The sequence below is a fragment of the Mustela nigripes genome, chromosome 18, assembly GCF_022355385.1.
Source record: "Mustela nigripes isolate SB6536 chromosome 18, MUSNIG.SB6536, whole genome shotgun sequence".
NCBI lineage: Eukaryota > Metazoa > Chordata > Mammalia > Carnivora > Mustelidae > Mustela > Mustela nigripes.
The window spans coordinates 6,258,012-6,393,155 of record NC_081574.1 but is presented as its reverse complement, the minus strand read 5'-3'; the positions used below and the strand labels follow the sequence as shown (position 1 = coordinate 6,393,155).

Sequence of the window (135,144 nt, the reverse complement as noted above, 5' to 3'; positions counted from 1 at the left end):
GCAAATATCATTCTCAATGGAGAAAAACTGAAAGCTTTTCCGCTAAGGTCAGGAACACGGCAGGGATGTCCATTATCACCACTGCTATTCAACATCGTACTAGAGGTCCTAGCCTCAGCAATCAGACAACAAAAGGAAATTAAAGGCATCCAAATCGGCAAAGAAGAAGTCAAATTATCACTCTTCGCAGATGATATGATACTATATGTGGAAAACCCAAAAGACTCCACTCCAAAACTGCTAGAACTTATACAGGAATTCAGTAAAGTGTCAGGATATAAAATCAATGCACAGAAATCAGTTGCATTTCTCTACACCAACAGCAAGACAGAAGAAAGAGATATTAAGGAGTCAATCCCATTTACAATTGCATCCAAAACCATAAGATACCTAGGAATAAACCTAACCAAAGAGACACAGAATCTATACTCAGAAAACTATAAAGTACTCATGAAAGAAATTGAGGAAGACACAAAGAAATGGAAAAATGTTCCATGCTCCTGGATTGGAAGAATAAATATTGTGAAAATGTCTATGCTACCTAAAGCAATCTACACATTTAATGCAATTCCTATCAAAGTACCATCCATCTTTTTCAAAGAAATGGAACAAATAATTCTAAAATTTATATGGAACCAGAAAAGACCTCGAATAGCCAAAGGGATATTGAAAAAGAAAGCCAACGTTGGTGGCATCACAATTCCGGACTTCAAGCTCTATTACAAAGCTGTCATCATCAAGACAGCATGGTACTGGCACAAAAACAGACACATAGATCAATGGAACAGAATAGAGAGCCCAGAAATAGACCCTCAACTCTATGGTCAACTAATCTTCGACAAAGCAGGAAAGAATGTCCAATGGAAAAAAGACAGCCTTTTTAATAAATGGTGCTGGGAAAATTGGACAGCCACATGCAGAAAAATGAAATTGGACCATTTCCTTACACCACACACGAAAATAGACTCCAAATGGATGAAGGACCTCAATGTACGAAAGGAATCCATCAAAATCCTTGAGGAGAACACGGGCAGCAACCTCTTCGACCTCTGCCGCAGCAACATCTTCCTAGGAACAACGCAAAAGGCAAGGGAAGCAAGGGAAAAAATGAACTACTGGGATTTCATCAAGATCAAAAGCTTTTGCACAGCAAAGGAAACAGTTAACAAAATCAAAAGACAACTGACAGAATGGGAGAAGATATTTGCAAACGACATATCAGATAAAGGACTAGTGTCCAGAATCTATAAAGAACTTAGCAAACTCAACACCCAAAGAACAAATAATCCAATCAAGAAATGGGCAGAAGACATGAACAGACATTTCTGCAAAGAAGACATCCAGATGGCGAACAGACACATGAAAAAGTGCTCCATATCACTCGGCATCAGGGAAATACAAATCAAAACCACAATGAGATATCACCTCACACCAGTCAGAATGGCTAAAATCAACAAGTCAGGAAATGACAGATGCTGGCGAGGATGCGGAGAAAGGGGAACCCTCCTACACTGTTGGTGGGAATGCAAGCTGGTGCAGCCACTCTGGAAAACAGCATGGAGGTTCCTCAAAATGTTGAAAATAGAACTGCCCTATGACCCAGCAATTGCACTATTGGGTATTTACCCTAAAGATACAAATGTAGTGATCCAAAGGGACACATGCACCCGAATGTTTATAGCAGCAATGTCCACAATAGCCAAACTATGGAAAGAACCTAGATGTCCATCAACAGATGAATGGATCAAGAAGATGTGGTATATATACACAATGGAATACTATGCAGCCATCAAAAGAAATGAAATCTTGCCATTTGCGACAACATGGATGGAACTAGAGCGTATCATGCTTAGCGAAATAAGTCAAGCAGAGAAAGACAACTATCATATGATCTCCCTGATATGAGGAAGTGGTGATGCAACATGGAGGCTTAAGTGGGTAGAAGAAGAATAAATAAAACAAGATGGGATTGGGAGGGAGACAAACCATAAGTAACTCTTAATCTCACAAAACAAACTGAGGGTTGCCGGGGGGAGGGGGTTTGGGAGAAGGGGGTGGGATTATGGACATTGGGGAGGGTATGTGATTTGGTGAGTGCTGTGAAGTGTGTAAACCTGGTGATTCACAGACCTGTACCCCTGGGGATAAAAATATATGTTTATAAAAAATTAAAAATTAAAAAAAAATAAAATAAAATAAAAAAAAAACAAAAAACAAAACAAACAAAAAAAAAAACTTCTTGGGTCATGGGGCAGCAACACCACTCGGCTTTGTTGTTGTTGTTGTTATTATTATTATTATTATTTCTAATGGACTTCCTTGTGCCTGGGAAATGGTGTCTCTGTGATTCGAATTGCATTTTCCTGATGATTACTGATGTTGAACACTTTCTGTGTGTCTTTTGGCTATTTGCATTTCTTCCGTGGAGAAATGTTTATTCAAGTCCTCTGCCCATTTTTAAATTAGGCTGTTTATCTAATTATTGGTGAATTATATCAAAGTTTTTAAAAAATATATAAAAATCTTTTGCCACTCTAAAATATTTTCAAACCCAGGGACATCTCTCATCTCTCCTTATGCCATCTTTCTCTGTATGACTATAATGCACACCAGAATAATTATCTTCCATGTTGGGACAAACAGAGCTTAAGTTCCTTTCAACCCTGTAATTATAAGAACCAATGACTGCATGACTAGATTAATGAGATTGTTCAATGAGCTCAGTTTCCTAGTTTGTCTTCTGTTGGGATGGCATGTCTAATTCTCCAACACTATTCACAAAATTCTTCCCTAGCAGTTATATCGGAGTCTGTGACTTGGAAACAGTAGATCTGTGGGTAAAGAAAGAAGTGGGTGATAAATTCTAATATGGCTCATGTATTTTTCTCCTAGGTGACCTACCTTCCCAACATAGCTCATAAAATTTCCAAACTATACAGAAAACAATTTCCAAACTCTAATCTCACAACTACTTGTATGCTGGTGGACTGCTAGAAAAAAAAAATACCATCCACATTTACCTTAAATCTTTTCCAAATCAGGTTAGTCTAGCTGGCAAGAAAGAATACCAGATATGAAACATGCTTCTTCAAGGCGACTTTTAACAAATGACCCATACATCTGGGTATATACATGCTAGAATTTGTACTGGACAGTAATTCTTGCATCTCCTAGCTATACATTCTCCATCCATGTGGGTGGATTCAGAATTATAATCATTCTTTGGAAGTCATGAGCCTAGGATGTATTCTTGACATGGAAGGCAGTTTTCTCAAGGATCGAATCGGGATTCTTATGCTTTTTTCACAACGGGAACATCTGGAGATCTGTTCAGAACAAATGCTCCAGAGAAAAAGAATTTCAAATTTTAACAGAGTTCTTATATATTGTTTGACCCCCACACATACACATCTTGATATCTTTTTTATGATTGCTTCGTTCATAGTTACTGATAGGGTGACCTTTTTTTGGCAAAGAGAGAAAAGCAGCATTTAGTTTCCAAACAGTTTTTCCTTAACCCCTATTTTCACATTTTTTAAAAGATTCTTTTAAATTAATTAATTTGTGTATTTATTTTGAAAGGGAGAGAGTGAGTGAGTGCCAGGGTTGGGGCAGAAGGGGAGGGAGAAGAAGAAGGGGAGAATCCTAAGCAGACTCCGCACTGAATGAGGAGCCTGATCCGGGGCTCAATCCCATGACCCTGAGATCATGACCTGAGCCAAAAACAAGATCAAACGCTTAACTGACTGAGCCACCCAGGGGCTCTCTGAACTCCTATTTTCATAGATATTTTTACAAGATACAGAAAGTCCAGTGAATCAGGCTATCCTTCATTAGGACCCACTGTCTTTGCTTCATCTTTTAGCCCTGGAATGTCCAAAGTTGAATTTCAGGCCCTCATCTCTTCTGGCCACCTGCATTGATCACCTAGGTCTTTGCTCACCTCCAGAACTCTGAGGCCACCACTTGACTTCTCATTGAAATCCCTTGTCTGAGGAAGATGCATGGTCAGATATGGTTGTGGATGGAGTAAATCAGGTAGGAGACCACCTAAAAGAACTCATATGCAGCTGTTATAAAAAATGAAGATACTCTCCATGCACCTAAGTAGACAACTTCCTGATTTTTAATACATAAATTAGATTTGCCACATTTAAAAATATAATGCAGTGTGTTGTGTCTGGCTTTTTCCCATGCAGGATGTCTGTGCGCCACATCCGTGCTGTAACCATCTGTGGTGATGGCTTATTGGTTTTATTACTGGGTGGAATGTGCTACATGGTTTGTAGTCTGCTGATGGCCATCATGAAGGAGGCTATAACAACGTTCTTGGGCATGTCTCTTAGTGCACAGGGGCTTATGTCCATTGGGTATACACCTGGAAGTGTATTTCTGTGACCAATTCATGTGTTCCTGCAGCCCAAACAAAAGCTTCCTGAGGGCCCATGGCTCTCTCCCAGTACAGCACCTATTGTAAAGAGCCCCTCACAGCTGTTGGTTCTCTTTCTGGGGCAACCTTGGTGTACCCAGCTGTCGGCGAAGCCCTGCTTCTCCCAATACCAAGAAGTCTGTCTATTTTTAGGCAGAAAGGAAGAGTATCTAGTACTTTCTGCCCACAGTCTTACTCAGTAGACCAGATAAATGTGCTCATTCCTGATCAGTGTTCCCAAAAACCTATAAATGTCCCATTTTTGTGTCTTGGCTACTCCACTCCACTGTTTTGTTGGCTTGGTTTTTCTGCACAGCAGGGCTGGGAGAGCCGGAGGGAACCTTGAACCATGAAGGGCCTCTTACTTTTCAGTGTCCTCTTCTGTTTGGTCCAAGTGAACTCAGGTAAATATCTCCTGGCTGGTGCAGAAACCTACTGGAGGTGACCAGAGCAGGTAGGGCAGGAACCCCAGGGACGATGCCCGTGTGGAGGGCTGGGGTGTCTGTGTACTGGTAATGGTGCTGGTGGACCCCTCCGCAGCTCAGCTCAGGACTATTTGGATCTTCTTGGGAAGAGTTTTTTAGAAAGTGAAATATGAGTTATCGGGGTCATCTAACACAGACAAAGGCTCTGATACACATAGGAAACACTCACTACAGTCTGAGAAAAGTTCCCAGGAGGAAATGACAGTCCCATGAATGTCAGCGCTGGAAGGGATGATGGGTCATCCATGGCGGCCCTGTGCTGTACCGGGAGAGGACACTGAGCTCCTGGAGAACAACAGCAGTGAGTGACTTATATCTAGGACAGCATTCCTCCAGCACCCCCCACCCCAGGGGGTTAGTTCTACAGGAGAACGCTGAGGCATCACAGGTTAAACAAACTCTCCAAGGAGAGAGAATTAGCTCCTGGAGGAGGTAAGACTAGAGTGCAGATCCCCAGGTCCCTAGGCTTGTGGTACTTCTACCTTCATTGCTGTGGGGCCCGTGTCTTCATGTGGCTGTCTCCCCCACAAGCCACAGCAGAGGCAATACAGGATCCCAGGGTAGGCCCCGGCTGTTGTGAGATCTTGCACAGGGTTGTTTTTTAAATTGTGCAAGTCCAGGGCTCCTGAGTGGCTCAGTCGGTAAAGCGTCTGCTTTCGGCTCAGGTCATGATCTCAGGGTCCTGAAATCAGGCTCCGTGTTGGGCTCCCTGTCTTCAGTCAACCTGCTTCTACCTCTCCCTCTACCTCTCCCCCTGCTGTGGTCTCTCTTTCTCTCTACCAAACAAATAAATAGAGCCTTTAAAAATAAAATAAAATAAATCGTGCAAGACCAACACTGTGGAAATTTTGTGGTTTTGTTGGTTTTCGTGGTCATTGTAGGTGACATTTGCGGACCTGACATCAGAACTGTCATTCAACCATCTCATTCCCAAATAGGGAGTGCTTTTTTTTTTTTTTTTTTAAGATAGAATTGACAAAGGACTTTATACTAGATTCAGATAAACAGCATAGTGATCCTGTATTCATATGTATTGTGAAATGACCACCACCAGAAACCTAGTCAACGTTTGTCACCATACATAATTACACTTTTTTTTCCTTGTGACAAATGGAAAACACTTTCCATATTGGGGGGTTGTCCTTGACCTCCAAGTTCACAAGTCATGGTGAAGAAAAAGGTTTTCTTTTCCTCTTTTCATTGTAAGACATGAAACTAAAAATGGGACCGCAAGCTGAGAATCAGAACTATTTCGTTTTTTTAGAGACGGAGACCACCTCTCCCTCATTCCTCTCTGTTCTCTGAAACGTCTTGGCTTTCCCCTAATTCACTAACTCCTGTCTGTCACCAGGAAGCTTGAGAATCCTGATGTAATAATTTAGGATGAAATCTATACCCTTCTGGAAACAATTTTTATTTTTTTGGAGAAATCTCACTTACACTCTTTTTAAAAAAATTTATTCTGTTATTTTAGTCACCATACAGTACATCATTATTTTTTGATGGAGTGTTCCATGACTTATTGTTGGTGTAGAACATTTGAGGTGTAGGTTATTGTTCCTGTTTTAAAGCTAAGAAACCAAACCTCAGTTAAACTGGACTTAGTCCAAAGACATGGAACTTTGGAAGAACATAGTAAATATTCAGAGCTGTGGGCCAGGGTCATCTTTTTCTCTCTCTACCATTTGAACTCAATAGCAACTCTATTATATTGTATCAACAGGGGATATTCCACCTGGAATCAGAGATGTTATCTGCCTTACGGAACATGGAACCTGCAGACTTTTCTTCTGCCATTTTGGTGAGAAAAAGGCGGAAATATGCTCCAACCCCTGGAATAGGTGCTGCCTGCCAGCTACTGAGGCAGAAAGAAAAAACAAACCAGAGACGTACAGCAAAAACTAAGGCAAAACAGATAAAGCTGAGACCTAACATGTAAGCTTCTGGAAGGCAGGAGGGCTCTGAAGCATCCCAAGGACGTGGAAGGACGTGTGGCTCATCGCAGGTGTTCAATAAATGTTTGTTGAATGAATCCAGCAGCAAGGGTGAAGGTCTGATGAAAAAATTTTCCTAAAAGCTTGCTTACTTGACCTCTTCTGTTTTTTTTTTTTTTTTTTCTTAAAGAGTCTCAGAAATGTGTAATAACCTACCTCCTTTGCCTGTTCCTGAGAGTGTGTCTCACTGACCCACAGACAGGGGGGGACTAGACACCAAGCACCCAGAATGATCTCATCTACAGAGGGACAGAAATGCAGTCAGTCTTCTGGCCCCTTTCCCACCAACGTATGAAACCATCACTAGCTTCTGATGTAAGGTTCAGTGATTCATTAGTTACGTATAACACCCAGTGCTCACCACATCACGCGCCCTCCTTCATGCCCAGCTGAACCCCCCCTGCCCCCCACTCTGTAACCCTCAGTTTGTTTCCCTGCATCCAGAGTCTCTCCAGCTTGTCGCCCTCTGATTTCTAGTGGAAGCCAGGTCTGGTCTGGGGTGCCCGCTCAGTGAGGTAAGCAGCTGACTCTTGATTTCAGCTCAGGTCATGCATGATCTTGGGGTCCTGAGATCAAACCCCACATCGGCTCCTCGCTCAGCATGGAGTCTACTTGTCTACTTGTCCCTCTCCCTCCCCCTCTGCACATGCATTTTCTCTCTCTCTCTCTCTCTCTCAAATAAATAAATAAATATTTTTTGAAAAGAGGAGCACCTGGGTGGCTCAGTCGGTGAAGCATCTGCCTTGGGCTTAGATCATGATCCCGGGGTCCTGGGATCGAGCCCCACATATGGCTCCCTGTCAGCGGGGAGCCTGCTTCTCTCCGTCTCTGTGCTCGCACCGTCTCTCTCTCTCTCTCTCTCTCAGGTAAATAAATAAAATCTTAAAGAAAGAAATAGAGAAAAAGAAATCAGGCCTGGTGTAGCTTTCAATGGGGGAAATGTTATCTTTCTTGAATGGGCAATGTGGATGTGAGGAGGAAAACCTACAGCATTGCCCGGCACAAAGCTGGCCCCTGGGGTGTTCGCTGGGGCTCAGAGGGACAGACTTGAGGTGAAGGTAAGAAGGACCAGGAAGAGGGTCGGGTGTCCAGGATGTGCGCAGTGACCTCCTTTTGCTTTCCTCTCTCCTGGGAAGGACCCAGATGGGACCCTGCCCAGATGTCTAGATGCGCCCAGGGGCCTGGATTCAGGTTCTTGCTTGCCTCTCTGAAATACTGAACAAATTACTTCATATCCGTGATACTTTTTGAAATTATCCCGTTGTACGTGGTCTTACAAAGCCCTAGTATGTTTCTAAGTTGAGGTAAAAACTCCTCCAATTGTTACTTCCCAAAGCCAGAGCCTACCTTGGCGGGCCCACAGCGGGTCGGTACCAGAACCTACCTCGAGAGGGCGCGTTGCTGCCTTCGGAGCGCGCAAACCTGATCTTCTAACGCGGCGTGGAGAGAGAGGCTCGGGGTCGCTGAACGAAGCCGCTGGCGGAGTCAGTTCTGGGCTGAGAACAAAGGGAGCCTGAATTAGCAACCCTTCCAGCCTGCATTTCTTGGCGTTAGATAAATTATAGTGTCTCATTCATTTCTGCCCCACGATGGGTTTGTGGGAATTAACTGAATGGATCAGGATAGGTACGAAGGTGTCACCGCGCAGCTCTTCTTTGGTGGGGGGAGGCAGGTGGCTGCGGAACGATGAATAATGACAGCAGAGCCTGCTGGCTTCCTGCTGTAGCTGGTCTGCTGGCGTTTTGACCCCCAGCAGTGACCAGCGCTGAGCAGCCTCTGCTGTCAGGAAACAGCAGAAAGGTGTGTGTGTGGGGGGGGGGGGGGGGCTCAGAAGAGCCTCCCCAGGTTCTAACCTCAGTCTGCCACTGAGCTGTGCTCCCTGACTGCCTCCCCCAGGGATTTACAGGAGAGACTCGGGTAGGATTATAAATCACATAAAAATGGTTGAGGGCACTGCCTCCTGCCTTTGGGTCCCAGATCTGTCTCAACCTGGGGACTTACGAGGACAACCTCGGCCTTGCTCTCAGACACGTGCATCACACAGTTAGGGGCAGCTGGGAGGAGGTGTGGGCAGACGTGCAGCAGTGGCAAGCCTTTTCTCTTGGTGGAACCGGAGTTGGGAGCAAGAACCCTCCACTGATCCAAGGAGGGGCTGAGTTTCCTGATGGCTGGGGGCCCCAGGCAGCCAGCTGGAGGCAGAGGGGCCAGGCTGTGGCCGACAGGATCCAGTGTTTTATACCTGGCAAGTCTGTACATCTTCCCCATAGCTCCTTTTTCTAAGACAAGTATCATCTTCCCCACTGAACCTCTCCAAGACTCAGCCGCCTCTTTGAGATGACTTAGTACGTAACTAGGGATGACAGAATGTTCCTTCCCTGCAATCATATGGGTTCGAATGTCCCCTCCAGTGGAACCTTCCCTGACCCCCTGCCCTGAATTTCTGCAGGCAGAATCAATGGCTGCACCCCTCATGCCTTCCTCTTAGGGGCTCTGCCTCTGTGATGCAGTTATCCAGCCATTATCCATTGCCATGCCTACCTCTCCTGCTAAACTAGGTGATCCTTCACTCAGGTCTGGGCCTCACTCCTATTTAAATGATTAGTGACCAGCCAAGCTCAATGTGAAAAGGGTGAAGAAATGAATCAGTTAATCCACGTCTCAAGCACAGGTCTTCAGTCCACTGGCACTGTCGTTACTGATCTTCACATAGAACACGGGGATGCCAGGGAGCCCGGACACCCCCTGAAGCCTGCAGCCCTGTCTCTTTCGTCACTGCTGGTCAGGGCGTGGGACAGAGCCCTTGCTAGCCCTGCCCTGTTATACAGCCTCACAACTGAGCTCAGAGCCGGCTCCTTTTCAGGGGGGTTAGTGGCTCCCCTGTGGGCAGTACGGGGCACAGAACATGGGCTGGAGATGCCTTAGGGAGTCCTCCTGGATCCTGAGTCCCCAGAAGGAGCATTTGCCTGCTGTCCCCTGCCTCTCGGCCATAGAATCTTAGACAAAAAAGGGAGCTGAGAGACCATTTGATAAAAACCATGTCCTCCGAAAGACAGCAGGCTGTCACGGGAAGACTCTGGAAGAAGCAATCAAAACGGCCGAGCTGGGTTTAGCTTGCAGTTCAAGACGGCCATGTAAGAAGCCTCTGAATGCACCTCCTCCAGGGAACACCCCAAATTAGTGTCGGGACCAGAACAGATCTCTCTGCCTGGGGCACAGGGGAAAAGCCACGGTTTAAAAGAGCCACCAGCATGTAAAAGAGCACAAGAGCTCAGCCAAGCAGTGCGGATACGCTGCAGAGAAAGGTGAGAAGCCTGTCCTCTCGCTGCCTCTGAAGGTGAGATGTCACCACCAGATCCTGCGCCCGGACAACCTCGGGCAGGGGCAGACAAGCACGCTAATGTCACTGCCATGTCTCTTGGGCCAAACCCTGCATCCTCACGCCGGGCAGAGTCGGGCTCCCACAGACTGACTGTCTACCATCTAAATAGCACCTGTCTGCTGAGGCAGCACACCAGTACAGGGACGGAATGGGTTTATTACAAACCAAACAAGAACACCCTTCAAAAGAGTCCTTTTGGAAAGCCACAGGCCATCCACATAAACAATAATGCTGCAATCGCTCGACATATTAAAATTCCTCCTTCGGAACTGTCTTAGCAATCCTCTTCCATAAAAACTCAGAAAGAATCTAGTTCAGCACCACCGTAAACTTCACCAGCCAAAGAAACCAAAAGCTCCGGGAGGTCAGAAATCCGCCCATGGTCGGGGGGCGACCTCCCTCACTCGGGGGAGAAGGAAGCCTCAGCCAGACGCAGGAACCGTGAAGAGCAGCCACGTCTGCAATGCAGGGTGTCCTCATCGTGGCTGGATGCCAGATGGACCTGCGCTTTGCAACCGTCCCCCTCGCTGGAAGGCAGGCCGGTGGTGCCCCACTGACGGGTTATTCCCCAGGTGACTCCACGGGAGACAGGCATGTCTCCTCTGCAGGGAAGCACCTGTCTGCCGAAGTCTGAGAACTCAGGCGGGGAGGGGCCTGGCTGGGAGCAGCTGATGCCCACGGTCACCCAGAGGGAGGCCCCAGGGAGGGTTCAGAGAGCATCAGCTTGGGGCCCAGGGATGTATGACTCTGGCTGGGTCGGCTTGCGTCCACGTCCAGAAGAATTCACATGCTAAATGCCAAGGGACACAGGTGGTTTTCGGGGTATCCCTGCCGGCGTCACCTGTCAGCTCCTTGGCGAGAGCTCCAGGGTGAGGGGCTTCATGAGTTCCTGTCTCGGTTCATCTCAGGAGCAGGTCTGAGTGTGCTCATAACACAGGTGCAACGTGTAAGGCTCAGAGCAGGGAAGCAGCTTACCCGGAGCCACACAGCGCTCAGGGGGGGCAGGCCTGTCTGGATCTGCCAGGAAGCCAGCACAATGGAGTATATTATTTTGAGGTTTCAGAGGCTGGGCTGAGGTCATGTAGGCAGGTGATATTTAGACATTGACAACAAGTCCACAGTGGGCCCTCTCCCCTCCACCTCATTCCCGCCTCCTACCAAATCTAGAGGAAGCAGCGTCCACACAGCGTCCCGTCCAGCTCTCTCTAACTTCACGAGTACTGACGTGAGGATCGGCGTGATCTTGGCAGTGATCGTAAAAGAGCATGAGCTGCGAGTGGCCTTTTCTACCACACCCACGATCCGCACTGAGGTGTGTGTCATTGTCCGGATTTGGGGAGGGGTGAATTAACACTCGCAGAGCAAAGAGACCTGCCCGAGACCACACAGCTAGTGAAGCAGCAGGAAGGGGTGTGTATTCCACACAGCTAACGAGCTGCAGAAGAGAGCCTGGGCTCTCCTCTCTTGCCATTTGGGTGTCTGTGCGGAAGGTGTCTGGGGTTCTGCCGAGGCTCCTGGAACCCCAGATGTGGGCAGGGTAGGAAGCGAGTTCTGGGCTTTCTACTCCCTGTCCCGGTTCCCGCGAACATGCTTCTTCCTTCCACCTGAGCACCCAAGGACACTTGGAATCTGTTTGCATTTCTCCACTTGGAAACCTGAAAAAAAAACAAGAGACGTGGAGACTCTGGCTTGAGGCTGTTGTAGAAGCCCACTGCGGCCTTCCCTTACCCCCGGAGCTGTCCGCGGTGTAGACGTCGCCTCTGCAGCTCGGGCAGTGGAGGGGGAGGGGTGGGTGCGAACACAAGAACCACCCGCCAGGGTGTCCGAGGCAGGGCTGAGCTCTCCGGCCATGGCCACGGCCATGGGGTGGGTCGGCGCGGCAGGTGCATAGAGAGCGAAGAAGAAAGATGCGCACATGGTGGAGCCGGGTGAGCTGGCTCCGGGCCCCGGGGAGAATGGGGCCTCCTACAGGGTGGAGGTCGGCTCCCAAACCACAGGGAACACGGTGACAGGAAATGACGAGGACAGGAGTGAGTGTCCAGGGAGCACGGGGAGGAAGGGAAGCGGAAGAAACGAAGGAAGGAAGTCAGTGAATCCTCCTCATGGCATCTGCAAGGGTGATCAGACCCGCTCTTACTAGAATGTAGGGAGGCTCAGAAACTCTGTCCCCACTCCCGCATCCCGCTGGCCCCACCCCTGCAGCCCAGGTGGGTCAGCAGCTACCAATGAGACCATCAGACTCTCCCCGGCGTGGCCCAGGGTGGGCGCTCGCACCTAGAGGCAGGAATGCGGCCGGAGCTGAAGTCCCCTGCGAGGAAGGCTTCTCAGCCTGGCCGTGCCTCTGCATCCTTCTCGCTGTGTGAGGAGCTCTCTCTACACAAGCCCCTCTGCGGGAGCAAAGCCAGCCGAGGCCAGAACGACTGGGAGGAAAGGCAGGAGGGCAACTGAGGCACGGCGGAGGCGCTCACACCCACGGGGTGAGGGAGCGGAGGCCCAGCCCTTTCCCAGCAGACCCGGCCGTGCGGGAGGCAGCCCAGTGCTCCCTGGGATTCTTGCCTGCCTGCCCCACGGAGAGCAGAGTCACAGTGACTCACAGAACTGGGTGTTCAGGGTGATGCCCGATGCTGGGTGTGGCACCTGCCACAGGTGTGCATGACCGAAGGAACTGGAAAAGCTGCACTTTTCACTTGATCGTTGTCACTGTCTTGCCACAGGGAGGAACCCGGAGGAGCACAGACGGTGAGGTCTGTCCCTAAGCCAGGGGAGTGTCCTCGCTCTTTAGAAATCATCTTCCTCTAGAGCTGTGGTTCATGATGCCTCATGCCTCTCATGCCTCATTGGCAGCTTTTCACACTTCCTCATTATGCCCCAGGCACCACCTGTAGGGATCTGATGGGCTCCTTGGTTGTTTCTGGGAAGGTACCAAGGGAAGCTATTGTGCGTTCAGAGCTGAGAACCATGGCCGAGTCCTCCCAGCTGTGGCCCCCGCTGCCCGACCTCCACGCAGCAGATGATGTCCCCTTCCCCAACGGTCCTGCAAACTCCCTATCACTCTTGAAAGGGACCTTGCAGGGACAGAATATTTTACTGATGTTTCTGGACACCTTATCAAAAGAAGGGTAAAAACCTAAAGTCTGGCAAATTAATGTATTCCCCACGTTCTAGAAGATCCTTTAGAAAGCTGTGTCCTGGAGTGTTCTTCCCGTTCCAGCCGTAGTCTCCTGCGCCCGGATTGTCTTTCTTCAGTCCAGCGCCATGCTCTCCCCCAGCCCCGCTATGGTGAGGGGTGTTCCTCTTCCCTCCCCCACCTCTTTCCATTCACTCGAACAAGCTGGAGTGGCCCTTTGGGCGGCAGCAGGACAACCAGGGGTGTCTGGGGACAGTCACGGCCCGGGGGAACGTTAAGCTGGGAGCGGCTGGGCTTTCTAAGGATGCTGTGGGGGGTCCCACGCCTCCGGCTGGCCTCGTGAGTGACTGTAAGGGGCGCGCGCCCAGCTCTCTCTCCAGCTCCTGACCGTGTTCGAGCGGCGCCTCCCCAGGACAGGCACTGGGTTTTGAAGAGGACAGGCTTCACTCAGAGGGAGGAAGGGAACAGTTCCCTGATTGCTAAGATGTTTCTCACTTCCGGGAGAGTCAGGACACCATTGTTCAACAAAGTAGCATTTGGTTTCTGTCCTGCTGCTCCTTGAGGCTCCCTGCTCGTTAAGGAGCGCCTCCCCCGCTTCATATCCCAGCGGAGGGGCTGGATTCTCCCAGTTAGGATCCAATCAAATGACCACGTCCTCCTGGAGAAGGTGAGGACGGTGGGCTGGGGAAGTTGGGACCTTCAAAGAACAAATAAGAGTAAGGGTAGGAAAACGAATAGCTACCTCGTTTATTTGCCCATGTAGAAGTAAAAATAGAAATCGATGTCGCACACTAGAGAAAGGGGCTTTTCTCTTTGTAGGAGACTGTCTCCAAAGGATGAAAAATGCCTGTAACCTTCTCTGAGCTCAGGCTTGTGTGGAAGGAAGGATCGAGCTTGAGGGATTAAAAAAAAAAAAAATGAAGGTTGGTTTATATCTCTGTTACCTTATTCCCCATGACCTTCAACGGATGTCACTACAGAGCTCTGTGGCTGGGCTTGCTGATGGAAAAGGCTGTGTCTGTCCTGGCCCTGCTTTCCCACGTGAGCCTTGGAGGCACCTGGTGGCCAGAAGAGGCTGCCTGAAAATCCCCCCGGCTGGCTACAGAGGGTGGTCCTAGGGGCTGGAACACTGCAGCCAGTCAGGAAGAGACCTCTGGTGTGGAAAGACTCCGAGACTGGACACCGCTGCACCATCCTCAAAGGCGGAGATAGAGAGACCCCCAGGCAGTGTGCGTGTGCATGGGCACGCGTGCACACATGCTCACGCACATGCACACACTCACACACACACACACACACACACACACACACACGGTGATGAAAAACAGAGAACACCGTAAGAGACAGATAAGGACAGACGCAGGAACACAGACAGTGATGACATGAGGCAGAGAGAAAGCAAGAGCAGGGCAGAGAAGGATGGAACTCAGCCCACAGCAGCGACGCCGAGAGACCAGGAAAAGATACAGATATTTGGGGATGGTTCCAGGGAAAGACAGGCCATTCCAGTTAGACTGAAAAGACAACGAAATATTTGGGTACACATAATAGTTCTTGCTTGTTGAGAAAGTGGGCGTAGCTTTGTAGTGGGTCTGCAGGTGGATACTTGGAGCTTCCGCATCTCTCCAAGGAAGAGGTAAATACTCAAAGTCAGTAAAGTGGGACATCTAATAGACACTTCAGGGACCTGAACAAAGCAGCCTGTGACACTGAGCACCCAGTCTCTTGAAGAAAATCTAGTTCCCAAGAGGCTACAGGGAACCAACTGTACAGAAGCAAATCTCGCCCCTTTGGAATGTAGCACCCCACCCCTTTCATCCTGTCCTGTGAACAAGAGTCTCTTTTGTTCACAGCACTATGAACACAATGGGCGGGTCGTCCCCAATGGTCAGTCTCCAGGAGAATTAAAATCCAGGCCATGATCAAAATTATTTTTCTAAAATATGTACCACTTGTGACAACATGTAGATATTGATGATATTTTTGTTAATCCCACCTAACCCCCAGGTTTTATAGGTTATCCTCAGCTGGACATGTTCCATGCTGGGTGTGCAGGTCTGAGCAGGTGTTGTGAACTATGCACGTGTGTACCTAAGTAGCGTGCTAAAGCCAGGATTTGGCCCGAGGCTGGAGAGCTTCCTAAAACAGACATCTTGTGAAATGCTTATAACGAAACCCAAGTATGCCCTCAACACAAGATACATTTTGAGTCATGGTAGTTTAAATCGGCATGTGCATATATCCCTATCTTAGATAGATTGTGTTTTTCATGAGCTGATAATGCCTGGCACCCGAAAGAATGAGACTCTAAATGCAGGCAACACAGAAAAAGAGAAACGATGAGTGCAGGGACTATAGAGGCTGGAGAGGAAGGAGGCAGATGGAGCAATGGAAGGCGGAGCCACAGGGGCTGTGTCTGGGACAGGGTCCATCAGGTGAGGGGCAGCGAGGACCTGCACCTGGTGGGAGAAGGGAAGGGTCCGAGCCCTGTCAGGTCAGGAGCAGAGAGAATACACGGAAGTGTAGCTTCTCTCTGATCTACGTGAATTCTGTAATTGGGTGTGGGCGTGTGTGCGGGTGTATGTGTGCACAGGTGAGTGCTGAAGTGTGTTTTTCTGTAAAGGTTGTGGGAGGAAGGAGAGGTCTTTCAGATGTGTGGCAGAGAGAAGGAAGAACGCAGGTGTTGTTACAAACCACGTACACCTCCTGTCCAGGCTCGGAGCTGGGGCTTTCCCGACGTTCATGCAGCAGAATGTGTGGGTACAGTTCATACGACACAGACAGCATTTCACAAAGGGCCTGGGGAGCCAAAATGGGCCAATTTCCTAGACTGGAACACCTTTGCTCTGTTATAGGAAAGATCCCAAAGCAAGATCAGACATAACTTAAATGACCCCTGAAAGCCCATCAGAGCCAGGCATTTTGAAGAAGTGAGACAAGCCAGTGAAAGACAGTGAGTGGGATTCTGAGTGGGGGTTTGTATTCGATGTAAAGGGGCAGAGATCTTTGGCTATATCTTGCAATTCCCATGTATGAGTGTGGGCCCTAGTGGTTAAATCGTTACACTTTTCTGAAGAAACCAAAGATATGGACTTTTATACAGAATCTTTTCTCCTTTAAATGTTGGCAACTGACAGCAAAATAAGTTGGGAGGCTCAGTTTCACCCATGGATTTCCAATTCTTTAGGTGTCGCTGTGACTGCATTCAATGAACTATGAGGATTTAGATTTGTAAGAACCTCAGAAGTGCATGACCCCCCTCCCTTTGGCAGGCAGAGGGGAAATGGAAGGTCCAGATGGGTAAGCAGCTAACCTACATCCACGTGAACCCTGGCTCCAGAAGGCGGGCCTCCAGATGTCTTGTGTTTTACGCTATACCTCACTGTGGTGGTTACCCATGGCACAACAACAAATGGGGAGTGTCTGTGGGTTTCTGTGGGTTATGGGAACCATGCACAGCTTGGCTGGGTGCTTCTGGATCAAGGCACTCATGATGTTCTGGTCAAGCTGTTAGCCAGGGCTGTAGTTCAACCGAAAGCTCAGCAGAGAATGATGTGCTTTGTGAAGCTCACTCATGCGGTCCTTGGCAGAAGTAGATTCCTTGAAAGCTGTTAGATTAAGGTTCACTTATGTTCCTCACTGGGTTGACCAGAAGTTTCCCTTAGTTCCTTGCCAAATGGGCCTCTCCATAGGGCAGCCGTAAATATGGCATCTGGCTTCCCTTAAAGTCAGCAAGTCAGAGTAGAGGGACACCCCAAATGGAATCCATGGTCTTTTATAACCTAATCCCAGAAGTGGGATTCTACGTGTTGGAAATGTGTCAATGAGGTGAGCCCACAAGGAAAAGGAAGGGATGACACAAGGGCCTGAGCACTAGAATGTGAGGCTCATCAGAAGCCTTTTAGAGGCTGCCTCCTCTCTCCTAGTCTCACAAATGCAAGCCAGGGGTCTGCAAGACGGGAGGCACTGGCTACAGCCAGCTGTTACCTATTTTTACAAATAAAGTTTTATTGAAACAAAGCCACGCCCGTTTGTTGCATATTGCTTAGGGCCACTTTGGCACACACACACAGAGCTGAGTAGTTGCAACAGTAACTGTATGATCAGCAAAACCTCATTTTCTTTTTACTGTACAGTCCTTTACAGAAAAAAGTTTCCTGCTTCCTGATGTACGCAACCCAAAAAACTTCTTTTTTTGAAATGTGGAAGAGGAAGTTGACATAGAGATACAAAATTCATCGTTTGCTTGCATATTTCTTTATGCTCTGGTGTCCTATGTGCCATGGTGGCCCCTTCCATGAGCCACTTATCTGAGAGTTCTCAAAACAGAAACAGCTCTGAGGTCCAGGTTGAGTGGGTGAGATATGGCTTCATGTACCGCAGTCCTGTTGCTTTCTTTCCCACCACATGACATCATATACCTTCCCACTGGAAACCCCACTTAGGAAACTGTTGGCCAAAAAATGGGTATGAAGCATAGTTATGTGTAAATGTTGGATCACTAAATTGTACACCTGAAATTAATATTATCCTGTATGTTAACTAACTGGAATTTAAATAAAAACTAAAACAAACAAATAAAACAATTATCGTGACTTGAGGTGGTAAAGTGGCCTAATCCTAATTCAGTGTAACCTGTGAACCTGTCTGGGCTCCAAACTTGAATTTTACCAAGTCACTTCATTCCTCTTAGCCTCAATTTCCTTGTCCTTAAAGCCTAGATTATAATAGTGACCTCACTCTTTTTTGTCACAAAAGTGCACTAAAGTGCCACACATGTACGTGTGCTCAGTAGATACTAGCAGTTCCGTAGATGCCAGTCATTGTGTGGGAAGCATCTGAGGAAGCATCTGAGGCTTTCCCACTGCCCTAGTGCAATAGTAGCTGATAGATTTATTTCAAGTTTCAGTTCTGATTGCGTAAGAGTGGCACATGTCCTGTGTTTTGGGGTACCATGTCTTGCCTTTGGGTACATTCTTCCTCTACCCTAGCCCCCAGCCCACTGATGAGTTCTAAGAGCCACCTACACTCTAAACATCCATCCCAAGGAAGCAGCCAGCAGGCTGTGTAGGCTGTTGGCAGGTGTTGCTATAGGATGAGTTTTCACTGAGGCTGAGCATGAAATGCAGTTAAAGAATCTGATTAGAGCAAAAATATAAACAGAAAGTAATGCATCATACACATACCATTCCATTTGGAAAGAAAATATTGCTGTGAGATGGGTAGGAGGCTGGTAAGGTAGCCTTACATATGAACTTTTATGAACTACATCCCTTCTTGATTTTGCCCTCAGGAGTCGGGAGATTCATCTTCTCCTGTGTTTGGTGTGATTTTAGTTTCTGGGAAAGGCACGCAGCATCACATCATTGCTAAGGTTTCAAATTCCTGAACGAGTTTTAGCCTGCTAGAAGGGGACCCATCGTCAGCCTGACTCTGTCTCCAGAGCAGGTCTCCATTCCGTGCCCGGTGGTGTCAGCGCCTTCATCCTCTCTGCTCAGTACTCGGGTAAATGCTGGCACCAGTCACACTTCATTCCATCTGAAAGGGATTTCTTGAGACAGATGCCAGGAAGCAATCAACTGGGGAGCAAGGGGTTGAGAGCATCAGAGGTCACGTGAGCCCAGACCAATCTTTTGAGAAATTTGGTAAAGAATGAAAGAAAAGGGTGATGTCATGGTTTCAGGAGGAAAAAAAAGGGTTAAGTGCAGGTTCATTTTAAATAAAAAATTGAGCATGAATGTGGACTACAGTGAAGGACCCAGTGGGAAAAGGGAGTAGGAGAGGGGTTATGTAATGGTATGTGGCTAAAAAGGCAGAGTTCAAAGAGCATAGAGAAGAGAGGCACAGAAGGAGAAAAACCTCCTCCTGAACAAGAAGAAGAAGCCAGAATAGGTGCAAATAACAAAAATTCGAGGGAGAGTCTGGAACACGGTGACCCACTGGGGAGAGGGTTGGAAACTGTTCCCTTCCAGCCCCATAAGCTGGAGCACTTGGTGAGAAAAGAAATTCATTTTTAGAGCCCTTGTCTAGGTCTTGTACATCTGTCACTCAGATCGTACCCTCTGAACCATCTGGGTGTTTTCTTACGCAGAAAGGCCATCATCACGCTATCTCAGCTGCAAAGAGACATAGGAGGAAGAGCCGCCCCTCGCCCACCCTCCTCCCCTGGAAAAGCTGCATTCATCCAGGAGGAGCTCCCCGCAGAGAGCTGGCGCAGAACCTGGAGGTGGAATCGCTTTCTTTTATTCTCCGTTGCCTAGTGCTGCTAGACCCATGAGTCAAATCCTGAAGGACTGCCCCCGGCCACAGGCCGCGGTGGGGAGTCCCGGAGTCCAGCTGGATTAGAGCGTCCTGTTGGGAAGAGTGGAGAACAGCTGTGTGAAGGTAAAACCGGTGGAGAACTTAGAAAACGGACACCATCCCTTCAAAGTGATTTATTCTGCATACAAGGAAACGTGCACATACGGCGGTGAAGGGTGATCTCAGTATGTGGACAATGCACAGGGCCTCAGAGAGTCCCTACGTGAGACCACAGAAACGGTGACAAGCTCAGTTGCCCTCCCCGCTGTCTCTAAGTCAGAGTTTTGGCACAGCTGACAGGGAGATGTTGGGGTTCGGAGCTGACGACCAAGACAGAATTCTTGGTGCAAAAGCATGGGGCTTTATCAAAGCATGGGGACAGAACCCGTGGGCAGAGAGAGCTCCTGCATGTTGCACGGGGGTTGTGAGGGGTGATGGGTGACAGACTTGGGGATCAGGAGAGGTAAAGTCAAGGAAGTTCCCAGCAGAATTTTCATATGTTGAAAGATTCACAGATCCCGGAGGCCTAGCTATTATTAAGCTATGGTTGTTTTTCCCTCTTGCAAGGTTGTTGAGACAGTTGGGAGCTCCTGACTTCAGCTCAGGACATGATCTCAGCATCCTGGGATCGAGTCCCGCATCGGGCTCCTTGCTCAGCGGGGAGTCTGCTTCTCTCTCTCCCCCTCCTCCTGCTCGTGCTCTCTCTGTCTCTCTCTCAAATAAATAAATAAATCTTTTAAAAAAAGAAAAAGACGGTTGGGGGTTCCTGAGGAATGTCATACTCCGCCAACTTCAAGGATATGTCAGTGGGCTTCAGGTTATAAGGAAGTTTAATTTTATCTCCATTCCCTTCTGCCTTGTTCCTCACATCACAGCCCCAGGCAGAGAAAACGGGCCACGCCTCTCCTGAGAACTTCTTCCTCTGGACTGTGTCTGGCTACTCGAGAATCACACTGCTCTCTTGATGGGTAGAGGAGCAGGGGGCCCGGGGCAGGGCCCTGCCATGAGTACTCGCCTCACAGTGGCTCGGCTCCCAGGGCCGTCGCTGGCACCACCTGCAGAAGGATGACATAAATGTCTTTAAAACACAAGGATCTGGGAAAGAGTTACCCAAGTGTATGCACAGCATTCTCAAACCTTCCCTTCAGTGTTTCTTCTTCTTTTTTTTTTTTTAATTTTATATATTTATTTGTCAGAGACAGAGAGAAGAGAGAAAGAGAGCAGCAGGCAGAGGGAGAAGCAGGCTCCTTGCTGAGCAGGGAGCCCGATACAGGACTCGATCCCAGGACTCTGGGATCATGACCTGAGCTGAAACAGACTCTTAACTGATTGAGCCACCCAGGCGTCCCCCTCCTCAGCGTTTCTGGAAGGAGCTGTCAGCGGGTGGTTATCCTGTTAGAGAATTTAAATCTTAGATCTAGTTTCTCATGAATCCATGGCCTGCCTACCAAATTAAATGCAAACCTGCCCAACATGCTCGTCCACTTGACTTTGGCCAACTAGACGACTCACTGCTCCCTAACCTGGCTCTATGCCTCACCACCTCTGTGGTGGCTCCTGGGAAAAAGAGTGGTGTCTGACTCTCTGTGGCATCCCGTTAACCCAACGGCGTCCTGTGACTCCTGGTAGGTCCCCCAGACCCAAGCCTTATCCCTTCCTTGCATACCTCCCTTGCCTTTCCATAGATATATCCCTCCTTTTTTGTACAGTGCATAGAGCATGACAGCAAATCAAGTGTTGACAATACAGGGGTATTTGCAGGAAGCTGAAGGGACAACAGCCTTTGTTCATGCTTGCAAGATACAAAACTGCCAAGAAAGCTTGCTAGCTGAGGGTGATACAAAGTATTTGTCCACAGGGCATGGTTCCATGAAGACAAAACAACTCAGTTGACCTGTGTGCAATGAAACCTCTGCTTCTCGTAGCCCACCTCCTGACCTTGAGAAGTAGCTGGCTGACTTGGGTTTGGAGGGAAGACAGTATCTTTTAGGGCAGGGGAAGGCCTAGCTCAGATGCTCTCAGGGGAAGGCCTAGCTCAGATGCTCTCAGGAGCTCAGCAAACATATCAAGGCACAAAGCAGGGCAGATGGGCCGACCTGCTCAGCTATGGGCCGACCTGCTCAGCTGGGCATTAAAACCTCCCTGGGGGCCTAATTCCCTGGAAAAACAAAGTACCCCCATGAATGGTTCCAGCTAGAAGCCTACAGTTTGTTACCTTTCTGGAACAAAAGGTAATCTATGGTTACAAAGTTGGAGGAAGGTTTTCTTTTTCCTGTTTCCTTGCTTACATTATTTTGTGGAAAAGTAATTTAAAATTATTTAAATTATTATTGAATTGTTAAAATTAATTAAATTAATTATTTAAATTATTTAAATTTATCACTGCTAAAATAGCAGTGATTAAATCAGAAGGCTAGAAACCACCTCACATACACCTGCAGTGGAAGCAGGTAACAAGAGGCCATGTGAAGCTGGCATTGACTTTCAACCTCCAACCACTGCCTCAAAGATCCCACTTCCTGGTAAATCTCGAGATGCCGATGGGACATTCAGGAGGGCCGCGTAGAGCAAAGCATTATTCTAGCTGGTGACAATGCAGTGACATCTCAAGGAGAGGAAGGGACAGAACTACGATGCTGTGATGGTTTAGAGCATGGACTTTGAAGACCGTCAAAGTCCAACCAGAGACACTGAAAGAAATTTAAGAACGTCAATGGGGAGAACTTAATCTCGACAGTTATCGAAGAGAGCTGACAAGACAAATGTAGGGTGAGTCACCTCAGAATTGGCAGCAGCCGAAAGACAATCCTGTCCCTAAGGCCAGAGGGACCGAAGGAGGAAGGAGGTAATATTTCTGAAGCCTAAGATATGGAGCTCCTAACAGGTCATGGTGGACCTGCCTGGTGGAAGCCAGGACCATGAATGAAGTGGGTTCCTGGTAGGAATTGGAGGCCCAGAGGAGATGCCTTCTGAGGAACAGCAGAGGAATACCTTGGCTTCTCGCCACCTCCTGCCTCCCACCTTCTGTGAAGGCACCCCTGTGGCCAGTCTATATGACGCATGGAGAGCAGGGGCTCCTGAAAAATGTACACAATCCCCTGTAGTTCACAGTGCGGCCATTGACAGTCTGGGTGACCTAGGAGGGCAAGTCACTCAGCCTACGCCTCAGTGTCCTCCACCGTAAGACTGGGATCAGGCCTGTGTAACTCATCTAGCAGTGGGCAGGACAAGGTCAAAACAGCCATAAAGGAGAGTGGCTGGGCCACTTTCGGATGGTGATAAGATAAAGAAAGGAACACATATCCCGGATTCCTGTGCTGGGAGCCAAGGCCATCATCTTTAAGCTTCCTGAGGATCACCATCTCCCCCTTGGTTGGGCTTCCTGAGGGCCCTATGGGTGATACTCAGATCATGTGGTAATTTACAGTTGTCAGTGTGTTTCACGGCATTCGCTCTGAAGGCCTCTCCTGTAAGCGTACTGCTGAGGGCTCAGATGCTCAGGGATCTAAGGAACTTCCTGCAGGAAACTCAAATAATAGGTGTCAGGGCTGAGAGTTCAATGGCTAACTTGGGTTCCTAACCCAGTGTCCTAGTGGTCTGCCCTCCACATAGGGCTGTTCCGGACCCAAAACTTGTATCAATCAAATCTCTGTTCCATATTTGCAAAATGAATTTAAACAAACAAACAAAAAAAACAAACAAAAAAAAAAAAACCATGAGCAGAAAGTCTAACAAAAAAGTTAAATAATTGACATCTCTCCCCAACTGTCTTAGCATAGGGAAAGCGCTTTCGAGCTGAAAGAGAAACTGGACGCCAGGGCATAGGGGTGTGGGGTCTGTGGTTCCAAGCTCGGTCTGCAGGTCCAGGCTCCAGGACTCAAGAGCCAGGGCCAGGGAGTGGGGCCAGGTCTTCCCAGTACATCCAATACCGTGGTGGCATCTTCATTCTCAGCTGGAGGTTGTGTGACTACTAGGACTGAAGAGGCTTGAAGTATTCCTGACATTAAAAAAAAAAAAAAAGGTATCATAAGCCAAGAAGGCAAGCCCCAGTTACCAGGGCTTCCCCCAGGTAGAGGAAAAGTGAAGAATATGGTCTACCTCTTCTATTATTTGAATTTTTACCACAACATCCCTAACATATATAAACCTTCTCAAAGTGTTCCTCAAAATTCATTTTGGAAGGAGGAGGGTGCCACTGACAGAGCCCAGTCCCCGAGCACCAGCTTCCAAATTAGCTGTTGAGGAAAATAGCTTTCATTCCTTCTTACAAAATAGTGGCATTGCCTTGGAAATGCCTTCCAGGCTTTGAAAGAACAAGTCACACCAAGAGGTCACCGGGGGTCTGTCTTCCATGTGGAAGATAAATCATCCCCCTAAGACCAGCCCCATACCTGGGCTGAGAGCGAGCTGTACGTTCCTGCAACGCCCACCCGGTCCTCTCTCCTAGCCTGCGTAAGACTGAGCAAGGCTGTCTGTGCGGCTAACAGCCGTCCCGGCCCACACGCACTTCCTTCCCCACTTAAAAATACCTGCTTGGGGGCATCTGGGTGGCTCACTGGTTGAGCATCAGGATTCTTGATTTCGGCTCAGGTCATGATCTCAGGGTCGTGAGATAGAGCCCCGTGTGGGATTCCACGCTGGACATGGAGCCTGCTTAGGATTCTTTCTCTCCCTCTCCCTCTGCTCCTCCTCACGCCTCTAAATAAATAAATAAATAAATAAATAAATAAATAAATAAATAAAATAATACCTGCTTTGTCTTAAATCCTGAACTTCTGAGAAAATTTTGATTTAAAAAAGGGAAGTGCCTTTTTTTGAAACCCTTCTTAAATCATCTAAACCTGCCTTCCACTGTGAGTTACATTTCTTCTCCATTTCTATAGCCTTGTGCTAGAACCTGTACTGTGGCACTTGTCGAAATGCCCCCCTCTGTGGCTTTGACTGCACGCACGTCTGCCTTTACCTACACAGATGCTCTCTGAGAGAAAGAACTTGAACTGGTCACTCTGTGCCCCCCGCCCCCTTCCATCTCTCTGACCCCGAGCATATGGCACTTGTCTCTCTATGGGAGGTGTTCAGAGATGGCTTACAGAATCTGATGGGTGCGCCAGGATCCCGAACACGCACTCCTAGAACTAATATACCTGGACCTTGGTGGATCCGTTGTAACTGCGTTCACGTAACACAACAGCCAGACAGTCATGGTGACTTCAGCTCCCAATTAAATAGCCTATCGACAAATATAAACCACCAATGGATTCCTTAACATTTAAGTCCAATATATTTTTTTAAAGCTGGTTCTTAAAACATTGAATCTATATCCAGTGGAGATCACCTGATCTCTGGACTTCCTTGAATGCTCCCAAAACATGAGTAACCAAAAGTCTTAAATGCACCTTCCTAAGCCCCTTATTTGTATAGGGAGTGTCATTAAGAAGGAAGAGGTGCCGGCCCACCAAATACATCATCTCAGCATTCTCTTTCTCTGATGAAGGAGGGTGAGACACCTTGACTCATGAATCTGACAGTTTTCAGACAATGATGAACTGTAAACCCTGTTTCACCCAAGTTACAGCCCATATTGCACACCAAAGAGCATAGAGTAAGGGACTCGGGAAAGTAGCCCATTTATCCTCCCTTTCTTATTATCAAGAAGCTGATCCCATTGTATCTCGATTTCAGGCATACCCGTGCAGGCTCGAGGTGTGACCCAGCCTGAACTTGCACCTAGATTCTGAATATGTCCAAAGTTGGACTGCTACGGTCCCAGGTGAGCTCCAGAATCTTCTAGGACTTTAGGAAGATAGCTTAGAAGTACACCAGTGGGGGCACAGGCAGCTCCCAACTATATGCCCTGGGAATGCCCCCAAGAGGAGAGGGTTTTTGCCACCTATACCTGTGGCTAGCTCCTAGCCAGACCCTGAGGCGCTCCTGGAGCCTAGAGGGCATCAGAATAGCTGTGTGCTCACATCAGGCTTGCTTCACCCTTTAGGTTTGCAATTAACTCGGGGTGAGTGGGCGTGGTCTGTGGGGTAAGAGACACTGGCATGAAGCATCAGGAAACACGTCATATTGTCATCATTGTACTATTACAGGAATTGCAGCTGCTGCTTACCTGTCCCTATGGCTGCGTGGCGTGTCCTGTAATCCTTATAAAGCAGGCGAGCACACCTTCCCACCCAGTCTCAGCGCCCTGAGAAGCTGGTCGGCCATGAGGATCTATTACCTTCTTCTCCTGTTGCCCTTTCTGTTCTTGATGCCTGCTCCAGGTGAGATGGGTTGGGAGGTGAGAGGGTTGAGGGAACTGCAAGTGTGTCATTCAGAGTCGGTCCGTTTCCGTTCCTCGGGAACTTCAGACCAGGTAGATTTGTGGTATGGGAACAGACATCACCAGTTTCTTTTTTCTGCTGAGACTCATCAAGGATCTTGAAGCCATTTCCCTGACCTTTTCAGAGACTAAATAGCTCACAAAGACCAGCCCGTCATGGACAGGGACGAGCCTTACCTGCTCCAGAGACATAAAGTGATACAAAAACTTTAACCCCAGCAGGAAAGATGGATTTAAACAGACTCCTACTTACTAGCTTTAGGGGTTGTAAGTGGAGTTTTTGGGGGGCTGCGAACCTCCGGGGGCCCCTGCAGCCCCAGCCCCCACGAGCCCAGCCGCATCCCTCCCCCACGGCCACCTTGGTCCCCGGCTGAGCTGTGACCCACAGAAGCACAGGTCAGTTGGTTGCTTAATCCTTCCTCTACTTTACTTCTCATTTTCTAAAAAGAGGAAAAGGTGATTTAAAAAGAAAGAAAACACTCTAAAATAAAAGAAAAACAAACAATTCCCTGGGATAGTGATCAGAATAATATTTTATTTATAAAGGAAATTACAAATTGGTATCTACCAAATTCAAACCAGTATCTTTCCAATGTGTATTTTCTCGTTTCTTGATTTAAAGCAATGTCTGTATGTGTTCAACCCTATGAGGCATTCAACGGGGTCTATAACTGAATTCACTTTCCAATTCAGGAAAGGAGACCAGGAAAAATAAAAGAAAGGCAACAGATGGGTTATTTAGGGAATTCCAAAAGCCTTGTACTTGGACTAAAGCCTTCCCCTGTGTTCTATTTTGTCCTTGCAGGGAACGGAGGAATTGTAAATACCCTGCAGAGGTATTATTGCCGAATAAGGAGCGGGCGGTGTGCCGTGCTTAGCTGTCTGCCAAAGGAGGAGCAGATAGGCCGCTGTTCTTCCTCGGGCCGAAAATGCTGCCGAAGAAAGAAATAAAATCCGGAAACACTGATTGGGAACATTGTAAAGTGTGAAAATGTCTCCTGGAAGTTTACAGAAGAAAAATCAAATTTATTTATTTATTTTTTTTTTCAAAAGAAAGAGAAGCTTGATTGTCCTTTTTAAATTCTGGTTATTGTGGTAGTTGTTACCAAACTGGTAAGTTAGAAAGCCTTCACAGACTCACCTTTGGAGGAATCCTCAAAAAGGAATCCTCAAAAAAGTCTAAACTTATTTTCCAAGCCTTATCAGATTTGACTCCTCTTTTGCAAATTATGCTCCCCAAAGAGATTGGCCTCCCTGTTCCTCCTAAAAAATTCCCTTAGCTTTCCTATCACCCATTTCTCTGTTCCAGCGGACCTCCCACCAGGTATACAATCACCTTCCCAGCTTCATCTCTAAACTTTAGCACATCCTTCAGGGGCCATCACAAATGCAACGACCTCCTTACAGAGAGAGCTGCTTTCCCAAAAGAATATGAGCTTTCCTCTAGCACACTGCAGGGTTCGGACTGAAAACCTCTTCTCTGAATTCTGTTTGATTTCTGCATTGTACCATTTGCTTATTTCCAATCTCCATGTCTGGTTGCATCATTTTTAAGGGCAAAGACTTTGTCTTAATCATTTCTGGATGGCCTAGAAGAGTGCCTTGAGCACAAAAGCTGCTGAGAAACTGTTTCATCCCGGTGGTCTGAGGCCCTGCAGGTTAACTAGTCAGTGTCCTCTCAATGTTGATATGGAAGGATTCCAGGAGCTGCGGTGGGAGACCCATTTTCCTCACACCAGCCCTACGGAAAAGCAAGAGAACCAGCTGTCAGAAGATGGAAACAGATTCCCAAAGAGAAGAGCCTTGATCCCACTTTCCATCAAAAAAGCATGAACTGATTCCATACAAATTTTAGGATTATTTGCTCCAGCTCTTTGAAAAATACCAGTGGAATTTTGATCGGAATGGCATTAAAAGTATAGATTGCTCTAGGCAGTATAGACATTTTAACAATGTTTATTCTTCTGATCCAAGAGCATGGAATGGTCTTCCATCTTTTTGTGTCTTCTTCAATTTCTTTCATGAGTGTTCTGTAGTTCCTAGACTATAGATCCTTTACCTCTTTGGTTAGGTTTATTCCCAGGTATTTTATGGTTCTTGGTGCTATAGTAAATGGAATTCTCTAATTTCCCTTTCTGTATTTTCATTGTTAGTGTATATGAAAGCCACTGATTTCTGTACATTGACTTTATATCCTGCCACGTTACTTAATTGCTGTATGAGTTCTAGTAGTTTGGGGGTGGAGTCTTTTGGGTTTTCCATATAAAGAATCATGTCATCTGTGAAGAGAGAGAGTTTGACTTCTTCATTGCCAATTTGGACCCCTTTTATTTCCCTTTGTTGTCTGATTGCTGTTGCTAGGACTTCTAATACTATGTTGAACAAGAGTGGTGAGAGTGGGCATCCTTGTCGTGTTCCTGATCTCAACGGGAAGGCTGCAAGCTTTTTCCAATTGAGGATGATATTTGCTGTGGGTCTTTCATAGATAGATTTAATGAAGGTCAGGAATGTTCCCTCTATCCCTATACTTTGAAGCGTTTTAATCAGGAACGGATGCTGGATTTTGTCAAATGCTTTTTCTGCATTGATTGAGAGGACCATGTGGTTCTTCTCTCTTCTCATATTAATTTGTTCTATCACATTGACTGATTTGTGAATGTTGAACCATCCTTGTAGCCCAGGGATGAATCCCACCTGGTCATGGTGGATAATCTTTTTAATGTGCTGTTGGATCCTGTTTGCTAGGATCTTGTTGAGAATCTTAGCATCCATATTCATCAGTGATATTGGTCTGAAATTCTCCTTTCTGGTGGGGTCTTTGCCTGGTTTGGGGATCAGAGTAATGCTGGCTTCATAGAAAGAGTCTGGAAGTTTTCCTTCTGCTTCAATTTTTTGAAACAGCTTCAGGAGAATAGGTGTTATTTATTCTTTGAAAGTTTGATAGAATTCCCCAGGGAATCCATCAGGTCCTGGGCTCTTGTTTTTTGGGAGGTTTTTGATCATTGCTTCAATCTCGTTACTAGATATTGGTCTATTCAGGTTGTCAATTTCTTCCTGGTTCAATTTTGGGAGTTTATAGTTTTCCAGGAATGCATCCATTTCATCTAGGTTGCTTAGCTATTGGCATATAACTGTTGATAATAACTCCTGATGATTGTTTCTACTTCCTTGGTGTTAGTTGTGATCTCTCCCTTTTCATTCATAATTTTGTTAATTTGGGCTTTCTTTTGTTTTGGATTAGTATGGCCAATGGTTTATCGATCTTATTGATTCTTTCAAAAAACCAGCTTCTAGTTTCATTGATACGTTCTACGGTATCTCTGGTTTCTACCTCATTGATCTCTGCTCTAATCTTGATGATTTCTCTTCTTATGTGTGGAGTTTGTTTGATTTGTTGTTGATTCTCCAGTTCTTTAAGGTGTAGAGACTTGCACTACTGGGTATTTACCCCAAAGATACAGATGTAGTGAAAAGAAGGGCCATCTGCACCCCAATGTTTATAGCAGCAATGGCCATGGTCGCCAAACTGTGGAAAGAACCAAGATGCCCTTCAACGGACGAATGGATAAGGAAGATGTGGTCCATATACACTATGGAGTATTATGCCTCCATCAGAAAGGATGAATACCCAACTTCTGTAGAAACATGGACAGGACTGGAAGAGATTATGCTGAGTGAAATAAGTCAAGCAGAGAAAGTCAATTATCATATGGTTTCACTTATTTGTGGAGCATAACAAATAGCATGGAGGACAAGGGGAGATGGAGAGGAGAAGGGAGTTGGGGGAAATTGGAAGGGGAGGTGAACCATGAGAGACTATGGACTCTGAAAAACAATCTGAGGGTTCTGAAGGGGCGGGGGGTGGGAGGTTGGGGGTACCAGGTGGTGGGTATTGGAGAGGGCACGGATTGCATGGAGCACTGGGTGTGGTGCAAAAACAATGAATACTGTTACACTGAAAAAATTAAAAAAAAATTTAAAAAATGTTAGAAAAATAAAACAAAAGAAATTAAATAAAATTTAAATTTAAAAAAAAAAAAAAAAAAAGCATGAACTGCTGTGGGACCTGCCCTCAGACGGGATGCAACTAGGGAAGCAGACAGAGATGGGAGACACTTCCAGACACTGCACAGCCAGCATGGGGGGCTGTGGCTGCAGGACGGGTGGGCGTTGGGGCATGAGGGAGACCCCCTGTCTTAGGAAGCAGACCCCAGACCAAAGCGCAGGGGAGAACCCAGGCCGACCAGCAATCCTTCTGAGTTCAGGCCCCACACGACCCCCGTGCTCAGCGCGGAATACCAGAAGAGGACATCTGGATGGGGGTGTAGCTCCACAGGCAGCAGAGGGCTCCCTGGAATCTTGGTCTGGTGCTGGTCTGAGCACGCCTGGGGTGAAACTTGGCAAGCCCAGAGCAAAACAAAAACACGCCGAAGGGACTAGATGGACAATTCCAGGAACACATACCAGGCCGGAGCATGTACCTTCCCACAGCAGCGCGGAGAGAGTCCTCAGGAAGGGATTGCATGTGTAGCTGGGCTGTGGAGCTCCAGTGAACTGTTCTGGAACTACTCTGGGTGGTCATGGTGCATCGTGCAGGTGCATTAGCTGTAACTAACATAGCCGCTGGGAGGCTGTGGACCCTCTTGGAGGCTGTAGAACCTGAGGGAGGCCGTGCCTGTGTAAAGACATGTGGGAAATCTCTGCACCTTCTGCTCAGTGTGGTTGTGTACCCAAAATGGCTCTAAAAAGTCTATTTTTAAAAAGGGGGGAGGATTTTTTTAAGATTTTTTATTATTATTTATTTATTTGAGAGAGAGGCAGTGAGAGAGAGCATGAATGAGGAGAAGGTCAGAGAGAAGCAGACTCCCCGTGGAGCTGGGAGCCTGATGCGGGACTCGATCCTGGTACTCCGGGATCATGACCTGAGCCAAAGGCAGTCGTCCAACCAACTGAGCCACCCAGGCGTCCCAAGGGGGAAAATTTTTTTTAAAACCACAACAACAAAAAGCTAAGAAAATTCCTTCCCAGAAAACCTACACTATTTAAAAAAAAAAAAAAAAAAGGGTCCTGTCAGAAGAAAAATAATGCCAGATGGAAATCTGGCTATGCAGGCTGGAGTAAAATGTAAGTGGAGGCCGAGAAAAACAAGGCTGTACCCACCTCGAGTCTAGCCCTGACATATAAGTACAGCCACCTTGACAAAGCAAAAGCTGGCACCTTGAACCCTCTCTCCACGGGCTCCCCTCCCCTCTCCCCTGGGTAGTATGTGTGACATTCCTCAGCCACCCCTGGCTGCCCTAAAAGAAAAACAAACAGTTAACCTGCAGAGATCACAGTCCTGCTAGACAGGAGTCTCCCTCCATCTACAAATGTCCTAGAGATTTACAACAAAGAAGCTATCTTGTCAATAACCCAATTTCCAGAGGTGAATAACTCAGTTCCTCAAGCCCTAATGTCGCCCTCCCCTCCATAAAACTGAAGGAGGCTGAAGCGGAAGAAAATGGAAATAAAGTTAAATTTCTTCTAAATCTAAATCTCACTAACAAGGACACTTGATAGGAGAAATGTGAAACTTTATCTCTAAATCTCCAAGATAGTGTCAGCAATCATTCCCAAGCATATGACCCACTGATATACATCTAAAGGGTCTCACGAGAAGATTTTTTTATTGCTAGTAATAAATAACCTTTCTCCCAACAACAGCTAGCCCCTCAAGGTCCTGGAGACCTTGCTTCCATCAGTGGACGGACAGATAAAGAAGTATGCTATACGCATGATGAACTATTAGTCAGCTATTAGAAGGAAGGAAATCCTATCATTTGCAGCAACATGGACAGCACTGAGGGCATTATGCTAAGTAGAATAAGACAGACACAGAGGGAAGAATAAAGGACTACATGCTGTCACTGATATGTGGAATCTACAAGGCTTGAACATGAAAAGCAGAGAGTCGGATGCTGGTTACCAGGGGCAGGTTGCTGAGGGAAATGGGGAGATGCTGGTCAAAGGGTACAAAGTGGTAGTTAGGTGAGATGAGGAAGCCTAGCGATCTCGTGTCCAGCGTATGACTATAGTTAGGAATATGGTATCGAACCTTAGAATTTGCTAGTAGAGTAGATTTCAGATGCTCTCACCACACACACAAGGGATGGTAGTTATGTGGGGAGATATGTTAATTATCTTCACTACAGTAATCATGTCACTATGTGTACACATCAAATAATTTTGTATATCTTAAATATATACACTTTTTTTAAAAAATTATACTTATTTAAGAGAGCACATTAGAGAAAGAGTGAGAGTGTGCAAGCACCAGCAGGGGGGATGAGCAGAGGGAGAAGCAGACACCCCACTGAGCAGGGAGCCCAAAGATGCGCTAAATCCAGGAGCTCTGGGATTATGGCAGATGCTTAACCGACTGAACCACTCAGGCACAAAACCATTTCTAAGCCAAGGGGAAGGGAAGAAGCCAAGTAGCTTGCTTTTCCCCTCTGCTCAGGCTGTTGCTTAACAGCAAGCTGCTGCTAGATGACTTTTCTTTTTTAATGGAAGCAAGAAATTTGACTTCATCCAAGGACAGAGGTGCAGAATTCTACTTTCTAAATCTTGATGTGTAAAGGATGAGCCTCTGGGTCATATTTGAAATGGCTGTGTCTTTGCAGGTCCAGGGGCCTGGAGGACACCAACCCCCGACCCCTGCCAACGGTGCTGCTCTGGGTCCCTGCCGGGAGGCAGCCCATCAAAAGCAGTGTTTCTAACTGGATGCCTAACTTCTGTTATATCCTTGATGTTATGAACACAGAATTAAAGGGATGAAGGAAGGAAGGAGAGAAAATAGGAAGTTGAGCCCAGAGCAGACTGGTTACCTACAAGAAATTATTTTTTTTTAAAGATTTTACTTATTTATTTGACAGACAGAGATCACAAGTAGGCAGAGAGGCAGGCAGAGAGAGAGGAAGGGAAGCAGGCTCCCTGCCGAGCAGAGAGCTAGATGCGGGGCTCGATCCCAGGACGCTGGGATCATGACCTGAGCCAAAGGCAGAGGCTTTAACCCACTGAGCCACCCAAGAACCCCCCTACAGGCAGCGGGGGAGGAAGGCGAGGCAAGAGAGAGCAAAGGAAGGAAAGACTCCATGAGAGACAGGGTAGAGAAAGCGTGAGACCCACACCCCACCTGAGATCACTCGGACACTAGAAACATTATCACAACAGGTTGCTTTTCTTTTTTAATTAATTAATTAATTAATTAATTGTTGATATGTTCAGCTAGCTGACCTATAGTACACCAGCTAGCTGACATATAGTACACTACATGTACACATACAGTACATATAGTACATATGTACACCGTTTAGTACATATAGTACACCATAGTTTTCGGTGTGGTGTTCAGCAATTCCTTAGAACACCCAGGGCTCATCCCACAACAGGTTTGTTAACCAAAGTCGTTTTCCATGATCAGTTACTTACCTATTAGGTTCTTGCTAAACCATTCCTATACTTTTAGCTCCATCTTTTTCTCCCATCTCAGCCTCAAACCTCATCAACTGAATTTGCTGGAAAACAAAATCATACAAATAACCACCTGCTGGTGGTTTCTGATTCTGAAACCACTGGTCCCTGGTGGAGACTGACTTAGCAGAGCTTCGGGGGAATTTTCTCTCTCTCAGAAGAGCTGACCTGCTACAAAGTCCTCACCAAACCCTGTCCCAGCTGTGGATCAGACCCTTGACTGGGTGCTTCTACAACAGGAACAACTCCTCAGCAGCACCAGTCTTTGTCTGAAAATTCTCTCCTAATAATTATAGAGTTAGGACTTACTGACATGAACGCAGCCTTGGAAAAAGAAGCTCTTGCAGGTTTACTCAAGGGGGCACTGACACACGTTTTCTTTCTGACACAGTGTTTGGATTTCTGATGTCTTTTGCCTTTTTTAATCTTATTTTTAGGCTTCACTAAAAATACAAGGGATGCTATCATTTGATTTAAGAATAGGAGTTTATGTGTGGCTGTGCTCACATGCTATTAAAAAAAAAAAAAATGAATCAATAGGGATGCCTGGGTGGCTCAGCTGGTTAAGTGACTGCCTTCCACTCAGGTCATGATCCTGGAGTTCCGGGATTGAGGCCGGCATCGGGCTCCCATCTCCATGGGGGGGGAGTCTGCTTCTCCCTCTGACCTTCTCCCCTATCATGCTCTCTCCCTCTCTCTTTCTCTCAAATAAATAAATAAAAGCTTAAAAAATGAAATAATAGTTTAAAATCTGGACTTGAGCATAAAATTAACCACACAAAAGATCCAAAACTGCACTGTTTAGTGGAGAAAAAAAAATGACAAAAACTCAACATTTTTCTTTATGTATCTTTTTTCCTAAAAATATGTATGGTTCATATGTCAAATATCCTTCCCTTGGTAGAGGCCCTGGGCTCACTGTTACAAAAAGGACCTGTTTCAGACTTACAGTGTGGATTTAGTTGGAAAAGGTGCTGCCTTGGGCAGAGGGGGAGGGCATGCTGTCTGTGTCCTGTGATTTCACATTTCCAAGAAGATCCCCCCACCGCCAAAAAAAAAAAAAAAACAACATTCCTCAGTAGAAGTGACAAGGAATAAATCTACACTACTGAAGCTTTATTCTTACAATTGGAGGTTTAATTATTAATTCATCACATACCCCCAAAGGGCTACTCTAAGAAAAACAAACTGCTGTTTCACAAACCACTGTGTTGCCTCCACACCTTCTAATCTGGGATTAGGACATGGGATCTGGGATCAGGACATGACTGATCAGACTCCAGGAATAACCTGAGGTCACAAAGGCACATTCCCAGAATCCTCATTTGCATAGAAAGTGTCATAGACTAGAAGAAGTTCACAATCCAGTTACTTTGGTCCAACAGTCTCTTTTTCTGAAGAAGAGAAATAAGATGTTACCTTAACTCAACATCTCTATGATAGTTAGTGGTGAATTAAGAGGCTATTCACATGAAATTAACAGCATAAGAAAATTCAGGAGTCGCGGGGTCCTTTACCTGTTGAAGGTAACCTACTTTTCCTCCCTTCTCTCAGCTCTAAATGTTAACCGATTTTGTCCTGCTCAAACTCCCAAGAGTATGCGTAGAGATCCTTGGTCTGACCAAGTCCTGATTCATGGGCAGGGTTGAATATGCCCCATGTATACTGAATTGAAAACCATTCTGTCTCCTGTCCCTTGGGGAAGAGAATGGAAAATTGGGAGCCTAAAAGAACCACAGTGAGAACAGATTAAACCCAGGCTATGTGTCCTAGGATTGCTACTAAATAGAGATAGACCCAGCCTAGCTCCACACCACCCAGATTCACTGCCAGAAAGAATCCGTTTATGGATATACTTTCTACATCCCACATGGAAGTGGGACAGCAATTTCTGAGGCATATGGCCCTATGCCTTTTGCATCTGGCTCAGCGGACGTGTTCTATGTTCTAAGAGCGAGACACGAGAGCCAGAAGGAAAGATGCTGCCCTTTCATCATTGTGTAATTTTGCTAGAATTGCAAACACCATTTCTGCCAATAACCATGTTCCCTTAATCTTTATAAAGATTGAAAGAAAATCACCTTGCTCTTCATCATTGGCTGGCCCTTGAGTTTGTCACCCATGAAGATCCATTGTCTTGTCTTCATATTGCCAATTTTATTCTCATCGCCCACACCAGGTAACATAGACCCAAGAATTAAGAGGCTTGGAGAGGTTGTGGAGAAAGGGGAACCCTCTTACACTGTTGGTGGAAATGCAAGTTGGTGCAGCCACTTTGGAAAACAGTGTGGAGATTCCTCAAGAAATTAAAAATAGAGCTTCCCTATGACCCTGCCATTGCACTACTGGGTATTTACCCCAAAGATACAGATGTAGTGAAAAGAAGGGCCATCTGTACCCCAATGTTTATAGCAGCAATGGCCATGGTCACCAAACTGTGGAAAGAACCAAGATGCCCTTCAACAGATGAATGGATAAGGAAGATGTGGTCCATATACTCTATGGAGTATGATGCCTCCATCAGAAAGGATGAATACCCAACTTTTGTAGCAACATGGATGGGACTGGAAGAGATTCTGCTGAGTGAAATAAGTCAAGCAGAGAGAGTCAGTTATCATATGGTTTCACTTATTTGTGGAACATAACAAATAGCATGGAGGACAAGGGAGGTGGAGAGGAGAAGGGAGTTGAGGGAAATTGGAAGGGGAGGTGAACCATGAGAGACTATGGACTCTGAAAAACAATCTGAGGGTTTTGAAGGGGTGGGGGGTGGGAGGTTGGGGGTACCAGGTGGTGGGTATTAGAGAGGGCATGGATTGCACGGAGCACTGGGTGCAGTGCAAAAACAATGAATACTGTTACGCTGAAAAGAAATAAAAAATTTAAAAAAACAGAGGCTTGAAATAATTTGAGGGTAGACTGAAATTTCTCACCAATTTTTCTCTAGGCTAAATAGATTATTTGAACCAACCGTTCAAAATAAACACTCTCCTTTTACCATGAAACGTGCAGAAGACCTTCTGGGAGTTCTCAGAGATTTATTTGGTCTCAACCCAGCCTAACAGACAAAATCACTGGGTAACGTCCCACTGCTCTTTCATAGCAAGATTGACAAGCCTGTGCTTAAAGCCCAAGGACTGTGCCTTCCTAAATAGAAAGAGAACTCATTTTATTCTAAGGATAGAAATCCAGGCTATCCTTTATATCCTTAGATATAAGGGTGTATATCTTAGGTTGGCTGTTTGGAGAAACTCATAATAGGACTAGGACTCCCATCATACACTTAGAAAACTTTCACCGTGTGTGTCTCCAGATATTTTCTCCCATAGGAAATCCTCTGGAATTTATTGTTCTCCATCATATCCTTTTGAGCAAAGGGGAACGTCAGCATCATTCACTTGGTTGCTCCCCTTTCCTTGACTCTGTCCTGACATTTCTAGTCATCAAAGTTTAAAAAAAAAAAAAATGGGAGGGAACTGAAAAAGATAAAGAACAGGACGGAGGGAAGGGAGGGAAGAAAAGAAGGAAGAGGAAGGAGGAAGGAAGAGAGGGAGGAAGAAGAGAGAAAGAAGGAATTTGAGAAAAAGCAATAATTACACTTTCATTGCATCTCGCTTCTCAGCTAAGCCCAAAGACTCAATGAACCAGATTATTTAGGAAAAAGAAAGGCAAACAAGTGGCCCCTGGCTTGCTTTCTCTGTGTTTGGTAACTACTGAATTTCAGTGTGTGTAATTCAGTGGTGTGTCTCCACCCCAAGAAAAAAATCCTCGACAAACCTCCACCTGAAAACATCCAGTGGCCCAAGTCACTGTCACAAATCAATGTCCAGCAATCCGGTTCTTCAAGAACAAGCATCCATGACCAAGCAGAGCCAGTCCCTTCATCAGGAAATTATCTACAAGAAGTCACACCCATGTCAAAAATCATTGTGGCCATAGAGCCTTGTTCTTGAGAAAGAAGCTCTTCCCCCAAGGATTTTTTTTTAAAGATTTATTTATCTTAGAGAGAGTGCACAAGCTGGGGAAGGGGTAGAGGGAGAGGGGAAGCAGACACCTGAGTGGGGAGTCCAACAAGGGGCTTGATCTCAGCACCCCAAAGTCATGACCTGAGACAAAACCAAGAGTCAGACGCTGAATTGACTGAGCCACCCAGGTGCCCCTTCAAGGATTTATGAAGGGTTGATGACTCGTGCTTGAAGTCTTCCTGAAATGGTGTGTGAACAAGTTTTAATCCTCCCCTTTCCTTTCAGGTTTCTCTGGAAGAGTGCTGCTTCCTTTTTCTTGTCTCATGAGTAGGGGCTTCTGTTTTCCACTCAGATGCCTTCATAACTGGGAAGAGATTGGCAGGTGTTTATTCCCTACACAAAAGTGCTGCAGGAGACAGAAGCAGAACTAAAGAAAACCAACTGCTAAGACCATGGTGGAGAGAGATGCTGTTGCCCTAAGATATGTTTATGAAATGTAAACCCCATTAAATCACTGGTCAGAATCAGGAAACCAGTTTCCTCTATTTCTGGTTGTATGGTGTTCCTGAGAGTTTTATGAACTTAGATTAAGATTAGACTCTAATATTTATTTCCTCACATGTATTATGGAAAAATAATTGCTCTATAATGGGTTAAAAGGGGGAAAATGTTGATTTTTAGCAATTTCACTCACTCCTGGGTAACAGGTAAATGATTGGGTTTTACTGGAGAAAATCTGTCTGTTGTTTAAGCAAACACCATAGACATTTTGGTTTTGAAAGCAAAACTTTTGGAGATATACATAATACGGAGGTGAAGGAAAACAAGTGTGAAGTGGATCAATGTTTTGAACGTAAAAGTTTAGTTTTTCATGAGGAGACTCAGGGACTTCACCACCAGGGACTCAGACACATGAGGGGTTTAGAGGAAGAAAGACCTTTTTCTCTTACCTTCCTAGGTTCCTGGAAATTAAACTGATAAGAGACTGACGTGAGAAAAATGTAACTTACTAACATGTTCCGTGCACATACATGCGGGAGAAATCCAGTGATGAGTAACTCTGAGGGGAGGTTAGAACTTGGGGCTTATAGAGCATCATAGCATAGAGGAGTAAATTCAGAGAAGTCACAAGACAAAGGAAAAGGAGTTTGGGCCTTTAGGGGCAGCAACCTGTGGGAAGATAACTAGAAGGGGAGACTGATGGAGGGCAAGCATTATGTTACCAGGGTTTGTTATGGAGATTCCTCTCCTGATGTCTCCGGGCTGGTAAAAGTCTAGAGTCCTCAGTGATGAAGAGTCTAGGTTTGCTTTTGGGAAGATGGTAAGGGAGAGCAGAGAGGTGTTCTGTATTTTGTTTTGTTTGTTTTTTGTTTTGGCTCCTATTTCTCAACTGTCTTAAGCTCAAAATAATCTGTATGGCTAAGGGGCATATTTGGGGTGGCATATGTGATGCCCTACAGGGCACAACAGGAGAAAGGATGCCAGAGGGAGAGTCTGGAGGAGTTGGTGGCAGTGGACGGCTGTCCTGTCTATTGCTAATTCATTTTCTTTTCTGTGCAGTGACACACACACCCTGCCCATCCTTCCATTGTTTCCAATACCCACAAAACCTTGTCTCATATAATAGCTTTTTGGGTGTGGGATCTCAGCCTAGGAACAAGGGACTGCATCACACAGTGTGAGAAGCAGGAGGAAGCTGTGGCAGGAACACAGAATTGGAACCCAGGGGTGGCCAGAGCTGTGGGCAGCTGTGGTGTGGGTATGATGTCAGCTGAGCACAAGTGCACCTGGAGATGCTAAGAAATATCAGAAAGGGACTTACCTACCTGCACATAGGAGGGACGGAGCTACAGGTGTGTGATTTGGATATAGATAGAAAGGCTGATTCCCAGGAGGTTGGCGGGTCTGCTTTCAAGCCAGTTCACAGACTTGCCGGAATGTTGTTTGGGAAAGGCTGAGCACTGTTCTGGGCACTGAGAAAGGGATCAGTGAATTGTAGCTATTGTATCATTATCATCACGATGACAACTTTGGTCAGATAAAGGAGTAAAACAACGAATGACTGATTTAAAACCTTTAAAGCTCTCTTTCCTCATCTTTTAAGTGGATAAAACTATAAATAGCCCGTAACATTGTCATAAGTATAGAGATGAAAGGAAAAACATACATTGGTTTTAAAGGGAAAACACACATTCGTTATAAATGAAAAACTTCAGTTTTAAAGACGGCAGCCAATTCTTTCTTACTGAGACTGCTTAGCTTCCTCCTAGAGAATTGGCCAGGGATGAAGAAAATCTTCACTGGGCTCCATGGGAAGGAATGACTTAGGCATCACCGCCTCCCATCTGTAGAACAGAGTGTTGTTTAAGGGAGGGAACAGAAGATGGAGCGTTTTCTATCCTGTTCCTGCAGGCCACAGCCCACAGCCCCGGGAGGCTATGGGGAGTGGAAGGAGGGAGGGGTGAGGCTTCAGGTGTTCCAGAAGCCAGGCAGGCCTCATTCTTCAGTAGTCCTGTCATCTTTATTCCAAGTGAAACCCAGCTCCATCCAGATTCTTTCTGAATGGTCTTGAATGATTTGGGAAAGTCAGTTAACCCCTTTGGGTTTCATTTAAAAAACAAAGTCGTTGTCTGGCACACGTGCCTCCAATCAGCTTCTGTGTGTGGAAGATTGTCTTTTCCAAACAAGTTCTTCCAGAGCCATGCGGGTCTCCCACCAAGAGGAGCAGTCTGTGCCCCCCTCCCCTGGACTCCCAGCAGGCCTTTGTGATCACGACACCTGAAAGAGACATCCGAGTGATGCTGAGGGGCTCCTGAGGTTACGGAGCCATACCTGCTGTCCCTTTCGCAGGACACATACCATGGCAGCCCAGAGGCCATGTGTGAGAATGCAGAGGGCTCTGAAATTGCAGCCTGGGAGATCCCGTGGACAAACAGATGTTGCTCCAGCCTCTGCAAGGAGCCTCCCAGCCCAGGTCCAAGGGTGTGTGTGAGCCCTGGGATGGATCCAGCCCCATATGACGGCCAACCCATGAGCATCTCTGAACCTCAGACACCCAGTGGATCCCAATTTCTCTTTAGAGCCCCATGAGTGATAATAATAAAATAATGGTTTTTGAAAGAGCTAGGTTTGGGGATTTGTCAGCAAGATGGCAGAGGAATAGGAGACTAAAATATCATCAGGTTCCAGGAGTTCAGCTAGAGTAGTTCAGCTATATAGTTATCAAACCTTTTTGAACACCTACAAACTCAACAGGAGATAGAAGAGAAGAAGAGCGGCAATTCTAGGAACAGAAAAGTGATCACTTTCTGGAAGTAGGATGTGCAGAGAAGTGAATCTGAAGATAGACCGTTGGGCGAGTGGCTGACTCCTGGCAAGTGGTGGAGCAGAGGAGCACAAAATCACAACTTTTAGAAGTCTGCTCCACTGAGGGACAAAGCTCCGGAGGCTAAGCAGGGACAGTGTGGACTGAGGACCTGTGGGGTCACAGAAAGACCTGGGGTGTCTGAGGGTGGCAGAGCTCCCAGTTATTGGAGTGGGGAAGCTGGCTGCAGAGATGGAACCAGGAATTAAAACGGTGGCCTCCCAATCTCTGGCCCTGTAGGAGCTTAGAGCTTGGAGCTCCACTCCTCAGTGCACTCTCAGAGAAAAGTAGTTAATCCCTCCCATCTCCCTGGTCTCTGGCTGCACTCTGAGCTCACCTGGCCTGGGACCAAGCATTTCTATCTCTGGCGCACAGCCCCATTTGGAGTCTCCAAACTCAGCAGATTCCTGCCACGTGCTCCAGTACCACTCCTCCCAGAGGAGGAAGGAAGTGGTGTCCCTGGGTCTGCCACTTGTGGGGTCCCTGCTCAAAGAATAGTGGTCTGACTGTGCCTTGAATCACAGTTTAAGATCAGGCTGAGAGCCCCTCCAATTCTTAATGACAAAGAGAAAATCCTGAAAGCAGCTCAAGACAAGAGGTCTGTAACATATAATGGTAGAAGTATTAGTTTGGCAGCAGACCTATCCACAGAGACCTGGCAGGCCAGAAAGGACTGGTATGATATATTCAGACCACTAAATGAGAAAAGTATGCAGCCAAGAATACAATATCCAGCTAGGCTGTCATTGAAAATAAAAGGAGAGATAAAAAGCTTCCAGGAAAAACAAAAATTAAAAGAATTTTCAAACACCAAACCAGCCCTACAAAAAATATTGAAAGGGGTCCTCTAAGCAAAGAGAGAGCCTAAAAGTAACAAACCAGAAAGGAACAGAGACAATATATAGTAACAGTCAGCTTACAGGCAATACAATGGAACTAAATTCATATCTTTCAATAGTTACCCTGAATGTAAATGGGCTAAATGTGCCAATCAAAAGACACAGGGTATCAGAATGGATAAAAAACAAGACCCATCAATATGCTGTCTACAAGAAACTCAAGGATGCAGAGAAAGGGGAAGCCTTCTATACTGTTGGTGGGAATGCAAGCTGGTGTAGCCACTGTGGAAAACAGTACGGAGGTTCTTCAAAAAGTTGAGGAAGGGGCATGTGCACCCATATGTTTATAGCAGCAATTTCCACAATAGCCAAACTATGGAAAGAGCCTAGATGTCCATCAACAGATGAATGGCTAAAGAAGATGTGGTATATATACACAATGGAATATTAGGCAGCCATCAAAAGAAATGAAATCTTGCCATTTGCAACAACATGGCTGGAACTAGAGGGTACTATGCTGAGCAAAATAAGTTAATCAGAGAAAGACAATTATCATATGATCTCTCTGATATGAGGAGTTTGAGATACAGGGCAGGGGGTTCTGTGGAGCAGGGAAGGAAAAAAATGAAACAAAATGGAATCAGGAGGGAGACAAACCATAAGAGACTCTTAATCTCATGAAACAAACTGAGGGCTGCTTGAGGGTGTGGCGGTAGGGATAGGGTGGCTGGGTTTTGGACATTGGGGATGTGCTATATGTGCTATGGCCAGTGCCATGAAATGTTTAAACCTGATGATTCACAGAACTGTACCCCTGGGACAAAATATATAGTATATTAAAAGGGGGGGCTAGGTTTGGGGCTGATTTGTTCTGCAGAAATAGATAACGGGAACGCCTCTTCCTTTCCCTCTGCACACCCACCTCCCAACCAGGTATTGTATCCATGGTGACATTCTTCCTTCCTTGATGAGATGCCTTGATGTGGCCTCAGAATCTTTTTCAACACAGCGCTCCTGAAAGATCCAGTCATTGTAGCCAAACGACCAATTTCTTTGATTTTTCCTGAACTGGAAGTCCTTTAATGGAACTTCCAGCTGTGACATGCTGAGTCTGTCACCTCTCAAGCAAAGGGAGGAATTCACAAATTAAAGGGAACTTGAACTCAACGGAGTTAATAAACACAAATAGAAAACAGCCATCATAAACTCATTCCTTCACAAATACAAAGAGGCAACATTGGTCCAGGCATCCCAACGGGCAGCAAGAATGGAGAAGAGATGGCTGCTGCTAGGGGAGGTCTGATCTTGATATTAGCACTATATTGTTTTGCATCTAAGCCTGCACTGTTACCATAGATATTAGCAGGAGGCAGCTATTTATTGGATATAAATTTTAGTTATTTCAAAGTTAATAAAATTTAAAATTCACATCCTCAGTCATACCTGCTCAAGTTCTCAATGGCCCCATGTGGCCAATGGCTGCCATGTTGGGCATCAGAGATGGAGATCATTTCCATCATTACCAAGTCCTGTGGGACAGCTCTGGTCCCACTGGTCCCACTGCGATTCTCTCTCAGTGAGACAAAGCAGTGAAGCAGAGGTACATAATGTAGAGAAAATGGAAACTCAGTGCTGTTTTGGAAAAAAGCTGGCATTGTTGCCTTCAATACTTACGCTTCCTCAGCATTTATAAATGATCATCTTTCTTTCCTTATTTGGAAAGAAGCTTCCTTGAATAAAGGGTTTGGATTATCAGTGGTAAATCTCCACTCTGTTTCTATGGCATTTTGTTATTGTTGTTAAGATATTTGGGTCTTGGGACACCTGGGTGGCTCAGTTGGTTAAGCAGCTGCCTTCAGCTCAGGTCATGATCCCAGCGTCCTGGGATCGAGTCCCACATCTGGCTCCTTGCCCTCCGCAGGGAGCCTGCTTCTCCCTCTGACTCTGCCTTCCACTCTGTCTGCCTATGCTCGCTCTCGCTCACTCTTTCTCTGAAAAATAAATAAATAAAATCTTAAAAAAAAAAAAAAGATATTTGGGTCTTAAACTACGAAGTCTTGTTTTTCTACTTAAAAGTTTTATGTTGTGAGCATACAAGGTCTACCACCAGAGATCCAAAACCTGGATTTATTTAATGAGCCACAGACAAAATAATGGAAGATTGAAAAGATTGTACACATTTTTATATTTATTCACACAAAAGCCTGAGGTGCCTCCACCAATGTCCCCTCCCTCTGAGTGTCTGTCTGTCACCTGCCCCCCCAAGACTCATGTGAAAGGGAGTAAAATCACACCCTCAGAATCCTACTCCTTGTCCCCCAAGGCCTCTTCGTCTGAGGGGCCACGTTAAGCTTTATCAACCTCTTCCTTTTCCGCATGAAAATTCCTTTGTGATAGCGTGAAAGGGATCTTACAAATCATACTTCCAAACATTAATCTTTCTAAAACCCTTCAGCAGCTTTCCTTAGCCCAGGGTCTTAAAGCAAAACTTGAGTGTTTTCTATGTTTCCTGACATTCAAGCTTTTCCTTGGCTTCCAAAATCTTTATTCTACTTCTTTTAGTTCAAATTTTTCATTTTTGGTCCTGGTTCTGAATTCCTATTCATTAACTAAGAGCCCCAAGTTTTTCCTCCTTTTCGTCTCCTTGGTCCTGTCTGTTATCTTGATGTAATACCTCAGACAACTCATGTCTCTTTATTCTTTATTTTTAGCCTGTTTTACAATCAATTAGCCTTCATCGGATTTTAAATGTGATTTGGTTCTACTGTTTACTGGACTTTTATCATCTTCTCTACTGGGATTTTAATTTTAGGTTCTTTCTAAACATTCAAGTTTTACCCTGTAAAATCTATTTATGTTTTATGGTCATAACATTCTCCTGTGTCTTATTATGACTCTCATATGGGAGAAATACCTTTCTGATTTCAGTAGCAAGAAGAGGGTGGAGAATCTAAAACGAAACAAAACAAAACAAAACAAAAAAAACTTAAAAAACTAAAAAAACCTTAAAAACCACTAAAAACACACACCCATATTCTCTTTGACACTATGTCACCACCAGCTCTTGCTTTGCCTTTGCTTAGTTTCTCAGCAAAATCCTTTGGAAGGAGTGTCTGGACAGTCCCCACATGCTCTTCTCCTTCTCTGGGGGTTTGATACCACTCAGATCTGGCTCATCCCCCTCTTTTCACCAAAATGACTCCTGTCAGTAAAGGATCATAATGCATCCTGTGTGACGTCCCTCAGCCCTCCCTCTGCCCATTGTTGATGTGACCCCTCACTATGTGGCAATGAGCAGTTTTTCCCAGGTGCTGGAAGGAAAGGCAGCAGACAGCCTCTGAACTGTGGAGGAACCAACTGCAAGGTAGGTTTTCAGGAGAGAGCTTTCGTTGGTTAAAGAAGGAATGGGAATATATGATGATATTTAGGGAATTGATACAAAGGATGGCTTTCAGTATACAAGTATAGGAGATTGGGCAAAAACTTTCGGTCTATGCTTTCTTTTTTTCTTCTATTATTATTGCAATTATTAGTATTATTATGAAAGCAATGTTCCTGGGGCCAAGGAAGTAAAACCCTCAGAGTGTCTGTGTAGAATTAAATATGACTTATTTAAACAGATTACTACAGATATTTATTCTATTTTTAGGTCAATATCGCTAAATTCAAATAGATCTCTACTTAGTGAAAAGTTCAAATGCAGATCTCGGGATTCAAAGGCAGAAGCATTTTATCACTAAGTTGTTTCTGGACAAACACAAAATGTCAGAAACAGATTTAGTTCTCTCAGATGGAAGAGAGGTGGGGCAGTGAAAGCTACTTCGATGAGGACAGGAGTTGAGGGACAAGCTCAGCTGAGATGCTCTAGGTTAAGTCAAGCTAGTGGGTCCTCACCAGAGCCCCAGGTGATGCCTGGGCCAAAATATTAAAGAAATCATTCGTTCAGACCCTGACCTTTCTCCAAAAAGAATTGGATGTGATCTTAGTGTGATGAGGGTTAGAGATGGTGAGTCAATTTGTACCACCAAGAATGGGAAGCAAGGGAGCCCTCTAAGATCTCCTCCAAGATTAATAACTGTCTGTGATAATGCTATCTATACTAGCATAGGATTATGAATGGTACCTGGTTAGAAGTGTGTTTCACCTTGGTATAAAATCAGAAGAGCTTACTAATTAAGTTGATGTTGTTAATTCCAAATGTATGGAGCGGGTGCTGTCTTTTCCAAGGCTCATCCTCCCATTGCCTTTGAGCTGAGAGAGGAAAATTGGCAAAGGCTGAGTAGCACAGATAAGCCAAGGTGGTGAACAGTTGCCATGACCTTAGAGTCCCTTGTGGCCAGGTGATCAGCTCTTGGTCATTCCAGGCAGTAAGGAAAGAGCCTTGTAGGAAGACCATCAACTTCGAGGCCTTTCCCAACCTTCAGCAAAGAAACGTGTGCTTATTAAAAAAGATGTTTTCTTAGAGAGAGAGCAATACCTCAGGTGGCCAGAGAAATCCCCAGTTTATATGCCTGTTGTTCCAGCATAATTTAGTAATATGTCCCTTGCATTCTCAAAAGTGTCCCAGTTTGGATGATAAACTATTTGGTCAACTTGCTCAGGGAGCACCAGCCTGATCTGTGTCACATTTTCCTTGTTGATAGAAGAGAGTAGTTTAGAAAACTTTTAATCAGAACCCCTCGCTCATAGTCCCCCACCTCCCCGCCCCCTCCTTCTCTCTTGCACACACACAAGCACACAGGCTCATGCACACTCACACTTGCGTATCTCACTGTAGCTACATTCCTTCATCTGGCAAATTCCATCATGCTTTCTTCACCAGGAAGGACCATAAAATAATTTCAAAAGGTACAAATCTAGGTTCTATCGTTAGCTGCCCAACCTGCATTTGTTTTGTTCGTGTAAAGAAAATATCTATCTCACATGGCAATTTTAAGATATCATTTCTAAGATTCCTAGCACATAATATGTATTCCAGAAAAAGTTGTCCCATTCTCTGTTACTGGAATGAAGGTCCAAAGAAGCTTAATGTTATTTTATTAAATTATGCAAACTTATTAAGCAATAGCTGTATTTAATAAGTGAAATCCAAGGGGGAATTGTGTGCATGTACTTAAAATTCCAGGTTCTTTTTTAAGATTGTCTTTCTTCCATGCCAAAAGTAGCCCAAGTTTCACCACAGACTTCTAGTTCCATGGGCTCAACAAAAGCACAATAGCTATATTGGAGTTTTTAAATTACAGCATTTCTCTGAAACATTGCAGATGTTGATGGAAGAAACTAACATCTTGTATAATTTCTGGAACCCTAAAAAAATTCTCCTCACGCTGTACGTTGGAACCCTGGCAGTGATCCCCATTAAAACATGACTCTCAGCACAGAGAGGTATTGGTTATCCACTGGCTTAAGATCCTTTTTCTACTGTGGGGCTAGGAGAATGGTACTCTATCCAACACCAAGTGTACAGAAGGAGAAACTGAAGCTTGAGAGGTTATTTCAAGATCACTCAGCTAATGAGTGGCAGAACAAAGACTTTGAACTGACATTGTCCAACCCCAAAGCTCTTTAAATATTAGGTGAAATTCCTTTTGTCTCTATTCCCCCAAAATATCACTGCTTACTTCTGAGTTTGGATGATTTCTTTGATATCTGCTCTCAGTAGCCATCTATCTTTTGACTCGCCGATGTCTGTGACCAGTGTCAGACGAGCAGAGAAGTCTAGTCCTCTGTGTGCTCTTCTCGTCTATCTGTCCATCCATTTTGCCTGCCTCCCTCCTCCCTGTTATTCATGCATCTATGTATTCATTTGTCCACACAAGCATACATTCATTTAAACAAATGCTTGGCTCCCCTCTCTATGCCAGGGCGCTGATCCAGTTGCTGAGAATTGGAGGTAATACAACAAGACTTTGTTATTTTAGAAGTTCACATAATGGTGAAAAACAGACAAAACAAAGAGAAGCTGGGGAGGAGAGAGGGAAGAGATGGAGAGGAATTTCAATGTTTTACCTTATATACTTCACTGTTACCTAACTCCCTTCCCACAAAGACGCTCTGAGTCAATCTCTGTATTAAGAAATATTTTTGGCCCCTAAAGTCTTACCAGGTTTGGTCTATGGCATTGTAAAAGCTTGCCTAGAATGAATCAACTCTGTCTTTTAAATGGGTAATGGAGAAAACAAATTGTTGGGAGTGAAAAAGCAGAGATGATCATTTCCATTTAAAAAGTTCATCCCTCGGGGCGCCTGGGTGGCTCAGTGGGTTAAGCCGCTGCCTTTGGCTCCGGTCATGATCTCAGGGTCCTGGGATGGAGTCCCACATCGGGTTCTCCACTCAGCGGGGAGCCTGTTTCCCTCTCTCTCTGCCTACTTGTGATCTTTCTCTGTCAAATAAATAAATAAAATCGTTTAAAAAAAGAAAATCTTAGAGCCCACGTATTAAAAAAAGAAAAAAAAATTTCATCCCCCTCCCCCTTTTTTTCCTTCTCTCTTTCAAACTTCTAAAAAGGGGACTTCTCTTGGTATTCCTAAAGGGGAAGCTGTCAGGTGTAGAGACACATCATAAAAATGAATGGATAGATATATGATTTTCTCAAATAATTCTGTGTAAAAGGCACAAAGCCTCAGAGTCATAAGTAGTAGCGAAAATCAACTAGAAAGTGCTGACTTACTGTAAAGGTCTTCCTTTGTGATGAGAGGAATTGGATCTGTAACCACACGTCCATAGATGAGACATTCTCCAGTCACACCCAGGCCCTCATGGAATGAGTGTCTTGACTGGGAACAGAAGCTTTTCCTCTCTAGCTGAGTTTTTCCCTCTTTCCCCAGATCACCTGCCCCCATTGATGTGCACCGAGGAAAGAGCCACCATCAGGCTTCAGACGTTCCTCCTCTAATCCCAAGAACTGACTTCCCACCATGAGGCTGCTATTCCTTCTGTTTCTTCTACTTGTGTGTCTTGTCCAGGTGTCATCAGGTAAGCGGCAGCTCCTCCTAGTAGGATGCTATGACAGATGGCCGTGGGGAGGAATAGAGCCACAGTGACTTATGACCCAGTGATGCCCAGGAGAATACAACTGAGTGATATCACAGCTGAAAGAAAGGACCAGCCTAATGGGCATAGACAGTTGGATATAGATACAGAGAGAGACATTGATATGAATATACATGAATATATTCATATTATATGAATGATATCAATTAGAAACATAGATGAATACAACATACATACATTCATTCACATTTATAAGTATATGTATTACATAAGTATATGTATTACATAATATGTATTACATATTATAATTACATATATATAATTATTTTTATCTTGTCTTCTTGTGAAAAATTGGGAGATTTTGTGACTTCCACAGGAAAACTATGGACCTGGCAGAAAGCAGAAAATAAGTTTAATTCCCAGCCGAGTATGCTTTCCATCACAGCGTGGTGCTTTTAAAAGCCAAATCCTCTGTTGGAAACTTTTCCTTTTTTTAATTGTATTATGTTATGTTAGTCACCATACAGTACATCATTACTTTTTGATTTAGTGTTCAGTGATTCATTATTTGCGTATAACACCCAGTGCTCATTACAACACGTGTGCCCCTTAATACCCATCACCGGACTGCTGCATCCCCCACCCCACCCTCCGAAACCCTCAGATTGTTTCCTGGAGTCCTTAGTCTCTCATGGCTCGTGTCCTCCACTGATTCCACCCCCTTCATTTTCCTCTTCCTTCTCCTAATGTCCTCTGTGCTATTCCTTATGTTCCACATATGAATGTTGGTGAGGATGTAGAGAAAGGGGAACCCTCTTACACTGCTGGTGGGAATACAAGGTACAGCCACTTTGGAAAACAGTGTGGAGGTTCCTCAAAAGGTTAAAAATAGAGCTACTCTATGACCTAGCAAGTGCACTCCTGGGTATTTACCCCAAAGATACAGATTCAGTGAAAAGAAGGGCCATATGCACCCCAATGTTCATAGCAGCAATGGCCACAATAGCCAAACTGTGGAAGGAGCTAGAAACTCTTCTTATTCATAATTTCCTCTGGCTGCTTGTCATTCTTCTTCTAAGATGTTCTCTTAATTTCAGGCATCGTTCATGTTTTCACCACTCTCAAGTCACTTCCTGAAATTTCTCTAGTCAAGTGACTTAATCACATGCCATGTTCTTTCCAGCTTAACTCACAGGAGCCTGAGAAGACCAGAGCTTGCTATGGACCATGGTGGCACTGAAAATGTCACAGTGTATGAAAAAGCTGTGATGGCATGGGAGATAAGAGGGGTGGTATTCAGGAGCGAGATTGCCCACTTAGTGTCCAAAGTTTGTTTTCTAGCTTGGGCTGCATGCTTGTAAGATTTTGCCCTTTTGAAAAAGAGGAAGGTGCTTTGGGAAACTTTTATGAAGAACATGCAGAGTATGTCCCTAATCTTGTAGCAGAATCAAGTCACTTGCTTTCTCCAGTCTAAAGTTCCTTCTTCTGAAAAAGAAAGACACTACAGTGCAGAGGTCAATAAACTTTTTTTTGGTAAAGGATCAGATAATATATTAGGCTTTCTGAGCCACAAGGTCTGTCATGATCCTCATAAGAAGCAACAATAGACAATATATAAATGAATGAGGGTGACTATCTTCTTAGAAAACTATTTATAGACACTAGACTTTGAAAAAACCTTTCTAAACTGATGGGTCACACCACAATGGGTAGAAGGCCCGTTTTGTCCATACAAGATGAATTCTGGTAGCTTCAGTTGAACACGCGTTATGGTTTTAATATTGTTTTGTCACCTCTCCTTCCTTTACAGGGCATGAGAAAAGGGGGAAATACCTTGAATGTGAAAAAATGGGCGGTGTCTGCAAGCACCAAAAGACCCACGGATGCTCCATCCTGCCTGCGGAATGCAGAAGTCGGAACAAACATTGCTGTCGCCTCTAGCATCCGCCCCTCCGTGACTCCTCAGGACAGCATGGCGGCCGCACGCCTGCCGACCTCTGTGGAATAAACCCATCACCAATCACGTGCATCCTGCCTCGGGTCTTTCTGGGGGCACGGTTGAACTCGGAGAGGGGAGGGGTGTATGGGACTGGAGTTCTGAACTAGGTGCACACGGCTAATTCCCTGATTGGACAAGGCCTGTCCTTTTCTGTCACTGCTTCTGCACCTGTAACTATTCAAATGGTTCTGCAAGCCCCGAGAACCTGTTCATATATGTCTGTCAATGGACATATCGAGGATTAGAGCTTGAGGGGTGTGTGTGTATGTGTATGTGTGTACATGCATGCTCGTGCATGTGTGTCTGTGTTGACAATATGTGGGAAAAGTCACAGATTTTGCTCACATTATCATACTCCCTTAATGACTGTTGGCTACTAAGCAATGGCTCCTTGTTAATTACTAAAGAGCCAGGGAAATAAATTGACCAGAAGGGCCTAAAGGTGCAGAAAGCTCCAAGATGGTACCCTTGATGCCTGACATCAAGCCATAGAATTGGATCTCAGAGATTACAGAAACAACCCACTGTTTCACAGAGAATCAAGACTTATCGAGTTAGTGATTATTTTCCTCTCTCCAAAGATGCCTTTCCAAATAGCAGATTCCTTTAGAAGCATTGCCTCATAACCCAAGGGATGGTTTTCTGCAGAGGTAAGATTTGGATTGTGTGGCAGAAGCCTGCTGATTGGGAGTGGAAATGCCATCTTCAGCAGGAACTTACTCTTTTTGAAACAGTCATCTCTTCTCTTTTGGGACTTTCTTTTGGTAACAAATGAAACTCTTGGACACTGCTGCTGGAGATGAGAAGTTGTAAGGCTACTTTGGAAGCAAATTTGGTGGTTTCTTTAAGAAAAAAACTTTATTTATTTTTTAGAGAGAGAGGGCACAAGCAGGGGGAGCGGCAGGGAGAATGGCTAGAGGGAGAAGCAGGTCCCCACTGAGTGGTGATCCAATGTGGAGCTTGATCCCAGGACCCCAAGATCATGACCTGAGCCGAAGGCAGATGCCTGACCAACCGAGTCACCCAGGCCCTCCATTTTGTTGTTTCTTATAAAGTTGAACGTATGCTTGTCATATCAGTCATTAATTCTACTCCTGGTATTTTCTCAGGGAAATAGAAACTTACATTCCCATTTTTAAAAATTATGCAAATGTTCATAGCAGCTTAATTTATGTTTGCAAAAACAGTTAACACAGATGTCCTGGTGTTTTAACTAGTGAATTTACTAATTCCACATAATGGAATGTGATGCCACAATAAGAAGGAATGAAGGAGTCTAGTAACATGAATGGATCTCAAAGGTCTTCTGCTGAGTTAAAGACACCAGCTCTAAGGACTACAGGTTACTTGAGCCCATCTATGCAGCATTCACGAAAAGCAAAACTATAAGGTTAGAAGCCAGCTCAGTGGTGGCCACGGGTTAGGGGTCATAAGAGGGAATGACAATAAGGAGTGGTACCATTTATTGGTCATATCTTCCCTACTTTCATTTCATCACATTTTGGTTCTGGAACTACCCAGTACTGAGAGACGGGCCTGTGTGTGTGATAGTGACCTTGCTCTCTTCACACTGAAACACACACTAAAGACATAACTAACTTTGAGAAACTGTTTTTGACCTGATAACCGAAGAAGACTAAAGAGGAAAAGTCCTCATACAAGGACCGGACTCTGGTTGTTAGATCTGTTGCTCACAGGGATTTGGATTAGTAATTCTAAAACTACTTGCATATATCAGAGTTGAACAAAGGAGAAAATGCACTCTAAGAGCCATTTTTTCACTGAAGGAGAAGAAAAGATTATAAATAAGGAAAGAGGGAGATGAGAAGGACCACCGTGGTGCTGGATTGAAGTTGAACATGGGTTTTTAAAATACATACAGATATAGAGAGATACAGAAATATGTACAGGTGTGTATATAAATGAATTAATATCCAAACACGTTTCCTAAGTGCAGCCACTGAGAGAAACGAGAATCAGTGGAGCACATTGAGTACTCAGATCTCTGTTTGTTTGGGTTTTTTTTTTAACCATCCTTTTTAAGTAGCCTCCACGCTCAACGTGGCACTTGAACTCATGACCCTGAGATCTAAGGTTGCATGCTCTACCAACTAAGCCTGCCAGGTGCCCCTCATATCTCTGTTTCCAAATACCACTTTCTGTAGATGGAAGCAAGGATCCTTGAGGAACTAACTCACTTTAAGACTGGGGCTGAGAAAATGCAAAATGAGGCTGGAGTATCTTATAGTGTCAGAAAAATAAGAAAGCGCTCAGAAAAATTGAATGTTGAGAGGACCCAAGAGCTCTTGGGTTGAAAGAGCTCTCAATGGCCAACCGGAAACAACTTCATTAAAAAAATAAAGTGCTGAATTACAACCCAAACATAAAGTAAATAACCATGGGGCCATATGGGTATAAATCAATCCCCCGTCTCCACCTCCATTTAAAATTTTTTTTATGTTTCCCTAAATTTCAAAAATAAAGTAAAATTTCTTAAGCATCCTCCATTTATTGGCCATACCTTCCCTACTTTCCTTCCATCACATTCTGCTTCCAGAACTACCCCCTACCGAGAGACGAGTTGTGTGTGTGATAGTGACCTTGCTCTCTTCACACTGAAACCCACACCACCTTTAAATACCCCTCAGTAATTCCTACACATTTTTTTTTTATGATTCTGCTCATACATGGCATTCACTGGGAAGACATCTTTGAACACCCAAGGTGGATATGATTTCCACTTCTGTGAGTTTCATTAGCAGAACATACCTTGAACCCATATCCCCAGTTCCCCGTAGAGCATTTCAGTTCCTAGCACACAGCTGGTGCTTGAGAGATTACCAGCAAAATCAATGAATTTCTGAATGAGGAAAATGGTATCATGAGGCCTCAGCCTTCCAATTTAATTCAGGGTATGTACATGAAGTATGACTTCTTCAGTTTACTTAATTCAGGGTAGATTCATTAAACATGAATTCTTCCATTCACTTCATCCTTATGCAGCAGAAGCTCCTTCCGGGGCATGTCCCTGGCATGCGAATCACACAGTTCCTTTTCCTCCTCAGGCACACACTTATCTGTGAGTCACAAAAATGATACATGTCACCATTCCTATAACCGGTAGAAAGAGCAAAAACTATTTATTTTTGGAAGAAAGCCTCAAGCTCCCCATAGAGGGGAAGCAACAATTCAGTCTGGCCAGGACCCCCAACCATCATTACTCAAGAGCGTACACAGTCCTACCTTCCTCCTCCTCCCTGCCTTGTTGTTCCTGACTGCTTGTTAAGCAGGAAGACAATGCCAGTCTTTAAAGCTTGTTAAGAACAGAAATTTATGATGTTATTTGGAGGCTGAAATCAAAGACTTCAAATAATTCTCTTGGGTTGATACACCTCAGAGTGGCAAGTGTGCCTCCCAGAGACTGATTATGGGATTGTCAATGTCCTTTGGAAGTAACACATTAAAACTGGTTTTTATCTTTCTGGGACAGGATTCTGCTGAGAATAAGATGATACTGCAGCCCACAGTCTGGGCAAGGAAGATCTACATACATACTTGGTCAAATATAAAGTGTACTCACACAGTGTGCCCCAAAACAGTTAAGGAATGTCTCCAGTTCCCTGAAGTTCACCCCTAATTCCCAGGCTTAGAATCCCAGGATTCAGAGCTTATCAGCTATGTCTTTAAAACAGAAAGATTAAAGATCTAAATGTAAGTCCCTAAAGAAAAGAGTCAGAATAATCACGGGTACTGGCTGAGATAAGAAAGGTTTCCAAAAGAAGGGGCGGGGGGCAATCCTACCTGAGTCAAAGCCAGGCCTTGAAGAAGGCTTCTTTTCCTGCCTCTTAGAAGGTGGGAGAAAGAAAGCCTACACTCAGCCCGGAGAAAGGAGGGCCTCTGTGCTCCCTATCACCCAGCCTGCCCACCGTGGGTCATCAGCAGAAGTCACCAACTCTGGACCAAGATGCAGACATCATGACGCCTCAGACTAGTGAGAGGGCCATACATACCCTTTGTGGAACAACTCGAGGCTGGAAGGTAAGCTCACTCCCTTACTTTACCCCATTCGTGGGTCTCAGCTCTGTTTACATTTTCTTCAATCTGCCTCCTTCTACTGGGGCAAGCAGTTAGAATGGGGCTTTTAGTGGGGAGTCTTCATAAACTTCAGCTTATGGTGGGCTCTTATACCCTATCTCATACCACATGGTCAAGGCTATCATGAAAGGCCCCTGCCCATCCTGTTTTCATCATAGCAGCTGTGACCACAGCAGGCAGCTCTGACATTGGGACTGCCCATCCCTGAGAACATCAGTATCTCTGCCCTAGCTCTGTCACAAAGAGTCATGGTGTGAGCAGCCCTGTGAGTCTCCCCAAACACGTTCTTTCACAGCCCAACATAATCTACTCTTCACAGCTCTTCGATGAGAAATCAACCCAGTGAGGAAACTGAAGTTGGGCCATTACTCCGAGTGATGCAACAAAACAAGTCCTCATGCCCTGTGGATCCACAGTGAACAGACTCTTCTTGACCCAAAGCAGAAAGGAGGAGGATGGTGGCTCCCCGGGGACATGCTGCTCAAATCAGCTCCTGTCCCCTTGGTTTATCATCAGTCAACTCTGTGCAGTGGTATTCTAGAAGACACAGGAGCCAGAAGCAATGAGACCCAGAAATGGACTATTTGATTGGGTGAATTTATTTATATAAAGATAGAATATTAGAGGAGGAGAAAAGTAGAGGTGGAGGTATCGTGGGTGAGCACCAAGCACAATATGGGGACAAGGGAGAATGGCTGACTTTCCGGAGGAAGCAAGGGTCAAACTCTCAGTCACCTGCCAGACCCTCACAGTACTCACCCATGCAAGCCAATTTTCTCCTCCCAAATCCAAGTAACTATAGTTCTCTGCAAATCCTCCAAGCTATTCATTTATACTCAGTGTTTTTGTGACATTGGGAATGACCACCAGGCAGGCAATGAGAGCCCTGTGTCCCTCTCTCCCTTTCTTCTTGCCACCCCTTGCTCAAGATGTGGAGTGGAGACACCTTCAAGTTTCTTCTAAAATGCCCTGGTTCTAAATACATGAATTGCCTCCTTCTGGAAGCCCTCTAAGGTTCCCCCTTTCCTGCTCTTACAGCCAGTCACTACACAGGGTATCTGAAGAATGAGGATGGTGAACCTTAGTTCAAACACACCTCAGCAGGTGGAAGCGTCAAGAAAGGAGGCATATTTGTAGGAATGTCACCAGACTGGACAAGGAAATAGGTGCTGGTTTAAGGAGACGCCAAGGAGGGTTTACCTGGCATTACTTGAGAGATGCAGAAGACGAAGATGAGAAGGAGAAAGAGCTTCATGGCGCTGAGTCTGTGGAGAACTCCTCGAAGTCCCTTGACAAGAGAAGACAAACAGCAGTGTAACAGGGTTGAATAAAAAGTCATTTAAAGCCTCCTCTTTTATAAGTTTGAACGAGGTGACTAAACACGGCCGAGAATGTCCATTGTGATCAGAGCACTGACTGACATGTAGAGTGGACAATGAAGGCCGGAAAATAAACAAGGACAGCGATTAGCAATGTTTGGTACAGGGCTGGGGTCATTTCTTTTGTTAGCGTTGAACAAATCAAGGCCTAGGAAGAACAGTAATGGTAGTGACATGATAATGACTAGGATTCATGGAACATTTACTCTATGAAAAACCTGGCATGGTTGGTAGGACCTTTTTTCTCAGTTATTCTCAGGGAATGAGAATAATCTGCTCCTGCAACTTGGGGACAATTACAGTCACACCAGGACTTGTGTTTTTCCAGTCATCTCGCTAGTGCTTCGTAGAACAGAAACCACCACCTACCTCTTATGACTCACCTCCCAAGTCGCTATTCCCTGTGAAGAGGTGGTCGTTCTGATCTCCAGACGTCTGAAGTCTCTTCTGAGCTCAGCCATTTCATGTGTTCTTAATAAGGTCTGTCCCTGCCTCGTCTGACCAGGGAAATTCTCCTGTTCCAGCAATGACCCTACTGATTCAGGTCCCTGTCCCGGCCACAGTGATGTCTCATGACTGAGACAACCTCGTGTCCTCGGCTCTTGTCCTGCCGAGCAAACACAGTTTCTGGTGTAGGTGAAAGCGGAGGGGATTTCCTTCTTAGCCAAAGCCTGAGGAAGAACCAGTTGTTCTCTTTGCAAATTAGGCCCTTGTCTTGAGGCAGGGGATTTAGTGCAACCTACCTCTCACATTTTACTTCACCTGCCATTTCACTCTTCACCTGCCAGTAATCAGGGCTTGGCTACCTGACCCTGACCTTGACCCAGAATCTCACGGAGCTCAGGAAATCCTCATCCAGAAAATTTTGCATTCCTCAAAAAACAATGATTCCCCCTGGATGAACCATTGTCTACAACAATTGTCCTCAGGAGTGGCTAACTCAAGGATTTTCATACCTTTCCCTCTTCTCCCTAGGCAATGGTCGATAGCTTGCCTTACACTCAGACACGTAAGTAGAACTGAAAGGGAAGAGTGTATTGAAGGAGATTATTTCTGCCTTCCTGCTGCCAGAAGCAAAGTAGCCTCACTTGATGCAGGTCCTAATATGAGCCTTAAATGTACACACGAGGAAAATAAGACTAGAGATATTTAGTGTAGTGATAGCGTTTGTATGTGGCGAAGTGAAAATCAGAATCAGAAGTCTGGGTCCAGATTCCGAATCCTTTCCTACTGCTCTTAGAATAATCCATTAAAATTTTTACATTTTAAAAGAATAAAAAATTAACTAATCGTCACTTCCCATAGACTAGTGATAATTTAGACATTAGGGCATAAAAATAAAAATTTTTATGATATTACCCCAGCCAGTGTAAAAATCCACCATACATAGCAGCAATGTCCACAGTAGCCAAACTGTGGAAGGAGATGAGACGCCCTTCAACAGAGGGATGGATAAAGAAGATGTGTCCGTATATATAGTGGAATGTCACTCAGCCCTCAGGAAAGATGAATACCCACCGTTTGCATCAACATGGATGGAACTGGTGGATATTATGGTAAGTGAAGTAGTCAAGCAGAGAAAGATAATTGTCATATGGTTTCACTCATATGTGGAACAGGAGGAATCGTGCGGAGGACCACAGGGGAAGGGAAGGAAAACTGAAAGTGAAGAAATCGGAGAGGGAGATGAACCATGAGAGACTCTGGACTCAAGGAAAAAAACTGAAGGTCACAGAAGGGGTGGAGGGAAGAGGGATGGGGAACCGGGTGATGGATATTGGGGAGGGCACGTGTGGTGAGGAGCACTGGGTGGTACACATAACTAATGAATCACTGAATACTTCATCAAAAACTAATGATGTAGTACTGTATGGTGGCTAACTGAACAGAATAATAAAAAATAAAAAGAAGTCCATAGCCTATGAGCAAGAAATGGTCTCTCGCCCATGAAATCTGCCAGCCCCTGGTCTTGGGCTTCCAGCCTCCAGAAAGGTGAGAAATAGGTACGTAAACTGTTATTTATAGCCCCTCCCTGGTCTAAGGTACTGTGTTACAGCAGCCCAAACAAACTAAGACCCACACCATATACAAAATATTTAATATCTCTATGATGGATGGCACCGCTGAAAATCTTACCTATATTAATGAATCTGGAACAATTTACCTCTAGCTCTGCTAGTTTTTGCTTACATATTTTGAAAGCACTTTTGAAAGTGCTTACAATTTAAAAAATTTTTTTGAGCGAGTGAGCGAGAGGGAGAGAGCGCGCAAGCAGGGGAGAGGGGCAGAGGGGCAGAGGGAGAGGGAGAAGCAGGCTCTCCACTGAGCAGAGAGCCTGATGCAAGACTTGATCCCAGAACCCCAGGGTCATGACCTGAGTTGAAGCCAGACACTCAACTGACTGAGACACCCAGGTTCCCAAGTGCTTAAAAATTTAAAATGATTACATCTTTTTAGTTAATTGAAATATTTATCATTATGCAGTAACCCTCTCTTCACCCAACAGGGTGGGGTGTTTATTTTCCTGGATAAACAGCTATGCTACCCTTTCGTTACAATACCTCTAGTTCTCTTCCCTTTTTCTTAACCTTTCCAAGTCCTTAAACTTTGTGTCTCTTCTACATAGCATGCAGCCGGAGTGAGTTCTTTTACCCAGACTGATTTATTTCCATCTATTCATGTATTATGTTTACTGTAATTACTAATACATGGAGATTATTGCTACCATTTTGTTCTGACTACGTGTTTCCTTTTTCTATGCTGTTTGCTTCCTTCTGTGCCTTTGTTAATTGAGTTCTTGCTTTTTTTGTTTTATTTTCCCATTTTTTTTTTCCCTCTACTGGCTTGGAAGTTACACACTAGGTTTCTTTTGTGTTGGAGATTGTGCTTGGAATTCTACCATGCACACTTTGAAAGGTCTCAAGTTAACACATTATCCTCATTCCCAACCAATAGAAGAACCTTAAGACGTCAGTTGTGATCACCTCCTTGTAACTCACAGAAACACAGAAAAGAAAGGTGGTCACCAGGTGCTAGGGAATGGAGGAAACAGGAAGACATCGTTTATAAGACACAGTCGCAGTAATGTAGGATGGATAAATCCTGCAGAGTTGGTACAGGGCATCATGACTAGAGCTAACAATATTGTATGTTTATTGTAAATTTGCTGAGACAGCGGTACTTGGGGGACTCAGTTGGTTGGGTGATCACACTCAGATCTTCCACTCAGATCACAATCCCAGGGTTCTAGGATCAAGTCCCGCATTGGGCTCCCTGCTCAGCAGGGAGCCCGTTTCTCCCTCTCCCTCTGTCCCTTCCCCTGCTCATTCTCTCTCTCTTTCTCTCCCTCAAATAAATAGTGTTTAAAACTAACGTCACAGACCGGGAATATTCAAGTCCTGTAACCCCCGTAGGCAGACTATTTGAGAAGTCAGTGCCAATGAAGAGCAGCAGAGAGAGTAACATTGGTAACCATATCTGGATAACTTTACAAACACTGATTTACAGCTGGTAATAATGAGTCCACTGTTCATGTACAAACCTGCACTAAATTTTCTTTGGTTGTTCGTTGATGGGGACCTGGTCATAGAGATGGTCCTCTTTATTACTCGTCGTCACAATTCCTCTCACACTCCTTTCTTTTTCCTGTGACTGTTTAGGTTTTGGAAGGATGTTGGTAAAACTTATCTGTCCCCTTCGTCCTTCAGCTTCCGGGTCACCTTGGGTGACCTCCTGCATCCTCTCCCCACCAGGTCCAGATTGGCTTTGTAAATAGCAGAAAGCCACACCCGTGCCTCAGTTCGCTCCCTCTCCCGAGGGAGGATAGGGACATTCTAGTGGAGAGGTGACTTCCTCGGGACTCGACAGCAGATGTCATGCCCTGAACCAGAGAAGTGAACAAGGAAGACACACACAAAGTAATCACACCTATCAGCGGATGCCTTCTGACCTTCTGCCGTTGAGGTTCCTCTCTGGATGATCTTTTGGTGCACCTGCCTGTGCCCAGCACCACACCCCTAACGCTGGGCTCCCTCAACAGCGCCTCCCACTGGGCACTTTATCTGCTGCACGAGCACATCCCAGGGCCAAGCCCTGTCCTCACGTGGCCTCACCCCACTCTAGGGGACCCTTTCCTATCCAGCCTTCCTGCAGTTGTTAAAGAAAACCATAACCTCCCTTCCACGTGGATAGAGTATTATAGACCAGCCAAAAGAAACGTCTTCGATCACGCTCCTTCACTGACGGTGTCATCTTGTGATTTAACTAAACGGAGTCTGGTTTCTACACCCGCCAAAGGAGGCCGATAAACCAGTCTAAGAATGACAGGTTATATGAATGAAAATGCTTTGCAAAATATAAAGCATAATATAAATTTTATTCTTACATCGTCTCCCTCTCACTGACTACCCCTCCGTGGAAGACAACTGTTCCTTTAATCGATCCTAATGACACAATAATTGAATAGTGAGACCAGCATGTCGTTTGGGTTATTAGGACAAGGGAACCATGCTCAGATCCCGGCATCAGGGCCTCTCGGCTGCTCCATGTGCCCCGTCAGCTCCTCTTTACTTTGCAGCAAACGGTGAACGCCCGGCAGGGGCCTCGGAAGGGCTCACAGTCTGGGGTCCCTTGCTTCAGGCAGATCCCACCACGGAGGTAGCAGGGTCTTTCAAAATTGAACCCCCTGGTGCTGTCTGCAAAATGAAAAGGTGTTTGAATGAAGCTGAAGGTGTGGGGAGGAATGCTGAGGACCTCATGGAGGGAAGCCCTGTACCTCCCAGTCCAACACTGACAGCCAGCAGCTTGGCTCCAAGAGTGGGACGCTCATTCTGCAGCAAGGTATCGCTGTCAGTGACAAATTGTCCTTCCTGACAAGTTTTTCCCACCTGGACATTAACTGGAGGGTAAGAGGAGCCACTTCTAGGTGCTCCTCACCAAGCCCCCAGCCCCGATACCCATCACAGAACCGTCTGAAGAAAGCCTTACCCAGCGAGACTCAAGATCACCCCTGGGACATGAGCAGAAGCGCTCCCCAGGCGGGGCCCGTGTTCAGGATCGTTGTCTCCAACAGGTGATTCAACTAATTGTCTCTAATCATCCAGTTCATCCACAGGGTAGTGGGGGAGCAGAAGACAGCTACCTAACAAGCCTTTTCCACAGGACTTTGTAAATCCCCTTCAAGGAATGTTTAACCTTGTCAAGAAGTTACTTTGGGGTGTCGAATGGCCTCTAAGCAGCCCCCGCTGCTTGACTCTTGGGCTATGGTGGGCTTGGGAAAAGGAGGGCATCGTGGCTGGTATTTACCGTGCAGTACCTGGAAGATGATAACGGCAGTGATAAGGACCACGTGGAGGAGTCTCATTGCTTCGGAGCTGAGCTTTCCCAAGGGCTGATGGTGAGAAGCAAGAGGATACAGTCAGAAGCCCAAGGGTCAAGGTCAGAGAAGGTCACAGCAGCCCAGGGACTGGGGTCGTGATGAACTCGCCCTGCCCAAGGCCCCCCTCCTCTGTCGTCAGCAGGTGCAACCACAGCAGCTCCCCGAGCCCCAGCTGCTGGCCCTGTTTTTCTCTCAGCCTGTGGGTTGAAGCACTGCAATGGTTTTCTTAACTAAGTTTTTAAAATTGTAATTCCAGTTTAGGTAACATACAATGGGGTATTAGTGTCAGATGTACAATATAGAGATTCAACACCTGGGACACCTCACAGCAGGTGCACGCCTTCATCCCTGGCACCTGTGTCGCCCATTTCTCCACCCACCTCCCCTCTGGGGACCATCAGTGCATTCTCTAGAGTGAAGAGTCTGTTTCTTGGTTTGCCTCTCTTCTCTCTTTTACCATTTGCTTAATTGTTTTGTTTCTTAGATCCCACATATGAGTGAAATCAGATGGTATTTGTCTTTTCTCTGACTGACTTATTTCACTTAGCATAGTACTCTTTAGCTCCATCCATGTCTTTGCAAATGACAGGATTTCATTCTTTTTACGACTGAGTAATAGTCCATTATATATATGATATGTATATCATATATATATTTTTTACCATATGTATGCCATATCTTCTTAAAAATCCACTCAATGGATTGGGCTGCCTCCATATCTTGGCTATTGCAAATAATGCTGCTATAAACATAGGGGTGGATGTATCCCTTTGAATTAGTATTGGGCATTTTGGGGTAAATATTCAGCAATGTAATGACTGGATGGTAGGGAAGTTCTGTTTTTAGAGGCACTGCTATCTGACCTCCCCAAGTGAGGTTGGAGTCTATCCAGGCAAAGCTGAAGCTACAGCCCCTGAGGGTGAGAGGGAAGGCTGACAGCCAAGATGCTACAAAAAGGAGAATCAAGGAAGTTCCTCACAGGGAAGGAAGTTCATCAGAAAAGAATTTGAGGCAAGCCGACGGGATGGCCCAGGGCTCCTTACAGAAGATCCAGAATGGCGGTGGCTTGGCTCTAACCCTCCTGGAGGATCCATGTTGAGGGAAGAAAGAGTTCATACTTGTTAAAAATTAGGGGGAAAACAAGCCCCATTATTCCTACGATTTGAGTATTATCATTTAATTTTGTTTCAATTAATTACTTTCCTGGTTATAAAAAATAACACACATGGGAAAACTGCAAATAATAGAGAAATGTAAAAACTGGAAGGTAAAACAACCCATAGCCGTACCTTCCAACTACTTTCAATTTTAACCACTATTTACACCTCAGAGTACTTCTATTCTTTTCCCTTGTGAACTAAATCATGTAAATATTAATTTTTAACTTTAAAATATAGGATCATAATTCATAACAAGATCCACTGCAGTTTTTTTCCCCACTTCAATATTATCTTAGACACTCTTTAATGTCTATTGAAATACATTGGTTTCACATTATTTGTGTGACTAAACATATATCTTTAGAAATTCATAGAACCCTTAACATTTGTATAAATTCCTAGACACAGAACATCAACCTACCCAAGTGTTTCAAGTTTTATGGGCATTGCCCACTGGTCCACTCAAGAAACTACTCTACCACTTTATCTGCTTACTGACAATGTGTAGAAATACCTTTTAACTGTTGATAATCTTATCAGTACTGGTCATTATCAACTGCTTCAATCTTTGCAGATCACATGAGTGAAAAATAACATTGCCTGTTTGCTTTAACATATCTTTTTAACATTATTTCGGAGGTTTAGCGTTTGCTAAAAATGTTCATGGGTTATTTTTTCTCTCAGTACCTGTTCATATAGTTCACCTGCTTCTCTATTTTCCCATTCATCTGTTCTTACTGACTTCTGAGAACTCTCTGCTTATTTAAAGTCATTAATCCTTTATCACATGCCTTGCAAAAACTGTTCCTGGCTTCCTGTTTGCTTTGCCCCCCCTCATCTAGTAGCCAGAATTTGTGTCTACTCTCAATGATTATTTTTTAACTTGTTCACCTTTGGTTTTTCTTAAAGATATATTTTATCCGTGTGTTTACCTAATTATGTCTGTATTCCCAGTCAGTTTCATCCTCAGTTCTTTGGCTCAGAAATGGAAATTGTTCTGAAAAGCTGTGACAGATGTGGGTTCCCAGGAATGACATGAAGACTGGTTCATGCCCCACTTAGAAATATGAATTTTCTAAGCCCACCACGACACCCTCACACTCTAACCCTGTGCTACCTCGGAAGAAAGGCACATGTCTGAGTTTATGTCTTTGTTCTCTTAAAACACAGTCTTGCACAGAAGAGAAACAAAATCACACATGATGGGCAGGGATGGACGATAACCAGGCCTACCCTGATGTGACAATACTGCAGGACACCCTGGAGAGAGCAGATGAGCCATGTTGCATATGAGTGAAAGCACCTAATCCTAACTTTGCCAGATATCAAATGCCCAGAAAGGCTCAGGCCGCGGGGTAGATTCTGCTCTTGCCCCACTTCCATTGTCTCTTCTTGTGCCATGCTTGCATGATGTTAACTTGCATTTAGTACCATGGAATATTACTCAGACATGAAGAGAGTGAAATCTTGCCATTGCAATGATGTGGATGGAGCTAAAGGGTACAATGCTAAGTGAAATAAGTCAGTCAGAAAATGACAAATACCATCTGAGTTCACTCATATGTGGAATTTAAGAAACAAAACAAATGAGCAAAGGGGAAAGGGAAAGAGAAGCAAGAAATAGACTCAACTCCAGAGAACATACTGATAATTCCCAGAGGGGAGGTGGGTGGGGGACAGGGGAAACAGGTGCTAGGGATGAAGGCTGCACCTGTCATGACCAGCACCAGGTGACGTATGGAAGTGTTAAATCGCTATATTGTACACCTGAAACTAATACTACACTGTATGTTAACTGTTATTTAGATAGAATTTAACAAAAAGAAAAGGAAAATGAGTTATATGCTGATTTTCAGCTGTGCAGGGATCAAGGATCAACTGTATCATCTTCTTAATAAAATGTTTTAATGTGGCATTAAAAAAAAAGTCAAGCCTCCTCTCTAGTTCTTGCAGGGATGCACGGCCAGTCTGAATGAGTCAGCCTTACAAACTTTTCAAATACTTAATCAAGTTAAAAACAAGTTTATTGCCTTGTTCATTGACACTGCATTGAAATGACAGGTTTTGTTTAAGAAAAGCTGATGGTGGGGCACCTGGGTGGCTCAGTGGGTTAAAGCCTCTGCCTTCAGCTCAGGTCATGATCCCAGGGTCCTAGAATCGAGCCCCGCATCGGGCTCTCTGCTCCGTGGATAAGCCTGCTTCCTCCTCTCTCTCTCTCTGCCTGCCTCTGTGCCTATTTGTGATATCTCTCTCTGTCAAAAAAATAAATAAAATCTTAAAAAAAAAAAAAGAAAAGAAAAGCTGATGGTGGATGATTGAGTCTCTTCAAGAACAAGGTTCTAGCTTCCATGTTTATGCCTTTTTTTGAAGATACCCTTTTTTGTGGTCTTCCAAACATTTCTTCATCTAGATCTAGAACAGTTCTTGGGACTTCATTTCTGATAGTTTACACTTTCTCTTTGTATTTGAGTTAAAAACAAAGACTCTTCTGGGTATTTTATAATTACCACTCCTTCTCCCTTGGTGTTTTATAATTGGCTCCCGTTTGCACAGAATGCGCTACTGATGGCACGCAATGATTTTGTCCCTTGCCTCACTGGTTGGATTTTGATTGGTCTTCTTGTGGTGCCTTCTCAATGGTTTTTTAAGTATAAAATCATAAACCTGCAAAAATTATGATTTAGCCCCCTTGATTCTGAGGTATAGACTTGACACTTTTCTCTTCTCATTAACTTACGTAGACTCACAATCAGTGGAGCCCTCAGATCACCTTCCCCGACCGGCTTGCTTAACCAAGATATGCTCCCTTATTGCTCAACTATGGTCAAGATAATGTCACCTCCAAGCCTGCAAGAGATGCCCCTCATCTGACAGGACTCCTTCCCAGTCACCACAATGCAAATTTTGCCTTATTTCCCCCATTTTTTTCTTTCTTGTTCTCTGACTCCTCCCTTCTCGGGTCAAAGAGCAACTTCCTTAATCCCCAAAACCAAACAAGATTTTTCAAAAATAGATTTTAAAAGTTAAAAAAAAAAATAGATGCCCCAGGAGTTTCTTGTCACATGTCATTCCTTCCATGAAACCCTTTGATTTTTCTTCCAGGACTTAACTATTCATTTCAATTCATGCATTAAGCACAAGCTGTGGTTTCAGCCCAGATGTCCCTGGGGAATCAGAAACCAGTGAAGGGAGTGAGAGGGTTTTAGGGACAACACTGTCATTCAAGGCTTCTGTGACCCCCAGACTGAGTCCACCACTGTCTCAAGGCCCAGAGTTGACATGAGTTAGTTTATGTCAAGATTTCCATTTGACAAGTGAGATCCAGAGGAAATTCTACTTTGGGTCTAGGAATTTGGGCTATTACTGTTTATAAGCTCTGAGAGAAGTCTCTGGAGGATGTAGGGAAGGGAAGAAAAATAATGTCAAAAAGAAGAGGAACTGATATTTTTAAGGAAAGGAAGTAGACATGAAGGGAGGGAGGAAGACAGGAAAAGAGAAGGAGAGAGAGAGAGACAAAAAGACCATGTGAATCTCATATAAAATTCTCCCCGAGTATTGGCGCAATAAGGCCCTTGAGTCTGCTCCTCTGGGTAGGTGACTTCCAGAAGGGCAGGCCACAGAACAGATGGCCCTGGGTCAGCACTTCTGTTCTCTGCTCTATAAAGAGAAAACAAAATACTGGCTGCTCTGTTCTCAGCCCATTCCCTGGCCTATGGAGGTCTGAGCTGACAAGCACCACCCTGAGCAGACCAGTCTCACTGAATGACCCTTCTCTGACTCTTACTAGAAAAATAGAAACCATCTCCCTAATCATGAACCAGCTGGACGTCCTATTAGCTGTTGACCCATATGTCACCCAGAAGCCCACGAGATCTTGAAAACTCATGGTGGGGTCTGCTACTCTTTGTTTCCCTGGTGTGGAGCTCTTCCGTACAAACCAGACAGAGAACAACTTCAGCTTTAATAGGAATAAGAAACACTTTTCATGAAGCTACAGAAACCTAGAAGTCACCTCTTTTTCCTGGGCTAACCTATCACCTGTCTGCCAATGTTCACCAGGCTCTCCTGGGCCTTCCCTTCTCTGCTCTGAGGAGCCTCTGACCTTTGCTCCTTGGGCAGGGGAATTACTGTGCATTTTTTCTAATGTCCTGCTTCCAGTGAGAATCCAAGCAGGTGGCCTTCCAAGCTCCTAATATTTTACCTTAGGTCCGTTTAAATAAGCTCCATCATCTTATACTGGCAGATGGGTGGCTTTTGGTCTTCTACCACAGAGCCGTAAATCTGAGAATGAGCACCCGATGTGCCCAGTGGTGAGTAACAGGCATCTAGCCGTCACGCAAGCAAAGTGTTATGCCAGATGCTCTACGTGACCCTTGCATTTCCCCCTCGAGGCCACCCTTACAAATAGGTGGCCACCCTTACAAATAGGTTCTCACAGCGACTCTGTTCTAGAGATGAGGCAACAGGGCCCCACAGTGGCCAAGCAGGAACTGAACTCAGCTTTGAGTCAAACCTATGCTCAGAGCCTTCGTGTGAATTCACTCCATGCAGACTCGACTCCTCTGCAGAAGTAGCTCAGGTGTCCCAAGAACGTCACAGAAATAAGCGGGACATTCAGATTGGGGATGGTAGGCTCTGGTTCTGGCTCTGCCTTTGCCTCTGACTTCTGAGTCCTATTGCCCCAATCCCTCATCTACGAAATCACAGAACTGGGGCGGGCGACATCCCGAAACGCCGTCCTCATGTCTGAGACTGGCGGTCCCAGGCACTTCTGAGAGGTATGTACAGACCCAGCGGAAGAGAGTGAAGTGTGAGAGGGAAGCTCTTGCCCTGTGGATGGGACCTTCTGCCTGAAAACAAAGGAACTTGGCCTTGAACACACAGCCCTCTCCCAGGTCCTCCCCAAGTCCGCTCCCTGCTGAGCACTCACTCACCTCCTCTCCCTCCTGTGGGTAGCTGGGTGCCTTCCTCAAGCTCTTCTTCATTCTCCAGGGCTTGTTCCTGGAGGTGGCCCTAATGGCCTGACTTTGTTCTGATCACACTGCTCTAGTGAACTGGAGAAACCACTGAGGGGGGTCATTTCCAGAAGAGCGGCACGTTCTTGGCGGGGAGCCAAGGGCTAGCGACAGATGCTCCTATCAGCATTAGTGAATGTGGTTTTCCCAGGGGAGGCCTCGGCTAAGCAGCAGAATTTTTAGGAGACAGAAGGCCATGAAGGTGCCAGAAGACTCAGCATGTCCCTGCTTCTCAGGAAGGCCCTGGGAGAGCTCCACACCCGCACCCAGAGCTGAGCAGGTACCCTCATGTAGGAGGCACGAAGGGTTCAGGGGCCGAGTGCTGCCTCAGAGAGCACGTTGCAAGAAGGGAAACAGAGACCGAGAGAACTAGGAGACACGGAACAGATGAGAAGATGGGGAAAAGAAACTTCTGTGATGTCATGGGACTTCATTAGGGCTAAGACGGTCAACAACTGGGAAATGTAAGATCTCTGTGCAGAAGGGAGTAAATTGAAAGCAAATAGTGAAACACACCAGGAGCAAAAAGAAATAAAATCAAGCCTTGGGAGACAGATATTGAAACAAAGCATAACACTATGGCTAGACCAAAGCTACAGCCACGGAGGGAGGGGTGAAGTGGGAGGGCAATAAAGTCAGCACCCTGAGAGCTGTGGAGAGTGTTGTTACCCTCCATGCCTTGGTCAGTGCACAGTGGGTGCTCCAGAGAAGCACACTTGAAATAAATGGACAAAAGCGGTTTGGGTTGAAAACCACAGAAATCATTTGGGAGTATTATGAAAAAGTGCTCATAAGGGGCCCCTGGGTGGCTCAGTCAATCCAGTGTCTGCCTTCAGCTCAGGTTATAACCTTGGGATCCTGGGATTGAGCCCCGCATCGGGCTCCCTGCTCAGCAGGGAGTCTGCTTCTCCCTCTTCCTCTGCACCTTCTCCCCACTCATGTTCTTGCTCACTCTTCTCTCTCTTGCTCTCTCAAATAAATAAAATAAAATCTTTTTAAAAATGCTCATTCAAGAAAATAAATCATTATGAGTCAAGTTTTGATTCACCAAGAGAAACAGCAGAGTCAGGATACCTGGGCTGTGCTGCAGGGACACCCCCGGAGCAGGTAGCTTCTTGGCTGTTGGCCTTAGTGTCTCATCTGGAAAATGAGAAGACAAAGTTAGAATTTCTGGGCCTATCCACAGAAGTAGCCAGTAGTCAAGTGAGAAGAATTATAGAAACAGAAGTCAGTCAGGTGGGTGCGACCAGCCCTCACCTGATTCTCCATTTCCACGTCTCTCCTCGCCCCATTTCCAAGAACACGGTATGCTCAGCTCAGCATCACTCATTGGGAAAACCAGTCACTCTGCTCCTGCAATTTGCCAGTTACTTATCCAGAACCAGGGCACAAAATGAACAACATGTGATCTCAGAATGTGAGGGGCCTTGGGCTTGATTAAATAAATTCATTATGTAATAGTTCATGGTTATAAAGTACCATAAGCCCAAGGGATCCTATAGGAAGGAACAGTCATTGCTCTTTCTGTGTGGTGGGAGTGGGGGTCAGAGGCGGAAAAACTGGGAAATGTTTGCTGGGGAGTTAACACTTCATCTATGTCCTAAGAGATGAGTTGACATTTATGAGGCAGGCTCTGTGGTGAAGCTAGACCAGGAGAGAGGAAGACCATGGGCAAAGATCAGTGTGATTTTGGGAACTCACAAGTATGCGCTTTGGCTAAGGCACAGGAAAAAGGAAGTATTACAGGATATATAGAATCAGATCTTGGATGGTTGAATTTGTCCTGTAAGCAAAGAGAAGATGTTGAAGGATTTCAAACCAGAAGATGACATTGTCAAATGTGCGATTTAGAAATAACTTGGTGGTAGTATATAAGATGGATTCAGGAAGCCCAGGTATAGGACTGTGACCACCAGAAACTTCTTTTTAAAGTGGGAAAGTGAAATTGCAGGGTCATAGGGAAGTTCTATTTTTAATTTCTTGAGGAATCTCCACACTGTTCTCCAAAGAGGCTGCACCAACCTGCATTCCCACCAACAGTTTAAGAGGGTTCTCCTTTCTTCACATCCCCTCCACCACATGTTGTTTCCTGTCTTGTTAATTTTGGCCATTCTAACTGGTGTGAGGTGATATCTCAATGTAGTTTTAATTTGAATCTCCCTCTTGGCTAGTGATGATGAACATTCTTTCATGTGTCTGATAACCATTTGTATGTCTTCATTGGAGAAATGTCTGTTCATATCTTCTGCCCATTTTTTAATATGATTGCCTGTTTTGTGTGTGTTGAGTTTGAGGAGCTCATTATAGATTCTGGATATCAACCTTTTGTCTGTACTGTCATTTGCAAATATCTTCTCCCATTCCGTGGGTTGCCTCTTTGTTTTGCTGACTGTTTCCTTTGCTGTGCAGAAGCTTTTGATTTTGATGAAGTCCCAAAAGTTTATTTTCACTTTTGTTTCCTTTGCCTTTGGAGACATATCTTGAAAGAAGTTGCTGTGGCTGATATTGAAGAGATTACTGCCTATGTTCTCCTCTAGGATTCTGATGGATTCCTGTCTCACGTTGAGGTCTTTTATCCATTTTGAGTTTATCTTTGTGTACGGTGTAAGAGAATGGTCGAGTTTCATTCTTCTACATATAGCTGTCCAGTTTTCCCAGCACCATTTACTGAAGAGACTGTCTTTTTTTCCACTGTATATTTTTTCCTGTTTTGTCGAAGATTAATTGACCATAGAGTTGAGGGTCCATATCTGGGCTCTCTTATCTGTTCCACTGGTCTATGTGTCTGTTTTTATGCCAGTACCATGCTGTCTTGGTATTTACCCCAAAGATACAGATATAGTGAAAATAAGAGCCATCTGTACCCCAATGTTTATAGCAGCAATGGCCACGGTCGCCAAACTATGGAAAGAACCAAGATGCCCTTCAACGGATGAATGGATAAGGAAAATGTGGTCCATATATACTAGGAGTATTATGCCTCCATCAGAAAGGATGAATACCCAACTTCTGTAGAAACATGGACAGGACTGGAAGAGATTCTGCTGAGTGAAATAAGTCAAGCAGAGAGAGTCAATTATCATATGGTTTCACTTATTTGTGGAGCATAACAAATAGCATGGAGGACAAGGGGAGATGGAGAGGAGAAGGGAGTTGGGGGAAATTAGAAGGGGAGGTGAACCATGAGAGACTATGGACTCTGTAAAATAATCTGAGGGGTTTGAAGTGGCAGGGGGGTGGGAGGTTGGGGTACCAGGTGGTGGGTATTAGAGAGGGCATGGATTGCATGGAGCACTGGGTGTGGTGCAAAAATAATGACTACTGTTATACTGAAAAGAAAGAAATTTAATTTAAAAAATAAAATGAAATTAAAAAAAACTATAAAAAAAATAAAGTGGGGGGGAGGGGTCAAGATGGCGGAGAAGTAGCAGGCTGAGACTACTTCAGCTAGCCGGAGATCAGCTAGATAGCTTATCTAAAGATTGCAAACACCTGCAAATCCATCAGCAGATCAAAGAGAAGAAGAACAGCAATTATGGAGACAGAAAAACAACCACTTTCTGAAAGGTAGGACCAGCGGAGAAGTGAATCCAAAGCGACGGGAAGATAGACAGGGGGGGGAGGGGCCGGCTCCCGGCAAGCGGCAGAGCAACGGCGCACAAAATCGGGACTTTTAAAAGTCAGTTCCGCTGAGGGACATCGCTCCAGAGGCTAAACCGGGGCGAAGCCCACGCGGGGTCAGCGTGGCCTCAGGTCCCGCAGGGTCACAGAAGGATCGGGGGTGTCTGAGTGTTGCAGAGCTTCCGGGTGTTGGAACGGGAAAGCCGGCTACAGAGACAGAGCTGACAGTAAGCTGGCAGCTCGGAGTGACCTTGAACCGGTCGCAGGCTCGGTGAGCTCAGAGCGCGGCCGGAGGTCAGGCAGACGGGAGTAACTGGGCGCGGTTCTCTGAGGGCGCACTGAGGAGTGGGGCCCCGGGCTCTCGGCTCCTCCGGGCGGAGACCAGGAGGCCGCCATTTGTATTCCCGTCCTCCGGAACTCTACGGAAAGCGCTCAGGGAACAAAAGCTCCTGAAAGCGAACCCGAGCGGATTACTCACCCCGGCCCCCGGTAAGGGCGGTGCAATTCCGCCTGGGGCAAAGAAACTTGATAATCACTACAACAGGCCCCTCCCCCAGAAGATCAACAAGAAATCCAGCCGAGACCAAGTTCACCTACCAAGTAGTGCGGTTTCAATACCAAGGAGAGCAGCAGAATTCCAGAGGAGGAGAAAGCAAAGCACGGAACTCATGGCTTTTTCCCTGTGATTTTTTTTTAGTCTTTCAGTTAATTTAATTTTTGTCTTTTTCATTTTTTGTTTTTTTTCTCGCATTCTGGTAAATTTTTTTTAACTTTTACCTTTTTCTTTTTTAACGTTTTTTAAATAGTTTATCCAATATATATATTTTTTCTTTTTTATATTTTTCTTATTTGTTTTCATTTTTTTAATTCTTTTCTTTTCTTTTTTCTTTCTTCCTTTGTGAACCTCTTTTTATCCCCTTTCTCTCCCCTCACGATTTGGGATCTCTTCTAATTTGGTTAAAGCATATTTTCCTGGGGTTGTTGCCACCCTTTTAGTATTTTACTTGCTCCTTCATATACTCTTATCTGGACAAAATGACAAGACAGAAAAATTCAACACAAAAAAAAAAAAAAAGAACAAGAGGCAGTACCGAAGGCTAGGGACATAATCAATACAGACATTGGTAATATGTCAGATCTAGAGTTCAGAATGACAATTCTCAAGGTTCTAGCCGGGCTCGAAAAAGGCATGGAAGATATTAGAGAAACCCTCTCGAGAGATATAAAAGCCCTTTCTGGAGAAATAAAAGAACTAAAATCTAACCAAGTTGAAATTAAAAAAGCTATTAATGAGGTGCAATCAAACATGGAGGCTCTCACTGCTAGGATAAATAAGGCAGAAGAAAGAATTAGTGATATAGAAGACCAAATGACAGAGAATAAAGAAGCTGAGCAAAAGAGGGACAAACAGCTACTGGACCACGAGAGGAGAATTCAAGAGATAAGTGACACCATAAGACAAAACAACATTAGATAATTGGGATTCCAGAAGAAGAAGAAAGAGAGAGGGGAGCAGAAGGTATACTGGAGAGAATTATTGGGGAGATTTCCCCAATATGGCAAAGGGAACGAGCATCAAATCTCAGGAGGTTCAGAGAATGCCCCTCAAAATCAATAAGAATAGGCCCACACCCCATCACCTAATAGTAAAATTTACAAGTCTCAGTGACAAAGAGAAAATCCTGAAAGCAGCCCGGGAAAAGAAGTCTGTAACATACAATGGTAAAAATATTAGATTGGCAGCTGACTTATCCACAGAGACCTGGCAGGACAGAAAGAGCTGGCATGATATTTTCAGAGCACTAAACGAGAAAAACATGCAGCCAAGAATACTATATCCAGCTAGGCTATCATTGAAAATAGAAGGAGAGATTAAAAGCTTCCAGGACAAACAACAACTGAAAGAATTTGCAAACACCAAACCAGCTTTACAGGAAATATTGAAAGGGGTCCTCTAAGCAAAGAGAGAGCCTACAAGTGGTAGATCAGAAAGGAACGGAGACCATATACAGTAACAGTCACCTTACAGGCACTAAATTCATATCTCTCAATAGTTACCCTGAATGTTAATGGGCTAAATGCCCCTGTCAAAAGACACAGGGTATCAGAATGGATAAAAAAACAAAACCCATCTATATGTTGCCTCCAAGAAACACATTTTAAGCCCGAAGACACCTCCAGATTTAAAGTGAGGGGGTGGAAAAGAATTTACCATGCTAATGGACATCAGAAGAAAGCAGGAGTGGCCATCCTTATATCAGATCAATTAGATTTTAAGCCAAACACTATAATAAGAGATGAGGAAGGACACTATATCATACTCAAAGGGTCTGTCCAACAAGAAGTTTTAACAATTTTAAATATCTATGCCCCCAACGTGGGAGCAGCCAACTATATAAACCAATTAATAACAAAATCAAAGAAACACATAAACAATAAGACAATAATAGTAGGGGAGTTTAACACTCCTCTCACTGAAATGGACAGATCATCCAAGCAAAAGATCAGCAAGGAAATAAAAGCCTTAAACGACACACTGGACCAGATGGACATCACAGATATATTCAGAACATTTTATCCCAAAGCAACAGAATACACATTCTTCTCTAGTGCACATGGAACATTCTCCAGAATAGATCACATCCTCGGTCCTAAATCAGGACTCGACCGGTATCAAAAGATTGTGATCATTCCCTGCATATTTTCAGACCACAATGCTCTAAAGCTAGAACTCAAACACAAAAGGAAGTTTGAAAAGAAGCCAAATACATGGAGACTAAACAGCATCCTTCTAAAGAATGAATGGGTCAACCGGGAAATTAAAGAAGAATTGAAAAAAATCATGGAAACAAATGATAATGAAAATACAATGGTTCAAAATCTGTGGGACACAACAAAGGCAGTCCTGAGAGGAAAATATATAGCAGTACAAGCCTTTCTCAAGAAACAAGAAAGGTCTCAGGTACACAACCTAACCCTACACCTAAAGGAGCTGGAGGAAGAACAAGAAAGAAACCCTAAGCCCAACAGGAGAAGAGAAATCATAAAGATCAGAGCAGAAATCAATGAAATAGAAACCAAAAAAAACAATAGAACAAATCAACGAAACTAGGAGCTGGTTCTTTGAAAGAATTAATAAAATTGATAAACCCCTGGCCCGACTTATCAAAAAGAAAAGAGAAAGGACCCAAATAAATAAAATCATGAATGAAAGAGGAGAGATCACAACTAACACCAAAGAAATACAAACTATTATAAGAACATACTATGAGCAACTCTACGGCAATAAATCTGACAATCTGGAAGAAATGGATGCATTCCTAGAAACATATAAACTACCACAACTGAACCAGGAAGAAATAGAAAGCCTGAACAGACCCATAACCAGTAAGGAGATTGAAACAGTCATTAAAAATCTCCAAACAAACAAAAGCCCAGGGCCAGACGGCTTCCCGGGGGAATTCTACCAAACATTTAAAGAAGAAATAATTCCTATTCTCCTGAAACTGTTCCAAAAAATAGAAATGGAAGGAAAACTTCCAAACTCATTTTATGAGGCGAGCATCACCTTGATCCCAAAACCAGACAAGGATCCCATCAAAAAAGAGAGCTATAGACCAATATCCTTGATGAACACAGATGCGAAAATACTCACCAAAATACTAGCCAATAGGATTCAACAGTACATTAAAAGGATTATTCACCACGACCAAGTGGGATTTATTCCAGGGCTGCAAGGTTGGTTCAACATCCGCAAATCAGTCAATGTGATACAACACATCAATAAAAGAAAGAACAAGAACCATATGATACTCTCAATAGATGCTGGAAAAGCATTTGACAAAGTACAGCATCCCTTCCTGATCAAAACTCTTCAAAGTGTAGGGATAGAGGGCACATACCTCAATATCATCAAAGCCATCTATGAGAAACCCACCGCAAATATCATTCTCAATGGAGAAAAACTGAAAGCTTTTCCGCTAAGGTCAGGAACACGACAGGGATGTCCATTATCACCACTGCTATTCAACATAGTACTAGAGGTCCTAGCCTCAGCAATCAGACAACAAAAGGAAATTAAAGGCATCCAAATCGGCAAAGAAGAAGTCAAATTATCACTCTTCGCAGATGATATGATACTATATGTGGAAAACCCAAAAGACTCCACTCCAAAACTGCTAGAACTTATACAGGAATTCAGTAAAGTGTCAGGATATAAAATCAATGCACAGAAATCAGTTGCATTTCTCTACACCAACAGCAAGACAGAAGAAAGAGATATTAAGGAGTCAATCCCATTTACAATTGCATCCAAAACCATAAGATACCTAGGAATAAACCTAACCAAAGAGACACAGAATCTATACTCAGAAAACTATAAAGTACTCATGAAAGAAATTGAGGAAGACACAAAGAAATGGAAAAATGTTCCATGCTCCTGGATTGGAAGAATAAATATTGTGAAAATGTCTATGCTACCTAAAGCAATCTACACATTTAATGCAATTCCTATCAAAGTACCATCCATCTTTTTCAAAGAAATGGAACAAATACTTCTAAAATTTATATGGAACCAGAAAAGACCTCGAATAGCCAAAGGGATATTGAAAAAGAAAGCCAACGTTGGTGGCATCACAATTCCGGACTTCAAGCTCTATTACAAAGCTGTCATCATCAAGACATCTTTGGTACTGGCACAAAACAGACACATAGATCAATGGAACAGAATAGAGAGCCCAGAAATAGACCCTCAACTCTACAGTCAACTAATCTTCGACAAAGCAGAAAAGAATGTCCAATGGAAAAAAGACAGCCTCTTCAATAAATGGTGCTGGGAAAATTGGACAGCCACATGCAGAAAAATGAAATTGGACCATTTCCTTACACCACACACAAAAATAGACTCAAAATGGATGAAGGACCCCAATGTGCGAAAGGAATCCATCAAAATCCTTGAGGAGAACACAGGCAGCAACCTCTTCGACCTCAGCCGCAGCAACATCTTCCTAGGAACAACGCCAAAGGCAAGGGAAGCAAGGGAAAAAAGGAACTATTGGGATTTCATCAAGATCAAAAGCTTTTGCACAGCAAAGGAAACAGTTAACAAAATCAAAAGACAACTGACAGAATGGGAGAAGATATTTGCAAACGACATATCAGATAAAGGACTAGTGTCCAGGATCTATAAAGAACTTAGCAAACTCAACACCCAAAGAACCAATAATCCAATCAAGAAATGGGCAGAGGACATGAACAGACATTTCTGCAAAAAAGACATCCAGATGGCCAACAGACACATGAAAAAGTGCTCCATATCACTCGGCATCAGGGAAATACAAATCAAAACCACAATGAGATATCACCTCACACCAGACAGAATGGCTAAAATAAACAAGTCAGGAAATGACAGATGCTGGCGAGGATGCGGAGAAAGGGGAACCCTCCTACACTGTTGGTGGGAATGCAAGCTGGTGCAACCACTCTGGAAAACAGCATGGAGGTTCCTCAAAATGTTGAAAATAGAACTGCCCTATGACCCAGCAATTGCACTATTGGGTATTTACCCTAAAGATACAAACGTAGTGATCCAAAGGGGCACATGCACCCGAATGTTTATAGCAGCAATGTCCACAATAGCCAAACTATGGAAAGAACTTAGATGTCCATCTACAGATGAATGGATCAAGAAGATGTGGTATATATACACAATGGAATACTATGCAGCCATCAAAAGAAATGAAATCTTGCCATTTGCGACAACATGGATGGAACTAGAGCATATCATGCTTAGCGAAATAAGTCAAGCAGAGAAAGACAACTATCATATGATCTCCCTGATATGAGGAAGTGGTGATGCAACATGGGGGCTTAAGTGGGTAGGAGAATAATCAATGAAACAAGATGGGATTGGGAGGGAGACAAACCATAAGTGACTCTTAATCTCACAAAACAAACTGAGGATTGCTGGGGGGAGGGGGTTTGGGAGAAGGGGCGTGGGATTATGGACATTGGGGAGGGTATGTGCTTGGGTGAGTGCTGTGAAGTGTGTAAACCTGGTGATTCACAGACCTGTAACCCTGGGGATAAAAATATATGTTTATAAAAAATAAACAATTTAAAAAAAATAAATAAAATAAAGTGGGAAAGTGAGGATGGGGATTCTCCCTCTCTTCTCTCAGGAACCCCCTAAAAGTGAAGAAAGATAGAAAGAAAGAAAGAAGAAAGAAAGATGGGAAAGGTGTAAAGTTCATTATCTGTACAAATGGTAGATATCTACTACTCCAAAATAGGATAAATAAGAAGGAAGTGTCATCACAGTCATGACGTGGCCGGGTAGGAGCGAGAGAAGAAGGGCTACCTGTGTGTGAGGGTCCCAGGCAATGCTGCCAGAGCAGAGCTGTGCAAAATCATGCCTTCACCCTAAAGTACAATCAGCAGTGCCTTATCTGAAACAGTGGGATCCGGTGAGTGAGTGGGCAGCGGGAGAGTCTCTGAGCCCAGACGGCACTGCATTTTTAGGAGTTGGACAGACGGACGGAAAAAGCAATCACACAAGAGTCCGCAGGCATAGGAAGCAGTCTGGTCACAAGGCAACAGTACCGAGTCTGGTTATGAGAAGGCACATGGTATGTCACCCTGTTGATTAGCCATTAAAAGACTGTATTGATACTAGAAGCCTGGGTCATTGGGAGGATTCCTAGCAGTCTGAAACCCACTTCTGTCTACTTACTCCCTACTAAAACTTCTTAAAAATAGATCGTCCAGGGATATTTCACCTGGACAAAAAGGAGTGATCACCAAACAGAAACCAAACAGAATCTCTCTGATGGTATTACCCAGAAACATGTTTCTAAATGATGGAAGAACAGGAGAAGCAGTTGGTAGACTAGAAACCCCCCGCCGAAAATATTGCCGTGAAATGGACAAAAATTCTGACCCCACGGAGTGCCTAAGTTGATGAAGATGATGAAGCAAGAACTTGTTTTGAAACAGAGCTCCAACACCAGTCAGAGACACCTCAACTCAGAAAAGATATTTAGAGATAAGAAGAGATAAGATAGCTGAGCTTTCAGAGCCAGGTAGGAAGTGAAAGAAGGAAATACAATCACGACAGAACGGAGACACACAGGAGAGACTGAACGCACGGGTTTGGAGACAGAGCAGAGGACAGAGAGAGGGTGGAAAAGAGTGGGTAAAATGTAATGGCAATACCTCAGAGTTCCTGTGGGTGAGCAGAAGGAATGACAGTCACGGCAGACAAAGAGAGTCACCATTCACAGAATCGGGTCTCTAAAATGTCATCGAGAAAGCTTTAACGATAAAATTTTAAAAAGGATTTTCAGGTGTTAAGAAGACTCCAGTCTACAAATTAAAGTGGTATCCCAAGAAAATTGGGCACAGAACAATCAAGAACAAATTCTATCTTAATATCTCCATAAAACTTCTGGATCTTTAGTGTAAAGGATCTTCAGAATGGCCAGGCAAGACAATCAAGTTGCTGACACCATCAGGAAGGTCCCGTCACGTATGAAGTAGCCTTCAACACTAGAAGACAAGGAGCAGTGCCAGCACAGCCCTCAAGAACAAGAAATGCGAGCCCATAAATTCTTCCACACCAACAACTGTCTCTTCATTATAAATGCGGCGGCGTTTTTCAACACAAGGCCTGAAGGAGTATCGAAGGAGTATCGCTCCAGTGAGGAGGTCTGCTTGGGGAAGCACGCGGGGGGACTGACTGCCGAGAATGCTTTGCGGTTGGCCACAGGTGTTGGGAGGCCATGTGGAGCTGGGAGCCTGGGTGTAAGGGGAGGATCCGGCGATGACGGGCCCAGAACCCAAGCAAACATCACCGAGACAAAATGTGGGATTCTACTAGCCCATGATGGCAAGAAAGGGGAGAAAATGCCACCTGATGTTCTCCCCCTCTGCTTCCGTAGCTGGAAATCAGAAGAAATCATTTAAACATGAGAAATCAATGAACACATACTAAAGAAAAGAAAAGTGATATTCTCAACTAAAAGTGGATAGTAAAAGGGAGCGGGGTGGGGGGGAGTGAACTTTGTTAATTAGGTCACTGCATTACAGGGAACCAGCAGAGAGAAAGGTCAACTGATTCCTTCAAAATTATAGTGGAAAAGATACTACTTACGATATCAGCACAGAACATATTTAGAAGCTTAATAATGGATGTGTAAGAAATAGGTGAATAAAACTTTTAAAATGCAGCGAGGACTAAAAGATGTTAACAAATTCAAAGGGATACCACGTTCACAGACTGAGAAACCCCAAATCATCTGAAGTCAAATTTTCTTAAACCTATCATCTGTCTAGCTAGCTTCCTATCTCACAAACCCAACAAAGAAAACCCAAAAGATTTTTATTCATTAGATTAATTCTGAGTAAACCCAAAATCTTCACACGCACAACTCTGACGTGGCTAGGCTCACCCTCTCAACTGCCTCATGGCTGCTCCCACCCCAGGGCCTTGGCACCGCCCTCTGCCTGGAATGCCCCTCCCCCACAGATGGGCCCGGCTCCAGGCTGCGGACCCTGTCTTACTGTGCTGTATTGCCCTGAACAGCCTACAAACTCTCTGCATTTGTTTTCTAGAGTTGTCATAACAAAATACCACAGACCAGGTGACTTAAACAGTAGGAATTTCTTTCCTCACAGTTTGGGAAGTTAGAAATGCAAAATGGGACTGGGTTCTCCGGAGGCCGCTCTCTTTGTCTTGCAGATGGCTGCCTTTTCCCTCTGTGCGAGGTATCGCCTTTGCCTCCCACCTTTGCCATTAGTCAGTCAGACTGCGCCAGGCCCAGTCTCGTGGCCTCATGTTAGCTGACTCACCTCCTGAAAGGCCCAACTCCAAAGGCAGCCACATTCTGAGGTCCCGGGGGTCAGGACTTTAACACATGCCTTCCGGGGACACCATTCATCCCGTAACATTAGTTTAGAATCCTGTCATCTATGTATTTATTCCTCTCTCTCTCTCTCCCCCTGCCACACTGTAAGCCCTGTGCTGACAGGAATTTTTGTCCTCTTTGTTCTCTGTTCTATCCCCAGCGTTTAGAACTGTGGTTGGACTATAGAAGAAACTAGAAACTCAGTACGCATTTGTTGAAGGCATAGACGATTCCTTTTTTCTTGACTCGCCCACAGAGCTACCTAATGGTTCGATTTAAGGGTAAGTTATTGCCTTCGTGTTTACTTCCCTTATAATAAAAAAAATCCTCTAAATGTTATTTTCAAAAGACCCCAATCTTTGGGGCTCACAGTCACGTCATGCTTGCCACCAAACCAGCGCTCAAGCTCTCTTGGATCATTTCTACTGTGTCTGGAAACCTGAGCCTTTCTCTACACCGGCCCGCGCATCTCCAGAAATGGCAGGTCTGGCGTCATTCCCAGGGGCCAGGTTCCTGCTGCTGGATGTCCGAGAAACCAGATTCCAACGTTCTGGATTTCCTGCCTCCCGGGTTTCCAGAATTCTCCAAGGCAGTGAGGAGCTGGGAGGACCCCCTTAGTTTGCACAGTGCTCCTGGCGGTGGTGCCAGATACCAAATTCGGATCGTGACGCAGAGGAGGCAGGGTGCTCGCTGGGACCTCCTGCCTGGGAGCTCCAGGGCCACACGTGACCATTAGCAGCTTCTCTCCGCACCCCTGGGAAGCTGGGAGTCAAGCCCCGGGGGTGGGGGGGGAGTGAAGCAGATGTGTTGGAAATGGTTCTATAAGCATCCTCACGGCTCAGCCAAAGCCCTCAATGCCCCCTAACAGACCGCAGGGCTGGTCATGAGCCATTTTCCCCTTCAGGGTGCCACAGGTGTCCGCGTCTGTAAGGTCCCCCCATGTGGGCCATGTCCACGTTTGCATTCCCGTATGGCCCACAGGCCTCGGGGCTCCCTTGCTGCCTTCTTCAGCCTTCCCTGGTGGGGAGCTCTGCCTCGCACCTTGCAAGCCTGGGCAACCTTTTACCTCTCTTCTGGGTCCTTCCTCTGAGGCCAGGCCTGAGTGGGAAGAGGGGAGGAGGGTGTCCTTCCTTTCAGGACGCCGCAGAGGGCACAGCCAGCTCTCTCCAGAGCCCCCAAACTGGACTGAGTTCAGTGCATACGCTCTGGAGAAGGCCGCACTTTCCCAGAACAGAGACGTATGCTAAACACAAAACCAAACCAGGCGATGCTGGCTGTTATGCCCAAGGCCAGAGCGGGGAGAGGGTGAGCCACAGGAGAAAGGACACTCTCCTGGTCTCATCGGTTACACACCAAGGGGGTTTGACTTTCCGAAGCTGGGGGACCCCTCCTGGAAAACAAGGCTTCCCACCAGGTAAACTCTGCACTTGCCGGAGCAAGATAATGCACTTAAATATATATATCATGTATATTCATGCATATATTTACATATATTGTATATAATAACCTATATTTTAGGGACCGACAGAAACAATGTGAGCAAAACCGAGCTGATTTAAATGATAATTTGTCAGAAACAAATACGCCCAGTGCCTGGTTTATCCAGACTTGGTAATCTTGGTGTACTACTGAGTAGTTTTATAGTCTTATCTGGGTTATAACCATTTTTGTCCATTTTTCAGAGCACTAACATGTTCTCCTCTTTTTCTTGGCCTTTGCTCGTTTATTTCTTCCGTTCTTCATTTCTTCCAGTCTTCCCTGTGCTAGCTGTAATGACAGCAATTTTTTAAAAAAGGACACAAACCAAACATCCACACAGAAAATGCAACAGATAAATCATCACTGCTCCCCCAAACAGAAAAAGTAGCAAGACGTCCTTTTACTGAAATATAATAAATACGTACAGAAGATGGTCCAGAAGAATATTCATGAAATAGTATAAGTAATATAAGTCAATACTTATCCTCTGGGAAGGGAGGCTTACACATGATTCTCAGGATTCTCTTGTAATCTGTATTTTCAGATTTTTTCCCTATGTTAAATGTGAATTGCTTTTGTGATAAGAAAAAAAAAAACAGGAGCCATAAAACAGTAAACAGGAAAAATGAAAAGAAGGATCTGGGCTAGATCCAGGATACGTTTAATATTTCAAACCCAGCTTGGTCCGCTTTGCCTATTCGGGCAGTATTTGCATAGATTTTTCAATTTTAAAAATTGGTAACCAAAAAAAAAAAAAAAAAAAAAAATTCAAGTAGCCAATTCCTAGGACTTTTTACACATCAACTGGACATATAATTTATCCATCTCTGTAACATGCTTTCCTAAATCTCTTGCTGCTAGACATGAAGGCTGCTGGGGGACAGGAGCAGCAGGAGAGCAGGCTGTAGGGAAAGTGGGTGTGGGCAGGACAGGGAGGGGGAGGGAGTCCTCCCAGTTCTTTGAAAGAAGCTGCACTCAGGCAAGGTTGCTCTGGGTGCCTGCAGCGCTCTTCCCAAATTGGTGACTCCCTCGAGCTCCTGCGGGCGTAAACAATTTACAGCCCCACAGCAGCGCAGCGCAGCCCGTGGTGAGGCTGAATGAGATCAGTCATCTAAAGTTGTGAAGGAGGGCGTGCGATGTGCTGAGCACTGGGTGTTATATTGCAACTAACAGATCAGTGAACCCCACATCAAAAACTAATGATGTACTCTCTGTTGGCTAATCAAACTTAATAATAAGTAAATAAATAAAAGGAAATAAATAAATAAAAAATAAAGTCGTCAGCACACTTCCTAGAACCCAGGGTTAAACAATGGCTATTGTGAATCAGGGCAAAAACTGCCCTCTAGGACTATCCATTGTGACCCAAGTGCTATTTCAACCCACTTCCTTTCCAGCACTTTACGTTCAGACACGTTAGCATCCTTTAATTTTTTATTGTTGTTTACAATGATTCAGCTTAATTCTGGGGATGGTGGGGAGGAAGGGAGTTCAAATGATTCATGCTTTTTTAAAAAATAAAAAAGAACAGAGAATAAGGAAAAAGCGTAAGTGACGTGAAATCCCAGTTGTATGTTCAACATCCTTTCAGACACGGAATGTCCTCACACACTTCCTCAGCGGTACCCGGAATGTGTGCTGATCACTACCTGCTTTATTCATTCAAGAGCCAGGCAAGGACCATTCTCTACGACAACAGGTAAACATATGCACATGCATTTGGATACATTACCGTGTCTGTGGCTGCAAGAAATTGCACCCTCAGAATATATCATGATTTATTTAGGAAATCTCCTATAACACACATTTATATTGACTCCGACTTTCAACTGTTATGAGTACTAACATGATGAATATTTGGACATATTTGTTGTGAACTGTCCAGTTGACTCCTCTGGATGAATTTCTAGAATTGGTATTGCTAAGTCAAAAAGTATATATTTTTGAAATCTGTATATAGTCAAATGCTCCATGAGAAAATCTGTACTAACTCATAGTCCCACCAAGAGACCATTAATGTTTCCCTTTCTCCAGGTTCCCCCCCACCAAAACTAGGTCTTGCCAAATTTTTCCAACTTAGCCAATCTGAATCTACAGAGATTGAAAATTTTTCTTAAAATCAAATATTTAAATTTCTGTGTGTGTGTGTGTGTGTAGCCTCTTTCCATACATAGCAAAAGATCCAGTCACAGTAGCAAATAAAACCTCAAAGCAAACTATGGTACCACATGTCACCACAACAACAAAATCCATAAAATACCTAGAAAAATCATGAAATATGTTTGTATAAGTTAGGTGGAGAAAAGGATACGACTGTCTTCCGGAGAATACAGAACATCAGGTGTGCAATGGCCTCGATGCTGAAGAGACATTAGTATAAGCTGCCTATTCTCTGTGTGAACATATACATTTAATACAGTTCAATCAAAATCCTAATGAACTTGATAAAAACAGAGTAAGTATCATTTCTTTTAGTTCACTGGGAACTATATAAACATCTGACCCAAGCTGGGAGCACAACTGAAAAGGAGGGTGATGAGATTTGCCCCGATATATTTCAAAAGAACAGCTACAGTAGAGAAGTTCAACAATGAGGAACAGTGCAGAAAGAGGCACATTAGTTCAACTAAAAGGAATAGAAATCAAACCGTGCAGGTGAAAATTTAGCATTTTAAAGGAAGGGGGTAATTTTAGACACGATAATCATTAGTTTAAGGAAACAGACAAAAAAAAAAAAACAAAACATGATCTCCAATGCGTTCCTTATATCAAAATATACTCTCTCACGGAGGTTCAAATGTAAAGATGAATTCAATTAAAATACAATTGTGATTTTGATATAAGATAGAATGTTCTAAGAATATCATAAGTATCAGGAACCACAGAAACAGAGAATTTGGACAACGTGCAATTTCAAAAACTCCTTTAGAACACATTTAAGCAAATTTTAAGCCCCTAAAGCAAGTGATTTCTATAAGCATGGTATGAAGAAGGAAACAGAAAAATGTGCAGAATGGACCCAAGCACTCAGAAGGGCAAGTGCTTTCTCATGAGCCTATTTTTATAGGGACACAGAACCCTCTGCATCAATAGAACAATAATGTATAATCACAATGAACTGCTTAACTGTGCGAGAAAAAGTTGAATTAGCATAGTGGGTGGTCTGTTTAAGAGATTGACGTGAACTGTAACCCACCCAGGAGTTTTCCATACTAAAATGTTTCCAATAACTCTTTGAAACTTAATTCTTAGGGACAGACTTTCATCTACCCCCAAATCCTTGACATCCTGAATGATTGGGTCCCCTAAGGCTTTTGGAAAGCCCAAACAAACACGAACAGTGAATCAACCAAGAGCAGAGACAGTAGCTCTTCTTTCTGTTGTACCATTCTTAGTGTGACCCAGAGTCTGGTATTTCAGCAAAGATGTGTCCCTGAAGTTAGGTGAATTTTTCTGGACTTCCCAAGCCCCAAACAATAGACTTCTATTAGCAAGTGTTGCTTATGGTCCTGTCATAAGGTAAAGTGACGAGTGTCATCTCCACAATGTAGGACATCTGCACCAGCCTCGCCACCTGCAGGGTCACCGGCCAGCATGCCACCATAATACATCTCTGGTGAGCCCTGCCTTTACGTTTAGATCGAAATAAGACTTCCAGAAGTTGGCTCAGCCCTTCCACCCAGGAGACTGTGAGCAGGATAGTGTTGGCAAGAGGGTCGGAGCTGGAGTCGGACGACCTCAAAAGTCGCTTAAAAATGATGCCTCGCCCTCCATGGCTGCCATCCGGATGCCCCGACTGTGGTAAGAACGTCCCCGCCATTATCTCCTTTGATCCTCAAAGATCCTGCGAAGGACCCATCACTATCCCTCTTTTGAGGATTTGGAAACAGAGAAACAGGCTAAGTGGCTTGTCTGGGGTCTCAGAGTTAGTCCATGGCAGAGCCAGACTTCACACGCACAGGGCTAGGATTCTGACTGTGTCACTCACCTGCCTGCTCCCCATAATACACCTGGCAGGTCGGCCCCCTTCTCTGAGCCTCAGTAGGGTTATGGGATAACCCCTGAGGTCTTCTCAAACCCCCATGAGTAGGCTCATGCTCTGCTCCGGCGACTTCTCTCAGAGGTCTTGGGGATGGGGGGGCAGGAAGCCAGGAAGGGTCAGGGAGAATTTCCCCCCACTGCCCACCTACACGGAGTTTAGATGCAAATAAGACTGTTCCAATCCAAACAGGGGCAAATCCCTCTAGTTGCTGCTGTATCTTCCCTTGGAGACAGAGGAGGCTACGGCGCAAAGAAGCAGGCTGGGAAAAACTGGGAAAAGTGCCTGCCTTCCGCCTTGCGGTCAGTCTGTGGACAATCCGGGCTCGGACTCCGTCTCACCCAGAAGACTAATTTTCGGAGGATTCTCGGAATTAGGGTGCTGCCCTTGGTCTACCTAGATGAGATTTGGCTGGAGCAGGAACGGTGCGGAAAGAGAGTTCCGGCAAGAGGTTAGTATGTGTTTCGCCTGGGCAGGGACAGGGAACCGGGCAGAGATGACAACCGCTGAGGACTTCTAACCGCCTGCCAAAGCTTCCCCAGACTCCACAGTGCCTTTGAGTGTGAAATTCTTAACCCCAAAGTCCACACAAGGCATTCAGGCACTGATTAAATAACATCAAACGTCCGTCTTCTGTAACACGTCTCATTCCCTGAGGAATCTTTCAAATGTCGGTGCTAAAGACTGTCCACTTCGGAATGACCTCCACCTTCCGCTCCAGCCGGCCCCGACTCAAGCACATCTTTTCTGGATGCAATCCCCAGAATCTCACCCCTCATGTCTGAACTAAAGTCGTGACCCTGCCTCCCTGGCAGCCTGCCCCTCCTCTAGGGGGCGCATCTCAGAACATGGAGCCACCGCTCCCACAGTTGGGTGCAGCCAGAAACATTTTTCTAATTCCTCTCATCCCACGATCACTGTCGGCAAATGCTGTTGCCTCTCGCTTCAAAATAAACTCCGAACTGGACCTCCTGTCGCCACCGTCACTTCTCACCCGGCTGTGTCATAATTACCGGGACTGCTCTCCCAGCTGAGTCTTGGGGTCACTGCTGTCCCGTTTCCCACTCAGCAGGCACAGAGACGTATGTCACTTCCTTCTCAAAACGCTGAAAAGGTTTCCCATTCCACTTAAAATGTCCAGTACTTACCATGATCTGCAGGGATTGTGGACTGGCTCATAATTACCTCTGTCTTCACCTCCCACTGCTTTGCCTCAAGGACTCTGTTCCCGCCACACCCAGGCTGCCCAGCTTTCCCGGAGGAGACTCTCGAGGGCTTCACCGTGTTCCTCCCAAATTCCTATGTTAAACTCCTAGCCCCCAGTACTTCATAATGTGGCTACTGAGCGTCTTTGAAGAAGGAATTAAGTTAAAATGAGGCCACTGGGGTGGGTGCTGATCCAATATGACTAGAGTCCTTCTAGGAGGAGATTAAGACACTGACCCTTTCTGAAGGATGAGCTTTTGAAGATTCAGGGGGAAGACAGCTGTCTACAAGCCAAGGATAGAGGCCGGAATAGATCTTTCCCTCAATGGCCTCAGAAGGAAACAACCCTGCCAATACCAAAATCCCAGACTTCCACCAGAAAATAAAGCTCTGGTTTTTAAGACCCCTCAGTCTCTGGGACTTTGTTATGTGGTTCTGCCAGCTAATCCAAAAGTCATCACTCAGGGACCCAGCACTCAGCTCAGAGCCCTGGCCCTGGCTTTGGACAAGAGCAAATTCCTCAGCAAGAGTCTGTAGTCCGACAGTGTGTGTGACGTGAAGGGCTGGTGCTGTTTAAAGGTGCCTCTTTTCCAGGTCTCATGAAGCATGTCAACACCACCTCCACATTTTTCTCCTGAAAATCCTTGCAGGGAAGGCTACCTTGTCTCCATCCCTCCTACCCCACAAATGCTTTTTGTAAGTTCTATAGTGGGAGACAAACATTATTTAAGCCTTTGATCCAGAGATAGCCCTGAGCTGTACCACAGAGCACCACGGTTCTCACAAGACCAACTTCCAAACCATGTGGAAGAGTCAGTCCCTTACAGATGGGGAGGCTGGGACAGATCCTGGAACTATGGGGAGAGAAGATGACCAGGAAGCAGCCATGGCTTGAACGTGGCGGTGAGAGGAAGAACAGCATTGATGGTGACCCTGTCTAGGCAGTGGTCACGCCAGCATCTGCCTGGGGCTTCAGGGAGGCAGGAGGTTTTGGAGGTAAGAGGCTGGTTCGGGTCTGGGCATGCTGTGAGAGCATGGACAAGGTATGGACAAGGTATAACACACTGGTAGTGCTGGAAAGAAGGGCCTGGGACTCTGCTGATGGGACAGGGCTTCGCCAGAGTTCCGGGACCACAATGGGTCCTGAAATGTACGTATGTCATGCTGCGGGATGAAGACTCCTGTCCTTGGCCACCTGTACCCAGGGGCTTCCCCCTAGACGTTCCCTCTCCCAACCTGCCAGCTAGCTATTCATTTCGCAAGGAGTGTTCTGCGCACTGACTTAAATTCACGGGACTCTAAGTGCCCTGTGCACACCCAGCACTCCGTGTCATGTCGCTCTGCTTCTTTCCTCCTGGACTCTCGGCGCGCATCTGAAACAGTCCTGTTGATGCAGCTCCTTGCTTACGGTCTTTCTTCCACAGGCTCCAAGTTCCCTGAGGGCAGGGGCTGGGGTTCTAGCTGTGCTGCTCTACCTGAGCACAGGGCCATCGGGGTGGCTCAGTCGGTTACACGTCGGCTCAGATCATGATCCCCAGGTCCTAGGATCCAACCCCCACTGCGTCGGGCTCCCTGCTGAGGAGGAAGCCTGCTTCTCCCCCTCCCTCTGACCCTACCCTGGCTCATGCTTTCTCACCCTCTCTCAAATCAGTCAACAAAATCTTAAATTAATTAATTAATTAATTAATTAAATTGCAAGCACAGAGGAGGCACTCTGTGTGAGGAGCCCCAATCCTACAGCACAGCAGGGCAGATAGCCCCATTCTGGGCCCACAGCCCAGCTCCTCGCATGTCATTCCCTGTGCGAGCTCGAACAGATCACTTCATCTCGGCGCCTCTGTTGCGGTCCTTGTAGCGGGGCATAAAAATAGTACCTCGTTGCTATGAACAGTAGTGCCAAGTTAAGCCACACCCGCGGGTGCCTGGAGGGGAGAGCACTGCGCGCGTGTCTGCCACACTCGTCCCTACCATACCATCATTGCTCCTTCCCCCGGTTTTGTGGGTCGGGCTGGAAAAGTCTCCGAGACAAGCCTCAGCCCTGGACGGGAGCCCCCAGGGACACTCGCTCTCATACTCGTGCTGCAGAGGGCTTTCCTCTGCTGTGATCTCGGCCACGGCCGCAGCCCTTACCCCGCTGCTCCCTGAGCAGACGGTCCACAAGCCTCAGCCTTACCCTCAGCTCCAACCCTTCCGAAGCCAGAAAATTGTTGGCAAATGAATAATCGCTTTATATCCGTGTTTTAAAATGTAGGTTTTCTTATTATGCAGACATGGTAAGACCAACAGATCAGGAGATGACTGGCACTGTAAATACAGATTATTAGTCACAGTTCTCAAAGGGAGGGGGCCACACCGTGCCATGAGGGGCCCTGTGGGTCACTCAGGACGCAGAGGGACCGAGGGAAGGGCACGACAAAAGACTTCATGGCACTTTCTACAGGAAGGAACCGGGGAGGCAAGGGAAGCACGTTTCGGATTGGGGCAGCCTGGGGGCTGCTCCTCGTTGCCTGCACTTGCCCTGGGGTGACTAGGTAAGCGGAAGGTAGCCCAGAGCCTGAGAGCCGCATAGAAGAGGTGGTCCGGGTGTGGGCTGGTGTCGGCTGGCACATGAAAGCACTGGAGTAGTTAACTATCTCCAGGAATCCACTAACTCGGGGAGATACAGGTCCTCCAGGGTCAGCCAGGCCCCAGGTGCCAGAGCCCCAGAACGCAGGAACTGGAAAGCTTGGTTTTCACTGCCCCGAGTGTGATGGGGAAAGCACAGTCCCTCCTCTGCATAAGAGCAGGAGATCACCCGCCTTCTTCGACCGCTTGCCTGCCTCGTGGGCCAGCACAGCCCCCCTCCCTTCCCAGACCCCGTCTTTCGGGTGCACAAAAACCCCTGACTTCTGCGTGCCATCCAGGCCTCGCCTCGGACCCCTGCTCCCCTCCAGAGAGGCCACACCTGATCTGAGCCCAGTAAATGATTAAGCCCTTCTTTGTTCGGTGTTGACTCTGAGCCAGTTTCAAGGAAGTTATCAAGGCCCCGCTTTGGGGCAAGCACAAGGTCACTCACTTGGCACCTTCCTCCTCACCCTTGGGAGTACCAGGACACAAGGTTCAAGCCTCCCGGAGATGTGATGCCCATGGCGACACTGAAGGTCGTGGGGAAATACTACTTAAAAATGAGCCGTGATAGAAAGCGATGGCAGTTCCTGGCTCAGAATGATTGCTATTACAACACGCCTACAGGGATACAAAACTTGGGGTCCTTGCCCTGCTAGGAGCTTGTCCTGACCTCATGGCCAGATCATGACCAGAGTTCTTCCATGCCCCAAACGAGCCAAGAGGATCAGAGAGGAAGCAAGGCAACTTAGGGGCTCCGCAGAGACGTCCTGAGTCTTGAGGGCGACCTGGGTTACAAAGGTGACCGCATTCGTCAAAACTCATCCAGCTGAACACTCAGGATCTGTGCTTTTCGTGTTACACAAGTTCTGCTTCAGTTTGAAGCTGTCAAACGCCATGTATAAGCCTTGTCCAAATCCCATTATGTCTAGAAATTAAAAATGAGTAAGTGATTCTGGCAGGTCCGGAATCACTTGCATTTGACTCCCGGCCGAATTCTCTGGAGAACTGACTTTTCTGACGCGCACCGCGGAGGCCAGGGTTCTTGGTGCTTCAGTTGTGCCCGGGAGGACGCGCCCCTGCCGCAGGACTCTTCACAGCTCTCGGCACCTTTGCCTGGGACGAAGGCTGGCTCCGGCCTGGGGTCAGCGGCCGAGCCCCGGGTCTGGGGAGGCCCCCGGGGCAGCGCCCAGACCACAGTGCGCGCTGAGAACCAGACCAGCGGCGTCGGGCCCGCGCTCCCCGCGCAGAGACACAGCCGGCTGCGGGCGACCACCAGGAGACCTCGGGTCGGACCCCGACCCCCACGGCCCGACGGACGCGGCGGGGGGGGGGCGGGGGGCAGAGGTCACGTGGACGACTCGGGCTGCAGTGGCCCCAGCAGGGAGGCGGGTCTGAGGACACCCACGTTTCTCCGGAGCCCGAGGCGAGGCGGCTGCGCGGACGCAGGCTCGTTCTCCCCATCCCTGCTCCTGCCGAGCGCGGCGCCGCCGCGCCCCCACCCCCGACCCCAAGCCTCCTCCGCGCAGACGGTTTGTGCGGGAGACCCGGTTGGTGCGGGAGACCCGCACCGTAAGCAGGCACGGGCCGCCCGCTGCGCGGCGGGATGGGTCCCCGCGATCCGTGCTGTGGACGCAGCGCTGCGCCGCCGGAGCCACGCTCTCCCGAGCGCCCGGCCGCTTCCTTCTCTCCGAACCCCCGGGGGACACACAGCCCCGGCGCGCGTCTGAGGAGCCCGCGGAGCGGGTCAGTCAGGTCTCTGGGAAGGCGGCTGCCAGCGCTCTGGGGTTCCTGTCGCTCCCCGCACACTCCCCTTCTCCGAGCCCCTGCCCGCACCGAAGGCGGGAGCGCGCGCGGGACACAGGCTGTGCGCTCACCGGCCCTAACCCGGTTCTCTGCCGCGCCGCGCTCCCTGACCCCTGCGCGCTCACGCGCGGTCCCCGGACCGGACGGGCCCGGCGGGGCAGGGGAGGGAGGCCGGAAGAAGCGAGAGCAAGGCCGACCCGCTGCCCGTGATACCGCCCTGAGCGAGTAAGGGGGCGCCTGGACGCTCCGTCCGTTGAGCGTCACTCTTGGTCTCAGCTCAGGTCTTGATCTCAGGGTTGTGAGTTCAAGCCCCACGCTGGGGACTGCACTGGGTGCGGAGCCTGCTTAGAACAATAAACAGGGACGCCTGCGTGGCTCAGTCGGTTAACGTCTGCCTTCCATTCAGGTCAGGATCTCAGGGTCCGGGGATGGAGTCCCACAAGGGGGTCCTTGCTCAGCGGGGAGTCTGCTTCTCCCTCTGCCTCTGCCGGCCCCCTCCCCCGCTTGTTCTCCTTCTGTCTCAAATAAATAAATAAAATCTTTTAAAAAAGCAAATAAATGAAATAAAATCATAAGAAAACCTGAGGGATTCTTCAAGGGATCTTCAGGATGGACTAAAATAGCGATGGTCAACCGGGAAGGTTTGTATGAGAGTGAGGGGAATTGTTTACATAAGCATACTCAAGGTTATAGTGTTATATATATTTGACAGATGGGGGGGGGGACCACCTTTGTTTTTGTATTACAACCTTCAAGAAGTCTGAACCAAAACCAGGCTGATGAAAATATGCAGCAAATTCAGTGATTTTCAAGTCATTGGGTGGAAGAAGGAAGGATATAAGTGTGGGGTTTTCCTGTTTATCAAAAGGGACATGAGCTTTTATGGCTGCAAGAGAGAGAGAGGAAGGCCATCCCCTGGCCCAAGGGGTTTGGTGGGGGGAGTGTAGGCGCGTCTCCCACCACCAGAGGGCGACAGCACGCCCCGTGGCCAGACTCTGCTGGGATAATTTACCTATGGAAATGGTTCCTTCTGTGCCCCATGCAGGGGGATGCCAGGTGGTTTACCACTGTGCACCCTAAACTGAAAGCAATTTCAGAGAAAACAAAAGAATCCAAAACCCGGAGGGAACTTCAGCTGGAGAAGAAATGCTACCATACCTCCTGGCAACACCAAGACCATCCTGCTTGCCAACAGAACTGGGTCCTGCCTACCACCTCCCCTCTTAGCAACCACATCCTTCAGAGCAATGCTTCCTAGATGTTCCCTAATGAAAAATGCTTCTTTTGAGTGTTTGTGCCAATGCATCAATTAAAAAAAAAATACAAATTAGTCTTATTTTTATTATTAGAGTCAACAAACATAAAATTAAGTGTGTCTTTACATGTGCTGTAAGACATGCAATAAATTATTACATGCATTACTATTATTATTACAATAAATATAATTTCAATAATCAGAACAAACATAACAGGAAAAAAAAAAGGAAAAGCATCTCTACACACACACATTGTTTGTTGGAAGTGTGTTTCTAGGCATTGAACATAGACGACCATTGTTCTGTTTGTAATGTTCTGTACTTTCTCAGTTGGAAGTAAACAGAATTTGTGAGTGACACAGTGATTACCCACAGTAAAGGCCTATAAATGCTGGAACACAGTCTTCCTCTGGGGTTAAAGTCTCCTTTTTGTTTGTTAATGTTTGCATTAATCTGACAATAGTTCTCCTGTCAGGAAATACTTCGATCTAAACTATTTCTATGCTTTGTCTCAGTACGCTGATTTTTAAAAAGTCTCACAAAGGTATCTACAGGAATGGAAGCAGAAGTGTCAAAAATGAGCAAACCCTTCAACAAACAATTTTCATTTTTAATGTTTGTGAGAAATGAAGATAGTTACTCTGTATTTTAAGATGTCTTCAACCCTTCCTCAGTTCCAATAAGTAATGGTTTAATTTGCATTATCTTTCCAAGAAATATATAGATTCTGAACCTGTATTTCCTATGCACATGTCTTATTTAACATTGGAATGTTCCACCTACACCACAGGCTGTTTGGTGAAAACTTATCACTGGGATGTTAATTTATGACAAACATTGTAAGCACCTGTAGAAGCTCATTCTTCCAGGTGTTTAATTTTTGTCCTTTATTCTCATTGCTTGAAAGTATGTTTTTAAGATTTATTTATCTGAAAGAGAGAGAGAGAGCATGAGCAGGGAGAGGGACAGAGGGAGAGGGAGAGGCAGACTCTCTGCTGAGCAGGGGATCCCAGGACCCCAAGATTATGACCTGAGCCCCATTGTCTGGAATTATTAAGATCATTAAAAAACACTGCCTTCACTGTGCAGAAGCTTTTTATTTTGGTGTAGGCCCAATTGTTTATTTTTGCTTTTGCTTTTCTTGCCTCAGGAGGCATATCCAGAAAAATACTGCTATGGCTGATGTCAGAAAAATCACTGCCCAGCTCTGGTCTTGGATTTTTATGGCTGCAGGTCTCACATTCAGGTCTTTAATTCATTTTTTAAAAAAGATTTTATTTATTTATTTGACAGACAGAGATCACACATAGGCAGAGAGGCAGGCAGAGAGAGAGGAGGGGAAGCAGACTCCCTGCTGAACAGAGATTCGGGGAGCTCGATCCCAGGACCCTGAGATCATGACCTGAGCCGAGGGCAGAGGCTTTAACCCTCTGAGCCACCCAGGTGCCCCAGGTCTTTAATTCATTTTGAGCTTATTTTTGTGCGTGGCGAAAGAAAGTGGTCCAGTTTCATTCTTTTGCATGTAGCTCTCCAGTTTTTGCAACACCCTTTGTTGGAGAGACTGTCTTTTTCCCACTGGATGTTCTCTTCTGCTTTTTCAAAGATTGAGGAAATTAGGAAAGGATTAAGGAAACAATCAACAAAACTAAAAGGTAACCTACTGAACAGGAGAAGACATTTGCAAATGACAACAAGGGTTAGTATCCAAATTTATAAAGAGCTTATACAACTCACACCCCAATAACAATAACCCAATTAAAAAATAGGAAAAAGACACGAACAGACATTTCTTCAAGGAAGACATCCAGACGGCCAACAGACACATGAAAACATGCTCAGCATCACTAATTATCAGGGAGATGCAAATCAAAACCACAGTGAGATATCACCTCACACCTATCGGAATGACTGAAACCAAAACACAGAAACAACAGGTGGTGGCAAGGATGCAGAGAGAGAAGAACCCTCTTGCACTGTTGGGAATGCAAACTGGTGCAGCCACTCTGGAAGACAGTATGCATGGTCTTCAAAAAGTTCAAAAATAGAACTACCCTGGTGTGCCTGGGTGGTTCAGTCGGTTAAGAATCTGCCTTCAGCTCAGATCATGATCCCAGGGTCCTGGGATCGATCCCTGAGTCAGGCTCCCTGCTCAGTGGGGAGTCTGCTTCTCCCTCTCCCTTTGCCTACTGCTCTACTTGTGCTCTCTCTTTCCGTCAAATAAATAGATAAAATCTTTAAAAAATGGAACTACCGGGATGCCTGGGTGGCTCAGTTGGTTGAGCAGCTGCCTTTGGCTCAGGTCATGATCCCAGCGTCCTGGGATCAAGTCCCACATCGGGCTCCTTGCTCAGCAGGGAGCCTGCTTCTCCCTCTGCCTCTGCCTGCCATTCTGTCTGCCTGTGCTCGCTCTCTCCCCCTCTCTCTCTCTCTGATAAATAAATAAAATCTTTAAAAAAAAATGGAACTACCCTATAATCCAGTAATTGAATTACTATTTGCCAAAAAAATGCAAAATATAAATTCAAAGGGATATATGCACTCTTATGGTTATAGCAGCATTACTTACAACACCAAAATTATGGAAGGCACCCAAGTGTCCCTCGATAGACGAATAAATAAAGAAGATGTGGCATATATGCAGTGGAATATTACTCAGCCCTAAAAAAGGAATGAAATCTTGCTATTTGCTACAAGACAGATGGAGCTAGAGAGTATAATGCCAAGACAAATAAGCCTGTCAGAGAAGGACAAATACTGTATGATTTCACTCATATGTGGAATTTAAGAAACAAATGAGCAAAGGGAAAGAAGAGAGAGAGAGAGAGAGACTAAGAAACAGACTCTTAACTAAACTATGGAGAAGAAACTGATGCTTACCAGAGGGGAGAGGGCTGGGAGGGTGAGGATGAAGAAGGACACATGTCCTGATGAGCACCAGGTGTTGTACGGAATTGCTGAGTCACTACATTGTACACCTGAAACTCACACTACACTGTATGTTAACTATGTTTGAATCAAAACAACAACAACAGTGCCTATATCATGCAAATAAACCATTCTGACTGATCAGTCAGCAGTGTAAAAATAACGTGACTACATTTCTTTATTAACTTACAGAAAATTTAGGTGTTCCCTTGGTTCAATGTTTTTGACAGAGATTTTCCTCCTGAAAACTGTAATTTGTGTGCCGTCATTTGAGATTCTCAAATTCTAAAGACAATAATCTCAAATTTACCACACAAGCCTTTACACGACTGCATCTCTAGTGAAATAATGTAAATTATCCTGAAGGGGGTGGGGTATTATATCTCCTGTCAGCTTGGAAGAGCTGGAGATTTCTGCCGCTTCAGAGAGGACACGTTGCATCTCAGAAATCTGAAGGGGAGACTATGGCACTCTACTAATATGAGGGAAAAAAGATAGTTTGATAGAATTCAGGAAAAATTACATTATTAACTCTGGAAAATGATGTCAAGTTGACCTTCTTCTCTGATTGGTCTAATATGAGGACCATATACATAAAAATAATATATATGAGTCCAAAGCCCAAGGCAGCTTTATTCATTAAATAACATTTCTTAGAAGCTTCCAGGTCCTTTGTTTTGTTTTGCTTTGTTTTTCCCTTCTGTAACAAGAACATTTTGAAGCATAATTATTATTATGCTTTTCCATCACGCGGTATGAAATCCATCAGTCACAGTTTAGCTTGTTTTTGTTTTATTACGTTTCTGTTTTTATTAGAGGGCTAATAAGCAAGGAGATTTATTTTTTTGAGGATCCAGAAGAGTCAGAACAAGGTCTGTGTTCTGAAGATGTGCCTGGGATTTGTTTTAATCAGATGTGATGAGACTCGTGGACAGGATATGATTGTCATAAAGGAGTGAGCTCCTTCTCGAAGCTCCCAGGGACAGGAATCACAGGGTGCCATGTGGAGCCATCTGGGGAGGCACAAGATTGGTAAGGAGGGAAGGGGAAGAGCATGGCCCAGAACCTCTGTTGGTGTTCTTGTGGGAGAAAAGAAGGGGTGCAGGACAGGTAACCTGAGTGAGCCTGAGTTTGGATGGTTGAATGGTTTGGGCATGTTCTAGGCATTAGCGCTGATCCCTGGCTGTCTCAGACCTGGGCTCCACTCCTTGAGAGCAGAGTGAGTACGTGATAAGAGATGGTTAGGTATGTGGGCTCCGGAGGGGTTGGCTTGTATGTGGACGGTATACTCACAGGGCTTTGTTTGCTCCCTCTAAGAATTAGCTAGCCCTGGGAGGCAGTGTCTCCAGAAACAAGGCTTCACATGTTGGACCACTGAGAATACAGAAAGTGGGGGTGCCTGGGTGGCTCAGTGGCTAAGCATCTGCCTTCGGTTGAGGTCATGATCCTGGAGTTCTGGGATCGAGTTCTGCATCGGGTTCCCCGCTCAACATGGAGTCTGCTTCTCCCTCTCCTTTTGTACACTCTTTCTCTCAAATGAATAAAATCTTTAACAACAACAACAAGAGTATACAGAAAGTAAGCAAATGTAGTCAATGGCTTCTCAGTGGTAACACGTCCTCAGTTCAAATGCTTCCCGTGGGCGCTGCTGAGGAAGCTTTATTACCTTTCCATCCTGTGTCATTCTGTTAAATCTGGGGCACAGAAAAGGTGACACCAGGCCTCACTGACGGATTCATATTTCTTCTCCAACAATCCCCAGTGTTTGCTGAGCCCCTGTCATGCACAAGCCCAACTCGGGCTTCTGAGGAAGAGAAGCCAACCCCTGCCTCCTGAGAGCTTTCTAGAGCTTTCTTGGAGTGGCCAACAGGAACCTCTGCAGCTCCCAAATTGCCTGGCGAGGGCTTACAGGGAGGATGGGCTAGTTGACCTACAAGGGACACTGAGGGGAATTCTGAAGGACGTGGAGAGAGGTTGGGGGTGTGCTTTGCTGTTGGTGGGGATGGAAGGCGGGTTCTGTGAATTCAGCTCTCATGGTTCCCAAAGTCAGGAATACGCTCCCTGCCCGGAGGGAGTAAAAGGGATGTCTCATCAGGGACTGGGGTGCTGAGCTGAAACCCTTACTTTCTTGTTTTCTCTACTGCAATCAAAACCACTCTTTTCTTCTCGTGGACAAAAGAAGAGAAATGTACCAGGGCCTGTCCTGTACCAGGACTGCCTTTGCCAGCAACGCTACACCGATGAGCAGGAAGGCCAAGCTCCCTACCCTGCAGGAGCTCACATTTCAGTGGAAAAGAGAAATAGTCAGTGAAGCAAGAAACATCTGCCCCGGGGGACACACATTCAGGGGAGAAGTGACCAGTTCGAAGTTTGACAAGGAAAAGTCTAATAGAAACAAACATAAAACTGAATGTAAGGTACAGACGCAAGTTGCTAAAAACAACAAAGCAGGTCAAAGGAACAGAGAGGAGGATGAGTGATCCTTGGAGTTCAGAGTGTGAGGAGCCCAGACAGGCAGGGCTGTAGGCCCTGGGGCGAAGTACCAGTTCCCGGTGGTCAGGAAAGCTGTGCACCCATCTCAGTGCCTAGGGGCCAATGCCCAGAGAGCTGCAGGCTGGCCAGGACCATGGGTGCCAAGTGTGTGCAGAGGGGGAGAGCCTCAGCCTCCCCCAGGAAGAAAGGGCAGGCGAGGAGACAGATCCTAAATGAAGGGCAGGGCCTGAGCATGTCCCATCTTGAAGGCCATAAACTGTTTTTCTAGGCACCAGGAAAAGTCATAGTTGAGTCATAAACAGGGAAATTGCACGATCTGATTTACATCCTGGCAAAATCTCTTTGGTTGCTGGTTGGAAATGGGGTTGAGGAGAGAAAGGGGGAAAGGAGGGAGACCAGTTCGGAGACTGCTAAGACCAGGAGAACGATGACACCCACACTGGACCCTTCCCCGGAGAAAGGAAGCCAGAGTCTGCTGTGCAGGGAAATCACAGCCTCGATGCCACACACCAGCGAGCAGCAGGGCCTGGTTCAGAGATTCCTTTCTAGGATGTTCTGTTTACACCATCACTTCCAAAACTTCCTCTCTCTGGCCTTTACCATAGGGTGAGTAGGTGAAAGTCAGCAGTCCATACCTGGTCGTGGCCCATGTTCAGCAGCCCATGTGGGATAGTCCATGTTCCGTGTCCCATGTTCAGGGCCCCACGTTTGGTGGTCTTTGTTCAGCAGTCTATGGCTGGCAGTCCACGTCTGGTGATCCACACTCAGTAACGGATGTTCACTGGTCTGCTTCAGTGGTCCACGTTCAGTGGCTCACATGTCACTCTTAGAAGTGAGCTGAGAGTCAGAGGCGTCGCCAGGATGGACTCTGATGGAAGGACAGATGCAAGGTTAGAGTTGGACAGGGCTAACTAGAGTTCATCTTATCAAAAATTTTGAGGTCATTCCGAAGTCAGAGTGTGTAGAGCTCTGGTCTAGCAGTATGACAAGCAAGAACGAAACATCAAGTTCACGGGTTCTATTTTTAATCAATTAGTTTTATTAAGGGGTTGGTTGAAAAATCAATTTTTCTAAAGATTTTATTTATTTATTTGAGAGAGAGGGAGAGTGAGAGAGAGAGAAAGCATGGGGGGAGGGTCAGAGGGAGAAGCAGATTCCCTGCTGAGCAGGGAGCCTGATGTGGGACTCAATCCTGGGATTCCAGGATCATGACCAGAGACGAAGGCAGTCACTTAACCAACTGAGCCACCCAAGCACCCCGAGAAAGTTTTTAAAACTATGTTCCCAGAAGTCTTTCTGGTGGAGAGAGATAAAATCAAATTTTTTGTTTTGTTTTGTTTTATTTTTAAGATCTTATTTATTTGAGAGAGAGAAAGAGAGAGAGAGAGAGAGTACACAAGCAAGGGGAGGGGAAGAGGGAGAAGCAGGCTCCCTGCTGAGCAGAGAACCCAATGCCAGGCTCAATCCCAGGACTCTGGAATCATGACCTGAGGTGAAGGCAGATGTTTAACTGATTGTGCCACCCAGGCGTCCTTAAAGTTAAAGTTTTTAACAGAGGTTATATTTAAACATAGGTTTCTACACAATTCTTCCTCTATTTTTAAAAAGTTAACCCACAGTTCAAAAATAATAGTAAAATGTGTACATATCCCAGTATTGTAATACCACCAATAGATTATGGGCATCATAATGATATTTTTCTTCAAGTTGGTTGCTCCTCTGATTCCCATTAAGTTTTTAGTAAAATATTTTTTGGCCATTCAGCTGTCAAAGTTTGTAAGCATCTTGAAAAATCTTGATCATTTGCAATGACGTGGATGGACTAGAGGGTGTTACGCTAAGTGAAACAAGTCAGTCGGAGAAAGACAACTGCCATATGATTTCCCTCATATGTGGAATTTAAGAAGCAAAACAGATGAACATGGGGAAGAGAAGGAAAAATATAATGAGGTGAAAATTGAGAAGGCGGCAAACCATAAGCAATACTGAACTCTAGGAAACAAATAGGGTTGCTGGAGGGGAGGTGGCTGGGGGATGGGTTAAGTGGGTGACGGATGTTAAGGAGAGCGCATGACCTAATGAGCACTGGGTGTTATATGCAACTGACGAATCACCCAACTCTGTCCCTGAAATTAACTAACTAAACAAATAAATGAAATTTTCTTGACCTAACCAGATATTCTTCCAGAAGCAGAAGCAGGAACTCAAGAGTATAGCTTGTTTTCCTGTTAGCTGCATGTCTGTCCATCCCCCCAATGATTTTACTGATCTATGAGTCTGCACAGTGCCTTCGGAGGACCGGTACCTAGGAGTTTTTAGTAAACAGTCATGGATCAATTGATCTGACCAAAGTGGTAAGATGTGTTTGCAGCAGAATTACAGCACCAGGACTGGAGACTCTCAGTTCCACACCTCGTGACCTTGACATAGCCTTTCAGGCATTGAGGAAGGGCTGGCAAGCCCTTTCCACGCTGAAGGTGGAAGAAGCAAGAGCTGTTTCTGAAAAGATACTGCTACTCCTTGGATCACTGGTACTCTGCAAATAACTCTCAGGTATGCCAGGGGAATGTAGAAAATATTATTTCAAATTCTACCAGAATTATTTAAATTATAGCAGTCTTGACAATTTTATTTCTACCTCTCATGAAATGATACATTTGGAATTGATTTTTACTTGGTGCTGTTCAGACCATGTGTTCTGAAATTAAAGGCTAAAATATATTCACAGCAACCAGAACACGAGAGGCCGCTGATACCTTTCTTCTCTTCCCCATGGCTCCCCTTCACAGTAACTTCACTCTCTCCACTACTCCCTTAGGAGAGCCTATCATTGAGCCCAGAACCTTTGAGATTTGGCCACTGGAAAATTCTGGAAAGATGTGCAGGATGTACGCCAGGTGTAGGTAATGGAGGTCTGCGAAGAAGGGAGTGTTGGGAGGCCCCTGGACCCACAGGGGGATGGATGACTGGGGTGAGCATGGGCCATGGAAAGAGTGGGGTCCAGCTCTACAGCTGACTCAGTCCAGCTGTGGATCAGGAACCCTGTTTGTTTGACAACAAAGCCACATACTTAACCTTTAGCCGTGAACATTCAGTCCGACTTTACGGGGCGCTGATCATGTAAAAAACGCCCGAAGGGTACAAACTCTCAGTTACAAAGTGAGTAAGTTCTGGAGATGTAATGCTACCTGACGACTGAGCTGAGATTTGCTGAGAGGGTAGGTCTTAAATGTTGTCACCACACCTACAAAAGGTAACTCCATGAGGTGAAGGAGATGTGTTAATGAACTTGATCGTGGTGATCACCATGTCTCTGCATCTTAAATCACTACCTTGTATACCTTAAAGATAAAAAAGAGGAAAGGAAATAAGATGTGGTCCCTGCCTTCCAGGTGCCCCCACAAGCATCCCCTAGTGTCTGTCTGGAAAGCTTTCTAGCAAGGGGTCTCACCTACTTTTTCCACCAGAAGAGAGGCTCCCTGGCTGAGTCCATACTCCCTGCAAGAGGGAGACATGAAATGCACACACCCCGTTACCATCGCCCTGGGTTCAGGCCAGGGAGCCGATTGCCCCAAATTGGCATTTAGTAAAGCATTTTCCCATCTCTTTTGCCATCTGCTTTCAGGCAGAGCAGGTGCTGTTTTACAGTAAAGGACCATCAGAGGGTGCAGGTAAGTCTCATACACTCCAGCCACACATTCAGTAATGAGTGACTCTGGCACTGGCTCTCATTGTCCCCAGCACCGAAGCCCAGGGTTCTGGCTATGCAGCACCTCAAGCCTGTCCAAAGGGACGGACATGGCCAGCAATGCCACAACCAACAGTCTGCCCGGACACTCGCTGTCCCTCACACGGGTCGAGCAGAAGCCTGGGGGACAAGCTCCCAGACAGCACCAGTTCCAGCTCCCCCACGCCCTCCATGCATCCCCGAGAGCTCTACCCTCCTACCAACACTGGAAACACGGAATGGACAGACTTCAAACTCCTTTTCTTCCATTCCTAGGAATGTCGGTCAGTGCGGAGCGAAAGCCAGGAATGCTCAGAGGGCTGACAGCCGGGGAGTTAGCCCTGTGCACACTGCTGCACCTTGGACGCCCAACCCATGGGTCCCGGAGCGCAGACACAGGCTGGGGGCAGCAGGGGATGAAATGAGGGGGGTCCTAGGTCAGAAGAGCACGGGGCTCCATCCAGTCATCCTCCGTCTCTCTCATGACCTCCACTTCCCCCGTGAATCTGCCCAAGCCCGAGTCTCATCTCAGGATGGATCCCCCCACTAGCCTGTAGCAACTGGCCCAGACCCCGTCTCCTCCTGCCTTCTAGTTCCAAAGCCAGGCTTTGTGCTCGGCCCCCCGTGGGTGGAGGACAGGGGTCCGGGGGTGGGCTGAGCGGAGGGTGGTGCAAAGCTGGGGGAGAGGGAACGCCCGCCAGCTGACCTGCTGCACGCTCCTGTAGACGTGTGAGGGTGCAGGTGTGCATGCCTGTGTGTGTGCACACGCATGCACAGGTGTGTGCCTGGGTCTGATGCTGTTGACTCGTCATGGAGCAAGCCTTCTGCCAGGTCCTCGAAGAGCTCTCTCCAGGTTTCTGCTAAAACGCTTCCTCCTTGGGGACACTGTCCCTGGCCCATCCTCTACACTAACTGCTCCTTCATCTTCTCATGCTGCTTAATTTTTATCACACACTGATATCCTTGCTTGCACATCACACACATATGCACGTAGGCATGTGTGCACACAGACACACCCGTGTGTGTGTGTGTAGTTTGTGTTTGTTGAACGAGGTTAATCTCATCCACTAAAATAAAACTTCTAAGAGACAAGGGACCCAGGTTGTCCTTGAATCCACCTGCGGTGAATCAGAAAGACAGCAGGGGATTCGCTCGCGATTATACACAGGGAGGAGAGGGCAGATGGGCCTCACAGGCTGCAGCCCGGGACCCCTCAGCGCAGCAGCCTGAGCTGTGGAGGGCACGAAGGCTACATTCACCCTCAGGGGAGCCGAAGAAACCTGCGTCTCTCTCCGTGTCACAAATGCCCCCCAAAGCTCACAGGAGTTCCCCACAGTGGCAAAGCCCGACTCAGGCCGTTGGGGAAGGGCCCCGCCCCGAAAGCGCAGCCCCTGCAGCTCATCCCTGATGCTCCAGCCATCTGGGTATCCATGGGCTCCACCCCAGCGGGTGGCCCATGGATACCTTTGAATGAATGAGCTCATGAGGAACCAGTGACATGCGGACTGGTTAAAATGCGCCACCAGGGGGGTGCCTGGGTGGCTCAGTGGGTTAAGCCTCTGCCTTCAGCTCCGGTCAAGATCTCAGGGTCCTGGGATCAAGCCTGGCATCTGCATCGGGCTCTCTGCTCGGCAGGGAGCCTGCTTCCCTTCCTCTCTTCCTGCTGCTCTGCCTACTTGTGATCTCTCTCTATATCTATTAAATAAATAGATTTTTAAAAAATTAAAAAAAAATTAAAATGCACCACCGGCGGGGGGGGGCACCCGGTTGCTCCACCCATTAAGTGTCAGCCTCAGGTCACGATCTCAGGGTCCCCTGCTCAGCAGGGGGCCTGCTTGTCCTTCTGCCCTGCCCCCCACTTGTGTGTGCGTGCGTGCTCTCTCTCCTCAAATAAATAAAATCTTTTAAAAAATAAAATGCACCGGGGAATTAAAAGAACATGATTTCCAACAACTAAACATTGTGTTTGGCCGCTTAGCAGGAAAGCACAGCGTGTTTGGTTAAGGGGAAAAGCTCACCGTTCACAGAGTCCGCACCCTTTTCCAGCAGCACCCGGCATTTCGCGGCAGGTAACTCCTCCTCAGGGTTATTTGTGAAGCCGCGTTGTGTGGCTCCTAAGTCGGGAACGAGAGCAAGGACGTGCCCTTCACCTCCGGGAGCCCTTGCCTCACTGTGTGGCGAGCAGACCTTGTTTCCCGGCCCTGGCCACCTGCAGGCGGGGCTGCTTGGGGACAGGGGCTGACGGGCACGTCTAGGACACGGGCACATCTAGGACACAGGCACGTCTGAGACACGGCCCGGCACAGCCAGCCCGAGGCAGGGGCTCGGCGACTGCTCAGTGAGTAAAAGGACAGAAATCTGTGTGCGGTCCCCTCCTTTGCTAGTCCTCCTTGATAAGATCAAGCCCACAACATGCCCAGCTGTTTCCACTGATGGCGCAATGCATCCGCGCGCCTGGAACCAGGGCAGGCCTCAGCGCAGACGGCAGGCGAAGTGGTCACGGCACACAGCGGGGTCAGGATGATGACTTCACTCCTCTGGGCAGAGGTTCTCAGCCAGAGTGATCCGGCCCCTGGAAGACATCTGACAATTCTGGGGACATTCTTGACTGCCACAACAGAGAGTGCCCCAGGCACCTAGCAGGGATGTTGCCCAGCATCCTATAAGGCACAGGACAGCCCCTCCCCCTGCAACAGAGAATTATCCCGTCGAAAATGTCCATCACGCTGAGGGTACGAGATGCTAACTTAAAGCAAAGGGTTAAAGCCCAAGACCTGAGACCAAGAACCCCCCTTTGGGCACGTTCCTTTCCAGGGCTCCCCTTAGCTGGAGGCACCCCCGTAGGCGTGGTCTGGCCATGGAGCCCAGGCCAGGCCCTGTTGGAGGGGAGGAGGCCAGGGGTAGGAGATCCCTGCAGGAAGTGGGGTTCAGCCAGTCTGTCCAGCTTCTTCTGGAACCATAAACTCTGAGGATAACAAGGAAACTTGTCACTGGAGAAAAGTCCCAGCAGACTCTGTCCACCTTCATCTGGAAGAAAGAAGCCTACACTCCTCACGCAGCCGCCCGTCCCTCCTGCCTGCCCACGGCCCTTCGGCAGCACAGGTACAAAAACGGACTTGAAAGCCCTCTGAACGTGGCCATGGGCTATAGAAGGCACAGCGACCGCCAGACTTTCTGATGGCTCCCAAACCCTCCCAGAGCCAGCCTCCCTCCAGGGACCCCTGCCCCTGCTCTGCCCTTGGGTGCAGGGGCTGAGGTAGTTCAGGGCAGAGACTGGGGAGCTCACAATGCCCTTTCCTCGGAGGTCAGAAGGGGAACTTGAGGGCTCATGCAAAATGTAGATCCGAATCGTTGAATGACCAGAAACTCTCCATGATCCATGTCCAGTGACAAAGGCAACTCACAGAATAAGGTGTAGCACGAGCATGTTGGCGGGAGGAAAAGAGTGATAAGAAATGTGTGTGTACACACCGCATAGGTAAATACAGAGAAAAAAGTCCAGAGCCTAAAAAGCAAGTCACCCAATGTGAGCAGCATTTACCTCTGGGAAAGAGAAGGGGTCTTAGAGGGGCAGGTCATGAAATAAAGCTTAACTGTATGCATTACCTGTACTTCCATTCTGTCTGATTATTCTATAAGCAGAGCATCATTCTAAAGTTTTTAAGGTTTAAAAAAACAGCTTTACAGGTGGGGCTCAGCTCTGTTTAACTACAAACTCCCATATGCAAATACCACAATCCCATGCAAATGAAACGACCCACACATGGTATTTGTATTTGATATAGAAGCATATTTGTTGTCCCCGGAGAATAAATACCTGTTATCTGAAGCCAAGAATGGGGTCAGACAACTTCCTGAAAACCACCCCAGCTCCGGGGCTCCGACCCTCTGAGTCCCCAGTGCCGTTAGCGCCAGAATGGGGGCTCTCGGTGGCCTGGAAGAGAACGAATTCAACCAACCGCAACTCAGGACAGCCCGGTGGGGACCACATCCTGCACAGGTAACAGGAGTCCAAACTCCGTTCGGATGAGGTCACCACCATCCCGGAAGGTGAGGAGGTCAGATACCTACACAAGGAATAGAACCAGTAAGACCCACCAGCATTGACTGAGGGTAGGCACTGTTCTAATTCTATCACGACATTTATTTCTTACAACGCTCTGAGGCCGTAGGTACCGTCACGATCACCATTTTACAAATGGGGAAACTGAGGCATTGAGCATCCCTCGCCCGAGGCCACCCAGTTCCTTTGGGAAGCTGGTAGGAGTTTGACCTCCTGAGTCTGCAAGCTCACCACGCTGGGCTGTGCTGGTCGGTCCGGGAAGATAGGCAGGAGCGAAGGTAACCATGAGGCGTAAAGTCTCCAGGAAGGAGGTGATCGTTCCAGAACACAGACTCAAAACAGAGAGGAGGTAAAAGACCTTAGCAATCAAATAGCCCAAACTCACCGCTCTATAAGCAAGACACCAAGGCCCAGGAGGGGACCCGCTGTCATTCTGGTGGGGCCCAGGTTGGGGAACCCAGCTTGGTTTTCTGGAAATTGGCAATTTCCACCCTCTTTTTCTGCTAAGACAGCAGCTGCTCCGTTACCATTCTGAAACACGTCGCTCTCCGCACGAGTCAAACGTATGACTTGCTTTGGTTCTGACACTTGGCAAGGAGGTTGGATTTTGAAGTCCACAGAGGGAGGTGGAGAGGGCGTGCAGAGACAGAGAGTGTAAGACGGCCGGCCTCCCGGCGGCCTGGGTGCCCAGCTCAAGGGCTTGCCCTCCCGCTTGCCCGCCTCCACCGGGTAAGTCCTGAGAACGGGGACCCGACGCTGCCTCCACGCCGCCCACGTGGTGGGAACTCCAGAAGCCACGTATCCTGAACAAAGATCATTCCTTCTTGGGGCGCCTGGGTGACTCAGTGGGTTAGGCCTCTGCCTTCAGCTCAGGTCATGATCTCAGGGTCCTGGGGTCGAGCCCCACATCAGGCTCTGCTCAGCAGGGAACCTGCTTCTCCCTCTCTCTGTCTCTCTCTCTCTCTGTCAAATAAATAAAATCTTAAGAAATATATAGATCATTCCTTCTCCTCCTCGGATTCCTCCTTCTATCCCCGTTATTTCTGGGCGCCTCTTCACCACTTGCCATGTCCTGGTCTGTATATGTTTTGGCCATTTCTTCTTATCCTTTGGAATCACTGGACCAGAAACCAGAAGACTCAGCAGTCCTCCAACCAAAACTATGATGTCCCAGGTACATCAGCTTAACGTGGTTGAACCTGTTCCTCATCTGGAAAACGGGGACCTTGGGATAATGGACCTAGCTTTCTCCTCTCACGGGGCTGAGGTGACAAGTGTGGGTCTGGGCTGCACATTAGAAGCTCTGCAAACCGTGCTGACGTAGCGGGCCAGGACAACCGCTGCCTGATAGGGGCCTCCAGAAGAAACAGGTGGCCACGTAACGGGGTGCTTTTCCCAAGCTCGAGTCAGGGAAACACCTTATTCTCTGGGTAGGGTGTAGGTAACCCTACACCCGGCATGAGACTCACGCAGACTCCAAAGATCAGGGACCCGGTGGAGGCCTGTGCGGGCAAACCAAACCCAGGTGAGGATGGAGGGTTTTCCAGCCAACAAGCCCCCCGAGCTTCTGCCATGCGCCAACTCTGGTCGTGCTTAGTTTGCAAGAAACTCAAAGGCCAAGTGTTCCAACAGGAAGGGGGTAAACAGACAACTTGAATTCAAGGCCGAGAAAGAGTAGCATCCCGAGAGGCGTAGGAGATACAACAAAGATCGTAAGGAGGGAGACTTTACAGCTGTTGGGAGGTCAAGAAAGTTTCAGGAGCCTTGAAGGATGCCCAGGATGTCAGCCTGCATGGTGAGGAAAGGGTGTCTCCGGCCCAGGAAATAATGCAAAGGTGTGACCTGCAGGAGAAGCAGTGTGTGGAGGGAGTCGTGAGGCACAGCAGAGACACAGGGGGTGAGGGGTGGGGAGCGTGGCGAGAAATGGAAGATAACCCAGGTAAGGTGCTGAGATCCAAAGAATGGATGTCTCCCAATATCCACTAAGGATTTTGGGTTTTCTCGAAATTTCGGATTTCAGATACAGGAGAGTATCTGTGGCTCTTTTCAGGCCTTGACCTGCTCAAAGGACTCCCTTTGCAGGGGGAGCAGGCAGTGACAATTTAAATTTATGATTCCTCACTGCTGCCTGGTACAAACACACTCCCTCCCACTCGAGGAGGTCATCATCCTCCGAAACCTACGCATTAGCATCTGCTCCATGGGATTAACAGTACCCGGACCATATCATTGTTTGGAGAATAAATGGGACAATAGTTGTGTGGTCCTTGGCTTGCAGATGTGTCTTTTTGTCCTAAGGATCATCACAACCTTTTCTGGTAGGGACTTCCTTGCAAAAACAAACACACCTCCAATGAGGAAACGCATTCCAGAATTATCTCGCTGAGGAAAACTCCCTCTGACAGATTAGGAACTCCAGAGGTGGGAAGCACTGGCTTGCCAAGATCGCACGCCAGTCTCCCACAGACCTGAGACCAGAGCCCCGGCTCCTCCCTCTTGCCACTGGCTCCAGAAACCAAACCCCAGAAGGCGACAGAAGGTACCTGAGCTATTTCTCTGCAACAGATGCTGACCCTGCATGTTCATTCCCGTCCCCCATCCCCTCAAGTCAAGAGCACAGGTGTTGAGGATGTGCATCAGCTCCCCAAGATTCCCATTGTTGTTGGCTTGCCCGGAGAGCAGTGAGTCAGGATCAAGGTCAAGGAAGTCCCCTTGCTGGCAGGACTTTGCCTCAGATCCAGAGGCACCGTAGCGCTTCACCCTACCATGCCTGACGCGCAGCTAACTGACCAAGGACACCAAGCTGGTAACCCCCCATTATCTCCGTTTTTCCATTCCCCCCTTGCCTGGTGTGCGTCCCACACTCCATATCCGTTGCCGTCACGTAACTAGTTACTCCCTGTTTGCGGGACACTATTTCACTCTTCACCTTACTAAATACCTTCTTCCTGAAAGCCTTCTTCTTCCCTTGGCTTTCATGACACCGTACTCCTCGGGTCTGTCCCCTCTGAATGTTCTCCCTCGTTATTTCAGGTTGGCTGATCCAACTCTATGAGACCAAAGACATGGCAGTCGCTCAGGGATCTTTTCTTGGACCTCCCTGCTTTCTCGCTGCACCCTTGCTCTGGGGCATGACTTACACCCCTTTGGCCTCCATGATCACCGCAGGGCTGATAGCTGTCCCTTCGGAGCCTCCAGCTTACACCCGAGCTCCAGACTGAGAGATCCCTGCTTGATGGCCCCATACTTCTCAAACCACCAGGGCTCAACTCTTCAGCTGCATCTTGTAATTGCAAATGGCGGCCCATCCACCTGGGGTAACCCTTGCCTGACTCTCTCTCCCCGGTTCCCCATGTCCAGACAAACGTTTTGACTCCTCCTCGCAAGTAGCTCTTGAACCTTCCATTTCTTACCATTCTCACCACCGTCTATTCCTCTTGGGCTGGATTCATGCAACCTTCCCCAAACCGGGAGACCTACTTCCTGCTTCCAGATCGGCTTCCGGAGAGCAACCGGGTGGACCTTTGCAAAACATATATGGAACCACGTTACTTTCTGTATGAAACCTTTCAGCAGGTGTCCAGCCACAGATGACTAGAGAAATAAAATGTGGAGTATACCTACAATGGAATATAATTTGGCCTTACAAAGAAAAGACATTCTGACACATGCTGCGGTGTGTGTGAACCTTGACAACGTTATACGAAGTGAAGTAAGCCGGTCACATCAGGACAAACACTGCCTGATGCCTTCCTGTCAGACTCACAGAAAAGGAGGTAGAATGGAGCTTGCCAGGGCCTGGGGGGGAAGAGGAGGGGTGTTATGTTTCATTTCAGTTTGGGTAGATGAAATGTTCTGGAAATGGATAGCAGTTGGATGACAGTTGTACAACAACGTGCCTGTATTTAATGCCACACTGTACACTTGAAAATGGTTAAAAGGGTTAAATTTATGTTGTGTATATTTTACCACAATATATATTTATAAAAATTTTTGGGGGGAGCCTGGGTGGCTCAGGTGGTTAAGCATCCACCTTCGGCTCAGGTCCTGATCCCAGGGCCCCTGTGGGGATTTCTGCTCAGCTGGAGAGTCTGCTTCTCCCTCTCACTCTGACCCTCCCCCTGAATGTGCTCCCTTTCTCATGAACAAATAGATAAAATTTAAAAAAAATTTTTTTTTCAACAGTTTCCTATTGTCCCTGGAGGAAGAGCCACAATTCCTACCAGTGCTCTGAGGTGCGAGGTGCGGAGACACAGCCTCCTGCCCTGCCTGCTCACCCCCTCCCCCACCGCCTCTTTGTCTGTCAGCTCCAGCGGTGGTTCTCTCCTGTGGGCTCCTCCGGTGCAGGACCTAGAAGGGATCTGTCTCCTCGGCCTCGAACACCCTTAACCCACCTCTCCCCGCACGCTCCCTTTTGCCTGGACTTCTGCTCATCTTTTAAGTCTCAGCCTCAGATTCCCATCTAGGAGGGGACTAACTTCACACCGGATGAGGTCAGGGGACCTTGTCTTTATGAGTGCTACTGCCTATGTTCCTCTTTTAGAAGACTGAACGCTTGTGGAATCATTTAATATTTGTCTGCTGCGCTCCGATCCAGAGCTCCTATCTGTCTGGTCCATCTTTGTGTGCGGCGAGCACAGCACTAACGACAAAGCTTTCCGTGCGTGTTCGTGGGATAAATGAAGTAGTGCTGTGTGGATGAGATCCAGAGTCGAACCCTTCCCTCTGCAGGCGATGCCTCTGGTAAAACCCTCAGACTGCACGGAGTTGGGAAACCGAGCAATAGGGGAAGGAGGAGGGGTCCACTGCCAACCTCCAGTCAGAGCTAAGCCCTCTGTTCCTGCAGCTCCAGGAGGGCTTCTGGGACCATGATTCATCCAGCTACAGCCATAAACGTGTCCGCGTGAGCCTGTGAGGACAGGAACCAGGCTCTCACTCATCTTTGCATCCCCAGACTTAGCCTGGCAGCCCTCCTGGGGAAGATGCTATTAATATTGGTTGAATAAGTAAATAAATCAAAGAATAAATCAAAGTCTAACCCACTTGAGCCTGCTTTTTCTGTGAAAAGGGAATTATTCATCCCTTCAGGTCTAGTTCGTAAGGTTGCCATAAAAATGAAAATGAAATTAGGTATTTCCTTAGTTTTAAAATACCACTAGATGTAAGACTCATCTTTTTTTTTTTTAAGATTTTTAAATCTTTACATTTTATATATTTATTTACGGGAGAGAGAGAGAGAGCACACAAGTAAGGAGAGGGGCAGAAGGAGAAGGAGAAGCAGGCCCGCTACCAAGCAGGAAGCTGACCCAGGACTCGATCCCAGGACCCTGAGATCAGGAGCTGAGCCAAAGGCAGATGCTTAACTGACTGAGCCACCCAGGTGCCCCAGAGTCACATTTCTTTACCTACTTTTCAGTGGAAAGGAGAGACCACATTAATTACTATCATTACTATTAAGTATACTTTATAATTTTATAGAATTTTTATATTAAAATTATTAATATAAATTAATAATTTATATTATAATAATATGATATAATATATTATTACAGTATTATAATTATTATAATACTATAATATTAATATTAATTATAAGATTCATCCCAATTTCAAAATGCTAAAATGAAAGAGTTTGCACGTGCAAACTGAAGAAATGCAGTTAGGCATGTGAGAGCATATGGCAAATGGCGTTGTGTGATTTGTGTTTATCGGGGGATCATATGAAAAAGATAGATTCTAGATGGTTACTGTTGGCAACGGCAGTTCAGGGCCTGTTTTGTAAAGATGGTCCAGGTGATTCCAATAGGCTGTCCAGTTTGGAAACTGGCCTCTAAAAAACCCATAAAATGCACCCTGTTCTTCTCTAGGGAGGAAACGAAGAACAGTAGCGAGCCTGTCATCTGTCAAGGTCCCACACAGCCAGCTGCACGCAGGCTCCGACTCAGGCCGGGCCTCCCAGGGCTTTCCCCAGAGGCTTGCACCTGACCATGTTGCCTCCTTCTGGCTCCGGCTCAGGCTTTCCCAGATCCTGATGACCCCGACAGTTCCCGACTCCTGACATCATCATCTATTTTCGAGAAGGAAAGTCATTGTGCAAATTACCCACGGGAAGAGCTGGTTACAGCAGGAAGTGGTCTAGGGGATTTCTGTTGGGGAATGATAATTCCACACACAAAACTGGTTTTACTTCCTTTAGGGTCGAACAACCCTTTTGCTCACATACCAAAATGCACTCCCCTTGGGTTTCTGATATGCTTTCAATGGCCTCTGGTTCCAGCGATGTAACCGCGGTCATTCCCAGCGGGTCAGTGCGGTTGGCCTCAGTGTGAAGCAAAGCACAAGTCCCCGAGAGCCCCAGGTGTGCTCGGATTCCGAGCTCCCGGAAAGGAAGGCCACGTGCAAGCATGAAGAGCCCGGCTGGAGCTTCTGGGCAGCATTGCCCCCCTAGCCAGGCCGGGGGGCGCCAGAGCCTGCTGTCAGGACTGACACAGACACGCCAGAGGCACTTCGAATGGTTCCCATTTCCCTGAAGTGTCAGGGCTCTGAAGACCGACCTTCACTCCACGTTTATTTTCTGTGACCGTGAGACATCGATTGTGCCGAGCTGGATTCCTTTGGTCCCTTCATCGCTAAGTCCCAGAAACCCCTTGCAGACAAAAGCTGCTTCAGCAGGCCTGACACAGAGAGCGGAAGTTTCTGGGCTGTTCTGGCAGAAAGCAGGGCAAGGTCTGGAGCGTGCGTCTCGCTGGGGCTCGGTAGGACCCCCGGTCTCCATGGAGCATAGGAACTCCGCGGAGAAAACGCTCAAGTGCTCGGACGTCACGGGGCTACGATTCTAACTGGCAATACTTGGCGGTTCTGGGCATAACCGGAAAGCTGGTGTCCACGCTGGGCTCTGCCCTTGGTCCCACACCTGAGCTGGGACGTGAGCATAAATGTTACCTTTGTCCAGTGTGTTTGCATTCCAGGGAGGGACCCTGCCCAACCTTCAGTTCTGGTGCAGAAACCGGAATATCAGCCTCTCCAGGAGGATGCCTGGCAGCCGGGGTGCAGGCTGAGCCCCCCTTGGAGGTTTGCCCCCTCTAAGGACAGGGAGACAGAGCACGAGTGGAGAGGAGAGAGGCAGGTCCTGACTCCGAGGCTGTCCTAAACTGTAGACTTACCACTGATCTTGTACTTCTTCCAAGTGTCCCGAAACTCTACTTGGCCTTAAAAAGAAGGGAAATTGGACACTGGCTGGCGCATGAATGAAACTCGGGGATTCACAAATATGTATGATGACACTTCTGTGTAGTTCCGACTGGTCCCATTCACAGAGACAGAAAGCAGAGCGGACGTTTGCAGGGGTCGGGGCAGGGAGAAGGGGCGGTTGGTGTCTATCGGGCACAGAGCTTTCCTTCAGAGAGACGGCTGGTTCTGGCAATGGATGGCAGTGATGGTGGCCTAGCGGTGTGCACACTCTTAACACCCCCGAACCGTACATTCAAAAATGGCTAACTTGGTCATTATTGTGTTTTGTGGGTCTTGCGGCAATTTTCAAAAATAATTATTTTTTCAAAAGTATTCTGCCATAGGGACACCTGGGTGGCTTGGTTGGTAAAGCGTCTGACTCTTGATTTCGACTCAGGTCATGCTCTCAAGGTTAGGAGATAGAGCCCCTCATCAGGCTCCACGCTGAGCCGGGAATCTGCTTGAGATTCTCTGTCCCTCTCCCTCTTCCCCTCCACACATGGGCCCTCTCTCTCTCTCTGTTTCTCTAATACATAAATAAATCTTGAAAAATAAAAAAGTATTCCACCATATGGAACACAGATAAGCTGTAAATGCATTACAAAAATGATCCAATGAGGGGCGCCAGGGTGGCTCAGGGGGTTAGAGCCTCTGCCTTCGGCTCAGGTCATGACCCTGGGGTCCTGGGACCCAGCTCCACATCAGGCTCTCTGCTTGGCAGGGAGCCTGCTTCCCCCTCTCTCTCTGCCTGCCTCTGCCTACTTGTGATCTCCGTCTGTCAAATAAATAAATAAAATCTTTGGGAAAAAAAAAAAAAGATCCAATGATGTTGGAAAATGGAGTATGGAAATTGGAAAGGGAGCAAGTTTCACTGCAGTGTCACAGCGTGCTGCTTTTAAAACCACACGTATGCATGACCCCAGACGCGTAGATACCCCTACATGGTGCAGAGGAGAACGTCACAGACTGAGAGAAACCGCATCGCCAGCAATCCCCACATCCGTGGGAGGTCGCATTCAAGGCAACTTCACGATCTCGTTGACACTCGTCCGTATGGTCTTAGCTTTTCACAGAATGTGCATAGTTTGTGTGAAGAGGCCGATGGCGGGACGGGGGGGCGGCTGAGCCCAGCACCTTCCACACGGTCTGCTGCACCCGGGTTCAGTACCGGAACCGTCCCACATGGGCTGTTCTTATGTAGGGAACCCTCATGTAGGGAACCCGCGACCCCAGGGTGCTCCTAACCTGAAGGAGAGAGGCAGGAGCCGTAAGAAATGGCACCGATGGAACCCTCCCGCCCGACTGTCTCATCCTCCGCACAGGAAATCCCCACGAGCCTCTGGGGAAGGGAGGGGTGACTGCTGCTTCTTCCAGCAGAGGAGCAGCTAAACGCCATGTCCAAGGTGACCCTGCCTCTGGGTGGAGGCTCAGAGTTAGCATCCAGTCGAACTCAGGGGTCTAACTCAGTCCAGCCCCCTCCGTGGCCTCGCGCGGCTCTGCAGACTAGACCCATGCGCCGGTGTGGACGTCCCCACCTGGACCTGGCCTCGGTCAGGCTCTGCCCTGCGTTTTCCTCCATCCCCGTACCGAGGAGCAGCTCACACACCCCGTGGAGACCAGGCCTCCGAGCAGCGCGACGTGGGGCCAGCATCTGTTCAACCCCATGCTGAAAGGCTGCATCTCATCTGGTCCTGGAAGGTGGGGGCCCCAAGGCAGGTGCTACCTTCCTTCCCCCCACCTGCCCGCCCTCACCTCTGCACACAAGTCTCATGCGCCCAGAGTGTGACCAGCAGCTGACACAAACAGCTCCTGCCTCAGGGCAGTGGCAAGCAATGTGGCCTCTGAGACGTGTCCTAGAGACCAGATGGCCAAGGACGTGACCCCAGCAGACCATGGTCAAGGTCTGGTGCACATGAAAGCACAAGGGAAACGGCTGGAAACCGTACCTGCTGCTCCTAGGACGCCGAGCCGAAGCCGCAAAACAGAACGCAGCCTCCCTTAAGTGAATGATCACACAGAATAAATATAAATAAATAAAATAATAATAATAAATAAATAAAATAATAATAATAAATAAATAAAATAATATGCCTGCCCCTTCGAGCCCCCTTCCCTGTCACCACGCAGGTGCCAGAACTGAAGGAGCAGCTCCGCCGGAGTTGGAGGAGAAATGATTCAGCGGGAGGCGGCCAGAAACCAGGGGCGACCTGGAGCCCCCGGACCGGAGGCCAGGATGTCCGTGTCCACTCAGGCGGGGCCGATGTCCTTGCTCTCACGACCTCACCAGCTGGCAAACCCAGCAGACACTGGAATGCTCTGTTCCCCTACAAAGTTCTCCGCATTAGGTCGCCCCCCAATGCTCCCTCCCCGGCTCCCACCCCCATTCTCCTGGTTTTCTTTCGTGCTCCCTTAAATGTCCGTCTTCTCTGGGATTTGTTAAAAACCTTCCTTCCCTACAGATTTCATTCCCTACCACGACCCCTTTACCATTTCTCTGCAAATCCCCTGCCTTCCGAGAGCCGACACCTTCCTCTCTGCCACCAGGCAGCACAGCCCAGCAACCTTCCCAAACGCCTCCTGCTCGGAGCTGCTCCTGGCGAGGGAGGGTGTGGGGTAGGAACACCCCTGTGTCCACATCCCCTGGCCTGGGGAACTCCAGCCCCTGCCTTCCCAAGGGCCCCCGCAATTCAGCTCTGCGTGTCCCCTGTGGCCTTAATATCACATGTCTTATCAGCCGTCCTGCCCCACCCCCCATGACTTCTCTCCTCACTTACTAGTAACCCTTACACCTCCTGGTCGCTCGGTTCACTTACCCTCTAGGGAAACCTAAAGCTCCTTCTGCTCAAACATTCATGTAGCCATCATTCCCCCCATCAGCAGGTGCTGAGGATGTAAGGGTCTTGCTTTCCCAGACTCCCTTGCAGCTGGTCCTGTGACTGAGGCTCTGCTAACCAGGCCCAGGGCCGGTGGGACAGTGGGACAGTGGGACCAGTGGTGGGGCTCAGGGTCGGAGGGGCAGGGAAAGGGGACTCCTGATGCCAACCCCCCCCCCCACCCACCTATCTCTCAATCTCTCAGTCTATGTGTGCCTCTGTCCCTCTGTCCTTCTCTCTGGCAGGCCCGCCGTGGAAGTATCCAGAAGGTGCTGCTTTGGTACAGATGGGGTTCTGCCGGTGGTGGAGAAGGCCAGCGCCTGGCGTCTCCCGCACAGCGGCCACAGCCCACGGGCTGCCTCAGACCAGATCTGCGGCATAGGTCGGACACTCCTCCCGGAAGCTGAGCTCCAAGCAGTTTCTCCAGGCCCCTCGTGGATCCTGAGAGCTACCCACTGCCCTCTCGGGAAACTCCTCCCTTGCTTAGTCAGCCAGAGCTGCTTCTGTTGCTCACAAATAAGAACACTGACCAAGACATTAGGAGAGCTGTTTGTAGAATTATAAAAATTAATAATGAAGAGAACATTTAAAACATCTTTAGAATTGATGAGAACTTGAGAGATCCTCAGGTAGCAGCTAACACAACGCCCCAGTCTGACCATGGAGGGCTGGAGACTCCAATCCTCGCAGCCTGAATCCCTGAATCCCTGAGTCCGGAAGACTCAGCCCCGTCTGGAAACCAGGCCTGCGGACTCCCGGAGGCCATGCCAGGGGCTCGCTTCCTGGGAAGCCGCAGTGGACAACTTCCTAGGAACAGACCTCTAGCTGGAAGAGAGAAAGACCGGCGACGAAAAGATGCTCCGCATCACAGGTCATCAGGGAAACGCAAATTAGAACAGGAGCTGGTCCTGCCCCCCCGTGAGAGTGGCCCGGATCTGGAAGCACCAACCACAGCAAATGCTGACCAGGACGTGGAGCAACGGGAGCTCAGCACTGGGGAAACACCAAGTGGCGCAGGTTCCTTGGAAGACGGCTCGGCAGGTTCTAATAAAACAAAATCACCTCCTACCATATGATCTAGCAATAGCACTTCTTGACATTCACACACACACAAGCGGAAAACTGACATCCACACAAAAACCTGACGCAGGTGTTTATGCAACTGCACTCGTCATTACCAAAGCCTGGCAGCAAGCAGGACGTCCTCAGTCCGTGGACGGAGACGTACCCTGTGGTTCACTCAGACACTGGAATGCTGTGAGGCACTAAGGAGAGATGAGCTATCAAGGCGTGAGAAGACATGGAGGGACCTTCCATGCACATCCCCAAGTGAGAGAAGCCCGTCTGGAAAGGCTGCATTGGGTCTCATTCCATCCATAGGACGTTCCAGAAGAGGCAAAGCTATGGAGACAGGAGAGAGAGTGGTTGAGGGGGTCAGGGGGAGGGAGGAATGAAGAGGTGGAGCCCCGAGGATTTTTAGGGCACAGATACTACTCTGCGTGACACTGTGATGGTGAATGTGTGTCATCATACCTTTGTCCACACCCCTAGAATGCACAACTCCAAGCGTGAACCTTAATGCAAACTGTGGACTCCAGCTGCTACGGATGTGTCGATGTCAGTTGTCAGTGGTAACAAGCATGCACCCTGTGGAGGAGGTCAGGGAGGGGCGGGGGTCAGGGAGTAGATAGGGAATCTCTGAACCTGCTCCTAAATCTTGCAGTGTACCGGCAACTGCTCTAAAAAAATACAGTCTGGATGAAAAAAAAACATTAAGTGATAGAGGAGGCTGGTAGATTTAAGAAGATTGGCGAGACACACACATTAGAATGAAGGCTGGAGGAAGGGAAGGAGGAAAGCTGGCATTGGTTAGTCAAGGAGAGCATGCACCCCAGGAGCAGAGAGTTTTGAGAAAGAAAATCCCACCCTGAAGGTTAAGTGAAAAGCAAGCGGCTTGACTTTTGTTAGGGACGAGGGTGTCCCCTGGGGCCATGGCACGGAGAACGCAGCTCCGAGACAGAGACTCGCCCGGCTGGGCTGGGGGCTGGGCAGCCCCTTGCGCAGTGTCCCCCTGAGGCCACCTCCTCCAGCTTTCTAAGCTGCCCCACCACGGGCCTGCTAGCCTGGGCTGCCTCCTTCAGGAAGCCCACTTGCATTGCCCAGCCTCAAAAACCAAACCGAACCGGTCCGAGGAGCCAACTGGGGGTGTTCCGGGCTGAGAGCTGAATCCAGCCACAGCTGGACAGAGAAAAGTGTGTGCACGTGACTCCCGGACTACTCAGGGCAAACGGCGTGAGGGGTGGTTTATTAGAATTTCACTCCGGATTGCGACACCGCCCTTCAGATCACCTCTGCTATTGTGCAAGTGCCGCCCTATAAATACGGAGACACTCCCGGCTTTGGAAGCCTCTGTCAGCTCGGCCTCTGTCAGCTCGGCCTCCAAGGAGCCTCTCTGCCTTCCCCGGGCATCCCGGCCCGGCCTGCCAGCCGCCATGAGGGCTCTCTCCTTCCTGCTGCTGATTCTGTGCCTCGTCTCCTCCCACCTGGCCCCAGGTAAGCTGTGAGATCCTGCTCTAGCCCCTCGGCCCCGGGGCCAGGAATTGGGGGGCTGAGTTTAAGGACACCTGCGTCTTGGGGCCTGGGGGTGGGGCAGCAGCATCCCCAGGGCTGAGTGGCTGGCTTGGGGACACTACAACGGGCAGGCCTGCTGAGCCTGGGCCTGGGGCTATACCCCGACCCCCTGGGACAAGCATGCTGGGAGCACCCCAGGCTGACTCTCCCCGGTCCGCTGGGCAGCCCAGCTGCAGGAGAGGCAGGCCCAGGCCTCCCTCCCTGACTGTCCTGGGGGCTCCATGCCCTCGGTGCTGGGCAGGGATGCAGGGCTGGTCTCAGGAAGCTCCAGCATCCCCCGTCTCCATCTTTGTCTCGGACTTCTAGAAATCATCCTCCGTGGAAGGGGGACCACGGACTCCCCCTGCAGCGTGCCTCCTCGCATCGAAAGGCCGGCTTCCTATCCAGGGGCGAGAGGTGCAGGCTGCCAGCCGGGGCTCACCCTGGTCCCTGGGTGGGGCCTCGCAGGTGGCCTGCTGTAAGCAGGTGCCTCCTGCCCCTCCCACAAAGCCAGCTCACCCTGCACCTTTGACTCACTTCACGCGCGGGCAGTCTGGAGTGCACGGGTGGTCTTCGATCCTCCCTGGGAAATCCTCGCGTGTTCTGTGGAGTGGGAAATCTGCCCAGGGCATAGGAGGGAGCTCTCCGTCGGGCCGGAAGACACCAGCTCCCCGGCTCAGAACAGACGTGTAAGGGCAGGTGGGATGCTGCGTGTGGAAGCAACTGGGGGACATGTTCTGTCCTGGCCTGGGGGACATGTTCTGTCATGGCCTCTGGCAAATCCTACATCCGGGGCCTCAGCTGTCTCATCTGTAGAACGAGGGGGCCGTGGTGGGTTGGGGGGGGGCACTTAGAGCATGAATTCTGCTCCCAAGTTCCCTAAAAGATCCGACGGTGCTTTTCTGCATCATACAGATCTGCTGGATCTTCTCCAAGTACAACTCAGTCCCCCCATCTGGAAGCTGGGTGTGAAAGCATTCTAAGGCAGAGTTTTAAGTTTCTAGCGGGGACCCATTCGAGGGGTGGAAAAATCGGTTTAGAGAGTCACCACCACGTTTTTCTCAAAGAACCGAAAGTAGGAGTGCAAGCGGCACAATAAGCGTCCGTGTTCTTACCATGCTCTGATTCCAGCCACACGGGCAGGTATGCATTTGGGGCCAGAGGCTCTGTGAAATTTCTGGCTGCAGTTCAGCTCAAGCTCAGAAAAGCCTGAGAGCCACTATTGAACTTGAAGAGTTCAGCTGATCCCCTCAACACGGGACTGTGAGCATCTCATTCAAAACAGAGAATGTGGAAGTGTTTCTGAGGATACACAGGAGTGACCAAACTTACTGGTCTTTCCATACAGAAATATTAGCTACAAAGTGATTGAACGCTGAGTATACCCAGGATTCACTCAGAAACTCCGAGGAGAAGCTGTCCTACTCTGTCCTCTGACAACACTCAAGTCCTGTCTGCGCAACGCTGATTCCCAGTCCGGGGGTGGAACCAAGTTTATTGCAAGAAGGGAGCTGAGAGCTGCTTCTAGAAGGTGCTGCTCGGGCCCCAGCCTCACACTGTGACTCACCCTGAGCCCTCACAGGGGATCAGTTCACTCCCTTTTCTGAGAAAGCCATTAGGGCTCAGCTGCTTACCCCGGGGGGAACCAGGCCCACACGCCCCAAGGTGAATGACGGTTGTGTGGTCCCTGCAGGAAACCATGACTGGGCACTCTCTTTTAGCAGTTTTTATCTCTATAAAGAAAAGGGGGGCATTGCCCCTGTTATCTTATACAAATCTTATTTCCGTGAACACGGAATGATGTCCAAACGGCAAGGCAGCTCGAGTCCCCTGCATCAGCTGCATGAGAGCCCAGGCGAGGGGTTTTGAAGTCAGGGTCGTTTGGGGCTGCTCACTCACTGACTCCACAGACATTTAGTTAATAGCTACTGTGTGCAGGCCATGCCCTGGAAAAGGGGACGAGCCAGGAAACCCCAGCCCTGGAAAGTATGACCTGACGTTCTAGAAGCAGAGCATGGCAAGAAACCCAATTTTATAATTAATTATCTAATTACCATTGTGTTGTGAAATGCATTAAGTACAGGGTGCTAAGGGATCGTGTGACAAGGGGACTGACCGGGTCTGCAGGAGCCAGGAAGGCTCTCTTAAGGGACGGAGAAGTGAAGGAAAGATGGAAGTCATTTTGGTGTCCACGGTATTTAAAAAAAGTTTTTTTTTACTTCCTTCTTGACATTAGAAACTCAGGATGTGTCACATAAAATTCAGATTTGTATCTTAAGAACACAAAAAATGAAGCCGTACTCTAGGCCCAGAGGCAGTGAGCTGTCATGGGTGTCCCCCGCCCCCCCAGGCGCTGCAGACCCCACCGCTCCCTATTGCTCCGCTCAGCCTACTTCGCGGACTTTTCCTATCTACCTGCTGCTGTGGGGAGGTATAGCTATGCAGCGTGGAGGCTGATCAGGGGAGAGCAAAGTGGCCCTGGGAACGCGGGGAGAACGTTCCCTGGTGGTTAGCACTTCCCTGTAGCAAAACCAACCAAACCCACCGAGAGAGGCACCGGCCACTCCTCCGTACTGTCCTTCCTTTCCTTCTGGGACCCCGTGGGCACTCCTGGGTGCCTGGGCCTGAGTTTCCCCACCTTTAAAATGATGGTTTGGCCAAAATGACGCCTGCTCACACATCCTGTGACCCTCAGAGTCTGCCCTGCCTTGTCCACACCTGAGTGTCTCACTCTGGGATCCCCACCCCGACCTGCTGGCCTGAATTCCTTCCTCCAGTCTGACCTCTGGCAACAGCCACCAGGAATGTGTCTGCTATGGCCTCTGGGTCCCATCGAGAAAAACATGTTTCCCCTTGCCTCAGACACAAGGGCCCCTCGGCCGCCAAACCAGGCCTCACAGAAGCATGTGGTCAGCCTCACAGGGGAAACTGAGCTGTGCCCACAAAATACCGCACGTGGAGCGTGCCAGCCGAGAGAAGCATGTCTATGAAAAACACCTCACGACATGTGGGATTTTGTCCCCAGATAGCTTCAGAAGACTCAGAGAGGGGCGCCCGGGTCGGCTAAGGGCCTGACTCTTGATTTCAGCTCAGGTCATGGCCCAGAGTCGCAAGATCAAGCCCGGCATCGGGCTTGCACTCAGCAGGCAGTCTGCTTCTCTCTCCCCCTCCCTCTAAATTAAATAAATAAAATCTTAAAAAAAGAACAAAGAAGCAGAAGATACCTGGAGATGAGGTCAGAGATGAGGTCGGGTCCTCTCTAGCCTGCACGGATGGCTCAAGCGCCAGCAGCCTTCGAAGTGGACAAGCAGCCTCTGTCTCGACGCCCCTCAGCCTCTGGGGCAGCCCTTCCCGGGCATGACGCCAACCACGACCCTCTCCCGAGCGGAAAGGAGCCTCGGTTGACTTGCTGAGGCCCAGAGGGCTCTGATGAGCTGTGTCCGCCCGTAAGACCAGGCTCCCCGGCTTCCCAGCACCGGGTCCCTGGACGCCTCTCAGAGGGCGTGGGGCTCGCGGCCAGCAGACCGCGTTCTCCTCCGGCTCCGTGTGTCTGTGTTTGCGCCTGAGAAATTTATAATTTTAGTCAACAGCTCTCCAGTTTTATCTTCCAACTCCCTCACTAGGAGCTTTGATGGTGTGACACAAAGGGAACCTCGGTGCCCACACTTTGAGCAGAATGGCCGAGAGCGAGGTCCGCTAGCAACCGGTTCACCGCACTTCCAGTCCCGCGCTCTGCCCCCCGCCCTGTCCCCACTTCTCTGAAAGGCTCGCTAAGAAATTCTCTCTCCGTGGCTCCTCTATGCGAAGTCTAAGATCTCCCTCTGTGTTGACCTCTACGCCGTGCCTCCTCCTCTTCCCTGGCCACCAGCATCTGCCCGGGCAGGTCATATTGCAAGGCAGTAACACGGAACGGTGTGGTCCCTGCTTTCTGCAGATTTATTTTCTGATGACCCTAAAAGTTCAGCGCCTCCTGTGCTCACTGCCCAGAACCAGTCCTTCCCCCCATCCTGTTCGCTTCCGTGACTGAACCCCTGGCACCCATTTCCTACTGAGTTTGCCACTACTGAAGCCAACCGTCTTTCATTCAACCGACACCTGTTACGGTTCTTCCCACACCCCCCACCCCCACCGACAGCTGGTTTGCAGCTGCACTGAGGTGGGGTTTTGGACAATCCAGCTGTGTATGGCTCAATACATGTACATTGGAAAGAGTCCCTATTTTCTCCGCAAGCACTGAAACGGGCACAGACCTGCTTTCCCACCAGGGAAAAGCAGTTCCTACCTTGAAACGGGTCTCCTCTGCCACGTTCCTCTGGTGTGTGTGTGCTCCAGCGGCCCCACGGGAAGTGCAGGATCGCTGGTCTCAGGCCAGCTTCGTGAGCACCGGCGGGAATAAGCACCAAGTCCAAGGACATGTAGTCGCCCTTGGGAAAGTGGGGGAGAAGAGAGGTGTGGGTTACCCACGGAGCTGTCAGGCAGCGAGCGCACAGAAGCAGACCCAAGAGGGGACAGGACCCATCCAGTGCCGGGTGGTCACAGCTCTGGGAATAGGCAGATGACCTTTTCAGAAGTAACTCTTATTTTTTCTTTCTTTAACTGCAAAGTATTACACGCATCCTGAAAAGTGCATAAACCAGGAATGTGCAGCTTAATGAATTATAAAACAAGTAGCCTGTGACCAGGGTTTAGGTCAAGAAGCAGGACTTGGCCGGCACCTAAGAAATAATCTCTCCAGGCTTCTCAGTCACCCACTCCTGGGCTTGACTCTTGTGGTAAAAACTTCCCATATTTCTTAGACTTTTACCATGTTAATACGCATGCTGAATAATACAGCTTGGTTTGTGTGTGCCTTTCAGTCGGCTAGTTACCAGGAAGAAGGGGATGTTGTGAGCCCTAGCATATGCTCGTGTTTGATAATGATAGGCAGGCAGATAGATAATAGCGCGAGAAATTTGTAATCTTGATAGAAGATGCCACACCATTCCCCAGTGGATGAGAGTCTCACGGCTCTGTACCCACGCCAATACTTGTCATTGTCAATCATTTTAAATTTTAGCTGTCTGGTGAGTGTAGTGGTATCTCGCTAGAATTTTTCCAGCATTTTCCTGAGAAACACTAAGTTGAGCACTTTTGTATATAGCTGCTAGCCATTTGGATAGCTTTTATGATATGTGAAACTATGTGTCTCTATTTTCTATCAGATTATCTGTTTTTTTCTCAATGATTTGTAGTAGATCTTTGTGTATTCTTCAAGTAAGCCCTTTGTCAACTATAATATTGCAAATCTCTTCTCCTCCCTTGTGCTATGATTTTTCTCTCCTGATGGAAACTCCTTACACAGAAGTTGGCGTGATGATTATAATGTGGCTAAATGTGTCCTCTCTTTCCCTTTATAAGCAATCCCTTTTGTATTTTAAGAAACCTTTTTTACGCCCCAAACATGAAGAAAGTCTATAACTTTGTCTTCTGAGGACTCATTATTTTTCCTTTTTCATTTAGACTTATAATCCATTTTGCAATTGTTTTTAATGTGTGAGTTAAGGGTAAAGTTTTTTTTTTTTTTTTCCAACATGAATCTCCAATCGTCCCAGAACCAGCTCTAAGGGGAGCATTCCCCTTCCTCCCCCACACTGCTCTCCTAAGGAGCTGGATTCTTCACACAGGCATAGGTCCCTCTCTGCCCTCTTTATCCTTCCTGTTCCATTTGTACGTTTGTCCTTTTGTCTTTACCAAACAGTCTAATTACAGTGGATCTATAATTAGCCTCGAAATCCAGTAAAGCAAGTCCTCCGACCTTCTTCTCCAAGAGTGTCTTGGCTATTCTTGGTCCTTTGAATTCCCACATAAATTGTAGAATAAGCTTGTCAAGAATCTCTTGATATTTTCATGTTATGGAGTTAAATCTGCAGGTTAATTTGGGGGGAAATTAACATTTGAAAAATAATTAATCTTCCAGTGCTTACACATAGCATTTCCATTTATTTTGTTCTTCTAGAACTCATCAAAGAATATTGTATTTCTTATATACAGGAGTATTGTATTTTCTTAGATTTATAACTAAGCATTTGATATTTCAATATGGTGATATATTTTAATTTCATTTTATCTGTTGGTTGCTAATGCACAGAAGTAAAGTTGAGTTTTATATTGATCTTACATACAACAAAATAGTTAATATTTTTTATTAATTCCTTCTGGACTGTCTGCATATAATCATAATGCCTACAAATAGTGACAATATTATTTCCTCCTTTTCAACCTATATGTATATATATATATTTTTTTTTTCTCTTTCTGTTTTCCTTCTCTTCCTCCCCTGGCTGGTACCCTCAAGTAGAACATTCAGTGCAATTGCTGCCAGTCATTATGCTGGTCTTATTGGCCGTCTCAGATGAAAAGTTTTCAGTGTTTGAGTGTTAAGTGTGCTGCTGGTAAGAGGTATCTGTAGATTTTTCTTTATGTAATCAAGGAAGTTCTCTCCAGTTTCTTGTTTGTTAAAAGCTTTTTATCATTAATCAGAGTTGAAGTTTTCCAATGTTTTTCTGCACCTGTTGGGATGATCATATGATTTATCTCCTTGAACTGTTAATAGGCATTGACTGATCTTCAAATGTTGAATGAAAGCTTAACTTTGTGAAATACACTGAACTTGGTTTTATTCTGTTTGCTGATATTTTGTATAGGATCTTAGCCTCTTCAAAGATCAGGGAGGTTGAGCTATAGGTTTCCTTTACTTTCCTTGCATTGCTGATCTTTTTAGATGGTGCAATTAAGACCAAGTCGGCACCTCACCATAAACTAGGGAATGTTCTCTCTCTTGTTATTCTGAAAACCAGTGTGCTCTGTAGACACTATTTCTTATATGTTGCTTGGCAGGATTTGCTAATGAAGTCATCTTGGCCCAGAGTCTCACTTATGGCCCAGTTCTTAGATCATTATAAGACTATTTATATTTTCTGTTTTCTTATTTGTATATTTTAGTGAATTGTATTTCTCTAAGAGATTTTTTTTTATCTCAACTAAATTTTTACATTTGTTCAAGTGACTGTTCTATTTTTTTCTATATGAATATAAGAATAGAAAAATATTTCCAGTTTTTCTATTTCCACGAACTATTCAACTTTTTAAATTCCTAATAATTTTCATGTTTTAAACTGGTAGAAGGCGTTGTCCGTGCTGTCCTTCCTGTCTGCTCCCAGCCTCGAGAAGGGCATTCCTTAGTTCTGACTAAAATGTGAAAACTAGTGGTCCAGCAATTCTCGATTCTTTACTGAACATTAGACACTTCTATGGGGTGTTATTTAAATGCCAGTAGCTCACCGCCACCGCAGAGCAATTCAGTCTATATTTTTAAGAGTATCCTGGGTGGTTAAATGTGTATGCAGCATTGAGAAGCACTGATCTACATCACAGTTTCTCAGCCTTGGTGCTATTGACATTTGGGGCCAGATAACTCTCTGTTCTGCGCATCACTGGTCTTCCGCAGCACCTCTGGCCTCCACCCACTAGATGCCGGTAATGTCCACCCCACATACCCCAGAGCTGTGATAACCCACAGTGTCCCCAGACATTGCCAAATATCCAGTCATCAGACACCCACAGTCCTAGGTCAGGTGAGGCAGCTGTGACAGGGATATGGATTAAATAAGAGACAAATCCAGTGGTATGAGAACCATCTCTCCAATACGCAGAGACACATGGCATCAGAATGGACTGTTTCCCAGACTGGTGATGGCCTGCTGTGTCCGTCAGCTGGAGCGGCCATAGCAAAAGGGCACGGGGTGGTCTCCCCCGACAACAGAAATTAATCCTTTCCCAGTTCTGAAGGCTGGAAGTTCAAGGTCAATATGTCAGCAGGTTAGGGTTCTCCCAAGGCCTCTCTCCTTGGCTCACAGATAACTGCCTACTCTCCTGTCCTCATATGGCCTTTCTTCTGTGTGTACACATCCCTTTATACGTCCCAATGTCCTCTTCTTATCAGGATCTATGTCCTAGTGGATTAGAGATGACATTTATAACCTCATCTAACCTTAATCACGTCCTGAAAGGCCCTACCTCAAAACACAGTCACACTGTGAGGCGCTGGCTGGTGAAGACATCAGCTTACATTCTGGGGAAGGGGACACCATTCGGGCCATAAGACCTATCAATAGAGGCAAGCAAAACAGTAGCTTGATCCCCACTGACTGGGAATATTGTAGGGCAGCTACTGCATAGAGTAGAAGACTAGTCCAGAAACCTTCTGATTATGAGATTCTGGGATATCAGGAAGAAGGCAGAATAAATTCCAAGTGGACAAACCGTGAAAGCATTATAGGGTAGCCATACTTTCAACCTGACCCCAAAGGAAAACAGATTTCAGGGAAGATGGCGGCAAGAGAGATGGGGGAGCAGGGATCCTGGTCCGAGGGGTTGGCATCCCGAGGCAGCACGGGAGTGCAGGGAGTTGAGGAGAGCTCCCAGGGTCAGGAAGGTACTCCAGCCTTGTTCGGCCAACAGTACTATGTGATAAAATACTTATCTGGGGACTAACTTGAAATCCTTGCACACCTTCAAGCTCTCTGGGCAGAGGAAACCACATTCATAAGCCAGCCCGCTGCCCATCGTCGGCTTCCGCTGGGCCACGGCTGGCACAGACCTCAGACTCTGCCCGGGTCTTGAAAGAGAAAATGTTTCGCAGTGCGTTCAAAGAGTCACTTTACCCAATGTTCTACAATCACCATGTCCACAAGCCACGAGTCTAAAGCGTTTCCTTTCCCGTCTTACAGGTGCTGGCTTTCTCAGCGGTCTCGGCCAGAGGTCTGACCACTACATGTGTGCCAGGAAAGGAGGCACCTGTAACTTCTCCCCCTGCCCGCTCTTCACCAGGTTGGAAGGCACCTGTTACGGTGGGAAGGCCAAGTGCTGCATGCGTTGACTCTGAGCTGGGTGTGACGGAGAGAGGATGGGGAAGTCCAACGAAGCATTTGTAACCACTGTTTTAATAAAAGAAGACTTTTTTTTAAGCATACCTCTTTCAGACCAGAATGAATCTTGTCTCCTTTTGGAAGAGGTTGAGAGGGGATGGGGGTCGGGAGCAGAGATGGGCCAGGCCGCAGGGCCCACCCTGCACAGGGCTGGGGGTGCTGACCAGAGCTGAGCCGTGTCTGGTCATTGCCAGGCCAAGGTGTGGGCAACGTGGAGGGCGCCCGTGAGACCAAGGACACACGAGGAGAGGATGAGGCAGGCAAAGCCTTCCCTCGTCCACGCGGCAGCTCGCCCCACACTGGGCGGTCTTGGCAGCCAGTTCCGTGAAAACAGCCCATGTGCAGGGCCTCTCCCTTCCCCTGAAAGGAAGTGTTCACGTCTCCCCAGGAGTGTTCTATTTTGAAAAGAAACCTCAGGCATGCTGTCAGCTTCCCTGTTCAAGATATGGGAAGTCCTCCCTGGGAGCATTCCTCTGGATGTTTAATCAAAGACAGATTCCCAGATAAGCCCTCATACTTCGGACAGCCAAGGTTTGGGTTTCCCAAGATCCAGTTCCTCCGGCAGGAAAAAAAAAAAAAAAAAAAAAGCCCACATTCTGTGTTTACCTCACATTCTTTGGTTTCCAAGATTGTGGTGATCTTCCCTGCCCTGCCAGGAGCTCTTCACCGAACCAAAAGCGACCGCTCATGGATTCCCAGCCACAGAGAGGCCAGGGATGGTCACAGGAAAGGGGGGAGGGGTAGGTCTCTGCCAGCACCAGCACTGGAAACAGCAGCCCCAGAACGAGAAAGACTAGCATGATCTTTGCAGCCCCTCCGCCTCGACATTTGGCCCCGGAGCCCCCAGGTCACGGGGGTGGCACTCTTGATCGCCCCTTATAAGGGAAAGCAGCTGGGCACGTTCTCATCTGCTCTTGCCAACACCCCCCACCCCCTCCAGTGTCATGCCTCTGAGCTCCTCTGAGCTTTTCCATCCATTTCCAAACTCCTCTGAGCCTTTCCACCCCCCACCCCGCCTGCCCAGGGCATCTGCAGTCTTGCCCCTTTTGGACCCGCCGGTACCACCGAAACCCCGTCCTCCCACGATGAGGCCCTTGCCGCTGCTCCCTCCTGCACCTGAACAGCAAGAGCCAAGCCAGCCCACTTCTCCGTTTCCCCGGGATGCACGTGCGTCACCCTCTCCCACCGTTTCAGCCCGCACTTGGCTCGCATGAGAATGTGGATGATACCGCCCGAGCCACCGTGGAGGGACGATGGCCCAAGAGTCAGGGGTGTGCTCTCCGCTGTCTGCAATCCACCTGACTTCAGAACGGTTGCGAGAGCCAACATCTGGCTCCTCGGACAGCATCTGCTTAGCTGAAAAGCAAGTGCTGATTTGAGTGAGCGCCACACACTGTCCCGGGTCCAGCTTAATTGCCGTGGCTGCCCCTAAGGAAGGAGGGAGCTGGTCACAAAGCTGAGCGCCCTGACTGAGGCATGTCCCCTGAAGCAGATCGGTTTTGCACGGTTCCCCTTCTGAGGACTAGCTCCCGCCTTCTAATGCCTGGTGCCCGTGAGGGTGCTGTGGCTGATGGGGACTGGCCCATCCTCGGTGCGCCTGCCCAGAAGCCTCTTGTGACAATACCGTGGGCGCTGGGCTCGGGCATGACTTGCACGTCAGCAAGAAATAACTGGCGAGGACCTTCACCATCTCTGCAGCGTGTGGGTGAAGCCGGACACGGCAATCCACATCCCCGGGAGAGGGTACTACGTATCGCCGCTCAGGCTTGCTGTCAGCCCGCCCCGCACGGGAGCTGCCTCATCCACCTGCCCGTGCCTACCCCAGTCACAAACATACCTTGGAGGAAGGGGGGAGGTCATACACTGCACAAAATACACCTGAGGGGTGTCCGGGTGTCTCCTGATTTCAGCTCAGGTCGTGATCTCAGGGTCCTGGGATCGAGTCCCACATCAGACTCTGCACTCGGCACGGAGTCTGCTTGTCCTTCTTCCTCTGCTCTTCTCCTGCTCTCTTTCCTTCTCTCTCCCTCTCAAATAAATAAATAAAATCTTAAAAAAAAATACACTCTAGCATTGCTTCTGCTTTTAATAGTAAAATCACACAGCTTCCTATGGAGACAGTGCGCCGTCCTAACTCTGGGGCTCATGGGCCCCCGGGGCACGTCCCCCATTCTGGTCGACAGATCGGTAATGGAATGGCAGGGAGCCGAAGAAGCATTCTTGTTCTGATGGGTGCTAAGACGTGGTAGCCATTCATGATTTTGTCAAAGGTTTCCCTGACGGGTCCTGTAATACTCTACTCCAGGCTTTCCTCCAAAAAGAAAAAAAAAAAAAAAAGAGGAACGACCAGGAGGGAACTGAAGCTCCTCATGAGTGTGGTAGTCTTCAGAGTTAAGGCTTCTGTATCAGTCAGTGGTCTCCCAACGGGATGTGCATGTGTATACATCAGGCAAGACTTAAGGAATTGGCTCACACAATTACAGAGACTTGGAGGGTCCAAAAGCTAGTGGAGGTGAGCCGACAGGCTGGAGATAGAGGAAAGAGTTGCCGTTCATGTCCAGAGGCTGTCTGCTAGGAGAAGTTATTGTTGGAGAGGTGATTGTGTCCTAAGAAGGCCTTCAATTGGGCACCTGGGTGGCTCAGCGGGTTGGGCCATCGTCTTCAGCTCGGGTCATGATCTCAGGGTCCTGGGATGGAGTCCCAAGTCGGACTACCTGCTTGGTGGGGAGCCTGCTTCCCTCTCTCTCTCTCTGTCTGCCTCTCTGCCTACTTGTGATCTGTTAAATAAATAAATAAAATCTTTAAAATTTAAAAAAAAAAAGCCTTCAACTGATTGGATGAGGCCCACCCACATTATGGAAGGCAATCTGCTATACTCAAAGTCCACTGATTTAAATGTCGTATTGTATATATGTTATTTTCTGCTTATTATGTTTTGATACCTTAAAAAAAAGAAAAACAAAACAGGCAAACAAACAGAAAACCTTCCTTGCTGATTCTTAGAGTAAAGCCCCTACAAGGAGCATGCTTTCCATGTGTAAGATAACTCGTGCAGAGTTGAGTCACACTCTTCCGTCTCGCCCATGCACCCCAGGAGACCACATTTGTCTGCCTTAGTCACCCCAGGGCAAGGTACCAGCCAACGAGAGCCTACCCATCTAGCCTCAAGCCTTCCAAAATTATTCGAACAAGCCGGTCCCCAAACTGGGAACCTGCCCTGCTTTGCCTTTCCTCAGAAGCTCCAATAAAAGCAGTGCCCTCCCCGCCCTCCGGCATCGTGCCTCCTGGCCGCTGTGTTGTCTCCATGTGCCCCTGCGTGGTGTGCTGGGCCTCCTGTCTCGAGGTACATGCACATGGTACATTCTGTTGCCTTGAGCCTCTCCCCCATCTCCAGGTGGCTGCACCTGACTGACCGTCTCAGGGAAGAAGACAGAACACTTGGCGTCAAGAACAGCATGTCTAGTCACAGCCCAGAGGGGACTTAGGAGATGCCCCTCGCTGGCCTGTGGGCTGATCCGCTGTCCCAGTTGGGCTCTGCCTTCTGGGAAGTTTCGGTGGCTGTTGGCGTTCTGCGCGCTGCTCTGCTTTGAGTTGCCTCTTTCGGGTGCTGCCAAGGCTTCGGACCAGAAATCGTCGATGTCCTCCTCCTAGAACTCGGGTTCCCCTGGCAGCCAGCCCTGGGCTCAGCAGAGCGGGAGAGGCCCTCCAGCCTTCCCCCCACAGGGCTGGCATCGCAGGCTACCATGTTCACAGAGCCGCCACTGGACGGAGGGTAGAGACCTGTTGTCCCCACAGCCGGCTCCCCAGGGGTCAGGTGTCCCGCAGGCAGAGGAGGGCTGGGTGACCGTGGAAGTGCGCAGGGACATGAGCAGCACGGGGATGCGGGTGTCCTCATCCGCGCCCATCTTCCTCGGGTCCTCCCCAACCAGCAAGGGGTCCTCCTTCAAGAGAAGCCCAGCAAGTGCCCCAGAAAGGTCGATGTCCCGGGCGACCCCTTCCCTTCTCCAAGGCTCCTTGCTGTTGCTCTCGGTTTCCTGACCCCACGGGGTGTCATGGGTCCTGGAGACTATGGCTTGGCATTTAACAAAAAAGGGACACGGGGAGGAGTGATTCATTCTGTGCCCCCCAAAATACCCGAGGAGTTTTCCTAGCTGAATAAATGTACCCCCAGGGTTGACAGGAGCATTTGGGGAGATGACTTAAGTCTCGTGCTGACTCAGCGGCCCTCCACCACGTCGTCTGCCTGGCTCACTAACAAGCTGGTTTTTCTGCCTCTGTGGGTTGAAGACTCCATCCGTGACAGGCAGGGTCTGACTCAGCGCTGAAATCAGAATATGTGTGCAGGAAGAGAGATGTCACCTGTGGTCGGAGGCTCAGAAGAGCACAGAGCTAGAATCATCACAGCTGAACGCAAACAAGACCTTGCAAGCTGTTTGCGGTGGGGAATAGAAGGAGAGCCGGTCTCAGCTCCTCTCCTCCACCTCCTGGACCCTGATTTTCCTCCCTTAAAATCATGCCAAGGATGCTAAGTGAGCTGGGAAATATCACTGGTTTGAATCGACTCATCAGGTCACACCAAAACCACTAATGGTGTCTCGGTCCAACCACGTAACTTTTTGGAAACTTTGAGTTATTGAAGAACCTCCTTTGGTTATGAAGATGTAGTTTGTCTTTTCTTAAGCTTCAGTCTCACGTCCTATGGGACGCTCCTGTCCCTGTGCTTGGGCTGCCCTGAGCTGGGGGGGGGGGGGGGGGGTGAGGGCTGGGCAGGGGATCCCACCGCAGCCTCTTTCTTCCTCTTACTCAGTCGTTTGGATGGGGGTGCACAATGTTTTCTCTCTTCCAGAAGAACACACTTTGCTAGATTAGCAAGATTTCTGCTCCATTGGGCTGCTGATCGATGCTTCCCTACATTTCGTGGGCTGCATTTGCTGGTTCTCTGGAGGGCCCTGTGGAGCTTTCCTCCACCACCCCTGGCCTGGGACATTGGGTTCAGGCTCAGACTCTCCCCACCAGCTCCCACTGGAGGCAACAGCCCTCAGGCGCTATCTTCTGATATCTTATCACCTAGTAGGTGGCCAGTGGCAACAGACAATGAGGTGACCTAAGTCCAGCCATTCCCAGCGTCCCTGCCGGAACCAACCAGATCCTTGAAGGAAATCAGTAGGTATCTGGAGTACCCGGCCAGCACAGCCGCAAGCTCTCCTGTCTTTCCCCTGTGCCTGCTCTGTGCCCCAGGGGAATGTGTGCCTTCTCTAGTCACAACTCCATGATGGCCGAGCCTGCCAAGGTCACCCGCTGCCTCAGAAGCAGGGAGCAGGACATCCGGGAAGTGTGCACTCCGCACCAGGAGAGGAGAGGGTGACATAGTGCAGGTCTGCTGAGGGTTGACCCCCCGGGGACGCCACAAAGATAGCAAGAGGCTGAATCTCCCCAAAACACAGTAGTCAATGGCAACAAGGGAAAAGGAGAATCTGACGGGAACGAGTGATTGTGTATGAAACAGTGTGGGCTGATAAGCTATCAAAACCTACATGGGCTTCATGAAGGAGTTGTAACACGTGGGCTGTGTCCACAGTTCGGCTGTCGTAGATAAAGCTGCTGTAAACATTGGGGCGCATGTATTCCTTTGAGTTAGTGTTTTCATGTTCTTTGGGTAAATGCCCACTGGTGCAATTGCTAGATCGTGGAGAAGGTCTATTTTTAGTCTTTTACGGGACCTCCAAAACTTTTTCCAAAGGGGATGCCCCAGCTCGCATTCCCACCAATCGTGCACGAGGGCTCCCCTTTCTCCACATTCTCGCCAACACCTGTTGTTTCTTATGTTGTCGATTTTAGCCGTTCTGACAGGTGTGAGGTGATAGTTCATTCCAGTTTTATGATTTGCATTTTCCTGATGGTAAGTGATGTTGAGCATCTTTTCATGTATCTGTTGGTTCTCCAGATGACTTCTTTGGAGCAAAGGCTGTTCCTGTCTTTTGCCCATTTTTTACATGGATTCTTCACCTTTTTGACCAACGAATGGATAAAGAAGATATGGTATATATATATACACAATGGGATATTATTCAGACATAAAAAAAGGATGAAACTTTGCCATTTCTGATAACATGGATGGAGCTGGAGATTATAATACAAAGCAAAATAAGTCTGCCAGAGAAAGACAAACACCATATGATCTCACGCAGATGGGGAATTTAGGGAACAAAACAATGAGCAAAGGAGAAAAAAAGAGAGAAACAAACTGATGGTCCCCAGAGGGGAGGTGGGTGGGGAGCTTGGGGACACAGGTGATGGGGATGATGGCCTGCACCTGTGATGAGCGCTAGTAACGTATAGAAGTGTTGAATCACTACATTATACACCTGACACTAATATTACACTGTATGTTAACTAACTGGAATTTAAATGAAAACTTATTAAAGAAGAAAAAAATGTTCTAACACCTGAGGAAAAGATAATCAAGTCATTTTGAGGGAAAAAAAGAAAAAAACAAAAGGACAGAGGAAGGAAGAGAGGACAGACATGAATTTTAGACCAAAATCTTATCATTTCCACAATGATGATGATGATGATTTTTTTAAATAAACAACATCACTGGGCATTTGCCACAACAAAGAAAACAACTGAGAAGACCTTAAAGTCCCTTAATCTACAGGGTCATAAACATCCTTAAAATCCTGACACAGCTCTGAGCCATGAATCCTTCTAGAGCTCCAGAGGGCCCAGGCTTTGCCTCCAGGTCTGGGAGGGGTCACAGCTCATGCGAGCAGGAAGGTCATGTCTACCCCCAGCAGTATTAACTTTTTCTGCTTTCATTCCACATGACAACTTGTAATGTTAAAACACCCTAATTCAAACCTATTGCACAAATTGTTCCTGTGTTGCTTTGATATGAATCTCTTCAAATCTTTTCCTTTTCTCTCTACTCGCCAACGAATAGCCCTCCTGCCAGCTAAGCGCGGGGGTGGGGGGGGGGTCCCTGCCCTGCCTCCTCACCCTCAGTCTTCGGTAGCTCCCCCACCGCACCCCCATCAGGACCTTCCCGTGTGACTCTCCATAGTAAACTGCATTTACAATTCGTTTTTTACATCACGTTTTGAAAGGAGGAAGCCCTGGGTTTTAAAACCCCGCCTATTAACTCACTGCGCAGTTCTGAGCCAGCACCTGCACCTCGCTCCTTCACGCATAAAACGGCAGGTTCCGGTCCTTCCACCCAGGATCCTAGAGCCGGGATGAGAACCTTACCCTCTTGGGCACCATCTAGTGGCCAACAAGCGTAACACGCGCTCCCCCGCAACAGCATGGTCCTGGCGGGCGGATTTTCTCAGGACCTCACAGCCAAAGCTCTGAATAACCACTTCGCCATCATCTACTTTTCCAAAACCAATTGGCTGAGAAAACTTTTCTTAATTAGGTGCTGTTGCACGGCTCTAAATTGTCTCAAACAATTCAACGGAGCCCTTTCTCCAGGAGATGTCAAAGAGAGCAAGAGTGGGACTAGGGGGATGGGGTGAGAGGTCAGGCACAGGATGGGGGATGGGGTGACAGGTCAGGCACTAGGATGGGGGATGGGGTGACAGGTCAGGCACTAGGATGGGGG

The 135,144-nt window shown here is 47.1% G+C and overlaps 3 protein-coding genes and 1 long non-coding RNA gene across 9 annotated transcripts; 3 read left to right on the top strand and 1 right to left on the bottom strand.

Moving 5' to 3' along the window:
- The first annotated feature begins 4,778 nt into the window (after positions 1 to 4,778).
- Positions 4,779 to 6,819, top strand: SPAG11B (sperm associated antigen 11B). The gene is made up of 2 exons (XM_059384469.1): positions 4,779 to 4,833; positions 6,638 to 6,819. The coding sequence occupies exons 1-2, from the start codon at positions 4,779 to 4,781 to the stop codon at positions 6,817 to 6,819; spliced, it is 237 nt and encodes a 78-aa protein (XP_059240452.1).
- A 19,106-nt stretch (positions 6,820 to 25,925) lies between these two features.
- Positions 25,926 to 26,993, top strand: LOC132006594 (beta-defensin 103A-like). Its single transcript, XM_059384484.1, has 2 exons — positions 25,926 to 25,983; positions 26,848 to 26,993. Exons 1-2 carry the CDS (start codon positions 25,926 to 25,928, stop codon positions 26,991 to 26,993), a joined length of 204 nt encoding a protein of 67 aa, XP_059240467.1.
- Positions 26,994 to 60,554: 33,561 nt separating this feature from the next.
- LOC132006600 (uncharacterized) lies at positions 60,555 to 124,816 on the bottom strand. 6 transcript variants are annotated; one of them, XR_009401152.1, is made up of 13 exons: positions 121,800 to 124,816; positions 109,276 to 109,384; positions 108,804 to 108,911; positions 106,094 to 106,194; positions 105,617 to 105,866; positions 103,818 to 104,371; positions 102,021 to 102,199; positions 101,528 to 101,570; positions 101,261 to 101,413; positions 98,708 to 98,940; positions 68,815 to 68,880; positions 61,503 to 61,577; positions 60,555 to 60,882 (listed from the first exon to the last, which is right to left on the bottom strand). It is a non-coding gene; the product is annotated as an uncharacterized LOC132006600 (long non-coding RNA). The 6 variants fall into 6 exon arrangements; XR_009401153.1 differs by lacking the exons at positions 101,528 to 101,570; positions 102,021 to 102,199 and having other exon boundaries at positions 121,800 to 124,815; XR_009401151.1 differs by lacking the exons at positions 101,261 to 101,413; positions 101,528 to 101,570; positions 102,021 to 102,199 and having other exon boundaries at positions 61,493 to 61,577; positions 121,800 to 124,812.
- On the top strand, positions 118,313 to 127,585 carry DEFB1 (defensin beta 1). Its single transcript, XM_059384493.1, has 2 exons — positions 118,313 to 118,518; positions 127,344 to 127,585. Exons 1-2 carry the CDS (start codon positions 118,458 to 118,460, stop codon positions 127,490 to 127,492), a joined length of 210 nt encoding a protein of 69 aa, XP_059240476.1. The 5' UTR covers positions 118,313 to 118,457; the 3' UTR covers positions 127,493 to 127,585.
- Positions 127,586 to 135,144: the final 7,559 nt, after the last annotated feature.

What these genes read in the sequence shown, in the direction of transcription:
- DEFB1 (XM_059384493.1), top strand. Translation starts at nt 118,458, where the DNA reads ATGAGGGCTCTCTCCTTCCTGCTGCTGATTCTGTGCCTCGTCTCCTCC. An exon ending in CTCCTCCCACCTGGCCCCAG is followed by an intron (nt 118,519 to 127,343) that starts GTAAGCTGTGAG and finishes CCCGTCTTACAG; the next exon opens with GTGCTGGCTTTCTCAGCGGT.
- SPAG11B (XM_059384469.1), top strand. Translation starts at nt 4,779, where the DNA reads ATGAAGGGCCTCTTACTTTTCAGTGTCCTCTTCTGTTTGGTCCAAGTG. An exon ending in TTTGGTCCAAGTGAACTCAG is followed by an intron (nt 4,834 to 6,637) that starts GTAAATATCTCC and finishes TTGTATCAACAG; the next exon opens with GGGATATTCCACCTGGAATC.
- LOC132006594 (XM_059384484.1), top strand. Translation starts at nt 25,926, where the DNA reads ATGAGGATCTATTACCTTCTTCTCCTGTTGCCCTTTCTGTTCTTGATG. An exon ending in GTTCTTGATGCCTGCTCCAG is followed by an intron (nt 25,984 to 26,847) that starts GTGAGATGGGTT and finishes TTGTCCTTGCAG; the next exon opens with GGAACGGAGGAATTGTAAAT.